The 144,179-nt window shown below is 44.2% G+C and overlaps 2 protein-coding genes and 1 long non-coding RNA gene across 4 annotated transcripts; 1 reads left to right on the top strand and 2 right to left on the bottom strand.

Moving 5' to 3' along the window:
* Window positions 1-28,172: 28,172 nt before the first annotated feature.
* On the bottom strand, window positions 28,173-57,804 carry LOC124688450. The gene is made up of 2 exons (XR_006998535.1): window positions 57,512-57,804; window positions 28,173-28,635 (listed from the first exon to the last, which is right to left on the bottom strand). It is a non-coding gene; the product is annotated as an uncharacterized LOC124688450 (long non-coding RNA).
* Window positions 57,805-73,437: 15,633 nt separating this feature from the next.
* LOC124693209 (nuclear exosome regulator NRDE2-like) lies at window positions 73,438-82,363 on the top strand. 2 transcript variants are annotated; one of them, XM_047226671.1, is made up of 13 exons: window positions 73,438-73,980; window positions 75,248-75,656; window positions 75,867-76,202; window positions 76,319-76,940; window positions 77,041-77,215; window positions 77,781-78,138; window positions 78,758-78,868; window positions 79,323-79,671; window positions 80,514-80,736; window positions 81,028-81,249; window positions 81,740-82,023; window positions 82,111-82,124; window positions 82,212-82,363. In XM_047226671.1, the coding sequence occupies exons 1-11, from the start codon at window positions 73,475-73,477 to the stop codon at window positions 81,894-81,896; spliced, it is 3,468 nt and encodes a 1,155-aa protein (XP_047082627.1). In that variant the 5' UTR covers window positions 73,438-73,474; the 3' UTR covers window positions 81,897-82,023; window positions 82,111-82,124; window positions 82,212-82,363. The 2 variants fall into 2 exon arrangements, with proteins under 2 accessions (XP_047082627.1, XP_047082626.1); XM_047226670.1 differs by having other exon boundaries at window positions 81,740-82,124.
* Window positions 82,364-83,196: 833 nt separating this feature from the next.
* On the bottom strand, window positions 83,197-85,479 carry LOC124690725. Its single transcript, XM_047224076.1, has 5 exons — window positions 85,320-85,479; window positions 84,928-85,112; window positions 84,349-84,445; window positions 83,845-84,027; window positions 83,197-83,669 (listed from the first exon to the last, which is right to left on the bottom strand). Exons 1-5 carry the CDS (start codon window positions 85,477-85,479, stop codon window positions 83,413-83,415), a joined length of 882 nt encoding a protein of 293 aa, XP_047080032.1. The 3' UTR covers window positions 83,197-83,412.
* Window positions 85,480-144,179: the final 58,700 nt, after the last annotated feature.

The raw sequence follows: 144,179 nt of genomic DNA, 5'->3' as shown, positions 1-144,179 counted from the left end.
TCAGCTAAGTTTTAAATTTGTGCATATATCTGCATAGTATTTCTTCAAGTTTAATTTCGCTTCGAAATACTATTAAAATGAAGAGGCTGCCCTCGCATTTGCGAGGGCCATGCTGCTAGTTATTCAAATTCCTGTAGTCTCCGCACATCCTTCGGCCTCCATCTCTCTTATCCACGAATATCACAGGTGATCCCCATGGTGATATACTCTCTTGAATAAATCCTTTCTGTTTCAGGTCATCCAACTGTTCCTTGAGTTCTTTCAACTCCTTAGGCCCCATTTTGTATGGTGCCTTTGCAATCGGAGCTGTTCCTGGAATTAGGTCGATAGTAAACTCTATCTCCCTATCTGGTGGCATTCCAGGTAATTCCTTAGGAAAAACATCTTGGAATTCATTGACAATTGGAATGTCCTCGAGTTTCACCTCCTTCATACTGTTTAATTTTAACTCCACTTCAATCTGGGTATGCTTATCTCCTTGATAGATTATTCTTCCTCCATCTGGGCTTTTCAGAGACACTGTCTTATTGGCACAATCTATCAGTGCTCCATTCTCCTCTAACCAGTTCATACCAAGAATGGCATCTATGTCCTTCATAGGTAGAACAAATAGGTTTGCGTTGAACTCACATCTACGAATCATAATGATCTGCTCTTCCTTAACGTGGGTAACTAAGATCGTTCCCCCCGCAGATAATATGGTGATAGGTGTTTCTAACTTAGTGCAACTAATCCCATGCTTGATGATGAATTGGTGGGAAATGAATGATGTAGTTGCACCAGTATCAAAAAGTACTTTGCCAGGATGAGTAAGTATCTGAAGCGTACCTATCACTGCCTGATCGGAGTTCACCACCTCCTCCAAGCTGGTGCAGTTCAACTTGCCGAAGGGTTTCTTGTTCTTCCAGTTCCCTCCGGTGTTCCCGCCTCGGTTTCCTCCTCCTCCTGACTGACCTCCTTCATTCTTCTTCTTAGGGCAATCCTTCAACATGTGTCCTTCCTGCCGACACCCAAAACATATTATCTTGGGTTTCTTGCAATCTTGTGAGAGATGCCCTCTAAATCCACAAATGCGGCAAACGATCTGGTTTGCGGTCTGGAATCCTTGATTCCTCCTGTTGTTGTTGTTGTTGTTGTTGTACCTTAGCTTGAAACTCAAGCCAGTGCTAGGCTTATTGCTGACATATCTCTTAGGCTCAAATTTAGCCTTCTTCCTCTTCTCTTCTTGCAGCTGCTTGAAATCATCTTCAAGAGTGATGGCTGCATCCACCAACTCCTGGAACTCGGTCGCTCTCATCATTCTGAGCTGTACCTTGAATTGGGGACTTAATCCCCGCAAGAACCTCTTCTTTTTCTTGTCCTCGGTGTTGACCTCCTCAACGGCATACCGAGACAGTTTGGAAAATTCCCTGACATAAGTCAGGATGGCTTTATCTTTCTGCTCGAGACTCTCGAATTCTCGACGCTTCAACTCCACTATGCTTTCAGGAACGTTGGATTCTCTGAACTTCCTCTTAAACTCTTCCCATGTAAACACCTTTTCAGCCAGATAAACGTCTACTATGTTGTCCCACCAAGATGCGGCGGGTCCACACAACAAGTGTGTTGCATATCTGACCTTCTCCAGGTCATTGCATCCAACAGTATTGAGCTTTCGCTCAGTGTCCATCAACCAATCCTCCGCGTCCATTGGTTCAGGCGCGTATGCAAAGGATATTGGCTTAGTATTCTGGAAGTCTGACAAGGTGACTCCCTGGTTTTCTAGCCTCTCCACCCTGTTCTGCTGAAGCAGCTCCTGGAAGAACTTGTTTTGCTGCTCCATCGTCATACGTTGTCTTTCCTCCAACATTTGCATGTATTGGAGGAAATTCTGCTGCGTCATGGGTGGTGGTGGTGGAAACTGGTTTCTGGCTGCTTCATCAGCCTCCTCCTTCTGTTTAGCCTCGCGCTCGAGGCGCTGTGCTTCGCTCTCCTCACCCGGCGCTCCTGACATACCCCCCTAGTTCTACAACACAAAGTGGTACTCATAGTTACTCCATGCGCAAGCTTTCCGAGCTCAACTTTGTGCACAGAACTAGTCACGCAATGGAAATCAAGAAGCAAATCCAAATCATACAAAACATATACCATGTATATACATACTTAAGTGGTTTTATTACAATACTCAGTAGCGATGTGAGTATGCAAACTCACTTATTGAAGTATATGTACAAATTTTCTACAAATATTACATACTACAATACATGTGGTACAACTGTATTGTAGTCTCGCCTCCCATGGTAGTCTCTAGTCGTGCTTCACTCCCGGTACATCCCAGGCTTCCATCCGGTCGAACGAGTAGTCCTCTCGACGGAATACGGAATATAGGGTCTTCCCGTCGGTCGGTAGTCGGAATCGGAGGATGATCCCGGGAGAAATCTGTGTTCATGAACTGGTCATTCAGTGCATCATAATCCACCCATCGGGTGTACTCCCCTGTGACTCCACCATAGGTATTTCCAACATCCGTATCCGACTCGATCCGTATCGGATACCCCTCATCGTCTTCCCCATTATACTGATGGTTCTGGTTCTGGGTTGTGGCGTCCTCATTCATCTCAGGATTATATCTAACTGAATCACGATGGGTTCCAGTATCTGATCCCCAACGCCAACCTGTGGAGTTTTCTATAAGAGTCTCGGAACGCTGATTGTTTCCGGATTCCTCTCCACCCTCATATCCTCCATGGGAACTACTAGGAAAGTACCTAGGTGTAATGGGTGTGGTTTGTTGTTCGGGATGGTCAATACTAATGTAATCACCAGCTGAATAAACTGGTGTGTGAACCTCATTCTCCATTGGTTCCTTCCCCTTAGTCTCCTCCTTGGGCTCAGTGAACTCTTCCAACATTGTATCAATCGCTCCCGACAGATGTCGGTTCAACTGAAAGAACAATGATAGTAGGTTGCGGCTGTTATCCATGTACTTGGTGGCTTCTGCTGGTTTGCGTTTTGCATACTTGAAGTGGTTAAGCATAGGATCATCTTCCTCCTCCATATGAGGAATGTGTGAGAATTCGGAACCAATAAGCTCTTTAGTCTTATGTTCCCGAATATCAGTGATTGCTCTCATGATGGCTATGTGGTAGGCTGTTTGGATAGTTCTAGCCTCACCTGTTGGCATCACTACACTCATTCCTAGGGATTCTGGAAGTCTTAATCCTACCCTACACTTCGCCAATACTGGACCGTCGTAGTACCAGTATTTCATTACTTGGATTTGGGGATCGCACCCAAATTCAAGTAACATAGCACGAAGAATGTCTGCAAGTCCTCCGTCGTATTCACTCAAGTTTGACGGCTTCACTTTCACGTTACATCCCGGGCGTGAACTTGCCATAGTTGGCTGTAGAATAGAAAGAATATTATATTAGTAATGATGCATCATAATAGAGATAATAAAGAATTATCGCACTAAAAGATATGATGGTTTTATTCTCAAGTGAATAGATACCATATTTTTAGAGAATTCTTTACTAATCCTATTTGACTCCTAACGTTTTCGTCCCATTTACTAGGTTCCAACCTAAGGTCAAAGCTTTTGCTCTGATACCAACTGTGGTGACCTTGCATACCACTGCATGTTTTAGTATGCCAGTCGTTGATATAAGATTCACGAAGTACCAATCCGCAAATATTACATCCCTCATAATAGTACAACAGAACATAGCAGGTCCATAACTCATTCACTTATTATTACAAGCAACATGTACATATCATCTCGGAGCTCCTCTTGGGTCCTAAGAGGGATACTCCTGGGTGATACGTCCCAAACGTATCTATAATTTCTTATGTTCCATGCTACTTTTATGATGATACTCACATGTTTTATACACATTATATGTCATTATTATGCATTTTCCGGCACTAACCTATTGACGAGATGCCGAAGAGCCAGATTGTCTGTTTTCTGCTGTTTTTGGTTTCAGAAATCCTAGTAAGAAAATATTCTCGGAATTGGACGAAATCAACGCCCAGGGGCCTATTTTTCCACGAAGCTTCCAGAAGTCCGAAGAGGAAACGAAGTGGGGCCACGAGGTGGCGACACACTAGGGCGGCGCGGCCTGGGCCCCGGCCGCGCGGCCCTGTTGTGTGGGCCCTCGTGACGCCCCTGACCTGCCCTTCCGCCTACATATAGTCTTCATCGCGAAACCCCCGATACGAGAGCCACGATACGGAAAACCTTCCGGAGACGCAGCCGCCGCCAATCCCATCTCGGGGGATTCGGGAGATCGCCTCCGGCACCCTGCCGGAGAGGGGAATCATCTCCCGGAGGACTCTTCATCGCCATGATCGCCTCCGGATCGATGTGTGAGTAGTTCACCCCTGGACTATGGGTCCATAGCGGTAGCTAGATGGTTGTCTTCTCCTCATTGTGCTATCATGTTAGATCTTGTGAGCTGCCTATCATGATCAAGATCGTCTATTTGTAATGCTACATGTTGTGTTTGTTGGGATCCGATGAATATTGAATACTATGTCAAGTTTATTATCAATCTATCATATATGAGTTGTTTATGTTCTTGCATGCTCTCCATTGCTAGTAGAGGCTCTGGCCAAGGTGATACTTGTGACTCCAAGAGGGAGTATTTATGCTCGATAGTGGGTTCATGCCTCCATTAAATGCGGGACGATGTGACGAAAGTTCTAAGGTTGTGGATGTGCTGTTGCCACTAGGGATAAAACATCGATGCTTTGTCTAAGGATATTTGTGTTGATTACATTACGCACCATACTTAATGCAATTGTCCGTTGCTTGCAACTTAATACCGGAAGGGGTTCGGATGATAACCTCGAAAGTGGACTTTTTAGGCATAGATGCATGTTTGGATGGCGGTCTATGTACTTTGTCGTAATGCCCTGATTAAATCTCATAGTACTCATCATGATATTTGTATGTGCATTGTTATGCCTTCTTTATTTGTCAATTGCCCAACTGTAATTTGTTCACCCAACATGCTATTTATCTTATGGGAGAGACACCGCTAGTGAACTGTGGACCCCGGTCCTATTCTTTACATCTGAAATACAATCTACTGCAATACTCGTTCTTTACTGTTCTTCGCAAACAATCATCTTCCACACAATACGGTTAACCCTTGTTCACAGCAAGCCGGTGAGATTGACAACCTCACTGTTACGTTGGGGCAAAGTACTTTGGTTGTGTTGTGCAGGTTCCACGTTGGCGCCGGAATCCCTGGTGTTGCGCCGCACTACACTTCGCCGCCATCAACCTTCAACGTGCTTCTTGGCTCCTCCTGGTTCGATAAACCTTGGTTTCTTTATGAGGGAAAACTTGCTCGTTGCGCATCACACCTTCCTCTTGGGGTTCCCAACGGACGTGTGTTAATTGCACGCATCAAGCTCTTTTCTCGGCGCCGTTGCCGGGAGATCAAGACACGCTGCAAGGGGAGTCTCCACTTCCAATCTCTTTACTTTGTTTTTGTCTTGCTTTATTTTATTTACTACTTTGTTTGCTGCACTAAAACAAAACACAAAAAAATTAGTTGCTAGTTTTACTTTATCTACTGTCTTGTTCTCTATATCAAAAACACAAAAAAATTAGTTACTTGCATTTACTTTGTTTTGTTATCATGTCTAGCTCTGCACCTGTTACTTCCTCACCTGAGGAATTAGTTTTTACTTTCAAACAAGGGGATGAGGAGAGTTTTAAAGATGCTTGGTCTAGAATTTTTGATTCTTATCGTAAAGCTGAACCTCAAATGACTCTAAGTTTGCTGCTTAGTAACTTTTATTTTGGGCTTATGATTCGCTATAGATATGCCTTAGATGCTGTAGTGGGAGGAGATTTCCTTCATTGCAATGGGGATCAAGCTTTTAATGCCATAAAGAAATTGGTTGCATCACATAGTTCAGCTAATAACTTTGATTCAGCTCTTATTAGCATTTATAATAGATTAAACACTCTTGAGACGAGTGCATCTTACTTGAAAGAAAATTATAGTTATGTTCGTAACCGTCTTGATCAAGTTTTAGTGAACTCTGAACCTTCAAAATGAGACCCTACTATTAAAGTTGTTATTGGTGGTGAAACTTTTCATGCCCGTTGTGATATTATGTCTGAATTTTGCCTTATGCCTAAGAGTATTTATGAATCTTTGACACTTTGGGGACTCGTTGAAGGGGGAGAAGGAGTAACTCTTATTGATAACTCTGTTATAATTCCTAAGGGAATAGCCGAGTGTGTGCACACAACCATTCTTGGAAGAACGGTATCCACTGATTATCTTGTTATTGAATGTGTAGGAACAGGAGAAATCACACTTGGGAGATCCCTGCTGAAACTATTAGGAGCAATCATAGATGTGGGAGAAGGCACCCTAAAATTCACCTCTACACCCGGAGGTAGACATGTATTCCCTAGACCAAAGAGTAAGAAAAAGAATAAGAAGGGTATGCATAAAGCCCAAGGTAATGTTGATGCTTCATCTCTTGATAACACTTGATTCACACTTTCTGCGCCTAGCTGAAAGGCGTTAAAGAAAAGCGCTTATGGGAGACAACCCATGATTTTACTACAGTACTTTTGTTTTATATTTGAGTCTTGGAAGTTGTTACTACTGTAGAAACCTCTCCTTATCTTTATTTTATTGCATTGTTGTGCCAAGTAAAGTCTTTGATAGTAAAGTCAATACTAGATTTGGATTACTGCGCAGAAACAGATTTCTTGCTGTCACGAATCTGGGCAGAATTCTCTGTAGGTAACTCAGAAAAATCTGCAAATTTACGTGCGTGATCCTCAGATATGTACGCAACTTTCATTCAATTTGAGCATTTTCATCTGAGCAAGTTAAGTGCCCCTGGAAAATTCATCTTTACGGACTGTTCTGTTTTGACAGATTCTGCCTTTTATTTTGCATTGCCTGTTTTGCTATGTTTGATGGATTTCTTTGTTCCATTAACTTTCAGTAGCTTTGTGCAATGTCCAGAAGTGTTAAAAATGATTATGTCACCTCTGAATATATGAATTTTCAATTATGCACTAACCCTCTAATGAGTTTGTTTCGAGTTTGGTGTGGAGGAAGTTTTCAAGGGTCGAGAGAGGAGGATGATACAATATGATCAAGAAGAGTGAAGAGTTTAAGCTTGGGGATGCCCCGTGGTTCATCCCTGCATATTTCAAGAAGACTCAAGCGTCTAAGCTTGGGGATGCCCAAGGCATCCCCTTCTTCATCGACAACATTATCAGGTTCCTCTAGTGAAACTATATTTTTATTCGATCACATCTTATGTGCTTTACTTGGAGCGTCTGTTTGTTTATTTTTGTTTTTGTTTGAATAAAGTCGGATCCTAGCATTCTTTGTGTGGGAGAGAGACACGCTCCGCTGTTGCATATGAACACATGTGTTCTTAGCTTTATTCTTAATGTTCATTGCGAAGGTTGAACTACCTCGTTCATTGTTATATGGTTGGAAACAGAAAATGCCGCATGTGGTAAATGGTATAATGTCTTGAATAATGTGATACTTGGCAATTGTTGTGCTCATATAGATCATGTTTAAGCTCTTGCATCATGTACCTTGCACCTATTAATGAAGAACTACATAGAGCGTGTTAAAATTTGGTTTGCATGATTGGTCTCTCTAAGTCTAGATATTTTCTGGTTGAGGTGTTTGAACAACAAGGAGACGATGTAAAGTCTTATAATACTTACAATATGTTTATATGTGAGTCTTGCTGCACCATTTCATACTTGAGTTTGCTTCAAACAACCTTGCTAGCCTAGCCTTGTATTGAGAGGAATTCTTCTCGTGCATCCAAATACTTGAGCCAAAATCCATGCCATTTGTGTCCACCATATCTACCTACCACATGGTATTTCTCCGCCATTCCAAAGTACATTACTTGAGTGCTACCTTTAAAACTTCCATTCTTTACCTTTACAATATATAGCTCATGGGACAAATAGCCTTAAAAACTATTGTGGTGAAGAATATGTACTTATGTGTCTTATTTCTTAATAAGTTGCTTGTTGAGCGGTAACCATGTTTCTGGGGACGCCATCAACTTTTACCTTTGTTGAATATCATGTGAGTTGCTATGCATGTTCGTCTTGTCTGAAGTAAGGGAGATTTTCATGATCAAATGGTTTGAGTATGCATACTGTTAGAGAAGAACATTGGGCCGCTAACTAAAGCCATGAATCATGGTGGAAGTTTCAGTTTGGACATAAAACCTCAATCTCTTATGAGAATATTAATTTTTGTTGAATGCTTAAGCATTAAAAGAGGAGTCCATTATCTGTTGTCTAAGTTGTCCCGGTATGGGTGTCTAAGTTGAGAATGATCAAAAGCGAGAAATCCAATGCGAACCTTCTCCTTAGACCCTTGTACAGGCGGCATAGAGGTACCCGTTTGTGACACTTGGTTGAAACATATGCTATGCAATGATAATCCGTGTTAATCCAAGCTAATTAGGACAAGGTGCGAGCACTATTAGTATACTATGCATGAGGCTTGCAACTTATAAGATATCTTATACATAACTCATATGATTTATTACTACCGTTGACAAAATTGTTTCTTGTTTTCAAAATGAAAAGCTCTAGCACAAAAATAGTAATCCATGCTTCCCTCTGCGAAGGGCCTTTCTTCTACTTTATTGTTGAGTCAGTTTACCTATTCTTTCTATCTTAGAAGCAAACACTTGTGTAAACTGTGTGCATTGATTCTTACATGTTTACCTATTGCACTTGTTATATTACTTTGTGTTGATAATTATCCATGAGATAAATATGTTGAAGTTGAAAGCAACCGCTGAAACTTATATCTTCCTTTGTGTTGCTTCAATGCCTTTACTTTGAATTTATTGCTTATGAGTTAACTGTTATGCAAGACTTATTGATGCTTGTCTTGAAAGTACTATTCATGAAAAGTCTTTGCTATATGATTCATTTGTTTACTCATTATTTTCATCATTGCTTCGAATCGCTGCATTCATCTCATGTGCTTTACAATAGTATTGATCAAGATTATGATAGCATGTCACTTCAGAAATTATCCTTGTTATCGTTTACCTACTCGAGGGCGAGTAGGAACTAAGCTTGGGGATGCTTGATACGTCCCAAACGTATCTATAATTTCTTATGTTCCATGCTACTTTTATGATGATACTCACATGTTTTATACACATTATATGTCATTATTATGCATTTTCCGGCACTAACCTATTGACGAGATGCCGAAGAGCCGCTTGCTATTTTCTGCTGTTTTTGGTTTCAGAAATCCTAGTAAGGAAATATTCTCGGAATTGGACGAAATCAACGCCCAGGGGCCTATTTTTCCACGAAGCTTCTAGAAGTCCGAAGAGGAAATGAAGTGGGGCCACGAGGTGGCGACACACTAGGGCGGCGCGGCCTGGGCCCTGGCCGCGCGGCCCTGTTGTGTGGGCCCCTCGTGACGCCCCCTGACCTGCCCTTCCGCCTACATATAGTCTTCGTCGCGAAACCCCCACACCGAGAGCCACGATACGGAAAACCTTCCGGAGACGCAGCCGCCGCCAATCCCATCTCGGGGATTCGGGAGATCGCCTCCGGCACCCCGCCGGAGAGGGGAATCATCTCCCGGAGGACTCTTCATCGCCATGATCGCCTCCGGATCGATGTGTGAGTAGTTCACCCCTGGACTATGGGTCCATAGCAGTTGCTAGATGGTTGTCTTCTCCTCATTGTGCTATCATGTTAGATCTTGTGAGCTGCCTATCATGATCAAGATCGTCTATTTGTAATGCTACATGTTGTGTTTGTTGGGATCCGATGAATATTGAATACTATGTCAAGTTGATTATCAATCTATCATATATGAGTTGTTTATGTTCTTGCATGCTCTCCGTTGCTAGTAGAGGCTCGGCCAAGTTGATACTTGTGACTCCAAGAGGGAGTATTTATGCTCGATAGTGGGTTCATGCCTCCATTAAATCTGGGACAGTGATGGAAAGTTCTAAGGTTGTGGATGTGCTGTTGCCACTAGGGATAAAACATCGATGCTTTGTCTAAGGATATTTGTGTTGATTACATTACGCACCATACTTAATGCAATTGTCTATTGCTTGCAACTTAATACCGGAAGGGGTTCGGATGATAACCTGAAAGTGGACTTTTTAGGCATAGATGCATACTGGATGGCGGTCTATGTACTTTGTCGTAATGCCCTGATTAAATCTCATAGTACTCATCATGATATTTGTATGTGCATTGTTATGCCTTCTTTATTTGTCAATTGCCCAACTGTAATTTGTTCACCCAACATGCTATTTATCTTATGGGAGAGACACCGCTAGTGAACTGTGGACCCCGGTCCTATTCTTTACATCTGAAATACAATCTCATCGCAATACTCGTTCTTTACTGTTCTTCGCAAACAATCATCTTCCACACAATACGGTTAACCCTTGTTCACAGCAAGCCGGTGAGATTGACAACCTCACTGTTACGTTGGGGCAAAGTACTTTGTGTTGTGCAGGTTCCACGTTGGCGCCGGAATCCCTGGTGTTGCGCCGCACTACACTTCGCCGCCATCAACCTTCAACGTGCTTCTTGGCTCCTCCTGGTTCGATAAACCTTGGTTTCTTTCTGAGGGAAAACTTGCTACTGTCTGCATCACACCTTCCTCTTGGGGTTCCCAACGGACGTGTGTTAATTGCACGCATCACTGGGTTCGAGGCGAACCCAACTTAACTTACAACATAGAAGTCTTACTAGGTTATACATTTTATTCTCCTCGAGCAGTTAAGTACTAAGAGTTCGTACTGCTCGGATACTACTACTCGGTAGGTCTAAGCTTGCTCTCCTCCGGAACCCTCCCCGGTTCCGTAGACTATGAGGTAGTCTACTCCTTCGATACCTCCTGAGAGGTCCGGTTCTTCATAGCCGATGACTTCAGCTCCTTCAGTGGTCGTCATTGTCCTCCTCCAGTCGATTCGAACGGTCTAAGCGGGGATTTAAGAGTGGTATGAGTACGAGCGTACTCAACAAGTTCATTATAGGAAAGAGGTGTTTAATGCACTAGCTACGGTATTAGACCAGAAAGTCTAATACCAATGCAGGTTTTCATAATCATTTCTTCAAAAGGTTGCTTTTATTCAGAAGAACTATGTCCGTCAGCCTTCACCGGTTTACTAGAACTTCATGGAGTTCCTTTCCGGTAGCGTTCGTAGTTCCAAATCCCGAAACAAGGAGTGACTGGTCACGATTCATTACACTCTGCAGAGGTGTGTTGCTTTACCCATAAGAGATCTTAACCTTGGTGCCAACCGGGCAGCTTTCCCGTCCACACTTCCTTCGGTGTGAGGCCCGGTATAAGGTCATAGACAATCATATTCCTCCGCTACCTCGCACACCCACCCTTTGTTCCATACCCCGACCCTGGGTCCTCGTCGGTCCGCTTATACCAATTAAGGATGGACCCCGACCACGACGACAGTCTGGGACTCGTTAACCAAACTCCTTCGCCGGTAGCTGCAACCCATCATAGACCACATTACCGTGGGGAATTAGAAGGGGATCCCCACCCTCCAGTTGTTCCGCAAGCAGCAACCGCTACGGTAAGCAATTGCAATACCGTGGGGAATTAGAAGGGGCTCCCCACCCTCCAATTGCTCCGCAAGATACAACCGCTACGGTAAGCGCATCCGTTGATGTACAAGAGGTGGAAATACGATTGACTGTTCCGTCCCACTCCAGCATCTTATGGTTAACACGGTTATTACGGCACAAGAATCATCGGACGACATTTGTTGTTTAATCCTAGATGGATATAAACCCTTGCAATGGAACCTCCACCATATCAACACAATCCATGGTTCCATTGCCCACCATTTAGTCATATTCATAGTTATGAAAATAGTGGTTTTGCTTTTTTATGCAATAGTGATAAACATAGTACTTTGCAAGTAATTTGATAAAAATACTCAAATGACATGAGCAAGCGATGAACTTGCCTGAACACTGCAAAGTTTTGCAGTTGAATGGTGTGGACTGACCCTTGTCCTCTGTTGCTGAAAAATAGCATCATTGTCCGATAAGGGCAATGGTTAAAGAAGCAATTATGCATGATTCAGCTTTTAGGGTTGTTCCCCCCCTTTCCGATGTCTTATCATTTCATGTGAGAGGTTAATACTAAGAATAATTTGAGGATACTCTGTTTAGGGTAAAATACAACCTTGAAATGTTGTCAAGGTGTTTTTAAAGTCCAAAAGAATTTATGGACTTATTTTCATTATTGAAAATATAGGGTGTGATTTAAATGATTATTTAAATCATCAAATTTGAACTTATTCTTGTTTATCTTCAAAAATTCTATTTCATATTTTATTATGATAGAGATTTTTATACCGAGTGGTTTTCATATTTTTAATTATTTTTTAGAGCTATTAAATATTTAGTATGAATTTTCAAAGTTTCAGTATTTTCTGGAATTGTGAAATGTCACAATTGCCCCTAGGCCCGCATGTCAGTGTGGCCCAGTGGTTAACCTTAACCCGAGCCACACTTGGGCTCGGTCGGACGCACCGTCCCCTTCCCTTCTCTTCCTCGCGAACCCTAACCTCCACGCTCTCGCGACTCCCGCGTCGCCGCCGACTTCGCCGAATTGTTCCGGCCAACTCCGGCCGTCGCCGCCGGTGAGATGGAGCGCATCTGAACCGCCGTTCGACGGCGCTTCGGATCCTCCGCTTCGATTTGAGTTTCGCTGCCTCCTCGACTCGTCCTCTCCGCCTCTGGTCGCCTGGCGTGGAGTGCCGTGGCGATCTCGTCGCCGCCGACGCTCCAGATGCCGTGGCGTCGCCGTGCCTTGTCGTGATGGTGCCGGGCACTGTGGTGCCGCCGTGGCCTGGCCTGGCGCTGCCGCGCCCTCGGCGTGTGCCACCGTGGCTGCCATGGCCGCGCTCACCGCCTCACGCCACCTGTAAGTCCTCTGTCGCCTCCTTCTCTCCCTCTCTGCTCTACTCCCTTCTCTCCTCCTCCTCTGCGTCTTGCTCTGTCACTGTCCTGCATCTCCATGTTGAGATGCTTGCCATGACGATGCGCTGCTGCTGCGCCTTGCTAGCTTGCGAATGTGCTGCTGTGCTGTTTGTTGTGCTGCTACTGCGCTCCACTGGCCTTGCTACTGCCATGGTTACTACTGTTGTGCTGCTCTACCATGCTATACATGATTCTGTGCAAGATTCCTAGGCTATGTGCTTGCTTATGCTTGCATTTCTTGCCTAAATCTCTCCCTGTGACTTTGTCTTTGATGCTACTACTGCTAGATCATCAAGTCTATTCATTTATTTGCCCTGGCTTGATTACTGTGTGTATTCCTTGCAAAATTTGCAAGTGCCAATGCACTGGTGTGCTATATCTTGTGTTTAAATTTCATGATCATGCTCAGTTGAGCATTGTTGTTGTCTTAACAGCACTATCCAGTGATGAGTGATGTGTGCTTTGCTTGTGTATCTTGATCCAGTGGTACATCATGCCTTTGATGTGCTTCTGGATACAATTATAAAGTCATTAATTCAGTATCTGTTTATTCAGTTATGGCTTGATTGTAATTCTTCAGTAGCTGGCTCATTACTGATGCTATGCTTGGCTATAGCAACCCGTAACAAGTGCTTGCAAGCTCTGATGATCATATGATCATCAGTTGCTTGATGATTATTTGCTATGCTTCTGCCTGTACCTCACTGGTGCTCACTCTGTGTTGTGTGTGCTTCACACAGGCTTGGCCTGTTTGTAATGGTGCTGGCTCAAGCATCAGTTGATGCTTGCAATGATCCATTGGATCATCTGCAAGGCTCTGGTGCATCAATTGCTTGTATAATTCATTTATCTATTTATCTTGCTTTATTAAATGGATGAATGATGTGAACTGTGATTCAGTGATGATCATTTCAATGAAGTTGTTAGGGCTAGTTGGATGCCAACCACTGGTTGGTACCCTAGCCCACTACTGAACCCTACTGGGTGATGATGTGGTGGTTTCAAGTGTTGGCTGTGGGTTGAGGTGGCCCCGGCAGCTCTGTGATCGATGTTGTTATGGGTAGCTCCCCCTTCTCCGTGGCTTGCTGTGGTTGGTGTTTGCTTGCTATAATTGGATGATTGCTCACTGGTTGATCCAAGACTGGACTTCCAGTGGCTTTTTGATGCTGAGAAATTATATAGACAAAGATTTGTCTATTGTCTGATGGTATAGCTAGCTCTAGGTGCTAAGTGTATTGGGCTAGGCTAGCTGTGAATTCATTCTTTGCTGGATTTCCTTAGTTGTGCCACTAATTTGACATAACTATTGTTCCCCTTGGATGATTTCCTATTTGCCTCTCCCATTTGCTTGCATCAACTGACAGTTCTGTGCTCCTGTGATGCAGAGTATGCTTATTTATGAGCAAAACATGATCTTGCTCAGGATGACCTTGTTTATACCTCACTCCAGCTCCTAGATTATTTGTTGGTGTAGAGGATTGCTTCAGTGATTGCTTGATTTGCTGGCCCTGCTCCTCCTTGCAAGCTTGTGGTGCTTGATTAAGTGCTGTGGTTGTTTGAGCAGGTTGAACAGCAGTGGCTGTTCCTCCTGTTCTTGTGTTCTTGTGTTCTTGGTGACTTACCCAGTGAAGTTCTGTCGATGAATGACTAGGTTTTGGATGGAAAAAGGTTTTATATCATCCTCTCTTTGCTCTCCTGGTCGACAGCTGAGCCTGGCAATACTTGGCGACTCTCCCTGTGTGTGTGTGTTGCTGTTGAGCATGCACACTAGCTGTGTGAGCAGCTAGGGTGTGTGTGTGTCCTGTTGCTTGGGACTTGTGCTGAGAGAGGATCAGCTCGGCAGAGCTTGGTATTATCCATCATTTCACTGTTTTTTTCTAATCTGCCAAGTGGCTTTGCCACTTGGCATAACACTTGTTTTGCTTTGTTTGTGTGCAGGGACTTGGAGATGATCAAGATGAATTGCAAGATCATATTGGTCAGGGATTGCATGAACATTAACTTGTAGTTTAGGGTAGTTTATTTCCTTGTAATTTGCTTTCTTTTTCTTTTTCAATTTTGTCAATTCTTGTAATGTGTTGTAATTTCTTTAATTTCAATTCTGAATATTGTAAAGACAATGTATCTTGTGTTATTATCAATAAAGCTCCAATTATCTCTTATGAGCTTTCCTTTATATTTGTATTGTTTATATTGTTTATTATTTATTATTTGTTTAATGAATTACCTCACATTTAATTATGAGATATTCATTTGATGTTTGAATTTGAAATCCAAATGCAACTTAGGTATGAATTCAATCATGCAACTTAAGTTGTAATGCAATGCCTCTCCTCTCTTCTCAAAACCTTAACCTAGTTGAATGAGAAGCAAGTCTGTCGCACTCTCGAAACCCTAACCCTGTAAGGTGTCGAGAGAGAAACTTGTCCCTCTTCAATGCAGTTTTGTCTCAAAAGCGCGAAATTTCCCCAGAATTTACGATGCAATGCACATCCCTTTCTAAAATCTACCCCACGATCGTCTCTAAACCTGGGACATTACATCCCTCGACTCCCCCTTATATAGGAGGTGGAGCCGAGGGTTTCGTAATACACAAGTTACAGAGTCCGGGAGGGTTTCTAACCCGTCCCGCAAGATTACAAGTTATACTTCCTAATACAACTCTAGCTTTCCTTACTAGCATCTTGGGCTTCCGAATCTTCTTATTCTTCGAGTCATGGGCCTTCAGTAAACCCTGGGTACCATCTTCGGCAGGCCCATTGGGGATGCCTATGTCAGCAGTCAAACCATGTTGTCGACCACCGACCTTCACCGTTGCACCTCATGCCACAGCCAATGTCATGCCAATCCACGGCCAATGTCATGCCAAGCCGCGCCCGAGCCACGGCTACCACTCCGGGGCTGCCACCCCGCGACATCCTCGCACGCATCCGAAGCACTCCGGGTAGAGGAGGAGGTCCTCCCCGACACTAGTAGCCCCCTCACCAAAGATCCTCCACCGTACACCACACACCATGGCCGCCCTTGGAACAATGCCACACAGGGCCTCCACAGGCCGGTGGCAGCAAACCTCCACCGCGCATGCAGCACCGCATCCCAAGATGGCCCCGCCTCACGCAGATCCGAACCTAGTCACGAGCAACACACCATGCCACCGCACCCGTCCGCCACAGCCCTGATCAGGCCCCGAACGGCCCGTGCAGCCGACTGTCCCCTGCTGCAGCGCCACACCCACACACCGTCGCTGCCACAACAGACCATGTTCCAGGGCCGCTGCTCAGGCCTCCTATTCCCTTCTGGCGATGCTCCACACGGGTCAGCCTCCCCCAACTGAACGAGCACGGGACCCCCCCCCCCTCCCCACCCCCACTCACCCACGTCCTTCGGAGATGAGGCACGCCGCTACCACGCCAGGGGGCGACGCAGAGCGGCCGCTGGCAATGGAGCTATGGTTCGCTCCCGGTGTCTTATGGGGGGAGCCTTCGTGGGGTCCTGTGGAGCATTGCATATAAATTGAACATTCATTTAGACCAACTAAACACAGACATTCATTAGTCTCCATAAGCTGGGCTTCAATGCTGTTAATTTAAACCATGCACTAGAAACTGTAGGTCTAATTGTCAGAGAAAAATGCAGTTTGTTTATGAGGATGGGGGAAAGTTAATGCAGAGATCCTTACAAATCATTGTTGATCAAGACCCTGATGTTAGAAGCAGGCAGCAGTCCTGACTCCTGAATCGCAATAAGTAGTCCTGCAATAGATGTTTCAGTTTAGTCCAATAGTGAATTATTAGTTACGTTGATTTCAGAAATATATGATGTTTAAGGAAACATGCAGTTTATGTTCAATGACTTTGGCTATAAAATACAGAAAATTATGTAGAATATAATGGACAGGTAAAATTTTAGTAGACCATTACTTGATTTTCATACAAAATTACTTTATCTTTAGTAAGAAGTTTGAGTTTTGTTTACTAACAACATTTGTGTAAAATGACAGCACTCTTGCATTTACCCATAAAAACCCTTTTTCCTATGTTCCTTGCTATGTAAATCAAGATACCGAGTGCATTTCCAAGCTTGTAAATCATCTCTTGCCGTTACAACTAGCTTGAAATTACAGCAAAATTAATGATGAAGAGTTGCATTTTCCCGGACCCTCTCTACATTTGTCCATGCTCCACCACTTGCCACTTATGTAACAAATCATGGGCTACCATGCTTACCATACCGAACGACCCCTAGCGCATTCATACCTACAACCGTGGGTACTAAATCCGAGTTGATCTTCATAAATTAAACCGATCGCTATGGTTGTCTTTAATGCTTCACATTGATACATAAATAAGATATTTTTCGATAATGAACGCTTTATTACTCTCCCTTCATCGTCCCAAACATTCATCCTATTATTAAAAAAATTGTATCCTATAATATCATAACACTTAAATTTGATTTCGAGTAAGTCGGTTCATATTATGTGCTACATGTCAGTGCTATTTTCAACAAGCGATTTGACAAAAAAAATATTCGCAACCGAACCATATTTGCCCCTTATTTGGTCAGTATTTGTAACTGACGTGCTCCAATTTCGTATTCGTATTCGCACATTATCCACTCGAACTCCGAATCAGAAAAAAAATGGTTACTAACATAGTTTCTTTACTATTCGGCCCTATTTGCTCAGTTTTCACCCCTAGATTGTGTATGAGGTGATGTTAAGTGGATCTTAAATGACACTAGGTTTGGCATATTCAGTTAAATTAGTTTAGGTATAGACCGCTGAAAAATATATAACTAATATCAAGGTATTTATTTTTATGAGATTCTCTACCATCATATCTCTTATTTGTTTTCTTGTAGTACTAAACAAAGTAGAATGGCGTAACATGTACTCTGTTAGGTGTGTCATGCATTAAACAGAACCTGCTACTCCACCTTTCCTCCTTTATAAAAGAAAGAAAATGTGAAGGACTCATACAAATGATTGTGTGTGGATGGTGTCAAGGACCTAGAGCTGAGTTTTAAGCTTCATATTCCGATGTTGGGAAAACATAATGGCTAAAAAAATTACTAGGTGTGAGAGCCATTGGAAATATAGTGATCATGGGACTCATACACATTTTGTGCGAGAATTCTCAATGTCGTTGTGTATGCACTAAAAGTATGTACACGTAGCATTTCAATGGCACACAGTTGGTGCATGTGACTGTTGAGTTCATATTCGATGGAGTCCTCGCCTCCTTTCTGCACATGAGCACTCTGTCTCATTCTTGTAGCTCGCTCCCAGTCTTGTGTGTGAATAGCTAGAGCCATCTACGGCCTAAATGGACGGTCCTGTGATGTTGTTAACTTTTTTGTGCAACACTTTTTAAATGAGAAAAAACTCTGCCTTATTTATTATACACTAAGAGTGAGAGATTTGACGGTACATTGTACTTATATATTTGAAGTGTAAAATTAAAGCAGATCTAATGGTTAATGTAGTTTGAGCCGTAGGTTGGCCCATGGATTACTTTTTTTGATTTCATATATAAGAGTTTGGCACAACTTTTTCATCCTGCACAAAAAATAACATCAATATGTAGTCCTAACCACTCTTGGATATGCCCAATCAAAGATAAATAAATACTACCTCCATCCCAAGGCTTAAGGCCTATATTTTTTTCAGAAAGTCAAACGAAGTAAAGTTTGACTAAACTTTTAGAAGAATTTATGAACAAATATGTTGTAGGTACCATATGAAAATATATTTTATTATCTATCTAATGATATTGATTTTGTACTTTTCATGTTAATAATTTTTAATAAAAACTTAGTAAAACTTAACATAGTTTAACTTTTTGAAAAAAATATAGGCCTTAAGCCTTGGGATGGAGGTAGTATATGTCATGCCTGCATGGTGCGGATGATGGTCCACCGCCGATAAGCCTACACTCAATTGCGTATATTACCATCCGAGGAGTTTTTGGGCCAAACATTACTAGAGAAATTCTTTCTCGTCCTACCGGAGATGAAAACGTTGCGGCAACCGTAGCCATGTGAGTGTTAATCATCATCGTGCTTAGCGCCATTGTCGTGGTTAGCGCCATCCACGCGAGCGAGACACAAAGTTGACTAGAAATGTTCCCAATTCCTAATCCATTCAGGTTTAATTTGATTTGGAGACAGTTGACTAGATTGAAACCAAATTCAAATTTAATAAAAAAATGCATCAAAATTCAACATAATTCACTGGAACTGATTCTAAAAAAAAAATTGAAACATCACAGATTTTGTCAGATCTGAAATTTTCTTGTATCGAAGATTGGAACCATGTTCGTAAGCAGGAGTAGTATGTACTTAATCATAAGCAGGTCAATTAAGTTGGCCAAGCAAATGCAAATATGCAATGATGTATCCATGTAACATGCAATGCCTTAGCTAGCTCTGCCCAGCTATACCCTGGGCATGCATGCTGCCCGGCTGGCCGGTCGATGGAGGAATGAAGATGAATGAATCGAGCTTAACTGGAGCTAGCTACTCGTCCTCGATCGGTCCAAGCCCTCGTCGCCAAAACATAATTCCTCGATCGATCCAGGCCTGGTCCTTGCGATTTGATTACTCCATTGTGCTAGCTACTAGCACTGTGTTCGCGTTGATGGCGCTGCTTGATGCATTCAGTCGAGGCGTCCCTGCGGACCCTGCCTGCAACGAACTAACTCGGTACTGTGCACGGTCGTCGGCAGGTAAACTAATTAGCAATGGAATGATGGAACAAGGCTGAATTAAAAGAAATGCGGAGGAGCAATTCCACGAAGTTTTTCTCACACAAAAGATTATTATGTCCATGAAGATATAGCTTGCACTCTGAGCCTCATTTTGGAACCGGGACTAAAGGCTTGTAAAATAAATCGGGACTAAACGTGTTGCCACGTGGGCTGCTGGTGCGCGTCGAGAAAAATATAACCGGGACTAAAGACTATTTTGTTATTTTTTTACCTATTTTTTTTCTAATTATTTTTTGCTCCCTCTTTTTTTCTATTTTTTCAGAATTTCTAGTATTTCAATTATTTGACTAGTTTAGTCTCTAACTACACTTTATCTCTAGTCAAATTACTTACCATGGTCAAACTTCCCGCTCGGTCACCCATCCTCCCACTGCTCCAAAGACTAGCACGCTTAACTTTCAAGTTCCTTCCGTCCCGCTTCCAAGTGCTTCACGCGCATGCTGTTGATAGTACTATCATATCAATCATATTAACATGTTGGTCGATGTCACACTTTTTTATTGTTTGAATTCCAAATAATTCTTTTAATAAACAAAACTAATGATATAATAATTTTTAATTCCTTTAAATTTTACCTTTTTGTTTCAATTTTTTAATAACTTTTTAAATTTCGAATTTTTTAATTTTTTTTGCCAAACCTAAAAATTTGAAAATATTAAAATTGGCTAACTTTATGGTTAAGTAATAGTAATATTTATGCAGGATACAATTATTTAATCTAAAATTTTAAAATATAAAATACTAAATTTCTGGCAAAAACTAAAATCTTCCTGCTTTTATATTTTTATTTGAAATTTTGAGAATCTAAAAATTAGCTAACCAGGTAAACTGTGGTGAATTCGGATGTAACTTTTTCCCATGATAATTTTGATATATTATACGTTTTTTCGACATCGTATGCAAAAGTTAATGCCGTTTTACCTTTTTCTGAACTTTTCTTGCAAAAAAATTCGAATTCAAATTTGTTAATTTTTCCTAATAGTAGGTTGTGTAGCATACATGATCTCAAAAGATTTTATTTTTTAAATTTTCTATCATTTTGTTTTATACTGTACAATGCTAAAAGGCAATCCAGGGGGGCGGGGGGTGAAGGTGCGTGGGGAGCCAAAAAAAACTAAAAATCCTTTAGTCCCGGTTGGTAAAACGAACCGGGACTAAAGGGTAGATCTTTAGTCCCGGATGGTCATACGAACCGGGACTAAAGGTTTTCGCCCCGAAAGCAGCCTACCGCCACTCTTTTAGTCCCGGATCGTAATACCAACCGGAACTAAAGGTTTCAAACGATCGGGACTAAAGACTTTCGAGGATGAACCGGAAATAATGCCCTCCATTAGTCCCGGTTCGTTTTTAAACCAGAACTATAGCTCCCGGAGGTGCTGGACAAAAGGCTTGTTTTCTACTAGTGAGCAATGCAGTGGTAAATTAGCAAGGCGTGGCCCATCTCCATCAATAAAAACTATGCACGTGCATGCCCATATTTTGAGAAGAAAAAAAGAAACCGTTGAAGTGGCAAAACCCTCCTCTGGTTGCGCCCAAGATTATTCTAACATGTGCATCTACATAACTCAATTACTATCACAAAAATTCCTATGAACAAAAATTTCAGTACACGCATGAAGAAAATTTACATTGCTAAAAAAAAAAAAAGGTGGATGAACAACACATTTTTATTATTTAATTGCTCGCATCTGTGGGCCCACCGGCCCAAGAGGCCCTCTCGATGCCGGCCCAGGTTGGCGATAGCATGGACCAGAAAACATAAACTGAGCTGTACATCTTCGCATACTGGACTGGACGGCAGCGTTCGCCTCTATTCTGCAACGGTCGGTCCCCGGCAGCCGTCGTCGCGTCGAGAATCGGACCACGCAGGCCCAGAGAATGTTTAGACCGGTGGCGAGTACCGTATCCCGTTTCCTGTAAGCTGCGCTGCGGGTTTCCTCACGCCGTTCCCTACATAGTACAGAGCTGTCAACTAGTGTACATTGTGCAGGTTAATTGAAAGTTGAAACTACAAAAGATTAGGAAAATTTCGCTGCAGCTTTGCGACTCAGTTTCTCGACATAAGATCCAGAGAGCCTCGGCCTCTACCAATGCTGGTCATCCCAGAAATCCAGGTTGGTACTACCTCTGTTCTAATTTAATCGACGCCAAATGCCCTCTACTATTCTACATCCATTAAATCGGAAGGGAGAGAGTACTTGGCAGCGGTGCCAGATGTATCTTGCTAGCTCTCATGTATCTGTTGATAGGTATTGCTGCATTCAGGGGCGGAGGACCCAGTAGGGCGAGGTAGGGTGGCCGCCCTACCTTGATTATTTCGTTTCTACCCTATATACCTAGTACATATGACCAGAATTTGCAGCCGCCATGAAAATCTTCCTCTGTATTTTGTCGTGGTGCTGGAGAAGAACAAACCAAGAGGAAGAAGACTAGATGGGTGAAGCGTTATGGGCTTGTGGTCGTGGGCCGAAAGGGAAATGGGCGAGGGCGACAGAGTCTATTTGGGAGCCGTACCCTGCTATCCTTAAGTCCCCTGAGCAGATTTCTGCGTTTCCCTAAAAAATAGCAGATTTCTGCATTTTCTTTTCCAACTACATGCAAAAAAAAAAATTGGAAGGAAGATGCTATTATACAGGTATGTTCTACTGCAAAAACTGTACCAGGTCCTTGGCTGCTTCTATATACTCTTTCATTTGTACTTTCCTTCTCACTCTCATTTCACAGTACATATTTAAGCATCCAAATGAGTCATTCAAGGAGGAAAGTAGCTCCGGGATATAAATTTTCTAGTAGCACAGCGGGGTCAATTTCTAATGAGGGCATCTCCAGCGGCGCGACGCAAACGGACGCTAAAAACGTCCATATTTTGACCGTTTGCGTCGTGTCCGCTCGTACTAAAAAAATAAACCCTCCGTTTGCGTCGGAGTGCCTCCAGCGGTGTTTCTTTTGCGTCGGCTAGAAGTAGCATTGGTGGAATAGTTCATCGCTGGAAGACGCAAGTAGTACTACGAAGCAGACATACAGTTCAATGGCGCGGCTTCAAGGCGCTGGCCCTGGAATCGTTGCGGGCCTCCTTGACTTCCTCATCCTTGGCGGCAGGTCGCGCTCCGCGCATGCGACTACGGCAGGCGTCGGCGACGCCAGGAAGCTGGTCTCGGTCAGCTCGTGCAGGTGCTCCTCGAGTACGGCCCTGACGCCGACAAGCTCAGACGCGCCGGGACTCCCCTTGAGATAGCAGCTGCTTCTAGCGTGGAGCTCCTCGTCGCCAACGGCACCACACCTGCCGGCTCCGACGCGCTCCTTGTCGAAGCCACCTAGGCAAGAATCCTCTGCGGCTGGCAGCGGAAGGCAGACGACGCGACGCGGTGAAGATGCTCCTTGCTGCGGGCGCGAGGGCCGACGCGCGGTGCGGCACGGACTGTGGCGCAGCGCTCCATGCCACGGCGAGACGGGGCGACGAGGCCGTCACGCGGCTCATCCTGGCGCACGGCATGGCCTCGGTGCGTGACGCCAAGGGGAAACCGCCTGCGAGGCCACCGCCAAAGCGCGTCACCGGGTACCGTCGCCGGAGCTCGCCGCCGTGGAAGGTCGACGAAGCCGCCGCGCTCCGCGTCCAGCTCGTCCGGCCGGTCGACGAGGACCTGTACCATGTACCGCCGTCGGAGCTCGCCTACCGCCGCCGCCGCCGGAGCTCGCCTACCGCCGCCGCCCCAGGAGGAGGAGCGTGTGGGTGTGTCGTCGCTTGGATGCTGCGAGTGTGGATGAATCTCGTCAGAGGATTTGGGGAGAGACGGGAGAAGAAGAGAGAGAGAGGAGAGAGGAAAGTGAGTTGGATGGGGAAATAAGTGACTGACGTATGGGCCAGTTTTAGCACAGAGCCAGACGCATGAGGACGATAAACGGTCACGCGGTCAGTTCGTCCAGACGCAAACCTGACGCATATTTGGGTAGTAAATGTGTCTCTGCGGACGCAACGGACAAAAAAAAACGGAATGCGTCTCCCCACTGGAGAAGGTTGCAGACGCAAACGGACGCAAAAGGGCGAAAAACCAGAAATGCGTCGCGCCGGTGGAGATGCCCTGAGGCTCCAATTTGATGAAGGTTCATAATCTTAAATGTTGAATAGTAAATAATTCCCCTAATTTTTTTATTAGAAATACATATAAGAACATCCAGAAGTTTAAATTCAACCGTAAAGACGTCTTATATTTACAAGCCGATCTGACAAGTTGTTTGTGAAACATGAGATATTATTTTGTTGAACATGTTTTGAATTCTATCAGATATTGATGATTTTGGTTAAATGATGGACTATTCATGAAAAATATTTAGAGTTAATTCAATTTGATTGTATAGTTATTCTCGATAAAAACTGTTAATAGTTGTGCACCATAAAATTGTATTGTATGATAAAATTTTCGCCCTACCTCAATATTTTTTCGTCCACCGCCACTGGCTGCATTCCACCTTGTCACCGGGATATAAAGACTTCGTCGAAGCCCGGCCTCTACGGAATCCTATTACGGGTAAGCAACTAAGCATGCTTGTGGATCAGTCTGCTACCTTTCCACCTTGTCACTGGGTTCCGACTGCCTTGTCAAGAATGTGGCGGCACAGTCGCTGGAGGCCTGGAAGCTCATCTACCTCTACCTTCTCTCCACTACGCCGAGAGTTGGAACCGTTTACTAGGAAATCCCAATACTGTTTAAGTGTTCAGCTTCAAGATCCCTTACTATCAAAGTAGTGTGAAGAACACTTTTAGCATGGCATACTATTGTGGTGATTCGACGTTTTCGTAGAAGGAAGAGAATTATTCATGCCACTATTTATGCTACGGGTGAATCGTAACCTAAGGGCTCCTTTGATTTAAAGGATAGGAAAAAACATAGAAATAGGAAAGGTATAGGATTGGAATGACATGTCCACTTGAATCCTATAGGAAGATGAAGTTTGTTTGATTGTAGCAAAGGAATTTTTCCATGAGGTATGAGCTAATGCTTTTTTCCTATAGGAATTACACTACAAGATTCCTATAGGAATTTTTCCTATAGGATATGATCCTATGAATCAAACAACATGTATAGGAAATTTTCCCATAGGAACAAAATCCTACACAATTCCTATGCAAATCCTTTGAATCAAAGGGGCCCTAAGTAATATAGTTATTAACCATTACGTAGCACAACTGCAAAACTATGGAAGCATCACTGTACATATCTACATACCTGAGAGGAAGAGATGTTTTGTCTTATCGAAAAGCTTTGAAAATAAATGAAAAAACAAGACGACCTCTAAGTCACTCACCCGGTCCAAATTTTCGAGGCCATTGGGGCGCACGGGTCGACCTTGAACACTTTTTGGGCTAACAGAGCAGGCTTTGACAGATCTGCTGCGTCGACGGGGTCAACCCATCGGCTTCATCTCGACATCTTCTAGAGTAGCTAGAAAGGTCAGGTGATCGGTGCCCTAGTCACCTCCCCCGTCCGTGCCCATCTCTGCCACGGCGGCGCTGCATCCCGCATACCGTCCCGCTCCTAGAGTGTCTCCCGGTCGTCGTCTGGATCGTCTTCATCCATCTCGCCGTCGTCCCAGTCGCTGCCCAGCTCCTTGCCGTCTGGGACACCTCTCACCTCATGATCATTCTTGGTTAGTGATATAGCTAGTGCATATATTTGTAGGTTAGTGGTTAGTCCAACTTTTTTAGTTGATTAATTAGCCACTATTCGAAATAAGGATGCTTGATCAGCGTATAAAGAGGAAGCTTAAAATGTTGATTTCCTTGTTGCATCTTACAGATTAGTTATTTTCAGTCAAATGTTGCATCAATTGGTAGTCTCCAAAGAGGCAAAGACGGCGGACAAGGCATATATTGGTCGTGGCCAACCATGCAAACAAGGGTGTACTTTAAATCAGCTGGATTTATTTAGTGAAGTAATAGTTCACTTTCATGTTTCCTTTCTATTGTAACTGAGTCAGGTTGCAAGAGAAAACTCAACGATGTCTAAAGATAATTGTACTTGCTTTCTTCAGAATGGTTATCTGTCAATAAACTACAGATGTACACATAGGTATGCACTTCATGAGACTGTGCAACAGCTTTCACTGAATATTTTTCTATAGGTGATATTCTCTCTGTTGGCCCATCTATGTAATTTACGTATGCAACTGAATCAGGTGACATAACATGGGATGTTTCAATCGTGGACAAAAATATCAGAGTTAAATAGTTGAAGGGCCAAAATTATCATATACATATCCATCTCCTACAGCTAAGTTTGCATTCTGTGCAAGTCATGTTTCAGTGATGATGTTGCAATCTGAGAAGTAAGTAATGTATTGGGTACAATCGCCTATGTCCTGCTACTTCAGAACTTTTGAAGTTGTTCTCTGTGTAACAAAGCTGAAACAAAAAAAAAAGTCGGTATCCTAGCTGAATTTTGGGTCGGCCATGGGTACCCAATGGGGCAATGATGCCATAGAAATTTTCTCAGAATGGGTTGACCCCCAACACATGAAATTGTAACGAGAATGTCTGACGTACTTCTAGAAACCGTGGAGGCACGTAGATGCATGTAGTACATGTGTTGCTCATCCGATGACGGCACGTTGATTCCCCTGATCAAAATGACGTGACTTGGCCCAAAGGCCAAAGCCCAGTTTGACGAACGGCTGAGGAAACTCGACATCGCCGTTCATTGGCGGAAGCTCGCTGGCACGACCAGCTCTCAATCATGCCGTAAACGCCGCTCTCAACCCGCTTCTGTGTCGTACTGGTCGCCGCGCTCACCCTTTTGTGTTGTCGCTGCCCGGGCGCACATTGGCCACATCCTCCAAGAGGAGGAGCTGGAGGCCGATCAGGTCGTCACGATCGGCACTCTACGATGTCGGTTCCCTGGCACATTGCGGGCACATCCTCCAAGCGGAGAAGCAAGAGCGGTGTCGTCCTGGTTGTCGTGCTCATCCTCTATTGTCGTGGAATGAGCAAGGAACGGACCACATACAACGACATCCTCAGTGATTCTTATCACTACATCGGTGGATCTCATTCCCTGAAATTGGCCATGAGGCCACGGGGCCAGATTCATGGCCATGTCCGGTAAGCAGATTTCCATCTTGACTATGACAAAGGTGGTTTACGGGTACATGACTATTGGTCTTTCAATTTTTTGTTACTGATCATTAGCGGATAGAATTTCAAGTTAGTGGTGCTATCAACCATCCAGGATAAATTATGGAAATGATGTCCATAGATCTTGTTACAAACTTACAATCAACGGTCCTCGCCTATTTATACTAAACATTACTACTCAAATACAACTCATTTAGTCACAAATAGTATCAATTAATTATCACTAAGACAACTTTTGACATTATAACTTTGTCAAACTATACTTTTAAATTGTTGTTAGCAGAGTTAAAGAAAAAAATGTATGATGATCTTTACACCATTCTATATTTTTCATTGTTAATACATGATTAATTCATAACCAAAACTCCTTGGAAAAACTCACATAAAAATGCATAACTAAATCAACTTTAATTAGGTTTATAAGTTTAATTTTCGTAGCGTAGGTAGAGCCGTTTGTCGACATGTTATGTTGAGCTGAATTACTTCTAAATCACCAGATAAAAAAAGAAGACACCATTTGTTCATGAACATATATTCCCGCTACTCTTGTGCATAGTATTACAGTTGGTTTATATGGCATCATATATTTTCTAGTATTTATATAATTTCTTAGTGAAGTGCGTGCAAGAACAGCAGGTACAAATAATTATCTTGATGTATGTTTCTAGATTGTAGGATTGTTGCGTGTTATTTGATCATTGCTTTAATTCATGTCTCGAGGTTCAACAATTCACGAGTACACTGGGATCTCGTCTCTCATGGGTGGAGAGTTCCACGCGAGAGGGTTTTTACGGTACCCTATACTGCTGGTAACAATATACAACATCTTCCCTGAGGGTATGATAGACATTTCCAATGACGATTGAAAATAGACATAAGGGAGTGGCCGATGGGCCTCTCAGCCCATTTGCAACTAAGGGTCTGAGGTTGTCACCAACCCTTTTCCTCACGCGATTGTTGTGTCTTGTGCGCATCTCGCCGCTACATCCCAGTCCTGTTCCGGCCATCACCGTTTGTCGATGTATCTATACATACGGAGATTTGTTGAAATTTGGATGTATCTAGAAATTAAAGAGTGTCAAGATATATCTAAATTTAGACAAACTTTCAACATCCTTTTATGGATAGAGGTAATACATGTTTTGAGATTGAGCAAGTTCACTCTTAGACTATATCAGCAAGCTGCCTAGTTAAGATTAGAAAGTTCGCTGTCTATTTAATTGCAAATTCAACCCGCAGCAATTCCCTATGCAGATTCCATTGCAAGTCTCACCACCATTACCAGATGAAAACATAACAAATAATCTTAAAACCAGAAAGAAAAAGGCAAAAAAACATAAAAGGTTTTCCTGTGTTGCAACCAGTACTGCAACACATCAACACGTGATCAGACTAGGATCTGAAGACAACCTGGTAACCACAATTTTTGAACTGACGATTAGAGAGATGGACATCTACTACAGACCATAAACGGCGAAGACTGAGAGCAGCAGTCTCCCAGGAATTGTCCGGGGGAAGGAACGCCAACAACATATGTTCACAGCTTCAGGAAACCACTGAATTGTTCCTCCTTTTCATCATTCAGTCCACAGCGACATCTTCACCTTATCACTCTCAACTCTTGTGATCCTTAATGTTCGCCTTCTGGCCAACTCGGGCATCCTGTAATCTGTCAACTCCCTGAACCACATTGCTTCTGGTTACTCCATCCTACAAACCTGCCCAATAACAAAGGAAGACACACATGTAACAGATCAATTCAACAGGAGATGATATGAACTTCCCTTGAAAGAAAGCTCAATTTCAAGTTTTCCATAAAGCCAAGCAAACCCCTGTAATAATATTTTTTTTCGTGTTGCCTAGAAGCTGATAGTAGAGCTATAAACTGAATGTACAGGTTGTTTGAATCCCTGTGCAGATCCATTATGAGTTTGACCCATGGCATACCCTGTGAATATTTTTTTCCCTTGCATTTAGATGCTCATAGCAGAATTAGAAACTGAATGTATATGGTGATTATAATGTGATGGCAGTATGCAACTAGTTCTGAAAGGTTAGAGTCATTGTTCAATTGAGTATGGGTGTTGCCTGCCAAAACCCACCGGCGAGCAGCGACGAGCAACACGAAGAGCCGGGAGGCTCCCAGGACTGCTGGTGGGCCCTGGTCCCTCGGGCAACGGCCCGCAATGCTCCGGCACACGTCCTGACGGTCGCAAGGGCGTGCCACCTGACCTATACCTGGTCAGGAAGGTGATGGATTGTTCGATTAGCTTCCTGCATGGTAGACACGTAAACATTAAATACGAGCCCGATCGGCTCTCAGGTTGCCCTGTGAATCGGCTCAAAGAGCCGATTGCCCCATGGTTCACGTTGGATTTACGATGACATGGGGATCCTGCTTGATCAGTACAAAGTTGAATCAATCTACGACAGTTTAGGGTTTTCACCGCATAACCGGAACATCCTACACGTAGTTGAGCCTAGCAGATACGAAAGATGATGGAAAACTAGTCCTAAAAGAGGCCTAAAAACCAACATGAAGTCAATTCCCGGAACAATCCCTTCTAGGACTAGCAAACCACGCCTCACGCACTACCGGATCGTTCAACCCGTTTGCAAGGCCTAACCATACGGATATCAAACTAATCCTTGGAGAACAAGGAACAACTATAACGAGATCGGATCTACTAAATAAAGAACAAGCAAGATGCTGCCCTTACACCTAAGATAGATGTAAAGGCAGCTAGATATCGAGGGGTAGCATAGCCAAGCAAACATATTCAGAAAAGCATCGATGCAAGCCCCAAAACATCTACGATAAGGGTGTTACTCGCCATCAACAAGGCTTCAGTACGAGTAACACCACATAACGAATAAACCGATACTGCCTAGATCGCAAGATGCGATCTAGGCAGCATGATGCTTACCCGGAAGAAACCCTCGAAACAAGGGGTGGCGATGCGCCTAGATTGTGTTTGTTGTGAACGTGGTCGTCCTCCTTTCTCAATAACCCTAGGTACATATTTATAGTCCGTGGACTTTCTAATTCGGGAATAAACCTAACCGTGTACGAGCTAAACTCTATCTCTTAATTCTAAACTAAATCTACCATAATATACAGATACACGGGCAATCTAGCCCAAACTCTCGTACAAGGCCGCTTCAGAGACACTTTATACACAAGTCCTCTAAGCCCATCTCGATCACGGCCCATCTCCTGCTCTGGCTGAATTCTGGTGATAACACATGCCCCCCTGGGTTTGGCAATAATAATTCCAAAACCACTCTGTTTTTTTCTTCATCGGGTCACGCGTTGCAGAGCAGAACCGCTTCAGTATCTTTCCATCATGATGCCCTGTCTTCTCAACTTCTGCACGATTGACAGTTTTGGCACCGCATCCTCGAAAACTGCTCAAGCATTAAATCTCCACTATATCCCCTTTATTTAACCGCGTCGAGCAGTTCGCTTCTTCATCCCCTGCTCCGTACTAGCCATCGGAAAGCCCTCCTCTACGCCATGGACTCCTCCTCCTCCTCCTCTGCCTCCTCAGGTCTTTCCTCCCTATCCTCTCCCTCTCGTGAGCCGACGCCGGAGTGGGACTCGATGGCGGCGTACGACATCCTCGCCCCAACGAAGTGGGACGAGGAGGATCATGACTCCTCCGTCTGGTCCGAGGATGACAAGTCCTTGACCGACGGAGAAGACAACTTCCAGTTCCTCGTCGATGGGGAGCTGGAGGCGGAGAGCGAGGACGACTTCTTCTCCTGGGACGACTTCACCTCCTCCGACGAGGAGGGGGAAGAGGAGGATGACACCTCCTCCGACGAGTATCCGCCGGCAAAGCGCTTCCGCGCCGGGTCGGATGACGACGACGACGACGACGATGACGAGGAGGAAGAAACCCCTGCCGAGGGCTACGGCAGCAGCGACGAGGAGCTCGCCAGCAGCAGCGCCGACGACAGCTACGACGGCGACGACGAGGGCAGCGACGGCCCTTAGATTAGGGACTACTAGCATAGGACTAGTAGCAGTAATCGGCTCTTCTTTTGTTCTTCCCTTCCTGAGCAATCGGCTCTTCTCTGTACAAACCCTCTTTATTAATGAAGAAAATGTTTCTATGTCGATTTTGCTTTCATATCAATTTTGCCGATTGTCAAAACAAGTCAACGCGCAAAGAGCCGATGGCAGCGCATCGGCCTTTACCATAAAACGCGAGTAAGGCCAAATCAGTTGCCTATTTCAAACGGTAACCTGCAACCCTTGTCTGAAAGAGTAAACTTAGATCCCCAAATCGCCGCTCGAACAGATCCAACTTACGGCCACGCGAATCTCAGATCTCAATCGCGCAGATTCAACTCCACAGCGAATCCAATGGCGGAATCATCCAACGCCAACACTACGGTCTCTGGCCTGAAGGTAATCCTCAACCGCTCCTCGCTATCCGAGCATAGTGTTAGAATTAACAGCAAACATCTGAATTAATATCTCATTCCGTCATTAATTTTTAGGTATCAGACATTCTGCTGCAGCATCCTTCTCTTCCAAATTCTCTCTGTCTTGGCCCTCATTCTACCGAGAGTCCTGCCCATTTGATTTCATGCGAGGCCAATAGAATTCCCTTCGTGAACCAGAATTTAGATCTAACTTCTTGGGCCGACTGCTTACGAGCCTGGCCTAATCCTCCTGAAGATTGGGTTTCATGGTACAATAGAATATCCAAAAATCACCAAGCCACCTGGGAAACCACAGGAATAGCCGATGCTTTAGCTTTATCCCTGTCTCCCCTTGAGAAACATGAAAACCTTCTGAAAACCATCGGCTACTTTTGGTCTGATGCTTTGAATTGCTTCATGTTTGGCCATGGCCCCATGACACCAACCCTACTAGACGTGGCCATGATCAACTGGTCTAGACATTGCATCCCCAAGCCCCTCTCGCTTTTATGCTCGCCAAAGGTCCCTTTCACACTCTCTTCCAAAACAGAGTGCACAAGCCGGGGTGCTTATCTTCGACGGCACATGAAAAACAAAGGCCACCGTAACGAGAGAAAGAACACACGGCCTTCCTGAATTTCTGGTTGGAACACTTCATATTCTGCGGCCCTTCACTTGCTCCAACCAAGAATTACCTTTCCTTGGCCTATGAACTTGCCGGAGGCACCCGACTTGGCATTGGCAAGCTGTTCCTTGGAGAGGTCTATCGATATCTCCAACTAATGTCTGTCAAACTGTTTTCCCAAAAGACAGTCAAAACAGGAGGTCCCTGGTGGTTTATTCAACTGTGGGCTCAGTTGTATTTTCAGAACCATGTCCCAAACTTTCCACCTTTGGCCACTTGCACCTTTCCAGATACTAACGGGAAGCCAATCCGGTGCACTAGCTACGGCCAAGCTCTATATAGCCTCCCAGGTAGCAAACTGACCCTCAAGGAAGCATTGGAGTGGTTCAGAGTTTTCTACAAGGCCTGGACAATCCTCTCTTCTTTCCTTATACGGAGTGTGAAAATTTTGAAAATCCAGTTTCCTTCAGGCTAGACAGCTTTGCCGATGACGCCAGCACCCGGCAATTGTATTCCATCATGATCCGTCTCTGCTTCCTTCCATCATGATCCGTCCCTGCTTCCATCATGATACTAACGGGAAGCCAATCCGGTGCACTAGCTACGGCCAAGCTCTATATAGCCTCCCAGGTAGCAAACTGACCCTCAAGGAAGCATTGGAGTGGTTCAGAGTTTTCTACCAAGGCCTGGACAATCCTCTCTTCTTTCCCTATACGGAGTGTGAAAATTTTGAAAATCCAGTTTCCTTCAGGCTAGACAGCTTTGCCGATGACGCCAGCACCCGGCAATTGTATTCCATCATGATCCGTCCCTGCTTCCTTCCAGTTGGCATGAGCACCTCAAACAGGATCATCAAACCTGGTTATGAGTCTTATCAGCCGGTCGTAGCAGCCCGACAGCTTGGTCTTGGGCAGGTATCTCCCCATTTCTTCCTCCACCACTTAACAGAGAGTAGAGCTGAGCTGCCCGATGTCCTCACCGGTCAGAGGTGTTACTCTTTCTTTGATGCTCTAGCCATCCCAATTCCTCACAACCTCTCTTTTACCTCATCAACCGATGGTTTTAAGACCTGGTGGTCAATGTGGAAGACTCATGCCTTCAGGAGAGCTCTGGGACCCCTGCTGAAACAACTTGATGCTGAATATGATATCCCTGCAGAACAGGTACCACTACTCACGAATTATCTTGAAGTGGCTTACAATGATTTCCTTCCTTTCATAACCCTGCTCTGTCTTCTTGTAGCAACAAGACGGTCCAGAACCCGTACATGATGACAGCTCCCCCTTCGATTCCTCCCACCGGCCTCCGGTGGTCCTCTTCTGCAAAAACTCACCACCCTTGAAAAAGGTTGTGATGCAGAGCCGACCGATTTCACCAAAATCGGCTTCCAAGAGCAGAGTATCTTCTAGGCCAGCTGCCCCCCGAGCCTCAGCTAAGGCGAGAACAGCGATGAGGAAAGTAGCTGCCAGGAAGACCTTGAAGCGCCAAAACCCTACTCCAGCCCAAGAAAGTTTGCACGTAAGTTGATTGATACGTCTCCGACGTATCGATAATTTCTTATGTTCTATGCCATATTATTGATGATACCTACATGTTTTATGCACACTTTATGTCATATTCGTGCATTTTACTGGAACTAACCTATTAACAAGATGCCGAAGTGCCGGTTGTTGTTTTCTGCTGTTTTTGGTTTCGAAATCCTAGTAACGAAATATTCTCGGAATTGGACGAAACGAAGACCCGGGGGCCTATTTCGCCACGAACCTTCCGGAAGACCGAAGAGCATACGAAGTGGGGCCACGAGGTGGCCAAACCACAAGGCGGCGCGGCCAAGGGGGCCCGCGCCGCCCGTGGTGTGGGCCCCTCGTCAGCCCCCGACTCTGCCCTTCCGCCTACTTAAAGCCTCCATCGCGAAACCCACGAGGCGAAAAACCACGATACGGAAAACCTTCCGGAGACGCCGCCGCCGCCGATCCCATCTCGGGGGATTCTCGGAGATCTCCTCCGGCACCACTGCCGGAGAGGGGATTCATCTCCCGGAGGACTCTACACCGCCATGGTCGCCTCCGGAGTGATGAGTGAGTAGTTCACCCCTGGACTATGGGTCCATAGCAGTAGCTAGATGGTTGTCTTCTCCTCATTGTGCTTCATTGTTGGATCTTGTGAGCTGCCTAACATGATCAAGATCATCTATCTGTAATACTCTATGTTGTGTTTGTCGGGATCCGATGGATAGAGAATACCATGTTATGTTAATTATCAAGTTATTACATATGTGTTGTTTATGATCTTGCATGCTCTCCGTTACTAGTAGAGGCTCTGGCCAAGTTTTTGCTTTTAACTCCAAGAGGGAGTATTTATGCTCGATAGTGGGTTCATGCCTGCATTGACACTGGGACGAGTGACGAAAGTTCTAAGGTTGTGTTGTCGTTGTTGCCACTAGGGATAAAACATTGGCGCTATGTTCGAGGATGTAGTTGTTGATTACACTACGCACCATACTTAATGCAATTGTCCGTTGCTTTGCAACTTAATACTGGAAGGGGTTCGGACGATAACCTGAAGGTGGACTTTTTAGGCATAGATGCAGTTGGATGGCGGTCTATGTACTTTGTCGTAATGCCCAATTAAATCTCACTATACTTATCATGCCATGTATGTGCATTGTTATGCCCTCTCTATTTGTCAATTGCCCGACTGTAATTTGTTCACCCAACATGCTTTTATCTTATGGGAGAGACACCTCTAGTGAACTGTGGACCCCGGTCCATTCTTTTATACTGAAATACAAATCTGCTGCAATACTTGTTTTACTCGTTTTCTCTGCAAACAATCATCTTCCACACAATACGGTTAACCCTTTGTTACAGCAAGCCGGTGAGATTGACAACCTCACTCGTTTCGTTGGGGCAAAGTACTTTGGTTGTGTTGTGCGGGTTCCACGTTAGCGCCGGAATCTCCGGTGTTGCGCCGCACTACATCCCGCCGCCATCAACCTTCAACGTGCTTCTTGACTCCTACTTGGTTCGATTAAACCTTGGTTTCTAACTGAGGGAAACTTGCCGCTGTGCGCATCACACCTTCCTCTTGGGGTTCCCAACGGACGTGTCAATTACACGCATCAAGCAAATTTCCGGCGCCGTTGCCGGGAGATCAAGACACGCTGCAAGGGGAGTCTCCACTTCCCAATCTCTTTACTTTGTTTTTGTCTTGCTTTATTTTATTTACTACTTTGTTTGCTGCATTATATTAAAACACAAAAAAATTAGTTGCTAGCTTTACTTTATTTACTTGTCTTGCACTCTATATCAAAAACACAAAAAAATTAGTATACTTGCATTTACTTTATCTAGTTTGCTTTATTTACTACTCGCTAAAATGAGTAATCCTGAAGTTGAAGTTCGTTCATTTAAGCAACAAGGAGGAGAATGTTTAAAAGATGCTTGGTATAGAATTAGTGATGCCCATAATAGGTGCACTAAGAAACACTCCACCACTATCCTACTCGGGAATTTTTATGTTGGTATCTCTAGCTGGAATAGATATGTTCTTGATTGTCTCGCGGGGGGTAACTTCCTAGGTGCTCCCGCTTTAGAGGCTAGTTGTATTATTGAGAGTTTATTTGGGACACCACCTGTTAATGAAATTAAAATTGAAACCACCCTTGAGGATGTTATGAAAAAATTGGAAACCATAGAGAAAATTTTTAGTGTTGAAACTAAGTTGGAGATGTTACTTGTTAAAACTGATAAACTTGATAAATCCTTAGGAGGAATTGATGAAAGAATTAGTGTCCTAGGAACTTGTGTTGACCATGATAATCAAATTAATAGGATTGGCGAACTTGAAAAAGCTATGGGAACTTTGGGTTCAACCTTTTCATCTTTACTGACTTAGAGAGAAAGCTTATGTGGGAAAGGAGCAAAAGTTTATGTATGCCTCTAAAGTGCCTAAACCAAAGAAATATTATTATAGGCCTAAAATTGACAAAGCCCCTAGTACCACTGCAAATGGGGGAGCTTATGATATCAATGCACCACCCTTTGATAACACTTGAGTTACACTTTACGCGCCTAGCCGAAAGGCGTTAAAGAAAAGCGCTTATGGGAGACAACCCATGTTTTTACTCCAGTATTTTTGTTTTATATTTGTGTCTTGGAAGTTGTTTACTACTGTAGCAACCTCTCCTTATCTTAGTTTTATGTTTTGTTGTGCCAAGTAAAGTCTTTGATAGAAAAGTAAGTACTAGATTTGGATTACTGCGCAGTTCCAGCATTTCTTTGTCTGTCACGAATCTGGGTCTACCTCCCTGTAGGTAGCTCAGAAAATTAAGCCAATTTACGTGCATGATCCTCAGATATGTACGCAACTTTCATTCAATTTGAGCATTTTCATTTGAGCAAGTATGGTGGCCTAATAAAATCCATCTTTACGGACTATTCTGTTTTGACAGATTCTGCCTTTTATTTTGCATTGCCTCTTTTGCTATGTTGGATGAATTTCTTTGATCCATTAATGTCCAGTAGCTTTATGCAATGTCCAGAAGTGTTAAGAATGATTGTGTCACCTCTGAACATGTTAATTTTTATTATGCACTAACCCTCTAATGAGTTGTTTCGAGTTTGGTGTGGAGGAAGTTTTCAAGGATCAAGAGAGGAGTATGATGCAATATGATCAAGGAGAGTGAAAGCTCTAAGCTTGGGGATGCCCCGGTGGTTCACCCCTGCATATTCTAAGAAGACTCAAGCGTCTAAGCTTGGGGATGCCCAAGGCATCCCCTTCTTCATCGACAACATTATCGAGTTCCTCCCCCGAAACTATATTTTTATTCCGTCACATCTTATGCACTTTGCTTGGAGCGTCGGTTTGTTTTTGTTTTTGTTTTGTTTGAATAAAATGGATCCTAGCATTCACTTTATGGGAGAGAGACACGCTCCGCTGTAGCATATGGACAAGTATGTCCTTAGGCTCTACTCATAGTATTCATGGCGAAGTTTCATCTTCGTTAAATTGTTATATGATTGGAATTGGAAAATGCTACATGTAGTAATTCTAAAATGTCTTGGATAATTTGATACTTGGCAATTGTTGTGCTCATGTTTAAGCTCTTGCATCATATACTTTGCACCCATTAATGAAGAAATACTTAGAGCTTGCTAATTTGGTTTGCATATTTGGTTTCTCTAGAGTCTAGATAACATCTAGTATTGAGTTTTGAACAACAAGGAAGACGGTATGGAGTCTTATAATGTTTACCATATGTCTTTTATGTGAGTTTTGCTGTACCGTTCATCCTTGTGTTTGTTTCAAACAACCTTGCTAGCCTAAACCTTGTATCGAGAGGGAATACTTCTCATGCATCCCAAATACTTGAGCCAACCACTATGCCATTTGTGTCCACCATACCTACCTACTACATGGTATTTATCCGCCATTCCAAAGTAAATTGCTTGAGTGCTACCTTTAAAATTCCATCATTCACCTTTGCAATATATAGCTCATGGGACAAATAGCTTAAAAACTATTGTGGTATTGAATATGTACTTATGCACTTTATCTCTTATTAAGTTGCTTGTTGTGCGATAACCATGTTTCGGGGACGCCATCAACTATTCTTTGTTGAATATCATGTGAGTTGCTATGCATGTCCGTCTTGTCTGAAGTAAGAGAGATCTACCACCTTAATGGTTGGAGCATGCATATTGTTAGAGAAGAACATTGGGCCGCTAACTAAAGCCATGATTCATGGTGGAAGTTTCAGTTTTGGACATATATTCTCAATCTCATATGAGAACACTAATTGTTGCTACATGCTTATGCATTAAAGAGGAGTCCATTATCTGTTGTCCATGTTGTCCCGGTATGGATGTCTAAGTTGAGAATAATCAAAAGCGAGAAATCCAAAATGCGAGCTTTCTCCTTAGACCTTTGTACAGGCGGCATGGAGGTACCCCATTGTGACACTTGGTTAAAACATGTGTATTGCGATGATCCGGTAGTCCAAGCTAATTAGGACAAGGTGCGGGCACTATTAGTATACTATGCATGAGACTTGCAACTTGTAAGATATAATTTACATAACTCATATGCTTTATTACTACCGTTGACAAAATTGTTTCATGTTTTCAAAATAAAAGCTCTAGCACAAATATAGCAATCGATGCTTTCCTCTTTGAAGGACCATTCTCTTTACTTTTATGTTGAGTCAGTTCACCTATCTCTCTCCACCTCAAGAAGCAAACACTTGTGTGAACTGTGCATTGATTCCTACATACTTGCATATTGTACTTGTTATATTACTCTATGTTGACTATTATCCATGAGATATACATGTTACAAGTTGAAAGCAACCGCTGAAACTTAATCTTCCTTTGTGTTGCTTCAATACCTTTACTTTGATTTATTGCTTTATGAGTTAACTCTTATGCAAGACTTATTGATGCTTGTCTTGAAGTACTATTCATGAAAAGTCTTTGCTTTATGATTCACTTGTTTACTCATGTCATTACCATTGTTTTGATCGCTGCATTCACTACATATGTTTACAAATAGTATGATCAAGGTTATGATGGCATGTCACTTCAGAAATTATCTTTGTTATCGTTTTACCCGCTCGGGACGAGCGTAACTAAGCTTGGGGATGCTGATACGTCTCCGACGTATCGATAATTTCTTATGTTCTATGCCATATTATTGATGATACCTACATGTTTTATGCACACTTTATGTCATATTCGTGCATTTTCTCGGAACTAACCTATTAACAAGATGCCGAAGTGCCGATTCTTTGTTTTCTGCTGTTTTTGGTTTCAGAAATCCTAGTAACGAAATATTCTCGGAATTGGACGAAACGAAGACCCAGGGGCCTATTTCGCCACGAACCTTCCAGAAGACCGCAGAGCATACGAAGTGGGGCCACGAGGTGGCCAAACCACAAGGCGGCGCGGCCAAGGGGGCCCGCGCCGCCCTGTGGTGTGGGCCCCTCGTCGCCCCCCGACTCGCCCTTCCGCCTACTTAAAGCCTCCGTCGCGAAACCCCCGAGGCGAAAAACCACGATACGGAAAACCTTCCGGAGACGCCGCCGCCGCCGATCCCATCTCGGGGGATTCGGAGATCTCCTCCGGCACCCCGCCGGAGAGGGGATTCATCTCCCGGAGGACTCTACACCGCCATGGTCGCCTCCGGAGTGATGAGTGAGTAGTTCACCCCTGGACTATGGGTCCATAGCAGTAGCTAGATGGTTGTCTTCTCCTCATTGTGCTTCATTGTTGGATCTTGTGAGCTGCCTAACATGATCAAGATCATCTATCCGTAATACTCTATGTTGTGTTTGTCGGGATCCGATGGATAGAGAATACCATGTTATGTTAATTATCAAGTTATTACATATGTGTTGTTTATGATCTTGCATGCTCTCCGTTACTAGTAGAGGCTCTGGCCAAGTTTTTGCTTTTAACTCCAAGAGGGAGTATTTATGCTCGATAGTGGGTTCATGCCCGCATTGACACCGGGACGATGACGAAAAGTTTTAAGGTTGTGTTGTGTCTGTTGCCACTAGGGATAAAACATTGGCGCTATGTCCGAGGATGTAGTTGTTGATTACATTACGCACCATACTTAATGCAATTGTCCGTTGCTTTGCAACTTAATACTGGAAGGGGTTCGGACGATAACCCGAAGGTGGACTTTTTAGGCATAGATGCGGTTGGATGGCGGTCTATGTACTTTGTCGTAATGCCCAATTAAATCTCACTATACTTATCATGCCATGTATGTGCATTGTTATGCCCTCTCTATTTGTCAATTGCCCGACTGTAATTTGTTCACCCAACATGCTTTTATCTTATGGGAGAGACACCTCTAGTGAACTCGTGGACCCCGGTCCATTCTTTTATACTCGAAATACAAATCTGTCGCAATACTTGTTTTACTCGTTTTCTCTGCAAACAATCATCTTCCACACAATACGGTTAACCCTTTGTTACGAGCAAGCCGGTGAGATTGACAACCTCACTCGTTTCGTTGGGGCAAAGTACTTTGGTTGTGTTGTGCGGGTTCCACGTTGGCGCCGGAATCTCGGTGTTGCGCCGCACTACATCCCGCCGCCATCAACCTTCAACGTGCTTCTTGACTCCTACTGGTTCGATTAAACCTTGGTTTCTAACTGAGGGAAACTTGCCGCTGTGCGCATCACACCTTCCTCTTGGGGTTCCCAACGGACGTGTCAATTACACGCATCACTGATCCATGCCTTGGCTGGTTTCATCTATCCTTCTAGGCTTCTGCAACATGCTTGTATTTCTTTTACAGACCTCTACTGAAGAAAACTCCAGCGAGGAGACACAGTCCAGTCGAAGGGACTCGAGCTCGGGCAACTGCGGGAAAACCACCACGCGAGCCAGCCAGACTTGCCACCGTCGGCTTCCAAGAAAAGGTCAGCTCCTGAACCTGCTGCTTCCCAAGCTCCAATCAAAGCAGGGCAGGGCGGATTACGCACAAAGAGCCGATGCATCAAGAGAGCTCGCAAGGAACCGCAAACCTCTTCATTGAACCAGGAGATTTCGAATGTAATTACCCTCCATACTCTCCTTGGCTCATATTTCATGCTAACCTATTGCTGTTCTCATCGGCTAACCACTTCCTTTGCAGACTGATGACACCTCTAGTGGGGAAGTCGAGGAAGTACTGATGCCATCCGCCACCCTGGACCTAGCAACTCCTAAAAGTGTACCTGACAAGGTTGCCAACTTGGCCAAGCCCACAGCAGAAACACAAGAGCCGATCACCTCTTCATCGGCTGTTCCTCTGGTCTTAGGAGAGGTACACTCCCTTTCCTTAGCTCTACCTTTCTCTTTCGCTGTATACCGACGTTGTTCTTGTTGTTTGTCGAGTTATGACCTCTCAAGCTTGCTAACGTTCGACCCCGAATCCATCGAACCAGACTACGTCTAAAGCAAGTGAAGAGTCAGGACCCAGCGCTACACATGGTCAACTCCAGCATCTCAAGGCCCTGCTCTCCTCCTCAATTGAGACATTGGTTGAAGACCCCGAAGAAGTGAAGAGCATTCTTGAAGACATCCAGCCTCATCTTCCGGTGACGTTGCAGGTGAAACTCGGCCGGTTGTGACTCTGTCCGCCTACAGGTCAAGGGTGAAATTGGCTCGTCAGAGAATCGGCCTACGCCACGCCCAGCTTCCGTTGAAAGCCGATATTGCAGACAAATGTCAGCGGCTTAATGAGAAGAAGGCAGCTTTGGACGCCAAAACTGACACCTCTGTCAGCACTGCTGAACTTGAGACCTTGCGAAAGGAGTTGGAGGACCTTGAAGAGAGGGTCCGGGCAACCAAACAGCTCATCCAAGATAAGGAAGCCCTTATTGTCCACTCCCAAGAGGAAGCAGAAGGCCTCAAAGCTGAACTGAAGACTGAACTGGCCGAAATACGTGCCCTGAACAAGCAGCTGGTGACAGGCAAGGACGAAGATGACGAGGCCGAGATCGCCGAGGTGGATCGTGTTCGTGCTAACGCCCTCCATGCTCTTGAGGCATTCCTTCAGTAGAGCTTCTCTATGTACCCTGATAACTGCTCAATTGAGCTTGTACCTCTGCTTATAACAGTTTGTACCTCTGATCATAACAGTTTGTACCTCTAGAGTCGATGGCTGTGCATCGGCTTTTTAGTCTAAAGTCGATGTCCGTGCATCGGCTGTGCTTAAAAAAAATTATTTTTTACTGGCCATCGATTTCATGCATCGGCCTCCATATTTCAATGTCCATCATCTCACATACTTGGGAAATATTTCTTGAGATGCTAGCCATTGACAGCCACTGGGCACATACTTCGTAGCCTCGTACCTTATCCGTTTAAGTGCCACCCGAGCCGAATCTTTCAAGTAATTGAAGATATCGGCTCTCCAGTCATCTGGCTCCAGTAACTGTACTTGAAAATCGGTTACATCTGTCACGTCCTTGTAGCTTGGCGCCATTTGTGCGAGATCGTTTGCTTTTATTTTTTTTGGGGCCGATCGCAGGGATCGGCCTTGCCACGTACGTCCTTTAATTTTGGTTTTGCTACTCCGTCAGGCCGGTGGATAAGACCAGCCTCACCCCGTTTTTTGAAGCTTCGATGCGCTCACAGCCGTCCAAACTGATTCCAGAGATCGGCTCTTGGTCGTCTCGCATCCCAAATATTCATGCCGGCCTAGTGAGATCTCGATCGAGTCATCTGCATGAACGACCTCCACTTCATCTCCATCCCATCGTATCGAGCATTGGTGCATTGTAGATGGAATGCAGCAGTTAGCGTGAATCCAATCCCTCCCTAGCAGGACAGCGTAAGTGCTTTTGCTGTCGACGATGAAGAATGACGTAGGGATGGTTTTTCGGCCCACGGTTAGATCTACGTTCAGAACGCCTTGCGCTTCTGATGCCTGGCCGTTGAAATCGCTTAGTGTGATGTTGGTCTTGATCAGATCTGCGTTAGAGCGTCCCAAACGTCGTAGCATGGAGTACGGCATTATATTGACTGCCGCTCCCGTGTCAACTAACATCTTGTTGACAGGCTGCCCATTGATATAACCTCTTAGGTACAGGGCCTTCAAGTGCCTGTAGCTCCTCTCTCGTGGCTTTTCAAAGATAACCGACCGTGGACCGCAGTCAAACTGTGCTACTGGCACTTTGATACGTCCAATTTGCATCACTATTTTATATCATAATTTGCTGCTATTCATTGATATATTTCATATTTGGAGATGATACTTATGTTATTTCATCTATTTTGCATATTTCATGATTATTTGGAGATCGCGCACCGGAGCCAGGATTCTGCTGGAAAAAGCACCGTCAGGATACAATATTTCGGAAGATCAGCAGTTGACGGAAATTATATGAAAAATCCTATTTTTCCAGAAGACGAAGGGAGCCAGAAGGGGGAGCCGAGGGGACCCGAGGTGGGCCCATCTCATAGGCCGGCGCGGCCCAAGGCCTGGCCGTGCCGCCCTGTGAGGACGGGGCCCACAGCCCTCTCTCGCCTCCTTTTCTTCGCGTACGTCTTCGTCCCGAAAACCTAAGCCACAGAGGATAGTCGCGAGGAGTCACGGCCCGCCTCGCGGGGCGGAGAACACCGAGAGAAAAGAGCTCTCCGGCGGGCAGGAATCCGCGGGGAAATTCCCTCCCGGAGGGGGAAATCGACGCCATCGTCACCGTCATCGAGCTGGACATCATCTCCATCACCATCGTCATCATCTCCATCATTATCACCGCCATCTCCACCGCTGCATCTCGTCACCGCTGTAACAATTTGGGTTTTGATCTTGATTGTTTGATAGGGGAAACTCTCTCGGTGTTGATTTCTACTTGTTATTGATGCTATTGAGTGAAACCATTGAACCAAGGTTTATGTTCAGATTGTTATTCATCATCATATCACCTCTGATCATGTTCCATATGATGTCTCGTGAGTAGTTCGTTTAGTTCTTGAGGACATGGGTGAAGTCTAAATGTTAGTAGTGAATCATGGTTGAGTAGTATTCGGTGTTATGATATTTAAGTTGTGGTGTTATTCTTCTAGTGGTGTCGTGTGAACGTCGACTACACGACACTTCACCATTTATGGGCCTAGGGGAATGCATCTTGTACTCGTTTGCCAATTGCGGGGTTGCCGGAGTGACGAAACCCGAGCCCCCGTTGGTATATCGATGCAGGAGGGATCGCAGGATCTCAGAGTTTAAGGCTGTGGTTAGACTTATCTTAATTACTTTCTTGTATTTGCGGATGCTTGCAAGGGGTATAATCACAAGTATGTATTAGTCCTAGGAAGGGCAGTACATTAGCATAGGTTCACCCACACAACACTTATCAAAACAATGAAGATTAATCAGCTGTATGAAGCGAAAGCACTAGACTAAAATCCCGTGTGTCCTCAAGAACGTTTGGTCATTATAAGTAAACAAACCGGCTTGTCCTTTGTGCTAAAAAGGATTGGGCCACTCGATGCAATTATTTCTCTCGCACTTTACTTACTCGTACTTTATTCATCTGTTACATCAAAACCCCCTGAATACTTGTCTGTGAGCATTTACAGTGAATCCATCATCGAAACTGCTTGCCAACACCTTCTGCTCCTCGTTGGGATCGACATTCTTACTTATCGAAGATACTACGATACACCCCCTATACTCGTGGGTCATCAAGACTATTTTCTGGCGCCGTTGCCGGGGAGTGAAGCGCTATTGGTAAGTGGAATTGGTAAGGAAAACCTTTATTGTTGTGCTGATTTTATTTCGCTCGTCTGCTATAAGTCATTATGGAGAGATCTTCTCTTCAATTTCTATTTGGGAAATCTACTACTACTGCAACGGTAGTGGATGAGGCGCCAGGTGAGGAAGTAATACCATATAAAATACCTATGAAAATTATTGAACGTGTTATGGATAACCGCTATGAAGGGGATGGAACTGTCCATCCTGGTGATCATTTCTTGTTTTTACATGAATTATGCGGGTTATTCAAATGTGCGAGTATTGCTATGGATGAAGTTAGAAAGAAACTATTCTCTATATCGTCTGTCCGGTAAGCAGCGCATCTGGTATAAATTGCTGAAGAATAGGGATTCTATTGATTGGGAGGACATTGTGCCTTTATTTTATTCCAAATTCTATCCTCCAAGTGAAATTCACAAAGATCGGAACCGCATATATAATTTCTGGCCTCATGATGGAGAAAGCATTGCCCAAGCATGGGGGAGATTGAAGTCTTTAATGCTCAAATGCCCCATTCATGAGCTTCCTGGTAATGTTATTATTGATAATTTCTATGCAAGACTTTCTTTTCAAGACAAGACCTTGCTTGGATACTTCTTGTTCCGGATCATTTACACGCAACAAAGAAGAGTTTAAAAGGGACCTTCTTGATCGGATCCGGGAGAATACTGAAGGATGGGAGAACGACAAAGATAGAGAGTCGAGTATAAACTTTGATTATAAATGCATTGAGGTTTTTATGGATACTGATAAATTTCGTAATATTAGTGCTACTTATGGTCTTGATTCTCAAGTCGTTGCAAATCTTTATAAAGCTTTTGCCTCTCATTATGAATTGCCTAAGAAGAATTTTGATAAGTATCATGAACCATATAAAGATAAAATAGATTCATCTATAAACAAATGTGTTGTAATTGAAACTGTTGATCATGTTATTCCTGAAGCTTATATTGAAAAAACTCCTTTCCCTGCTAAAATGAAGGAGTACTCGTTATAAATAGTGCGGTTCATAAAAGTGAAAAGAAACCTATAGAACCTGAAGAACAAATAAAAGTTGAACCTGCTGTTGCAATAATTAAAGATCTTGTGACTGAAAATGTGGAGGATGGTCATATTATTTTCTGTGAAGATGCTTCTAATATTGTTTCACATCCTAATAAGTCTAGGAAAGCTAGTGTTCCTATGCTCTCTGTTAGAATTGGTGATCATTGTTATTATGGTTTATGTGACATTGGTGCAAGTATTAGTGCTATCCCTTATGAGCTTTACACGGAGATTATGCACGAAATTGGTTCTTGTGAACTTGAAGATATTGATGTGGTTATTCGGCTAGCTAATAGAGAAACTATCTCTCCAATTGGTATTGTTCGAGATGTGGAAGTTCTATGTGGTAAGATTAAATATCCTGCTGACTTTTTGGTACTTGGTTCTGCTGCTAGTAAATATTGTCCTATCATTTTTGGTAGACCTTTTCTAAATACTTGTGGAGCTATTATAGATTGCAAGAAAGAGAAAATTTTGACTAAATTTGCTGGTGAATCTTATGAGTTTAATTTCTCTAAATTTGCCAAAACCCCTTATAAAGCTGATTTGCCTAATAATGATTTTAGAGTTGAACAGTGTGCGTCTATTGCTCTTGCTCCTAATAATCCTTTGCAGCAACATTTGGAGAATAGTGAGAGTGAAGTCTTTAGGGAAGAAAGAAATGAGCTTGATGAAATTTTCCTTCGTCAACCTATTCTTAAACATGACTTGCCGGTAGAAGATCTAGGTACAACACCACCACCAAAGGAGGATCCTGTTTTCGATTTAAAACCATTGCCTGATAATCTTAAGTATGCTCATATTGATGATAAGAAAATATATCCTGTTATTATTAGTTCTAAGCTTTCAGATATTGAGGAAGAAAGGTTACTGGAAATATTGAAGAAACACCGAGGAGCTATTGGCTACACTCTTGATGATTTGAAGGGGATTTCTCCCTCTATTTGCCAACATGCTATCAATATGGAAGATGATGCAAAACCTGTTGTTGAACATCAACGTCGTCTAATTCCGAAGATGAAGGAGGTGGTAAGGAATGAGGTATTAAAACTTCTTGAAGTCTGGTATTATATATCCTATTGCCGATAGTAGATGGGTTAGTCCTGTGCATTGTGTTCCTAAGAAAGGAGGAATGACTGTTGTACCTAATGATAATGATGAGCTCATCCCTCAAAGAGTAGTTGTAGGGTATAGAATGTGCATTGATTTTCGAAAAGCTAATAAAGTTACTAAGAAAGATCATTACCCTTTACCATTTATTGATCAAATGCTAGAAAGGTTGTCTAAAAATACTCATTTTTTGCTTTCTTGATGGTTATTCTGGGTTTTCACAAATTGCTGTTAAAACTAAAGAATAAGAGAAAACCACTTTCACTTGTCCCTATGGAACTTATGCTTATAGACGTATGCCTTTTGGTTTATGTAATGCTCCTGCTACTTTTCAAAGATGCATGTCTGCTATTTTTCATGGTTTTTGCGAGAGTATTGTAGAGGTATTCATGGATGATTTTTCTGTCTATGGAAATTCTTTTGATAATTGCTTGCGAAACCTCGATAAAGTTTTGCGAGAGATGTGAAGAAACTAACCTTGTTCTTAATTGGGAGAAATGCCACTTTATGGTTAATGAAGGAATTGTATTGGGACATAAAATTTCCGAGAGAGGTATTGAAGTTGATAGAGCTAAAGTTGAAGCAATTGAGAAGATGCCCTATCCGAGGGATGTTAAAGGTATTCGTAGTGTTCTTGGTCATGTTGGGTTTTATAGGAGATTTATTAAAGATTTCTCCAAGATTTCAAAGCCTCTTACTAATCTTCTTCAAAAAGATGTACCTTTTGTTTTTGATGATGATTGTAAGGAAGCTTTTGAAACTCTAAAGAAAGCCTTAACAACTCGCTCCCGTAGTTGAACCTCCCGATTGGAATTTGCCTTTTAAAATTATGTGTGATGCTAGTGATTTTGCTTGTAGGCGTCTGTTCTTGGACAGCGAGTAGATAAAAAATTAAATGTTATTCATTATGCTAGCAAGACTCTTGATGCTGCTCAAAGAAATTATGCTACAACTGAAAAAGAATTGTTAGCTGTAGTTTTTGCTTGTGACAAGTTTAGATCCTATATTGTCGATTCAAAAGTCACGATTCATACTGATCATGCTGCAATTAGATACCTTATGACAAAGAAAGATGCTAAGCCGAGGCTTATTAGATGGGTACTTCTGTTGCAAGAATTTGATTTACATATTGTAGATAGGAAAGGTGCTGATAATCCTGTTGCTGATAATTTGTCTAGATTGGAAAATATTGCTTATGATCCTGGTCCTGTTAATGATAGTTTTCCAAATGAAGAATTGGCTGTAATAAAGGTGAGTTCGCGAGACAGTCCTTGGTATGCTGATTATGCTAACTTTATTGTTTCCAAGTACTTGCCTCCAACCTTTTCAGCTCAGCAAAGGAGGAAATTCTTTTATGACTTCAGGCATTATTTTTGGGATGACCCACACCTATATAAAGAAGGAGTAGATGGTATTCGCGAAGATGTGTTCCTGAATATGAACAACAGGAGATATTGAGTAAATGTCATGGTAGTGCTTATGGAGGACATCACGCCGGAGATAGAACCGCACAAAAGGTTCTACAATCAGGATTTTATTGGCCAACTCTCTTCAAAGATGCAAGGAAGTTTATTTTATCTTGCGATGAATGTCAAAGGGTTGGTAATATCTCCAGACGCAATGAAATGCCTATGAATTATACTCTTGTTATTGAACCATTCGATTGTTGGGGATTTGACTTCATGGGTCCTTTCCCTTCTTCAGAAGGTAACACTCATATACTTATCGCTGTTGATTATGTTACTAAATGGGTAGAAGCTATACCCACAAAAAGTGCTGATGGTGAGACTTCTTAAAAAATGCTTTTAGATATTATTTTTCCTAGATTTGGAGTACCTAGATATATTATGACTGATGGAGGTTCTCATTTTATTCATGGAGGTTTTAGAAAAACTCTTGCTAAGTATGGTATTAATCATAGAATTGCTTCCGCTTATCATCCTCAAACTAGTGGGCAAGTAGAACTATCAAATAGAGAGATTAAGTCTATCTTGCAAAAGACTCGTTAATAAAACTAGAAAGAACTCGGGCTATTAAATTGAAGGATGCACTATGGGCTTATAGAACTGCTTATAAAAACCCCATGGGAATGTCACCTTATAAAATGGTTTATGGAAAAGCTTGTCATTTACCTTTAGAATTAGAGCACAAAGTTTATTGGGCTGTTAGAGAACTAAACAAAGATCCTAAACTAGCCGGTGATAAGAGGTTGTTGCAATTAAGTTCTCTAGATGAATGGAGAAGTGAAGCTTATGAAAATGCTAAACTCTTTAAAGAGAAAGTTAAGAAATGGCATGATAGAAGAATTATCAAAAGAGAATTTAATGTTGGGGATAAAGTCCTATTGTATCGGTCTCGTCTCAGATTCTTTGCAGGGAAATTACTCTCAAAATGGGAAGGACCATATGTCATTGATGAGGTTTATCGATCAGGAGCAATTAAAATTAGCTCTCTTCAAGGTAATGCCACACAGGTAGTGAATGGAGAAAGACTCAAGAATTATATCGCTGGAGATTCTTATAATGAAGATGTTGATATTATCCAAGTGGTAACTCCGGAAGCTTTCATCAAAAGTCAAGTTGACAGTCCTGCAGAATCCGACTTTGAATAGGTAACAGTTCTGGTAAGAAAAAGTCCGCGATTCACTTTCCGAACAATGTTTTTGCTGTTTTTGGAAAATATGAAAAATTACGAGATCGAAACGGAGTGGAGGAGACGCACGAGGGCGTGCCCCCATAGGCCGGCGCGGGCCCCAGCCTGGCCGCGCCGCCCTATGAGGACACCGCCTCGTTGTCCCTCTCCGACTCTTGTTCGATCTGGTACTTTCCTTCTGACGTAAAAATTACTGCTATATAATCCCCCGGACCCCTGGAGGTCCGTATATCGTTTTCTCGACGTGTTTTGTTTCGAGCTGTTTCTGCCAGGATCTATTTTCAATCTAGAAGCACCATGGTCTCCAACAACAAAGACAAGGAGCCTATGGAGGAGGATATTCAAGGTTTCGAGCTGAAAGAAGAATTCAAAGAGGAAGTGGAGGAGACGTCATCAATAAAAAGGAAGCGGCAAACTATGGGGAGTAAGCCAATATTGGTGGGATCGGTTAACACCGGACGTTCTTTTTCTCATAACTTGCGGGGACTTTTACCGCCTGCTCTTAGCCTCGACTCTTTCCCTTGTGTGGAAGAAGCATTACGGGTTACCGATGAGTTTTGTGATCAATACCGTGCGCTGAGAAGGGAAGTGGAGATACTTCTTGAGGAGAATAACCGACTTCGCAGAATGCTGGAGTATTACTCAATTCCTATCACAAGGCCGCCACCGCCACTTTCAGATAACAAAGAATCTCTTCGAGTCTTAGTGCAGAATTGCCAAATTGAGAAGCTGAAGCTGAAGGATATCCTTAAGGAACGCAGGAACGGACTATCACCATCACCACCAAAGGAGTAATTCATCATCGGTATTGGCATCCCCTTGGTTTGTTCCAAGCTTGGGGGAGTGCCGCGGTATCACATCATCACTATCTTTTACTTTATATTATCAAGTAGTGTCATATCATGAGTAGGGAAGTTATCATATAAGATGTGTTGCGGTATGGAAGTATCTCTCTTTAGTGGTTATCTATGTATCCCTTGGTGTGAGTTATCGTTATGAAATACTAATGAGAAGTTTTATCATTTACATATTGCACATCTTATTTTAGTTTGCAATCTCTATTATATGATTGATCTTGTTGTTAAGTATTGGTATCACTTTGGGAGCATTGAGTAAATCTATTTGGTTTTGGCAAACTTAGCATTGGTCAATAGCAACAACACTTTGAGTTTTAAGTAGAGAAGAGGAAATACATGTAGATATGTTATTATCTTTCTTGTTAGTTCTTAGCTTAGTATTCTGAGGTTAAAATTGTTTGTGCTTGCAAGAAAGATGCATGATTGCTTCTATCACATGTATATTCGTTTGTTACCCTCAACTTTTATGCTTGCTAATTAACCTTGCTAGCCAAAGACCTGTACTGAGAGGGAATGCTTCTCGTGCGTCCAAACCTGAACCCAAACTTATGCCATTTGTGTCCACCATATCTACCTACTGCATGGTATTTCCTGCCACTCCAAGTAAATACTTCATGTGCTACCTTTAAACAATTCAAAATTTATCATCCCTTATTTGTGTCAATGTTTTATAGCTCATGAGGAAGTATGTGGTGTTTTATCTTTCAATCTTGTTGGGCAACTTTCACCAATGGACTAGTGGCTTCATCCACTTATCCAATAACTTTGCAAAAAGAGCTGGCAATGGGATTCCCAGTCCCAAATTAATTAACCAAAATAGACACTCCTCCATGGTATGTGATTGTTGGACGGCACCCGAGGATTCGGTTAGCCATGGCTTGAGAAAGCAAAGGAGGGGAGGAGTGTCATCCAAATAAAACTAAAATAAAAAGACACTCCTTCATGGTATGAGATTGTCGCGAGGCACCCGAGAATTCGGTTAGCCATGGTTTGTGAAAGCAAAGGTTGGAAGGAGTGTCAACCAAAAATAAAACTTTATGGGAGCCGCTCTTTGAGAGTTTGTATGGCAAGGGGGTTAGAGTACCCGCTACCAGTCGTTGACAACAACAAACACCCCTCAAAACTTTACTTTATTGCTCTCTATATGATTTCAAAACTTGAAAAGCTCTAGCACATGATTTAATCCATGCTTCCCTCTGTGAAGGGCCTATCTTTTACTTTATGTTGAGTCAGTAAACCTATTTCCCTCCATCTCAAGCAAGCATTTGAGTTGTTGCGATCAAACTATTATATTGTGATTTATTTCATCATGTCTTTTACTCTTTCTTGTTTAGTACAAGTTTTATCTAAATGAATATAGCTTTGGAAGTTATCAATGATCATTATGATTGAGTATGCAAAATGAGCCATATAAACTTTAACATGAGAGCGCTCGCTCAATAGATAAGTATAATCCGTTAGCTTGTTCTCTGACCAAGAACAAAGTTTGCCATCACCAATTATGATTCCTTATGCACCTTTATTTGTGATTACCTTATACTTATTTCAAGTTGAATTATATGAGGAAGTTGTTCACTAGAATGCCTTGTGTGAATTAATATGATGCTTCTTGTCCGTATTTTATTTATCGACTCTTCACTCCATAAACATGTGGTCTTGTTTATCGAGCTCAGTTTCGCTTGGGGACAAGCGAAGTCTAAGCTTGGGGGGAGTTGATACGTCCAATTTGCATCACTATTTTATATCATAATTTGCTGCTATTCATTGATATATTTCATATTTGGAGATGATACTTATGTTATTTCATCTATTTTGCATATTTCATGATTATTTGGAGATCGCGCACCGGAGCCAGGATTCTGCTGGAAAAAGCACCGTCAGGATGCAATATTTCGGAAGATCAGCAGTTGACGGAAATTATGTGAAAAATCCTATTTTTCCAGAAGACGAAGGGAGCCAGAAGGGGGAGCCGAGGGGACCCGAGGTGGGCCCACCTCATAGGCCGGCACGGCCCAAGGCCTGGCCGCGCCGCCCTGTGAGGAGGGGGCCCACAGCCCTCTCTCGCCTCCTTTTCTTCGCGTACGTCTTCGTCCCGAAAACCTAAGCCACAGAGGATAGTCGCGAGGAGTCACAGCCGCCTCTGCGGGGCGGAGAACACCAAAGAGAAAAGAGCTCTCCGGCGGGCAGGAATCCGCCGGGGAAATTCCCTCCCGGAGGGGGAAATCGACGCCATCGTCACCGTCATCGAGCTGGACATCATCTCCATCACCATCGTCATCATCTCCATCATTATCACCGCCATCTCCACCGCTGCATCTCGTCACCGCTGTAACAATTTGGGTTTGATCTTGATTGTTTGATAGGGGAAACTCTCCCGGTGTTGATTTCTACTTGTTATTGATGCTATTGAGTGAAACCATTGAACCAAGGTTTATGTTCAGATTGTTATTCATCATCATATCACCTCCGATCATGTTCCATATGATGTCTCGTGAGTAGTTCGTTTAGTTCTTGAGGACATGGGTGAAGTCTAAATGTTAGTAGTGAATCATGGTTGAGTAGTATTCAGTGTTATGATATTTAAGTTGTGGTGTTATTCTTCTAGTGGTGTCGTGTGAACGTCGACTACACGACACTTCACCATTTATGGGCCTAGGGAAATGCATCTTGTACTCGTTTGCCAATTGCGGGGTTGCCGGAGTGACGAAACCACGAGCCCCCGTTGGTATATCGATGCGAGGAGGGATCGCGAGGATCTCAGAGTTTAAGGCTGTGGTTAGATTTATCTTAATTACTTTCTTGTATTTGCGGATGCTTGCAAGGGGTATAATCACAAGTATGTATTAGTCCTAGGAAGGGCAGTACATTAGCATAGGTTCACCCACACAACACTTATCAAAACAATGAAGATTAATCAGTCTGTATGAAGCGAAAGCACTAGACTAAAATCCCGTGTGTCCTCAAGAACGTTTGGTCATTATAAGTAAACAAACCGGCTTGTCCTTTGTGCTAAAAAGGATTGGGCCACTCGCTGCAATTATTTCTCTCGCACTTTACTTACTCGTACTTTATTCATTTGTTACATCAAAACCCCCTGAATACTTGTCTGTGAGCATTTACAGTGAATCCTTCATCGAAACTGCTTGCCAACACCTTCTGCTCCTCGTTGGGATCGACATTCTTACTTATCGAAGATACTACGATACACCCCCTATACTTGTGGGTCATCACACTTCTACAGTGCTTGGAGCACAAAACTCCGACGGGAGTATGAACACCATGTCTGTGCCAGCCGATGCCTTCGCATCGGCTTTTGCTTGTTTGGGGCGCCATTCTTTCTTCTGTGGACGCGTCTCTGTCTCCAAAGTTTGCTGAATTTTTACGGCCAGATCGGGCTGTGCCTTTCTCAACGTGTAGAGGTACTGCGCCTCGGCTTCCTCTAAGTTGCGTAGCCTCTGAACCCTCCGCTTTTGGGAATGACTAAGTCCATCAGGGCACCACCTTGGCCGGTGGTATCTATCTTCTTCTTCATCTCCTGACTCTTCGAAGTCTTCCTCTCGAGATGACTCAGCTCGTCGGTTCTGAGGTGGAAGAGGCCCTAGACGCTTGAACACTGAAACCTCACTTGCGCCCTTCTTCTGCTGTCGACATTCCGGGCAGTTATCGATTGTAGGCAATCGGCTCATTCCTGAGTCCCAGCAGTGTTTGAAGAAAGGACAATCCCAGTGTCTGTCCATGTCTTCCTGCTCTCTTGACTTCTCCTTAGCGCAGTGCTCATATCTTTCGTCGTTTCTATCATACCGACGATATTTTCTGCTGTCAACATCAGACCGACGATATCTTTCGTCATCCATGTCGTACCGCCGACGTCGGTCGTACTGATGCTCATATTTATTCAGGAGATGCGCGGAGAGCGGTCGTTGGTACCGCACGTTTCTCACTTGTTCCTCAGTGAGGTACCGTCTGTCATCATATCGGGGTCGGTCGCGTGGATCGGCCTCCTATTTATCCTTGCCACGGGAGTGACTGATGTCTTCTTTATCCTTGCCATGGCGGTCTACAAGCCCTGCCATGTTAACCTCGAATGAGAAACCTGGCTCGCACCCCGTGGAGTGATTGAGTTCCACCATGTTAACACCAGGAAAGGGGTGCGTGTCTACTTTCATGGCAAACTGACCGAGGATCAGACGGCCCTGTTCTATCGCCATTTGGATCTGCCGACGTAACTCTTTGCAGTCATTGGTGGCATGGGTGAACGAGTGATGCCACTTGCAGTACGGTCTCCCGTTCATTTCTTGCGCCGTAGGGATTTTATGGCCTTCGGGTAACTTCAGCTGCTTTTCTTTCAGCAATAAATCGAATATCTGCTCGGTTTTGCTTATATCGAAGTCAAACCCTTTTGCAAGCCCTTGTTGTTTCACCCATTTGCAGGACACGGGAGTTGCCCCCCGAGTCCATTCAGCCACAGCTACCTCCTGGTCTTCTGCAAAGTCTTCGACTTCTTCAGCCTCGACCAGGCCTATCGGGCGCTTGAACTTGTCTTGGTACAATTCTGGGTGGCGCTGTTCATATAATGTTAATTTCTGAACCATGTGTGCCAGTGAATTGTATTCCACTTGGAAAGCCAGATCTTTGATCGGCGCTGCGAGGCCTACCACTGCCAGATCGACTGCTTCTTTCTCAGTTAAACGAACCGAATAACATCGGTTTTTGATAGCCCTGAAACGCTGAATGTAATCAGACACCGTCTCTCCCCGCTTCTGCCGGACCTGCGTCGAATCGGCAATGCCGACCTCGGTAGCTTCGAGTGATATTGTACATGAAACTGCTCTTCCAGCTTGCTTCCATGTCCGGACTGAATCTGGTGGCAATGAGGTGTACCACCCAAAAGCTGGTTCTGTGAGAGATTGCGCAAAAAACCTCACACGTAACAGGTCTGATGCTGAAATCATGCCTAACTGCGCCAAATATCGGCTCACGTGCTCAATTGAGCTAGACCCTTCTGATCCACTGAACTTTGAGAACTCAGGTTGTCGATACTTGGGCGGCAGCGGGATCAGATCATATTCGTTGGGATACGGCTTGGAATAGCCGATTGTTCTCCTCTTTGGCAGGATACCGAACTGGTCTCTCAAGATCGTGCTGATTTGTTCCATGGTATGAGCTGCAGGAGTTGAGCTTTCATGACTCGTTCCGGTGGCATATTTAGCTAGCCACGCTCGTTTATCGGCATCCGCTCCGTGAATCCCTCCTCGCTCCAGTAAATCCCTCCTGCTGTAATCTGGTTCGTGCGCGCCCAATTATTGCAGTCCGGCACGTATGTGCGCACGTATCCATGTGGGATCTCTTTAGGTGGCTCATACAGGAATTGGTAATCGCCAGGATCACCTCCAACCTTGTAGACGACGTATGCAGGTGAACCCTGTGGCTCTGGAGCTGCAAGCGTGAATGGCAGTTGCGGTCTGGTGTGGAACGGTGCCTCTCCCTGATGAGTTCCGAGGGTAGGCCCTGACGGGGAGTACTGATGCTTCATGATTTCCTGAACCACGCGTACCGCAATACGCTCCAAAGTGTTCACCAGGCTTTCAGAATGGCGGTGTAGAGAATGAGCCACCATATAATTAACTTCTTGGCGCAGAGCCCTGGTGCGCTCCTCCGAAGGGAGAGACAGATCTACTCCATCGAGCACGCCTTCGGGTGTGAATCCTTTGAACCTAATGCCATGTGCACGGGTCCTTTCGAAAGAGCCGATGAGATCGGCTTCGAAGAGAGCCTTAAGCTCATCATATTTCTTCTTGTGATCCGCAGGCAGATCGTCATACTTGACTGGTTCGTCCGACATCGTAGCTGCAGATGTTGACGTAGTTGGTGTAGAGTGTCCCACCGGGCGTGCCACAATGTGTTGCCTGCCAAAACCCACCGGCGAGCAGCGACGAGCAACACGAAGAGCCGGGAGGCTCCCAGGACTGCTGGTGGGCCCTGGTCCCTCGGGCAACGGCCCGCAATGCTCCGGCACACGTCCTGACGGTCGCAAGGGCGTGCCACCTGACCTATACCTGGTCGGGAAGGTGATGGATTGCTTCGATTAGCTTCTCGCATGGTAGACACGTAAACATTAAATACGAGCCCGATCGGCTCTCAGGTTGCCCTGTGAATCGGCTCAAAGAGCCGATTGCCCCATGGTTCACGTTGGATTTACGATGACATGGGGATCCCGCTTGATCAGTACAAAGTTGAATCAATCTACGACAGTTTAGGGTTTTCACCGCATAATCGGAACATCCTACACGTAGTTGAGCCTAGCAGATACGAAAGATGATGGAAAACTAGTCCTAAAAGAGGCCTAAAAACCAACATGAAGTCAATTCCCGGAACAATCCCTTCTAGGACTAGCAAACCACGCCTCACGCACTACCGGATCGTTCAACCCGTTTGCAAGGCCTAACCATACGGATATCAAACTAATCCTTGGAGAACAAGGAACAACTATAACAGATCGGATCTACTAAATAAAGAACAAGCAAGATGCTGCCCTTACACCTAAGATAGATGTAAAGGCAGCTAGATATCGAGGGGTAGCATAGCCAAGCAAACATATTCAGAAAAGCATCGATGCAAGCCCCAAAACATCTACGATAAGGGTGTTACTCGCCATCAACAAGGCTTCAGTACGAGTAACACCACATAACGAATAAACCGATACTGCCTAGATCGCAAGCCGTCCTCCTTTCTCAATAACCCTAGGTACATATTTATAGTCCGTGGACTTTCTAATTCGGGAATAAACCTAACCGTGTACGAGCTAAACTCTATCTCTTAATTCTAAACTAAATCTACCATAATATACAGATACACGGGCAATCTAGCCCAAGCTCTCGTACAAGGCCGTTTCAGAGACACTTTATACACAAGTCCTCTAAGCCCATCTCGATCACGGCCCATCTCCTGCTCTGGCTAAATTCTGGTGATAACAATGGGCCAGGTTGTTCAGTTTAGAAGGATTGTTCGAGCATGGTTAGTGATGCAGTCATTGCAATGTAATTGTGAAGTAAATAATTTAAGCACGGAATGTCACCGAGGACAATGAAGAACCCGATATGCTGGTTAATGAAACCTTTAGTAGCGAGGAAGAAGCTTACAGGTACCACAACACATCTTCATACAATTAGATTTCCAATTCAGGAAGAGCATCAAGTAGATATCAAAAATAAGTTCTGAAGTACGCCAATTAGCCAGAGTGTTATTCACTTGCCTTATTGTTAAAGGCTTAAAGCTCAAAAATTGCACATCTATATAATGTTGTTTTTACAACATACAGATAGCATGTCCAACTACTATGAAGCAATAGATATCTTTTCAGATAAATATGGTATGCCCATGGTAATCATCTTAGTCAGGGAGCTGTTCTTGGTTCATATATAATCAACTCTGAACAAATACAGAGTCGGCCATTATTAGAAAAGAGCACATAAAATGGGAGCCAAATCAACTGGCCAATATACTAGTCTACATTGCACTCGCAATCGACTGAGCAATGCAATCCAGAAATGGATTACAATTCATGATGGTATCGTTTCATCTCCATAGAGCTAAGGATTGGGGCGGAAGCATTACCTTAGTCATATACTCTGATTTCAGCGACGCGGCCTCATCGCTGCATCACTGTCGGCATTGGAAACTCTGTGAGGCACCAGCAGCGCAACAAGACTGACGACCATGGGGCTTCGGCTAGCAGTCAACATTTGCTCTCTCTCAGGGATGATGACCTAAGGCCACTGAACCCCAGTTGTGGCAGGAAGAGGAGGTGCTTGAAGTGTGCGTGCAACATCTTGGCAACGGCGAGATTTCTGGGCATCTCTACGGCATCTCTAACGCCGCTGCCACCCCTGGGCAGCCGCGTCGGCCAGAGGGGCACTATGCCTCCGACAGGTCGCGCCGACGTCAGGTCCCTCGGTGGGCCCGACCACTCGCATCTTCTTCGACGTGCGGCGGCTACCACCGGCTCCGCTGCCTCTGCCTTGGCCCGGTGCTCGACCAACTGGGCCGCGCGGCGAAGCGCACCTTCCTGGGCGCACAAGGCAGCTACCGCCGGTTCCAACGCCTATGCCTAGGTCCCTTCAATCACGAGAGCCCCAGCGGAGCGGTATTTCGAATCACCGGTGTCACTGCTCGAGTTGGACGAAGGGGACTGCCTAGGCGGGTGCGCGGTGGCGGCCGGAACCCTAGCTGGGAGGGGATTTTTCTTTTCGGCTGGGGAAACTAGGAGAATGGTCGGGTATGTCGAGTACTCGAGTCCGACCGGCTACAATTTCTGATCTACCAAAAATGCCCTCTTGATGGTACCGGTAGCTCAACTTTGAGCGGTGCACCCCTGTACTGCTGGTGAGCCAGGCAGTTCAACTCTAGCAGTATTGGTCGATCTGAGCGGTTGAATCCAGCCATTGGAGGGCTCCTATTCATCACCGGGTACCATAAAAGAGCTCCCACGCGACGCTGCCATCCTGCTACCTGTTCTGCTGGTCTAGTACGGCAACATCGTCACGTTCACGTGTCCCTATTATCAGCACCGATCCGGTTAACGAATATGGAGGCGAAGAACCGTACTGAAATTAATAAACTTTTTTGTGTTTTTCTTCAAAATTGTAGATGGTGGAAACGGCTGTGACACTTCCATAGGGTCCCACGCCGCCACGTCACCAAATACATAGCTCCAGGGTCTGTGGTGTGATGGTACATGAACATGCACGACCATCTTCGATTACCATAAATTCAACTCTCCTGCTTATACAATGACCAAATTAATTTATCTGATGCATTTTGCTCCCTTGATTACCATCTGATGTAGGAGTAGGAGTACCTTCACAAGTTGTCTACGGGAAATGCGAAAGCATGTATCGATTCGAATTCAACACGGAAGGAGGAAGCATCCTCGTCCTTTCCAGAAAAATACAAATTAACGGGAAGTACGAGAGACTGGTCACCTCACGCGAGTGCACATACGCACATCAATCCAAACAAAAGATCGTTCTGTCGATTGTTTAATAAGCACGGATAGTAATGGAATGGTTGAAGAATCGGAAGGGAGAGCAGTTATGCACCCGTATCTAGAGCTGCCAATTAAACCCGTACTTCGACGTCAGTTTGGTTTGTCAAAGGGAGAGTGGTATTGGTTCGTATCATGAAAAGATACGGCCGGAGAGAGGAGCTAATTTGTTGGTTTCTCTTTCGTATCTGACTGCCGGATGCGAGTTCCGCCGATAGTGGATTGGAGTAAGCATATATTTGCCTGCAATTTCTTCTCCCTATCTCCATGCATATCAAAATCGTCGATTAGGTGTTGTGTCCCGCTCGGAAACGAAGAAACGAAACCGCTAGGTTTTTTCTGTCCTAAAAATAAATCTGTCACATCCATGCCCAGGTGATGATCGATGATCATGATCATTAAGAAATGGAGAATCTGCTCTTTAAGCTAGGACGGCCAATTGCGAGCTTGGTGTCTTTGGTGAACTTGTGCTTACGAGATCGATCTGTACTAGACACAAACATGAAGCATTTGCTTCAAGGTGTTTGCAAAGGTCAAGGAAGAGTTGTTGGGGGATGACCCCCGGTATGCTAAAGGCATGTCGAATTTGGCTAGTTTAGGCTGTTGAGGTACCGGTTTAAAGATTATTCCGGACAAAAGAGTTAAGCTTATGGTTAAGTGAATCTATACTGGTAACCCAGGAGGCGTATACCAGAATAGGCTAATAAGGTACCGGACTACCGGTACAAGCTACACTGTAGCGCGTCGGCAAGCTGGTCAAAGATTCCCTCAAGAGCAAGAGGACAAGGATGAGCGAAGCACTTCAGCTTTAATCGAAGCTCTAAGGTCAAAGCAGAAGATGACGTAAAAGGTACCGGAGCATGTCACCGTGCCTGATTAAAGGTCTACCGGTGTCATCAGCTGCCAAAGAGGCTTTGTGAAGTAGTTTGTCTAGTCAAAGATGTCATTAGGGTTTCCTAGGTGTTCTTCCCCTGTAAGCCACCCTCTCCCCTATATAAGGAGAGGGAACACACCCTATCGTGGGTACGTTCTAAGTAAGAGCGGAGAGCCTGTAACTTCATTTGATCATGGAATAGAGAGATCCAAAGTTGAGTTAGTTCTTGTGTTCTTCTTCTTCAACATCTGGCCAAGGCCAAGTTCATCGAGAGAGCTTCCGGTAATCCATCCGGAGTTCATCCCATATAACCAAAATCCTCCCCCGAATCATCTAGCGCACATTCGGCCCTAATTTAAGTCATCCCATGACATCTGTCTGTTCACCACGATGACAAGAGTGAAGTCCATCTTTTATCCCCTAACTTACATTTGTAACATTAGTTATCTCATTTATTGAAAATTCATCTAAATTACCCCATTTAATGAAACTCTCAGATTTTACCCACTTTAAAATGTAAGCGCGTTCTAGCATATCCAATGAGCTCCTTCGGTCCTTCTAGGTCGACGTGCATGAGATTGGCTTGTCAATCACACCGTACACACCCCACATGTATGTAGAGCTGCTCAAATTTCGTGGAGAATTCATAAAGATATACACTACCACTGTCAATATATAGAGATTTAGATAAATCTAAAAGATCTATTTATGAATACAGGAAGTACATACGTTGATCTTTTTGTTCTGAAGCAGTGCGTAGGTTGATCTAATTAACTGCACATGACCCCACGATGTGATAAACGGAGTGTTAACATATGTAACACCGGTACGTGTATGGTGTACAGAGTAGTACTCCGACCGTACACGTACAGTCACTAGTGGAAAACATGACTATTGTCGCCGGCCGTTAGAGGCTTTTGTCCCAGCTGGCCACCCGGAACAATGGAGGCGGGACAAAAGGTCCAACCTTTTGTTCCGGTCCGCTTACCAGCCAGGACATAAAGTCCACCACGTGGCTGCGATGCAGTGGTTTGGGCTGGAGGACCTTTTGTCCCGACTCATAATCACAACAGGGACAAAAAGTTTTATTTTTAGTTTTTCATTTATTTTTTTTCCTTTTTTTCTTTTCGTTTGACTCGTTGCTCTCTCACTTGGACCATTGTTAACACTAACTACACATAATTTATACTCAAATTTCAGACTTGGTCACTTACCGGTCGGTCACCCATTCGCACACTACTCCACCCTCAGCACGCTTAACTCCTCGGTTCTTTCCTGATGTGCTCCCACGAATGTGGTTGTATCTTGTTGTAAATACTACCATAAAATAATAATATAGCATTCCAATGTGAGGAATTTGAATATCGTTAAATCTTTAAACCGCAAGTGGACAAATAATATATGCATAACTATTAGAAAAGTGTGAGGAATTTGAATATGGAATAATTTTGTTTTTATTCATTTATTAATATTATTATCAAATAGTATATACATTATTTAGATAATATGACCAAATAATTAATATCTTTAAATCTTTAAACCGCAAGTGGACAAATAATATATGTATAACTATTATATGAATATGGAATAATTTTATTTTTTGTTCATTTATTAATATTATTATCAAATATTATATGCATTATTCATATAATATGGACAAATAATTAATATCTTTAAATCTTTAAACTTCAAGCGGACAAATAATATATGAATAACTATTAGAAAAATGTGAGGAATTTGAATATGGATTTTTTTTATTCATTTATTAATATTATTATCAAATAATATATGCATTATTCATATAATATGGCCAAATAATTAATATCTTTAAATCTTGAAACCGCATGTCGACAAATAATATATGCATAACTATTAGAAAAATGTGAGGAATTTGAATATGGAATAATTTTATTTTTATTCACTTAGTAATATTATTATCAAATAATATATGCATTATTCATATAATATGGCCAAATAATTAATATATTTAAATCTTTAAACCGCAAGTGAACAAATAATATATGCATAACTATTCAAAAAATGTGAGCAATTTGAATATGGAATAATTTTATTTTTATTAATTTATTAATATTATTATCAAATAATATATGCATTATTCATAGAATATGGCCAAATAATTAATATCTTTAAATCTTTAAACCGCAAGTGGACAAATAATATATGCATAACTATTAGAAAAATTGAGGAATTTGAATATGGAATAATTTTATTTTCATTTATTAATATTATTATCAAACAATATATGCATTACTCATATTATATGCCAAATAATTAATATCTTGAAATCTTTAAACCGCAAGTGGACAAATAATATATGCATAACTATTAGAAAAATGTGAGGAATTTGAATATAGAATAATTTTATTTTTATTCATTTATTAATATTATGATCAAATAATATATGAATTATTCATATAATATGGACAAATAATATATGCATAACTATTACAAATAAGGTTTGAGGGCATATGGTTTCTTGCATGGATGTGACGGGGTTCGTGTGAGCCAGTTATGATAATTTGGGTCAATAATTTACGGATGTTCTGTAAGAATTTCATGGCCCTGATTCCATGATCTAAGGAGGTCTGAATAATCTGGGATACAAGTAGGGGTGGAAACGGATCGGGTCTAAGGAATTGTTGAATCTGCTCTAATTTTTCATTTTTTTTTCTGTAACTCCGATTGAGCTGAAATTTTAACCACTACTACAACTTTTCATAAGCTACGTACCCATAAAATATGAGATCATTCTGAGGTGTTTGGGTAGGGTAAAAACAGTACTGTATGTGAGGAATTTCAATAACATATCCATTATTTATATAATATGGCATAGTTAATATCTTTGAATCTATAAATCGCATTTGGACAAATAATATGTCCATAACTATTAGAAAAATGTGAGGAATTTGAATAACAATATAATAGAAAGATTTAATATATTGATCGCGACGATTCATATGGTCATACATAGAAGGCACACACGACATCACACACCACACCACCATGCATCTACTCATAAATATTAAGTCTGAGGCGATCCAACTGGCTATTGTAGCCAAGTGCCCGGAAATGCCTCCTACCCAGCTCGAAGCCGAGGCGAGCGTCGAGAGCGGCATACTGTAGTTGCTTATGGCTCAAGCAAAAATCGCCCCATCCAAAAATCAGTGCCTCTTCTTCTGCTAATTCCTTGGCGGTCTTCGGCGGCTTGTTCTTCTTATTAAACTTCTTCTTCTGCTAAAGACCCGTCCCAATATAATGATTTGCCAAATCATACAAACTCGGAGTCTTATTTGGGACGGGGTTCTGGAGGATCTGCTGGAGGGATCGCATATGGAATAATAATTCCGTAGGTATGCAACATATTCACATCATTGTGGATTGCCGCGCCACATAATCTGATGTTCTTCTCCGCAAGGAAATCGATGAGAAGTTGTGGCTCTTCATTGGCATGAACAATATGGAAGACCAAAGTATGTTGCGCGACGGAGAGTTGAAGGACGGCGGCGCGTTGGTTACCCTTGCGAGGGTCGGTGAACTCGCAGTCCAAGCCCACGACCTTCAAACACAGAAAAAATTGTCATTGGGATTTTGGATGCTTTATGATATCTCTAAATTTTAAGCTACATATCTTTGATAACAAAAGCCATGGAAAAACTAATCTTGATTTCCGCGGCGTCGAGGAAATCCCTTTTGACGGTGCGGATCCACCTCTCCACCCTCTTCGCACGGAGGGTGTACGTGACCTTCAAATTCATCTTCTCCATGACATCGTAGTAGACTTTAGATCGAGGGAAGTCGAGGGCGCGCGCGAGCTTGACCATTTCGGGACCCATGAGAGACTCGAGAGAGGGCCGGCCGGGGTGCAGGAGAGAGAGATGCCGGCGCCGGCCGGGCTCTTTTTTGGGAGAGAGATGTGGCTAATGGTGCAGTTTTGGTGGCTATGGAGATCTGAGGAAGAACAAGACATGTATATAGGGGAGACGGAGGTGAAAAGGCCAGTCCATGGCGCCGGCGGCGATGCAACTTCCGGCACCGACGATCGTTCTTCTGTCTGTTTTCCATGTGCAGTAATGGCGAGACGAATCGGTTTCCACACGGGAATGAACGGTTGGACCTTATGTCCCGGCTCATGTCTCCAGCCGGGACAAAAGGGCTGCCAGCAGGCCGCAAAAGGCCCCAGACTCTTTTATCCCGGTTGGAGGCTCCAACCGGGACAAACGTCCTTAAAGAACCACGACAAAAGGCCACGTAGCTTCACGGTGATTTCGGGGCAACGTGGCCGGCCTATTTGTCTCGGCTCCAGACTGGACCGGGACAAAAGGCAGCCCAGTTTTCTACTAGTAAGTCCTTGTACCTAACGTGGGGGAATTTTTCCCTACCAATATAAACACGTAAACGATGCCTCGGAGAGGGTACACATCGTTCCACCAAACATTGACATGGTATCAGAGCTAAGCGGTTTCAAGTTTAAAATCCTGCTCATGCAGTTTTGAAAATAAAGTAAAAAAAAGATTTTGCGGCCCGTACCGAACCCACGTTAAGGACTAAAATAGCTTAAACGTGATGGGAAGTGTTAAATATAAATACACTGCCTACTCTCTTTCCATCAGTTCGGACTTTTGTTTCAATTGGCTGGTGCAATAATTTTTTATGGTACCAAAATATATTGAGATTGATTATCACTTTATTCGCGAATGTGTTGCCAACAGCAATCTGGACATCAAGTTTATCTCTACCAAGGACCAGCTTGCTGATGGTTTTACAAATGCTTTTTCAGTTAAAAGTCTAGATGAGTTCAAGCGCAATCTAAACCTCTCCCGTGGTTTAGATTAAGGGAGATGTTAGCGAATATCGCTACGTGTACGGTGTACAGTGTAGTACTCTAACCATACACGTACATTCCTTGTACACCACGTAGGGGGCTTTTTCCCTACCAATATAAACACGTAACCGATGCCTCGGAGAGGGTACGCATCATTCCACCAAACATTGACACGGAGGAGTCTGCCAACAGCAGCTAGCTGCTGCTACTGCAGCGAGGACCAACACCCCATAGCGTTGAGTTCAACAGGTGCACCATGAAGAAAAACAAAACATGTACCACAAAGAACACCTGGTGCTTGGTGTGTTCGTGTAAGTTGGCATGGCCCTGCAACGTGGTGAACTGGGGTGTGGAAGCACATGCTTGTAGTATACCATATACGGGGGCATGTATAAGGTATACGACAGCCGCCGCTTGTAGAACAAACGTGGCCAAGAACATGTGTATGGGCCGAAGCAGCACGTAGCTGCGGCGAAGCTAATGAAGCTAGTGTTTCCACAACGACGCCAAGTAGGTGCAAATTACGCCTCCAAGAGATCTATGCCTAGCTAGTTTCCACCTAATGAGCAGATTCAACATGCTAGATTTGGCTAAATGTTAAAGAGGTGTAAAATCTGAGAAAAGTTTCACTACATAGAGTAATTTGGAGAAATTTTCACTAAATAGGGTAATTCATGTCACATATGTATAACTATGGGGTAAGAAGTGGAATTTACACGCCAAGAAATATATTTACGTGCAGTATAATCATTTGAGCTACGGATAAACACGTGATGTAACGTGTGGTAATTTTGTTTTGTTCGTGGCTGGAGACCTCAGAGAGTGACTGGAAGTATTTCGCAAAAAAAAGTGACAGGAAGGCACATAAAGACATGAAGCCAATAATTGTGGCTCCTAGATTTTTTCCTTAGCTCCTAGAATCCTCCATTTCTCAAAATAAAAGGAAGTGGAATCATTTTCTTGCTAGCAGGATCAAAGAATAGCAGAGTTTGTTATGAAGGTTAGGTCAGTGGAAAAGACCGACTTCCCCTTTCCTCTCTCGCGACCCGCGCCGCCCCCCTGCGGCGGCCGGGCGCGCACCTCCGCGACCCGCGCCTAGCTCCCCCTCCCCTCCTCTCCCCTGCCACCGCTGTCGGCGTGAGCCGCCGGGCCTTGCCCGCGCGGTGCCGGCGGTGGCGGGCCGGACTTTACCCGCGGCTTGATGGAGGCGAGGGGGCCTCGGGATGGCGGCGGTGGATTTAGGCGGTGGCGGTCTGGCGCAGCGGCGTGGTTTCCGCGCGCTGGGGTGGTCGGAGTTGCGGCGGCGTCGCCGTTGGCGACGGCACGGCGCGGCCGGGGTGGTGGCGGCGGATCCTGCTCCGCCCGGATATGGGCCAGTTCGGGCCCCATCTGGGCTGGGCGGGCCGTAGCTCCCCCTGACCGGTGCGGTGACGGTGCTCCTGGGTTCTAGTGGTGCTGGGGCGGTGGTGGCAGGGTGGCGGCGGCGCCATGGCCGGCTAGCAGCAGCTTGGTGGCGTGGGCGTACCGGGCCAGGCGGGCCTGGTTGTCCCGTGCTGCCATGTCCGGTCGGCTCCCGCCATTGCGGTGGAGGTAGTTCCCTCCCGCTAGGCTATGGTGCTGCTTCCCCGGCCCTGCCATCTTCGGTCACCTCATCCTAGGCCCTGCATCGAGGACCATCGGGGAGACAGCGAGGATGACGTCAAGATCGTGGTGGTGCGTGCTTGTGGGCGGTTGGTTGGGCGGAGCACTTCGGATGAACGGGGTGGTGGTGTTGGGGGTTGGGAGAAATCCTTGTTGGCTTTGCCAACGCCGTCGCGGTGACGCCCGAGGGCGCCGCCTTGCCTTCCTGGAGGGCGGCGGGTGCACCCCCTCGCCCAATCCCCTCTGTGGACCGGGACAAACCCTAGGATTAGTCCGGACAGAAGCGGCGTCATCGTCGTCCTCCTTGTTGAAGGTGTTGTTTGGTACGCGGTAGTTCGGAGTGCTAGGAGTGTGGTAGGACTTTTCCGGGAGGCGCAGCGGTGGCGGGTTGTCCTCGTTCTTGTCGATCTGCCGGTGTTGGCATTCTTTTTCTTTTTCTTTTTCTCTGTTGGTTCCTTTGGGCTTGGTTGTGCTGCGGCCCCAGCATGCTTGTTGTATCGTGGTTGCTATATTAATATAGCGGGGCGAAAGATTCGAGGAGGAGTTTGTTATGAAAAGCTGGCCTCAAAGGGGAAAAAGGTTGCTGCTGAGGAATATTGGGGTCGATCGGTGATGTAAAGGTGACGGGATTAATAATGGATAAATGTAATTGCCATGGAGGTAAAGCAGCAAAAGTTTGTGATATTCTTAGAGGCAGATCCTTGTAGTTCCTCTCAAATACACAATTTTTCAGGTACTAGATACTGTCAGATATCACTGACCTATTACATGATTGTGTTTTGCTGTACTGCAGTATCGATACCTTCATGAATAATGCCCCCCATGTTTTTTTTATGCAATTGGACCTTCAATTGTACCACAACTCAACGGCCCAGATTTTCCTCTGAGCCCAGATTGAACGGCAGATAATGCGTAGACGTCCGACATTTTGGTCTCACGTACAGTAAGCAGTATCTTCTCCTTGTACTTGGAGAGTTCGTTGTCCTGCGCGCCCGTCATCTTTACGACTTTGTAGTCCGAAGCCATCAACCCCTGCCGGGTTTCCTCATATTTGTTGGATGGCACTCCTTCGTAGCCTCTATAAAGCTCGTCGAGCACTCCTACACGAGATTCGAGATATATCCCCCACATGTAAGCATGTCCACCACCTTGCAATTAGATGGCGACAACGCCGAAGAAGGCCAAACCGAGCCTCCCATGGCGTCGAAGGAGAAGTTGGTGCGCAAGCTGTGGGCAGTGGGCTCTGCCACCCTCGTGGCCGACGTCGGCGCCGGGCTTCACCGGCCGGGCAGTGAATCCGTCTTCGGCGGCCACAAGGTCGCTTACTACAGCATCCTCGCCGGCGTTCTTCCCGCCGTGGCTGTGGTGATGGCGACCGCATTCTGGCTGCCGCGCTCCCACGCGCCGCGCCTTCTCGCTTTCGGCAAAGGACTCCTGCCCTGCGCCGTCGTGGTTCTTCTCGCCGTGCTGGCGGTGGGTGGTTTCGCTCTCACCGTCAAGCAGGCATGATCTCGTCGTGTCCTGCGCCGGCCGGTTGGGCCATATGCATGTACTAGTGGCCATGCATGTATGCCCCTCTGAATATGTGTGAGAAATACAGATACTACGTGTGAGTAAAGCAAAGTATTAGCACGCACGATGTACATATTTTCTATTAAAAGTATTTAATGAAATCTTACAACGTAATACAAAGATTAAACTGAAGCCACCTCACTAACGCCAGATGTCGCAACACCTGCAATCTTGATAAAGGGAGTGACCATGTCGAAGCCTCACACTCGAGCGTCACCAACGCACATCATCAGAAAACCGGAGGCACCAAAACGCCCTATAAGAGTCGGGAACACAAACCAGTCCAACAAACAATGAACTCACACCACGGTACATGCTCGAGAAATCGCTGCCACCATCTTCCGTGGAACCATCTTCAGGAAGGATCAACGCATTGAGCTTGCTAGACCTGCCATTGACGCTACCACAACACCAAACGATGCCACCTTCCTGTGCGAGTCCATCACGCTGTGTCCGTCTTCGAGACTCTACTGCACCATGCCGCCGATACTTTGTCGATGTCGATGTGGCATAAGCACACTGCTCCGCCTCAACACCACCTCTAGCCATTGTGTGCTCCAAAAACTATGCACCGAGCAGGAAGAACGGCGCCGTGCACCGCCATCGTCGATCCGGAATACCCAGGTCTAGGATTTTTCCGGGATCAACCCAGGTGAGAAGAAACACAGCTGTAGAAACAATGCCTTCAACAAGGTAGCGGCGAACAAGCGCCGCCATCGTTCTCTTTGCTAGCTAGCTAAGCATTGTAAGTTACACTCATTTCTACACGAAATTAAATGGTTCATTCTTTAAGGAATAACAACAAGAAAATGAGCTATAAAGTGATTTTTTTATGCACTACATCTATGCTTAACAATATGTTATCTTGTATAAAACAAATGAAAATACTATGGACCATTAAGCATGCAAAAAGTGCAAAGAAAAATTAAATACTATATTGGTCTTAGAATCATCTTTTTATTTTTATTTCTTTCATTCCTAGACACTTATAATAACATAAAATAAGCAAGAAATACATGTGCTAGATCTTGGAGAAAATAGAAAGGTACAAGAGAAAACAAATGAAAGTTTTGGGATATGTAGCTCATGTCAAGGATAATAATAAGAATACAGTTCCATGCATCTTTAATGGTTATGGTTAAAGTAAAAGTAAGTATGGTTTATATGCTTGACCCCTTACAAGTTGAATGTCTCATGCCCGTTGACCACACAAGTGCTTATACATAGGACCTCGAGAAACTTTTTTATTGTTATGCATACATTTTCAAGTGAGAGTGACAACTGAGGTACGAGGAGGCCCTTTTTTTGTGGGGCTATCCACACTTAGATGACAAGGCAAACATACAAATATACCATCGACATTTCTTTTTATTTACTATTTGCATAGCTTTTTATTTAAAATGCTTCATAGATGTCCATGCTGTAAATTTTCACCATGATTATTTTGCATGGCTTAGGTTGGAGGATCACGCATCCCTCTAGCACATATGCAAACTTCATAAAATCTCTAGGTGAGTCTAGTTCGTAAACATTCACAACCAAAAGAAAACATGACATCAAGGTGCTAAGTTGAAAGCGTGTCCCATGTCAGCATGGTTATGCTAACACTCAACTAATAATTGTCAAACACATAACTTACATAGTTCTATTTAGAATGGTTCAAGTTTAATATTATTCTGCTTTTCTTTTTAAGCAGGTGTGCACTAGTGTTTTTCACCTCACATCTTACTTTCCCATGACCTTTACACTACACAAAAGAGATGATTTTGAAATATTTAAAGACTTAGCACATGTAATATACTTGGAATAGAAAATTCTATATAGGTAGCTATGTGATGCATGTAAAATGCACACATGAACTTTATCCGTTATTAGAATGAATTTCCACATATTTGCAACATATATGATGATAATACCATGTTTTACATTGATTTATGGGGATTTACCAATGATCACCTTTATTTGGTTTATAACTCTGCAGAATAGGAATTTCATTTTTTATGTATTTTTCACTTTCAGAGACCTATACGGAGTCCAATTGAGCTAGAATTTCTGGAGGGTCATTTTTTTCATCAGGAGAAGCAACCTGGGCCCTGGAAGCACACCTGGAGAGGCCTGAGGCCCAAAAGAGGCCAGGTGGCGCGCCTAGGCAAGTAGCGCACGCCACCCATGCTCTTTGGCCAGCGATCGTCCAAATCGCTTGATTCATTCGTCCACCGACGTATTTTGACCTGAAAACCACTATATATATGCCCCCAAGGGTTCTCGGGAGGAGAGCGCCGCAGAAACACAGAAACACGAAAACATAGGCTGCATCAGCGAATATTGGAGGGGTAAACTCCGTCGGAGCCACCGCTGGTGGAGGGATCTCCACCTTCTTCATAGTTCTTAGTACCATATGAGCTGCCCAACATGATTATGGTCATATTTGTAATACCTATGTGGTGGATCTGTATTCTATGATATGATACTATGAGATTTTTCTATGCTTTGTGCAAGATGTATTGATAGATGCATATTATGTACCCCGTTTTTAAGTATTGGTTCTGATCCAATTTGTATGCAAGAATGTGTGTGGGGTGATGTGTGTGTTAGATGGAATAACATACTTTTAATGATCTTGTTTGTTCAAGGTAGCATATTTGATATTCAAACATCATTCAAAGTACTTAGAGCTATACTCTGTTAATTCTTAATACAAAATTGCTTGAAGTTATTTCTATCTTGTGGAGTATAAGAAAAATGTGTTGCATCATCTCTATGTTAGGACGTGAGGCCCATATGAATGCTTATCTTATACATGTTAGAGTTATTTTCTTCATATGTCTTTGCTAAATTGTTATTGCCACTACAACTTAAAAGAGAGAATACACGATCAAAAAAAAAACTTAAAAGAGAGAATAGTCAAGTGAACCTATAAACGCCGATCCAGTTTTAATCATAAGAAACACCTTTCCATCACTTTTATCTTACTTTTTATTTGCAGCACTATTTTAATCCGAAAATAGAAAAAATACTTTTCTTTCTTATTTGCACTCAAAAGCCCCAGAACAAACAAATCTTTACCGCTTTTATTTAGTTTATTTCAGTTGTTTAGTTTACTTTACTTCAGTTACTACTTTATTTATTCTTTTACTTACACGAAACCTTGTACCTGACAACCACATGGTGGAGTTGGGAACACAAGGCGTTATTTTATTTTGTAGGATTGCTAGAAGAAGAGAGGGAGATATAACTCTTTACTCCATTCCCTGAGAGTTCGATATAAACCCTCGATTCACCCTTGTGGAGAATACTCTGTCGACACAATACTACTCTGCATTTGGAGTCCCAACGTCATCAGTATGGTGGACACAATTGAAATAACTTTGATTTAAGGGTTTTTGACGCACAAGTCATTGCTTGCTTAATTTATTTTTGTGCTAGCAAGAGGGAGAAATTTGACCATCTATGTATCCATAGTGCTAATCATTTATTATTAAACAAAGTAACTTAAATTTAATAATAAAAGGTAGTAATAAATAAGGCACTTGCAAATTATTAATCATTAACGCATATGAAACAAACAATAAACTTGTAATGCAATTTTTTATTTCCATTTTCCCTTTCTTTAATAGCATCCAATTTTATCGTTCTTTTTTATTCCTACAACAACTTTATTTATGATGGTCTTGGCAATATTAATAAAATAGAAACTTAACATAAAAGTAAGATACAAACGTTCAGTGGGGTGCGTTGGTGATAGAGATCCGGTCCTGCAGTCATCCGATGGTTATGGCTGCCTTAGTCGTCCGTGCCCTAGAGAAAACCCTTGTCTTTCCACGGCTACTCACTAAACACGTTTTTTTGGGAAGCATAACACTTTATTGATTCAAAACATTGTTTACAATACAAAGACCATCAAGAGGATCCAAAAAACCAAACCCGACGTCCAACTTCTATGGAAACAACTGATCGTGCTAGCCTACGCGCTTCGGAATTAGAAGATCTATTTTCGTGTCTGAACGAGGTCTCCCCCAAGAGACTCTCCAGCTCTTTTATTTCACGTAGCACCATGGTATAGTTTCCTGCATAATCTCTGGCTAAATGGTTTACCACCGGTAGACAGTCCATATCTACCTAACCCTCTGTAGTTATAAATCTTGGGCCAGCGCTAGAGCTTCCCTACACGCCATGCATGGCCTCCAATGCAGTGGGATTGGAGACGCCCTTGATAGTAAGGCTCGATGCTCCCAAAAAGTCACCATTCTCCGCTCGATAACTAACTCCCACCGCTCCATCAGGGCTGGATTTCAGCGTCGTTGCGTCAACGTTGAGCTTCACACAGCCCACCGCCGGCAGGATTCACTTCAGTTGTTTCTTCAGTGACCCCTTCACACTCATCTTGCTCGATCTCACAATGGACAACTCTTGCAAATAGTTCTCAATGAATTATTGTGTCGATAACGGGCTCTGGTACTAGTCTTCATGGATTATCTTCCGTCGAGCGTACCAAATAGCCCATAGGGTGACTGCAACTTTTGCAAAATCATCACGTGATGATGATTCCATCATTGCAAAGAGCCATTTGTTTTGCCGGCGTATCCCATTCATGCTCACATGCTCGGCGACTTCCTCATCAGCCAATGTCCAAACTGACGTTGCCGCCACACAGCTCAACAATGAATGCCATGAGCTGGTAAGCGCCATGTTTCTGTGCTTCCTCATATTGCCATTAGGTAGCCATTGATGCGCCAATCACCAAAGGAAAACCCTCACCTTGGAGGGAACCTGAATCTTCCAAAGTTTCTGCCAATATCTCCCCTCTGCAGCCTAGTTAGACGGAGCACCTCGTCCCTCTAAGCAGTCCTCTCGTCGGCGCTTAGTTAGGATCAACATCCGGTATATAGATCGTACCGCTGGTAGTCCCGTTTTCTCATAATGCCAGGCCCGAAAATCATTCATCATTCTTGTGCACAACGCCACCGAGCAGATTACTTCCACATTCATAGGTAGGAAATATTCGTTCAACATTGTCCTATTTTAATATGCCTCTGTAGCATTTACGAACGAGGCCACACGCAATATCGGTGGATCGTCCTTCAAGGACCTCAGCGGGTGTATCATGAAATCACGCGGCAGCCAATTCTCGTTCCAGGCATTGGTGTCTTCACATGTCCCGATCCTCTTAATCAATCCCTGTTTCATCACATCTCGACCCTCAACGATGGCCCTCCATACATGAGATGGGGAGGAGCCAAGAGAAGCCTCAAGGAAATCCCCTTGCGGGAAGTAGAGAGCCTTCAACACTCTTGAACTTAGAGCTTCTGGGTTTTGCATGATTCTCCAAGCTTGCTGAGCTAGCATCGCCAAGGTCATATTGGGTTAGTTAAAAAAGGGTCTTATTGGGTTTTAATTTTTTTTAAACGAATTATTGGGTTTCAAAATTTAGCCCAGTATTACTTTGCATAGGGCACTGTAGAATGTATGAATTGTGCCACAAAATCTCAGCCCGTAATATACATAACTCTCCCTCTCAAAAGCCCAGTTTTGTTTGGGCCACACTTCCCAAACCCAGAGCGGCCCTCCTTCGTCCAGCACTTGCTCCGGTTCTCGCACGCCGTCATGGAGCTCTCGCCGGAGCATTCGCCGCCGACCACCACCGCCGCCGCCGGGTTCCCCGCTGGAGGAGGATCCGAGCCAAGCCCTCCCACCAACTTGTCCTCTCTCTTCCCCCTCTTCCCGCTCGCCGCCCCCGCCGAGGTTTCCCAGTTTCTCCCGAACCCTAGCTTCTCATTCGACGCCTCCTCCCTCAACATCCCACCCACCGCCTCCTCGTCCCTCCCGCCGCCGCTGAGCGCTTCTTCGGACGAGGAGGAGGCGGCGCCGAAGCCCGCGCCCGCGAAGTACGACCTGGTGCCCTCCTCGTCGTCCGACGACGAGAGGGGGTCGAGGCGGAAGGACAGGAAGAGGAGGAAGCGGAGGAGGGACCAGGAGCGCTATGACGGGGCGGCTGCGTCGCGGAAGCCCGGCGTTCGCGCCTGGGCTGGGTCGGAGACGAAGCTGGTCAAGGATTACTACTTCGACGCCAAGGGCGACCAGGATAACTTGGCGTTTGGATCCATCTACAGGTCAGCTGTTTGCGTAGCTAATGCTGTATGTAGATATGATGTATGCAATGGACTGTTGCATAGCGAAGCTGTTGCGTTGAAATCATGGTTATCCTTCTGAAATATGCTGAATAGACTTGTTTAGGCGTTGGCATATGAAATTATTCATTGCTGTGTAGCTACATTTCATTGATTCCATTGATGTGGTGTTTCTTCTAGTAGGTAATGGTAAAAGTTTCATGTTCAATTTTTGCAATCCGGTGCAGGTGGTAGATCACATGCTGGGGGGCTGTGTAAGAGGTTGTGTAGGGTTACTATGTTTAGCGTCTTATTGATGTTATTAACATCTTGATGCAAAAACTGTATGCTTAAACTCGTTCATGTGTGGTTTCCCAGAGCACTAAAAATTGAGGGGCACAGTGTAGGTACTCTAAGTTTCACATGCTTAATCCCATGCCAAGTTAGATGCTTGGTTGGATTAATTTATTTTTACAATATTAGATCATTCCGTTTAACATGAAAATCTTATATTATCGTATACCTACAGTGGAACTCTATTTTTTTTTTTGACATTTGGGACCTGCTATATCTGGAAGTTACAAAATCAGGCTATTTTAAAACGTGGTATATAAACGTATGCAGTTACTGTAATCATCTTTGTTTATCAAGTCTAATGTCATTTGTAGCTTACTATTCTGTGGTGTCTTGTGATTTCCAGTTCAGTATCTTATTTGTAGAAATGGGAGCAAACAACATAGGCTTTGTTACCAGCATCTGTAGCTTTGTACACTAACGAATTGAACCTGTAGCTGCTATCTGCAAATGATACACCAGACCCTTTATTAGTTAGTATTTGTTTTCTGTTATTTTAGGAACTTCTCTTTCAAGTCTTGTCTGGTTACGACCAAAGTCGGGAGCTGCTACATCAAAATTAACATAGAAAATAACCCTTATCAGGGTGTAAACTGTGGACTTTGGTTGTCTTATTCAGTTCAAGGGTGATAGGAGAAGAGTGTATAACATCAGTGCTAAGCTTGCTATGGAGAGCAATTCAACTGATATGGTAATTGTAAGAATGTAAACAATATATATATAGAATTAGGATATCGTCAAGCTTGAAAAGTTTTTTGTAGTCCCTTTGGTCAGAAGGTCAATGCTTAATAAGTTTTTGCAGTTTAACAGTTTCTAGTTTTGTTTGGCAGAAATTTCATTTTTGATAGTCGGACTTACTCATTTAGCTGGGTTTTGTTCTATTTAAGTCTAACTAACACCACATGGTATTATACAGAATGGATATTGCACGCTACAAGCCTCAAAGCACACTGGATGCACGTGGTCTGAACCGACGTTTCTATAATCATGGACATGCTTCATCACATATGGATCTAGATTCAGATTTGGATGGACTGGATAGCAAAGTAAAAGTTGGAGGTCGTTACTTCTCAGCAAAACATGCTGTTTTAGAAAGAAACAAGGGTTTCAAACACCTGAAAGTGTTGAAAAGAGATAATGCAATTCTCCCTGAAGATTTTATCCCCGTAGAGGCATCATCCATTCCTGCAGAAAGCACAACCGCGCAGCATGAACTTGAGGAATCTTGGGAAGATGAAATACTTCGGAGGACAAAAGAGTTCAATAAGCTGACACGAGAATCTCCCCATGATGAAAAAATTTGGTTGGCCTTTGCTCAGTTTCAGGTATCACAGTTTTATAAGAATATATTTTCACCAGGCTATGCATATTGTGTACTGCATAGTTGATAGTTTCTACAGCATATGGTTAAGTTACAAATGGAACTTTAAGCTATAAATTTTTTGACTCGAGCTTTAATATACCCAATCTTTCTCTCTTCCGCCTTAATAGTTAAGAATTCTACTGAAGAGATTTCCTCTGCTTCTGAATTGCAGGACAAAGTCGCCAGTAGTCAGCCACAAAAAGCTGCACGTTTGCAAACAACTGAAAGAAAGATTAGTATATTGGAGAAGGCTTTGGAGCTCAATCCAGATAACGAGGAATTGTTGCTTTGCCTTCTGAAGTCATTTGGTGAGAGAGATAGCACTGAGAGTCTCTTTGGTAAATGGGAGAAAATACTTATGGAACACCCTGACAGTTGTAAGTTGTGGAAACAATATCTAATTCTTTGCCAAGGGGAGTTCTCCAGATTCAAAGTATCTGATACGCGGAAGTCTTACACATATGCAGTAGAGGCGATCTCTGCAGCTTGCACCAAGCTATGTAGGCAGGTTTAGTGTTTCGTTGTACATATTTGAGATTATCTGTTTCACATCCCCCTTCTCTCCCTCTCTTTGCATGAATATGCTGTAGTTGTTAAAATATTTTGTTCTGAATTTTTCCACAGGACAGTCAAAATGCTGATCTAAAGGCACAACCTTCATTAGTTCAGCTTGAACTTGGTTTAGTGGATATATTTGTGAATCTATGCCGGTTCGAATGGCAGACAGGACATCGAGAATTAGCAACCGGGCTATTTCAAGCTCAACTTGAGTTTAGCTTATTCTCTCCTCCCCTCTCCCTGTCCACAAGCAGTAAGCAAAGGCTCTTTGAGCACTTCTGGAATAGTGGTGGTGCCAGAATTGGAGAGGATGGGGCTCTTGGATGGTCTATGTGGTTAGCAAAGGATGAGGAGAGTCGACAAAACATGGTTATGCAAGACAATCCCCAAGAGCCTGAAGGTGGAGGCTGGAGTGGTTGGTTTGATCTCTCTAGAGCAAATGCCGAAACGGATGATGTTTCTAACAAAGCAATAGAACTATCAGCCGCTGATGGAATTGATCCAGAAGACCCTGATGTTGAGGACGCATCTGCGCAAGATGATGTTGAATCTTTGCTAAAAAAGCTCGGCATTGATGTAGATGCCGAGTTCAGTAGTGAAGTTAAAGATGCAAAAACATGGAATAGATGGTCTGCAATGGAGCTGTCGAGGGACAATGAACAATGGATGCCTGTTCATGAAAAGTCTGGTACTTCCTATTTACCCTTGTGTTGGTAGATTGATAAATGATAAGTGACTTTGTAGAGTTGTTTGTTTAACTCAATGCTAACACTGGATGCTATTTTCAGGAGTAGGATCAAGTCGTTCTGATGATGCTTCACCTGGAGAAGTCAATGAGCAGCTTTCCAGAGTAATCTTGTTTGAGGATGTAACTGAGTTTCTGTTCTCTTTATCTTCAGAAGAGGCTCGTTTTTCTTTGATCTGCCAATTCATTGATTTCTACGGTGGTAAAATTTCTAGATGGTAAATCCTCTTAGTTCTACCTGATAAGCTGTGGTCATCCTCTTTATGTGAACATAACTAAATAAATATTATATATTTATTGCTTTATGAATTGTTCCTTTTTTTGTTGCTCATTGTGCACCTCCTTAAAACTACATTTGCGCTTGAACAGAAAAATTGGATAGCGCTGCAAGACTAAAAAACAATGTTATTCAATCTCTTACCATATAATGGAAAGTATGCGATGTATGGCTATATCTGCAGCTACCCTGATGGGTTTTCTCATTATTTTGGTCATGTAGTGTTAGTCTATTAGTTTCTATTCATCGTCAGTATCTAGAGTGGATTCCCAGTTGACAGCTGTGCGATTTGAATTTTACCCTAGTTATAAGGAGCTTATGCCAACTTATTCAGTCCTAAAAAGTAAAAACCTATATCAGCAGTTGTGCACTGGATTGCATTATGGATGGTTTGTTTGTGTTTCCAATTTTGATTTCTATCTTTTGTATCATTATGTTCTGCTGTTAATGACCGTATAAGTTCCAGGACTTATCTTTCAGTGGTAACCAATATTCTTAATTTCCAGGACGTCCAGCAACAGTTCGAGTTGGCTTGATAGAATTATGAGCCTTGAGATGATATCAAATGATATTTTGGAAGATATTAACACTGTATCTGAACTTGTAAACAAGTCTCAAAATTCAAGCCATTATAGCTTGGAGTCTTTATTAGGGAGTATGCACGATCTTTCTCAAAGACCTGGCCTGGTGAAATTTCTGCAAAATGCAATATTGCTTTCCCTTGATGTTTTCCCTCGTAATCATATTTTGGAGGAAGCTGTCCTTGTTACCACCGAAATGTATACCACACAAAAGAACACTTTGTCTGCACCTGCTAAACCATCACGGGCTTTGGCCAAAAGCTTGCTGAAGAAGGACAGACAGGTATGCTTTATCCTCTCTCTTGCGTGTGCATCAGTTCGCTGCAGAGCATAAAGGTTATAGCAACTTGATAATTGTGCAGTAAACCACATGAAGAAGTTTGCTCATGTAGTTTTAGCCACCTAGTACGCATGATACAGTTTTGCAAAGTGATATATAACTGACGTAATCTGCATCGGTTAGTAGACTAAGGACACCATGCAGTTATGAAACCAAAATCAAGCAAAGGAATTCCGAAACTGTAGCAGAATTCCTCAGTTCAATAGTAGTTATTCATGTTTTCCAGTAACCAGTTTGATACTCGTTATCTTGTATTAAGTGTTCTTATTTTGAGTTTTGATAATCCCCCATGTCCATGTTCCCCTGCTTAAATATAATGTACTCCCTCCATCCACAAAAGGATGTCTCAACTTTGTCTAGATTTCTATGTATCTACACCCTAAAATACGTCTTGAAACATGCAAATTTAGACAAAGTTGAGACATCCTTTTTAGGACCGAGGGAGTACTAAATTTTATTTAGCAAAACTTACATGTAGCAGTAATCAGTCTTAACCATATGTAGCTTGGAACATTGCATATTCTTAGAAGAAATGTAAACTGTGTCACTTTCCTGTGGTCAGGATCTTTTGCTTTGTGGAATATATGGTCGTATTGAGGCTAGGCATGGGAACATTGACCAGGCAAGAAAGATATTTGACATGGCACTGTTATCTACCGAAGGAGGTACACAGGTACCATATGATCAAATAAATTTATTTTATAAAAGTTTGTATATTCAGTTCCAATCAGTGTTGTTTGCTATGTAGTTCCATAATGCTGCTGTTCTACCATCTTTTCGTGTGTACATAGATCCGTCTCTCAAGTGCATGTTGCCATATGTGTTCTAAAATATATGTCTCTAGACATTGACAGGATCTCCAATATACAACTTTTCCCAATATCTTTTCCAATTGTACAGTAGTCAACAATATTAGAATATAATGATTTGGAAATAAGTCAAATGAAAATCGTCTATATGAGATCATATCCATATGAATTACTTAAGTACTTATATTTTGTGGTCAAGCTCTTAAAGTTTTATTGCATGTGTTCAAGCATGACTTTTATTTTGTAACTAATGTGGTAAGAACTAAAAAGCCAGGTTTCTGATGATATGGTTCTGCTGGTTGTTGCTGTTGTGGGCAGGATCTCGTCAGGAAAGTTCCAATTCTTTATTTTTGGTACGCTGAGATGGAGATTTCAATATCTGCTTCAAGAAACGATTCTGATTCTGTGCATCGTGCAATTTACATTCTTTCCTGCTTGGGGAGCAACATCAGGTATACCTCTTTTGGTGGTCCTATATCACGCCCGCTTGTATTGAGGGCTCGTCAAGGCTTTAAAGAGCAGATTAAAAGCTTGCGACCTGCATTTGCATGTGGTTCTTTGAAAGAAGAATCAGTTGCTTTGATTTGCTCGGCATCCCTGTTCGAGAGTATGACTTCTGGATATTCTTCTGGTCTTGAAGTGATAGAGGAGGCCTTTCCATTTTCAGGTTCTTCACCCTCTCTTTTTTATTCTGAATATATTTGGATGATATCATTTGAAGTCATTATTTTTTTAACTGAGTGTACTTTCTAATTCTTTCATTATACGAAATGGCAGTTATTCTTGCTATTCTTTTGCCTGCCACCACCTTTTGTCAATTACTGTTGGTTAGAACTGCTGATAGAAACAACCAGATAAATAGATAATAAATACCATCATGGTCCTAACGCTATTTCCTATTTCCTTCTTCTGCTTCTGATATATAGCTATTCCCATCGTTAACTATTGGCAATGAAATACTCCCTTTGTTCTAAAGTAAGTGTCTTAACTTTTTTCTAGATACGGCTGTATCTAGCATTTACAACTAAAATGAGTCTAGATACATCTGAATCCAGACAAAACTGAGACACTTATTTTAGCACGGAGGGAGTATGCACTTATATTTAGGATTCTGTTAGTGCTATTTTTACAATTTACCAATTGCTTTTTGTCAAATACTAAATTGTATCAGATGAAGCTTTATGATATTTTACTAGCACTTAATCTTGCATCAAGCAAGTATACTGTTTTTGTACGGTAAGTAACAATTTACTTTTGACTGCTCTCAAGGTCGAGATGGATCGATCCTGGTCTTTTCAGTTTTCACTACAAGTTAAAATTACCTTGTTGCACTTTACTGTTGAACTTACCTTTGTGTTTAACTTCTGCATTGCTGTTCTGCTGTTCTTTTGAATCGGAATAAGTCTTTTAACTGTTTTTCTGCAATGCTTGTAAACGTTGTAATTATTCTTTTACCAGATTTGCAATTAAAAAAGTATCGTCTTATTATGTGAACATGATTTTTTTCAGAGAGTAACCATACATTGGAATATGAAGAGTTGTGGATGTATTACATCAATCTGCTTCACAAAAATCTGAACCAGTTGCGTCTCTCAAGGGTTTGGCCGAACATATTGAAAGGAGTACAAACATATCCGTACAATCCAAAATCATATGCATCCATGTTAACTCTGGGCTGTCTTTACAGTGTTCCCAATAATCTGCGTCTCACACTTGACAAATGTAGTCAAAGGTAAGGGTTCCTTATTTCCATGAAATTTTTCTAAAAACTCTATTTTATATCTAGTATAATGTGAATAAATGTAACTTCTAAGGGCCTGTCTAGTTCTTCCTTAATGTGGGTCCTCTAGGACACTCTTGTTTATACACATATATGGTGTTTAAAGATGGAAATATATATGTAGCTTGTGAGCTTTCGACACACTATATAAATGATCTTTATTGTCTTGCAGTTTTGTTGCGAGCATATATGACTGTATGAGTTATATGGCCTTTTGTCTATTGACTGCTTATTTTTCAACAGGGATCCTTCCATAATTTCCTTGCTGTTCGCTTTGTCCTTTGAATTGAGTAAAGCAGAATCATACAATAGAATACATGGTCTGTTTGAGAGAGCTCTAGCTGATGACAAGTTACAGAAGTCTGTTGTATTGTGGCGCTGTTATCTAGCTTATGAGGTGGAGATAGCCTGTAATGCTTCTGCGGCACGGCGTGTGTTCTTCAGAGCTATACATGCTTGCCCATGGTAAGTCAGTCTCTTCTCTTTTTTGAACGGGGAGAGGCCCGAAAGGGCCTGGATACCATTAAATCTCGAAGTGGCGGTACAAATTACAGTAGGGACACTAGAAAGAGCAGACATAACAAAATATGGATATCAGAACTTAATGATGCCATTCTACTTGTTGCTATCCACTCAACTCCTTATATATTAATATGTGAGGATAATGTGCATGCTTACAGAAGCAGCGATTCTACAATTGATTAGTGATGTTACAAATTTGATTAGTTTGTGAAATGTTAGCTTGGAACGTTAGCAGCTTCTGCGTTCCTTTCTTTGCTTTTTATTTGAATAACTAATTGATTTTAATTCCATGTGTATGCTTTCGTGTTTTTCTTAGGAGCCCACTATTTAAACTGTAGATTCTATTGTCTCTTTTGGGGCTCAAACATATGTGGTGGTTTAATTTTGTTGATATGGATGATTGCGTTTGTCATCTAACAGTCCAACTTCACAGGTCTAAACGATTATGGTTGGATGGGTTCCAAAAATTGAGCTCAGTTCTGACTATGAAAGAGTTATCAGATCTCCAGGAAGTGATGAATGGAAAGGAATTGTTTGTTCGCACTGACATTTATGAGATACTGTTACAAGACGAAGCTGAAGATGACTAGATGTGTATTCGGAATTTCCAGATCTGTTCCGCATGGCAATTGTGTAGGCTGGTAGTTTTCAAGATAACAACCAACAGCCAAAGTCACTTCTACCTTGCAGTCTTGGGCTCATAATACATCCAGTGAGGTCTGCATTCATCTTGTAAACTGTTACAATCTTTGGATCGTCGATATTGCCGATTATAATTGTTCCCTTACTTTCTGTTCCTTCAAGACGTTTTTGGCCAGGTTTGTTCCCACTTCAATTCTCCAATTCCACCTTTGGTTATTGAAGATATACACATTTAGCTTCACTAGGCTTGTTTAACCACACAGGGCAAAATCCGCCTGAGAAATGTTATGGTAACTGCTGAAGGCAAATATAAAGCAGTGAACATTAATTTGACCTTGAGATTGTTCTGAAAGAATGGAGCAACATAAGCTGTTGGAGATTCATGTTAATGAAGTGCAAAGTTACTGCAACCTCAGGCAAGCTAGTCATGTATTTTGCTTGCAGGAAGCAGGTTTCCTGTTTCTCCTTTGCATATTATCATTTACTTCTTTCCCATGGTTTTTCTGGTGAAGCAGGTTAGTGGGCTTTGCGAAGTATCCTGAGCTCTTGGCTGTGGAAAGAACAGCTTGGGTTTGGTTGAATAATTTTAAAGGCTTCTCTGCAAATTTGTAAAATAGTACTAACTAGCTTTTCACTAAACTTGGTCGACCCTTGGTCGAACTAAAATGAAGGTCATTCAGGATCGTTAATCGGATCTGCTTCTGCAATTGAATTTTAGAAATTTTAGATTTGTGCTGTGTTCCCATAGGTTGTTGGTTGTTCTCAACTTCATGGAGTTTTGTTGCATGAGGCGAGTTGTATGTACCACACCATGTGGTAACATGCTGGATGCCAGTTGCTTTCTCAGTTATCATATGCAGTAGCCAGATACAGTCCTATTTGATGGTCCCTATTTACAGTGCTATCAGAAGTTGAGGGCACACGGTTGTTGGCTTGTTATTACTCACCAGTGCGTGGCTAGTTCATGATCCAGCAACACAGTTCAATCATCTTTTTCAGAACAAGGGCCCCTGTTGGTGCTGGGCACCCAGCAAATGTTGTATACGAACTCGCAATTCTTGTCAGGTTGGTACTGAGTACAATGTGGAGGTACAGGGACATTGACACAGTGACAGGCCTCCACATGTATAAGCTACTTCATTTGCCCCATAATTTTTGTCATGGTTTTAGTTCAAATTTGAAAAAAACTATGCAAGAATTACGGTACGGAGTGAGTAATACTGAAGTGGGTACGACCATCAGCGAGAGGCTGATGTTTATTTTCAGCGGGGTTAAGCTTGTCACAACAAGACCATGATGGAGAGGCCGATGTTTATTTTCAGCTGGGTTAAGCTTGTCACGAACAAGCAGTAAAAGCCTACGTATTTACAAGGGATACTACTAGTCTGATGATGATCCAGAGAAGAAGAAGAGTTGGCCTCTCATTTCTAGCCCATTGTTATTTTCGTCCTCTTGAGCTTATGTTCAGCCTCTTGTTCTGATGATGGTTATGGTGCCCTTCCCTCCCGTCCTGATCTTGGTGAGGCTGACGACGGCTTTTCCGGAGAGCCCTGGCCCGTGCGCCGACGACACGACGGGGCCGCACGCGAACTGACCGACGGGGTGCCGCACCGGCCTCGCCGGCCGCTTGAGCATCCGGCGGTTGACGTCGCTGAGCGTGCTTCCCTCCAGCACCAGCGGCTTGACGACGGCGAACGGGTACATGACTCCGTCTCTCTTCCCTGCGCCGAAAACATGGTTGTCACGAGTCGGAACAAAAAAAACGAGAAACTGGTCCTACCACACCAGCGATGGTCTCTGACACTGCAAGTGCCAGCGGCAGCGGTTCAGCTGAGCTGAGCTGAAGGAGCGCACACATGCGCGGGTACTAATTGCACACCGGTCGGCCAGACGCACCTGGCGCTGGCAGCGAGGAAGAGGACGATGAGGTCGCCTGGTCGCAGTAATGGCTGCCACCCCCTGTAGTTGCCTTTTGCAGTGGCGATGATCCAGGCGGAGGAGCTCCGGTGGCGGAGAATGGAGGAGGGGGGCCTGCCGCTGCCGCTGCATCTTCACCAGCTTCGCCCTCGCTCACCACCTGTGTGCTGGGGGCCCCCTGCATCTGCTCCTTCTCCCTGCCCGATGCGTCGTCGTCTACCTCTGCCAAAACAACAACGTCGCTCCGTTTAGTTATTAAATACAGTGCCTGCTGCCGTCGTGTCGCTCTACTGATCCCCACAGCAAAGTAGTTGCTCCAGTGGTTACAGCGGCTCATGCATGAATGCTCCTCTTGCATGCAGAACTGAGCTCTGCCTGATTTATTTTGGCTCCATACCCGTGAACTAATTAGACGGCTGTTCTGGTTTTAGTTTTAATTTTGCATACCTGCGGACAGAAAATGGGGATATGGATGCATCGAATCACCTGATGCGAAGCTGCCGATCTCCGTGTCGGGGACCATGGTGGTGTTCAAACCATGGACGAGATCTCCCTCGCCGCTGCTAGGATCCCAGAAGCTCTGCGTTTGTGTCCGAGGGCAAAGAAGAAACAAACACAAGGCGACGAGTTAGAAAAGGGGTGGAAGAAGACGATGTGCAGCACAACGCGACGAGTTAGCTGGAGACCTAGTACTACTTTCTTGTCCTTCGTCCATTAGCGTGACAATGAGGTTACAGCTTTAATTCCATGTTTTGTTGTGTTCAAATAAAGCACACCAAAGATTAATATTAGAGAGAGTATTCCTACTCGTTGACGATAGAAGAGACACCTAAAGCAAGTGTTGGACACACGGGTTGTATCTTTACATAATAATAATCATAATGGTGCTACAGTTTCAGTAATACTAAAGCAGCTCCACCGCCAAGATATCAGCAACATCACTACGCTAATGGACATCCATGCAAGTATATTCTCGCATCTCTACAGATCATCATCGGTTCCTCAGTCCTCTGCTCGCTCAATGCAAGAACTATACTCAGAGCCGTATAGAGATTTATTTACCTGAAGAAGGGATTGCAGGTCTTCGCTCGCCATGGCCGGCCACCGCGGCGGCGGAGCCTCCTCCTCTTCCGTCCTCCGCCGCTTGCACCGGTCGCTCCAGTGGGCGACGGCGTCCTCCAGGTAGCCGCCCCCGCCGCCGCTGCCGCTCGACGCCTCCGACGAAGACGACGCCGGCGACTCCCCACCTGTTGCCCCCAAAACCAAGTCAAGGTCAATAAATATCGGCAATTTTACTCTAGCTATCTTGCTTGCTAGACACACACGCTGAGGCGCTGAGCCATGGTCAGAACGCTCGCACGTACGTACTAGACTAGTCTAGATTTTTTTTTCTTGATATCAGAATAGGCTAGATTGGTAGGGGCATGCAGTGAGGTTTGCAGCAGGTTTCTTACACGAGGGCAAGGCCGTGAAGGCGTCATGAATGAGGAGGCTATCTCGGGCAGCAGCGTCGTCGCCGAGTGTGCAGCGTAGCTCCCACTCCCAGTCCCAATCCGGAAGAAGAGGAGGAGGGAGTAGGCAGCACCCGTCGTGGTGATACCTCTGGAGCGCCATGGCTGGCGTCTGCCGCGCGTCTGCGAGAGTGAAGTGATGTGGCCTCTCCCTGAGTATGGGTCTTTAAATAGGAGCCACTTTTCTATTGGTTTCGTGGCATGCGCCAAAAGACGTGTGTTGGGTTTGGGTGGATGGAAATTGCTGCCGCCTTCGCTTAGAGAGGAGTAGAGATTTTTTTCCCTAGGGGAAGCGACCCGCCGGTCAATGGAAAAAGAAGGAATAAACAAGGAAACAAAAGAGCAAAAGTGGGAAAAGTTGGGGTTTACATCTCTGCCTCTGGCTCTTCCCTCGTGATTCGTTATGTTTGATCGCCCTCCATCCTTTCTACCATCGTCAAGTACGTACAAAAGTATTTGAACTGATTGAAAGCAAAAGGTGTTCAAGTTACAAAGAGTAGGAGATTTGATTTTGAGATGAAAGCATCTCTACCAGGGAGCCCCAAATTGCAGCCGGCGGCGATTTAGGGTCTAGTGAGAGAAAATGCTCTCACCGCGATCCACCTGTCATCCCGAGCCCAATAGAATAGTTGGCGAGCCCCAACCAACCCCTATGCCAAGGGAGGCTATCGGGGTCGCCGACACCAAACCCACACCACTTCCACGTCGATTTGGGGGTCTTTTTTTTCCATCGGGAGCGGCTATGGGGGAGTACTGGTGTGGGGGTTTGGAATTTTTTGATCGGCACTTGTTGCCGGCGACCTCCAAATGTAGCTGGCATGTATGCTGGCAGCTACTATTCGGAGGTCACTGGTGGAGATGCTCCAAATCGTGAATTAAGGATGTTCATTATAGGCAAATACAATCATGTGACAAGTTTCGATGGATCTACATCAGAGTTTGATCTAGGCCATAATTGGTCGGCCAACTCCATCTATTCACCGGAAGCCGACCGACGGTGATGGGGCTACTCGCCCGACCGAATAATGGTGGTTGTCCTAGGGTTCCAACTCACGCCAGATGAAGATCTGCCGATTGCGAGTCCCCATTTGTCTTGCTGGAGTGTCGTGTTCCAGAGTGCTATGCCGTCAAACTTCATTGGGCGATTCATGCGTGGAGATTGCTGGATCAGATGGAATTTGGTCGGGTGCACCCGTGGTTTTCTCTAGTTGTTTGGTTTTAGAGAGCGCCGCGAAGCTCCGCTGGCTAAAGCACGCTTCTCGTTCCATGGTGAAGTCAGCCAACGGAGAATGTTATGGAAGTTGGGAATTGAGGGCTAGCAATGGTGGTTCTAGTCTTTGTGGCGACGAGGAATTATCTTGGTGATTTATAATTTGGAGCAACGGTATTATAAGTGGGAACGTCAACATAGGAGAAGTCCAAAGTTTTACCTTTCAGGGTGAAAATCGAAGGTCTGCCAATAATCGGTTGTGTCTGGCAATGGTCTTATTGTAGAGATAGTTTTGTGAATGGGCATTCTCTCGAGGTGAAAACCTAAGATCTTTGATCGGGCGGCGACGATGATGCTTGTGTACTGTTTCCTTCTTTAAGGCGTCGCTTTTGGAGGAGCTAGACTTCTGGTGTTGTCTTGGTGGTAGTAGTTCTACCGCTAAAAGGAATAGATTATTGTAGTGGAACTTGTCTTTATTGTAATCCTTCTTCTTTTTGGTTGTGTGCATCGTAACGCCGCTACGGCATCGCGCTGTTGTAGAGGCTGAGTGCATTTGGTATCTTTGCGATATTAATATTCCCGTTATCGGAAAAAGATTCGCCATTGATTCTATGTACAAAGACTTATTTTAGACGGACGTGCCCGTTGAGAATAATAAAAACATTTGGAAGATGTAGATTTTTCCAAGATTTTCCGTGGTATCTTCGTCCAGGTGTGATACTCGTTAAAGACAACCTTGCGGAATGCAACTCGCATGGAAGCAAACATGGCATCTTCTGTTATTATCACAAGACAATTAAATACCTTTTTATCCAATGCCAGTTCACCAGATCTATATGGCCAATCATCAAGATAGGTTCTACCTTATGCCCACCACGTAGCGTTGCAAATATATTTGCCAATTAGATAAATGGTGTGAACAATAAGTTTAAGCTATTTATTTGGATGTGCGGGATTGCAAGTATTTGTTCGCTATGGCTAATGTAGAAATTATAAAAATTATAATTATAAAAATTCTTCTCCCATGTAGGTTACTTACAGTGCACAACTACGCCCGATCTGTTCATGGTCATCTGAACATCGCGTGGAGCAACGACCTATTTATAGAGGTATCTAAACGATTAAAGAATACAGTGATAGATTTTTTTATCCAACATGGATTGCTGCGTAATTTACGGATTGGTCCTTCAGCACCATAATACTTGTAAAGCGTCTTTGTCTTTTTATATACGAATGGTATTTGTGAACTTGAATGACTGTGTGCATCTTTGTGATGCAAAGATCTTTCGATGGCTCCCTTAATGTATGTGCCAGGAAGTTTCTTCTGAAGGGGGCTACTCCCTGAAAATGCCCCGCCCCTTGTTCGTTTGTCGTTGGGGATTCATTGCTCGTTCTGCGGTTATAAGTAACGTAGCCAGCCTAATTTCTAGAATAGTGTCCAAATATAATGCTTAAACATTTTAAGTAATAAAACATTTTTTATTAAAAAATATGACATACTATTTCAGAAGAAATTTTTATGCAAGCCCGGTGTGCCTTCGTGCACCCATTTGCACCCCTGTGTGAACAATAAAAGTAGAAACCACTTGAAAATTTAAGAAAAAACGGATATGTTTTTTGTAATATACATGTTGACGTATTTGACGTGTCTGCAATTTTTAATGAAGGAAAGACGTATATCGTGCTCTGAGGAGAAATAAAAATAAAATCTATGTTGTAAAAAACAAGTTTCATAGTGCCAAAATTTTTTTTTTACACGTGTCATAGCAATTGTGTTTACTTCATAAAAATCGCTAGTGCAAATAGAGCATGGGCAGGTGCATGTATGACTTTTTCCCCCGTATTTTTGACATTTTATATCTCTTTTTTTAGCCGGGTGCGTATGCACCCGTGCACTTATATGGATTTTCCAGGTTGCCGTTGTTGGTTGACACTGTTCAGCGTGAGATTGGGGTTAATTTTGCCAGGAAGGGATTAAAAGAAGGGAAAGTTGCTAGCACGTACTCCCTCCGTTCCTTTTTAATTGACTCAAATTTAGTATAAATTTGTACTAAATCCGAGTCAATTAAAAAAGAACGGAGGGAGTAGTACACTGTTGGCGTTTTGGTCGTATCCTTGTGCTGCAGCAGACGGGGACAGCCAGCGACAGTAGCTTTAGCATCCTTCCATGAAAATCTTTGGACGTTGCCAGGGATTTATGTTTCATGTTTTTATTTTCTCGTGTCTAATCCAGGATATAAGTTTGAGATCTGCTGCGATCCTGGTAGAACTACGGATCTTATCATGGCTCTATGTACTTGGTAGTACAGCGACTCGTGTGGGTCTTCATATATCACCAATAATAATCAGAGGACCACTCAAAAGTGTCTACATGTGAGAAATTATGGTTTCAAACATTGCAATGGTTGGAAAGTACGTACTATCGGATTATGATGTTCCTGAATCTAGAAAGCAAATAGAGCGAGATCTTCTTTTTCTTTTCCACTAGAGCTGATTTTTGGAATCTATGCACACATATTTTAAAATCTTAGATCACCTTCCAAGGCAACCCCAATATAGCATGTCCAACATTTGCAATCCGGACATGCTACTGGGACCATTGGACACGGAAAAAATAAAATACGTGCCCCCAGCGGCACACCCTAAAAAAACTCCAATATGCCGGGAAGGAGTGGATGGAGGCGAGACCCGGGCCACAAACCTCTATGAAATATGTGATGTTGTTTTCGAAACACGAAACGAACTTGTTGCAAACGAGTGGAAACAAAAGAAAAAAGTTACCGTTGTGCTATTGCTTTCTAAAATGGAGTGCTATAGATGATCATTGCCAATAAGCCCCTCTTTGGACATTGTTGTAGTTGTTATCGATGAGGACTTCCCATTAATGATACGGCTCGAGCATCATAGCCAATCTCTATTTCTGAAATTGGTTTTGACTCGTGGCCATAGGGTTCAATGTACTAGTGCCTCCACCTAGATGTGGAAGAAGCACTTGAATGCTTTATAACATAAGCACTTGGTGGCATCCACAAGAAAACCTACTTGATATATATGTAGAGAAAGAAGCGATTCATTCTAGAGGTGCGAGGTTGCAACATAGACCACCAAGACATGATTCAAGCCTCGTTGAAACTAGTCCGGCTGAACAAAACAACTAGCAGAAAATGGACAACCTTCCCTATCATATGCACAAGAGAGTGTGACTAGCAGAAAATAGGTTGCCTTCCAAATTGGATGCATTGTAGAGTAGAACTTTCCATCGATTTGCCGACCTAGAAATGCAGCCCCATCTTCAGAGAGACGTTTAATACCATGATCCTTAAGGAGCGAGAGGGGGGAGGGAAGCGAGAATGGAGGTGGAGGCATGTGGAGGAAATATGTGGGAGAGGGAGGGGCTCGCTCACATGTGGCAAATAACGACGGTGACTAGGGGGTGTGAAGGGTGAGCAGAGCGGAGAGAGGGAACCGAGCAGGAGCATCATATTTACTGTTACTACTTATTACACAACATGCTTTCAACCTAAGTGTAGGGTTGTAAACCTAAATTTCAAAACAATATATATGGATAGGATTTTCTTTTAAGATTTTGTAAACCTTACAAATACGTTTTTGCTGAGATTTAGAAATTGGATACACCAAAAACTAGGTTGATGTTTTTACGTGAGATTAGCTGAAAAACGGGATCTACGGGTTTTTGTTTTACTTGAGATAATTGAAGGAGATATGCCCTAGAGGCAATAATAAAAGTGGTTATTATTTATATCTTTATGTTTATGATAAATGTTTATATATCATGCTAGAATTGTATTAACCGAAACATTAGTACATGTGTGATATGTAGACAACAAGAAGTCCCTAGTATGCCTCTTAAACTAGCTTGTTGATTAATGGATGATTAGTTTCATAATCATGAACATTGGATGTTATTAATAACAAGGTTATATCATTATATGAATGATGTAATGGACACACCCAATTAAGCGTAGCATAAGATCTCGTCATTAAGTTATTTGCTATAAGCTTTCGATACATAGTTACCTAGTCCTTATGACCATGAGATCATATAAATCACTTATACCGGAAAGGTACTTTGATTACACCAAACACCACTCGCGTAAATGGGTGGCTATAAAGGTGGGATTAAGTATCCGGAAAGTATGAGTTGAGGCATATGGATCAACAAGTGGGATTTGTCCATCCCGATGACGGATAGATATACTCGGGCCCTCTCGGTGGAATGTCGTCTAATGTCTTGCAAGCATATGAATGAGTTCATAAGAGACCACATACCACGGTACGAGTAAAGAGTACTTGTCAGAGACGAGGTTGAACAAGGTATAGAGTGATACCGAAGATCAAACCTCGGACAAGTAAAATATCGCGAGACAAAGGGAATTGGTAATATATGTGAATGGTTCATTCGATCACTAAAGTCATCGTTGAATATGTGGGAGCCATTATGGATCTCCGGATCCCGCTATTGGTTATTGGTCGGAGTGAGTACTCAACCATGTCCGCATAGTTCTCGAACCGTAGGGTGACACACTTAAAGTTGGATGTTGAAATGGTAGTACTTGAATTATGGAATGGAGTTCGAATATTTGTTCGAAGTCCCGGATGTGATCCCGGACATCACGAGGAGTTCCGGAATGGTCCGGAGAATAAGATTCATATATAGGATGTCATTTTATGTGAATAAAATGTCGCGGAAGGTTCTATGGAATGTTCTAGAAGGTTCTAGAAAAGTCCGGAAGAAACCACCAAGGAAGGTGGAGTCCACAAGGGACTCCACCTCCATGGCCGGCCAACCCTAGTGGGGGAGGAGTCCTAAGTGGACTCCCCTTAGGGGGCCGGCCACCCCCACATGGGAGGTGGGAATCCCACCTTTGGGTGGGAGTCCTAGTTGGGCTAGGTTTGCCCCCTCCTATGGAAGGTTTTGGTTTCGGGTCTTATTCGAAGACTTGGACACCAACACTTGGGATCCACCTATATAATGAGGGGCCAAGGGAGGGGCCGGCCACCCCAAGACCACAAGCTGGCCGCCCCCCATAGAGTGGCCGGCCACCCCTCCCAAACCCTAGCCGCCCCCTTCTCCTCCATATAGTCCGCGTAGTTTAGCGAAGCTCCGCCGGACTTCTTCACCGCCACCGACACCACACCGTCGTGCTGTCGGATTCAAGAGGAGCTACTACTTCCGCTGCCCGCCGGAACGGGGAGGTGGACGTCGTCTTCATCAACAACCGAACGTGTGACCGAGTACGGAGGTGCTGCCCGTTCGTGGCGCCGGAACCGATCGTGATCAAGATCTTCTACGCGCTTTTGCAAGCGGCAAGTGAACGTCTACCGCAGCAACAAGAGCCTCATCTTGTAGGCTTTGGAATCTCTTCAAGGGTGAGACTCGATACCCCCTCGTTGCTACCGTCTTCTAGATTGCATCTTGGCTTGGATTGCGTGTTCGCGGTAGGAAATTTTTTGTTTTCTATGCAACGTTATCCTACAGGTGGTATCGAGCCGTGTCTATGCATAGATGGTTGCACGAGTAGAACACAATGGTTTGTGGGCGTTGATGCTCTTGTTATCTTTAGTTGAGTACTTTGCATCTTTATGGCATAGTGGGATGAAGCGGCTCGGACTAACTTTACATGACCGCGTTCATGAGACTTGTTCCTCGTTCGACATGCAACTTGTATTGCATAAGAGGCTTTGCGGGTGTCTCGTCTCTCCTACTATAGTAAAGATTTAATTTACTCTTCTATTGACAACATTAGTATCAACGTTGTGGTTCATGTTCGTAGGTAGATTAGATCTATATCGAAAACCCTAAACCACGTAAAATATGCAAACCAAATTAGAGAGCGTCTAACTTGTTTTTGCGGGGTTTGGTGATGTGATATGGCCATAATGTGATGATGAATATGTATGAGATGATCATTATTGTATTGTGGCAACCGGCAGGAGCCTTATGGTTGTCTTTAAATTTCATGTTGAGTAGTATTTCAAAGTAGTTGTAATAGTTGCTACATGGAGGACAATCATGAAGACGGCGCCATTGACCTTGGTGTTTCGCCGACGATGATGGAGATCATGCCCGAAGATGATGGAGATCATGTCCGTGCTTTGGAGATGAAGATCAAAGGCGCAAAGACAAAAGGGCCATATCATATCACATATGAACTGCATGTGATGTTAATCCTTTTATGCATCTTATTTTGCTTAGATCGCGACGGTAGCATTATAAGATGATCCCTCACTAAAATCTCAAGATAATAAAGTGTTCATCCTTAGTAGCACCGTTATCAAGTCTTATCGTTTCGAAGCATCTCGTGATGATCGGGTGTGATAGATTCGATAAGTACTTACAACGGGTGCAAGACAGCTTTTGCACATGCGGATACTAAGGTGGCCTTGACGAGCCTAGCATGTACGGACATGGTCTCGGAACACGTGATACCGAAAGGTAGAGCATGAATCATATGATTGATATGATGAACACTTTGAGTGTTCGCCATTGAAATTACACCTTTTCTCGTGATGATCGATTTGAGGTGCGATGGATTTGGTTCGTGTGATCACTAAGACAATGCGAGGGATATTGTTTTGAGTGGGAGTTCACCTAGATTTTATAATTATGTTGAATTAAAATTTGAACTCAATTTGTCATAAACTTAGTCTAAACTATTGCAAATATATGTTGTAGAGATGGCGTCCTCAATCAATTTTAACCAGTTCCTAGAGAAAGAAAAGCTTAAGAGCAACGGTAGCAACTTCACCGACCGGTTCCGTCATGTGAGGATCTTCCTCTCTGGCGGAAATCTGCAATATGTGCTTGATGCACCGCTAGGTGACCCTCCTGCAGAAACTGAAACCGATGAAGTAAAAGCTGTTTACGAGACTCGGAAAACTCGGTACTCTCAAGTTCAGTGTGCCATCCTGTGCAGTCTGGAATCCGATCTTCAAAAACGTTTTGAGCACCACGATCCTCATGAGTTGATGAATGAGCTGAAAGCTATTTTTGAGACTCATGCGGCCGTGGAATGCTATGAAGCATCGAAACATTTCTTCAGTCTGTATGATGGAAGAAGGCAGCTCCATTAGTGAGCACATGCTCGCCATGACCGAGCATGCGAAGAAACTCGGTGACTTGGGAATAGTGATTCCTAACAGTACTGGGATTAATCGTGTCCTTCAATCACTGCCACCAAGTTATAAGAACTTTGTGATGAACTACAATATGCATAACATGAACAAGGAGTTACCTGAACTCTTTGGCATGCTAAAAGCTGCTGAGATTGAGATCAAGAAAGAGCACCAAGTGTTGATGGTCAACAAGACCACCAGTTTCAAGAAACAGGGCAAGTCTAAGGGAAAATTCAAGAAGGGTGGCAAGAAAGCTGCCACGCCTCCTATGAAACCTAAGAACGGCCCTAAGCCCGATGCTGAGTGCTATTATCGCAAGGAGAAGGGACAACTGGAAGCGTAATTGCTCCAAGTATTTGGCGGATCCGAAGAGCGGCCTTGTCAAGAAGAAGAAAGAAGGTATATCCGATATACATGTTATAGATGTTTATCTCACTAGTTCTCGTTTCTAGTACCTGGGTATTTGATACTGGTTCGGTTGCTCATATTTGTAACTCGAAACAGAACTAAAGAATAAACGACAACCGCTGAAAGATGAAGTGACGATGCGCGTTGGAAACGGATCCAAGGTCAATGTGATCGCAGTCGGTACACTTCCTCTACATCTACCTTCGGGATTAGTTTTAAGCCTAAATAATTGTTATTATGTACCTGCGTTGAGCATGAACATTATATCTCGGATCTTGTTTAATGCAAGACGGTTATTCATTCAAGTCTCGAGAATAATGGTTGTTCTATTTTTATGAATAATATCTTTTATGGTCGAGCACCACAAAAGAATGGCTTATTTCGTTAGATCTCGATAGTAGTGATACGCATATACATAACATTGATGCTAAGCGAATTAAACTTAATGATAATTCTACTTATATGTGGCACTCGTCGTCTTGGTCATATTGGAGTGAAACGCATGAAGAAACTCCATACCGATGGATTACTTGAATCACTTGACTTTGAGTCACTTGATAGATGCGAAGCATGTCTAATGGGAAAAATGACTAAGACTCCATTTTCCGGTATAATGGAGCGAGCTACTCGACTTATTGGAAATTATACATACCGATGTGTGCGGACCAATGAGTGTAGCATCGCGCGGTGGTTATCGTTATGTTCTAACCTTCACAGATGATCCGAGTAGATATGGGTATATCTATTTCATGAAACATAAATCCGAAACTTTTGAGAAGTTTAAGGAATTCCAAAGTGAAGTAGAAAATCAACGTAACAAGAAGATTAAATTTCTACGATCCGATCGCGGAGGTGAATATCTAAGTTATGAGTTTGGCATGCATTTAAAGAAATGCGGAATACTTTCGCAATTGACACCGCCGGGAACACCACAACGAAACGGTGTGTCCGAACGTCGTAATCGAACTCTCTTAGATATGGTTCGTTCTATGATGTCTCTTACTGATTTGCCGTTATCATTTTGGAGTTATGCATTAGAGACAGCCGCATTCACTTTAAATAGAGCACCATCAAAATCCGTAGAAACGACACCATATGAATTATGGTTTAATAAGAAACCTAAGCTGTCGTTCCTTAAAGTTTGGGGTTGCGAAGCCTATGTAAAAAAGTTACAACCGGACAAGCTAGAACCCAAAGCGGAGAAATGCGTCTTCATAGGATACCCTAAGGAAACTATAGGGTACACTTTCTATCACAGATCCGAAGGCAAAATCTTTGTTGCTAAGAACGGAACCTTTCTTGAGAAAGAATTTCTCACTAAAGAAGTGACTGGAAGAAAAGTAGAACTCGATGAGATTAATGAATCTATACTCGTTGATCGGAGTAGCGCAGATCGGAAGATGTACGTGTACCGCCTACACCGGCAACGAGAGGAAGCTAATGATAATGATCATGAAACTTCGAACGAGGAAACTATTGAACCTCGCAGATCGACAAGGGAACGTGCCACTCTGATTGGTATGATCCTTGTCTAAATGTCATGATTGTGGATAACAATGATGAGGACCCTGCGACGTATGAAGAAGCGATGATGAGCCCAGATTCCAACAAATGGCAAGAGGCCATGAAATCCGAAATGGGATCCATGTATGATAACAAAGTATGGACTTTGGTAGACTTACCTGATAGCCGAAAGGTCTGTCGAGAATAAATGGATCTTCAAGAGAAAAACAGATGCTGATGGTAATATTATCGTCTATAAAGCTCGACTTGTCGCAAAGGGTTTCCGACAAATTCAAGGAATTGACTACGATGAGACTTTCTCACCCGTAGCGAAGCTAAAATCTGTGAGGATTTTGTTAGCAATAGCTGCATTTTTCGATTATGAGATTTGGCGGATGGATGTCAAAACGGCGTTCCTTAATGGAGACATTGAGGAAGAGTTGTATATGGTACAACCCAAAGGTTTTGTTGATCCTAAAAATGCTGACAAAGTATGCAAACTTCAGCGTTCAATCTATGGACTCGAAGCAAGCATCAAGAAGTTGGAACCGACGCTTTGATAAGGTGATCAAAGACTTCGGATTTATACAGTGTCATGGAGAGGCCTGTATTTACAAGAAAGTGAGTGGGAGCTCTGTAGCATTCCTGATATTATATGTAGATGACATATTATTGATCGGGAATGATATAGAACTATTAAGCAGTATAAAAGGTTATTTGAATAACAGTTTTTCAATGAAAGACCTTGGTGAAGCATCATATATATTAGGCATCAAGATTTATAGAGATAGATCAAGACGCCTAATAGGGCTATCACAGAGTACATACCTGGACAAGATTCTAAAGAAGTTTAGAATGGACGAAAGTAAGAAAGGGTTTTTACCTATGTTACTGGGCAAGGTCTTGAGTAAGACTCAAGGACCGGCTACGGCAGAAGAAAGAGAAAGGATGAATCAAATCCCCTATGCTTCGGCAGTAGAGGCTCTATTATGTATGCCATGCTATGTACAAGACCGGATATAGCGCATGCTCGTTAGTTTGACTAGCAGATATCAAAGTGATCCAGGAATGGAACACTCGGACAGCGGTCAAGAATATCCTGAAGTACTTGAAAAGAACTAAGGATATGTTTCTTTGTTATGGAGGTGACCAAGAGCTCGTTGTAACAAGTTACACCGATGCAAGTTGGAACACCGATCCCGATGACTCTAAGTCACAATCCGGGTACGTGTTTATATTGAATGGTGCTGCGCGAAGCTGGGCAAGCTCGAAGCGGTGCACGGTGGCGAAGTCTTCAACGGAATCGAGTACATAGCGGCTTCGGAGGCTTCATCGAAGCGGTATGGATGAAGAGGTTCATTGTAGAGCTCGGTGTGGTTCCTAGTGCATTGGACCCATTAATCATTTACCGTGATAACATGGGTGCCATCGCCAATGCACAAGAGCCAAGGTCACACAAGAGGCCGAAGCATATCAAGCTGCGTTACCACTCGATTCGCGAGTACATCGAAGATGGAGAAGTAAAGATTTGCAAAGTACACACTGATCTGAATATAGCAGATCCGTTGACTAAAGCTCTCCCTAGGGCAAAGCATGACCAACACCAGAATGCCATGGGTGTTAGGTATATTACAATGTAATCTAGATTATTGACTCTAGTGCAAGTGGGAGACTGAAGGAGATATGCCCTAGAGGCAATAATAAAAGTGGTTATTATTTATATCTTTATGTTTATGATAAATGTTTATATATCATGCTAGAATTGTATTAACCGAAACATTAGTACATGTGTGATATGTAGACAACAAGAAGTCCCTAGTATGCCTCTTAAACTAGCTTGTTGATTAATGGATGATTAGTTTCATAATCATGAACATTGGATGTTATTAATAACAAGGTTATATCATTATATGAATGATGTAATGGACACACCCAATTAAGCGTAGCATAAGATCTCGTCATTAAGTTATTTGCTATAAGCTTTCGATACATAGTTACCTAGTCCTTATGACCATGAGATCATATAAATCACTTATACCGGAAAGGTACTTTGATTACACCAAACACCACTCGCGTAAATGGGTGGCTATAAAGGTGGGATTAAGTATCCGGAAAGTATGAGTTGAGGCATATGGATCAACAATGGGATTTGTCCATCCCGATGACGGATAGATATACTCCGGGCCCTCTCGGTGGAATGTCGTCTAATGTCTTGCAAGCATATGAATGAGTTCATAAGAGACCACATACCACGGTACGAGTAAAGAGTACTTGTCGGGAGACGAGGTTGAACAAGGTATAGAGTGATACCGAAGATCAAACCTCGGACAAGTAAAATATCGCGAGACAAAGGGAATTGGTAATATATGTGAATGGTTCATTCGATCACTAAAGTCATCGTTGAATATGTGGGAGCCATTATGGATCTCCGGATCCCGCTATTGGTTATTGGTCGGAGTGAGTACTCAACCATGTCCGCATAGTTCTCGAACCGTAGGGTGACACACTTAAAGTTGGATGTTGAAATGGTAGTACTTGAATTATGGAATGGAGTTCGAATATTTGTTCGAAGTCCCGGATGTGATCCCGGACATCACGAGGAGTTCCGGAATGGTCCGGAGAATAAGATTCATATATAGGATGTCATTTTATGTGAATAAAATGTCGCGGAAGGTTCTATGGAATGTTCTAGAAGGTTCTAGAAAAGTCCGGAAGAAACCACCAAGGAAGGTGGAGTCCACAAGGGACTCCACCTCCATGGCCGGCCAACCCTAGTGGGGAGGAGTCCCAAGTGGACTCCCCCTTAGGGGGCCGGCCACCCCCCACATGGGAGGTGGGAATCCCACCTTTGGGTGGGAGTCCTAGTTGGGCTAGGTTTGCCCCCTCCTATGGAAGGTTTTGGTTTCGGGTCTTATTCGAAGACTTGGACACCAACACTTGGGATCCACCTATATAATGAGGGGCCAAGGGAGGGGGCCGGCCACCCCAAGACCACAAGCTGGCCGCCCCCATAGAGTGGCCGGCCACCCCTCCCAAACCCTAGCCGCCCCCTTCTCCTCCATATAGTCCGCGTAGTTTAGCGAAGCTCCGCCGGACTTCTTCACCGCCACCGACACCACACCGTCGTGCTGTCGGATTCAAGAGGAGCTACTACTTCCGCTGCCCGCTGGAACGGGGAGGTGGACGTCGTCTTCATCAACAACCGAACGTGTGACCGAGTACGGAGGTGCTGCCCGTTCGTGGCGCCGGAACCGATCGTGATCAAGATCTTCTACGCGCTTTGCAAGCGGCAAGTGAACGTCTACCGCAGCAACAAGAGCCTCATCTTGTAGGCTTTGGAATCTCTTCAAGGGTGAGACTCGATACCCCCTCGTTGCTACCGTCTTCTAGATTGCATCTTGGCTTGGATTGCGTGTTCGCGGTAGGAAATTTTTTGTTTTCTATGCAACGTTATCCTACAATAATGTGTTGAATTGGCCGTCCAACGACTCTTGCCACACTCTCTCCCCATTCAAAATTTTAAGCAACTACTTGCTGAGTAAGCATTTGTTCTTGATGTCCAAAACATCAACAACCAAAACCCCTTGATATGTTGGTCTACAAATTATGTTCCACTTAGGTAGCGTCCATTTCTTTTGCGTCAATATGAGTTTTCTAGTACATGATTCTTTGAGGTCGGAATGGTTTATGTACTCTTTTTTAGAAGATACTTGGTTGGTGGAATGTCTCTTTCTCATAAATATTCATCCTTATACAAAATTGTACAATTACAAATACATTTCAGTCAAGTGTTATGTCAGAAGTTTCACTGAGTATTAGTTTTGGCCTTTTTTTTTTGTCAAACCCGTGTACTTGGACCTTGTGCACAGTCACACGTGTTCCTTTGAAAATATATTTCCAAGCTAGGAGGGATGCATAAAATAAATATTTTCATGTGGTACTTATGCAAAAGATCTTGTTAGCAAACAATAACCTTGCAAAGAGAAATTGAAATGCAAATAGAAGTGGTCTTTCTATAAGGAAACACAGAGTGCTTCAATATGTTTTTACACTTATTAGCATGCCTTTTAGTTTAGGCCCTCCAACTAGCATCACTAATAATTGGGAAACTGGTTGAACGGATTAACACAACAACAAAAGCCCAGAGTTGAGTAGTTATTTCTGCTTTATGTCAACATATATTAAACTATCAAAATAAGACATTGTTTTTAACAAGGCTGAAGTTGTCTAGTTCTTGGAGGCTGTTTCCAAAGATGCTCATTTGATCCATTTGTGGTCCTATATTCTCTTGGTGGAGTAATGAGAGCCCATGGGTTCTAGATAAAACCGTCTTGAGATGGTCGAATGAGGTATCTTAACCCGAGTAGATGTCAGCATGCCCTACGAAAAATGGAGGATTCTTAGAAAGATTCTTATACTTAACTTGGACTCTCTTGAGACCATCACGTCTAAACAAATAAGAGAAACCCATTATCCGAATAGTGCTTAAAAGAATAGTGCTTGAAAGAAATAGTGCTTAAAAGGAAATCCGGATCACTTGGAACTACCACTAAAACGTACGATTTAGCTTACTATACCTGTTGATGTAGCATTAAAAACTGTATTGTTACTCTTGCTACCAGAAGGAGAAATCTGACCCCTTCCACTACACATCCATCCAATAAAGAATGTCGCAACTTTAACTAGATTTAGATGTATCTTCCTATTGAATGGAGTGAGTAGTATTTTCTGTTTTTTCTTCAGCACAGAATGCTTTTGGAAAAGTTTGTTTTCCGTAGTAAGCGCCAAACAGTTCAGAGTTAATCATTCCACTTGAAAGATCGATTGATTGTGTTCATCATGATTAGTCAATCTCTCTCAACGAGGATACGATCAAAAGAACTACTAGTCTGAAGTCTGAGTCCGCTTAGTGTAACTTGCATCGAGATCAGTCAGACATTGATAGACAAAGCGCTCGCAGTCCAAAACAAAAGAGTGAATGAGTGATCAAACCATCCTGGAACAGAACGAGCTCCCTAAAGTAGGTCAAAAAATTGGGACCAAGACAGTACTTAGCCTGACACTTCATCCGTAAGCTGGTCTCGCTTTTTTCTCGTGTAAACTCGCGTCAGTTTACAGAGAAGCTCATCGATAACACTTTTCCCCTCCTATAGTCCTCATACTTTACGCGAGTGGTCAATGAAAAAATATATACGCAAAAGGAGTTGCAAAAATTTCCGTTCCTTGGGAGCAGCTTCCACTAATACTCATCAGTCATCTCCATCCGTATCTATCTACTCGCCAGCTTTGTGCACGCTGCAGACAATAGCTAGCCTAGCTCGGCTGCCGTGACTCTACGCTCCTGCTAGCTGTCCATGCCACGTGGCTGCTCTTTTCCTATATGTCTTTTTTCAACTTTGGCGATTTGTTTTACCTTGTCCTTGCGACTTTGGTGGTTAGAGCATCTCCAGCCGGCGTCCCCCAAACCGTCCCCCAAACCGCGCCGAATTGAGCGTTTGGGGATGTGTTTCGTTCGTGCCGCGTTTGGGGGACGTCACTCCCTAGTCGCGTCCCCCAAACAAAATTTCGCAAATTTTAAACTTAACTAGATTCGATTAGATTCGTCCAAACTTACATGGATTCGAACGAAATTTGACTAACTTTAAACTAAACCTAATCTAGAACCACTTGCGGCGGCCGGAGGCGTCGTAGTACTGCTGGAAGTTGTACATGTCGTCGGTGACGACCTCCTGCTTGACGCGCTCGTCGACGGGCTCGTCCTTCACCAAGCCGCTTGGTCCTGCCTCGCCGTCGTCGGTGAGGTCCACCAGCCGGCTTGCCGGAGTCGCGGATGGACATGGCGATCGCTGCGTCCAGGTCGCCCTCCAGCGTCCTTGTCGTCCATGGACGCCAAGAACGCCGCCCGCAGCCCCGGGCAGTCTTCGGGGTCGTCGCCGCCGGCGATGAGCCGCTGCTGCCGCTCGTACTCCGCCAGCAGCCGCCGCTGCGACGCTTCCTCCGGCTCCTCCTTCACCTCCGGCTTCGGGATGAGGAGGGCGCCGCCGCGCCTCCCTTGCTGCCGCCGGCTGCCGCTGCCGCCGCGCCTCGTGTTGACGGGCGTCGCCGGCTCCTCCTTCACCTCCCGTTTGGGAACGGTGTACGGCGCCGACCGGTAAGACGAGGACGGCGTCGATCGCGCCGGTCCCGAGGAAGAAGAGTGCGAGGAGGACGAGTACGTCGTCCTCCTCGGCTGCCATTGAGGAGACGGCGGCGGCGACGACGACATCTCCAGCCTTGGAGCGCCGTTGCGGATGCCGCGGATGACGTTGTCGAGGGTGCGCCCGAACGCCCCGCAACGGGCGCGGCCGTCCTTGTTCCAGCCTATTGGGGCCGCCGACGAGGTTGTCGGTGCTGCGCATCTCGATGTCGTACTTCGCCTTGAAGTACGTCGTCCACCGAGCGTCGTTGTTGTCGACCGCCCACGTCGGATCCAACCGCTCCTGGGCGGTGAGTTGAGCCCGACGGGACTTGACGGCGTCCCACCATTGCTCCGTGCGCGGCTTCGGCGGCGGCGGAACGCCAATTCCGTTCACGGCCATCTTCCAGCCGCCGCTGCTTGGCAGCCGCATGTCCGGCGGGACTGGATACCGGGCGTGGTACAGCGCCCACGCCTCCGCCACGGTGAGGCTGCCGCGGCCGAAGCCGTTCGCCGCGGCGATCTTGCGGGAGGACGAGCTCGACATTTTTTGAGCGGCGAGGAGAAGATCTGGGAGGGAGGAGGCGGCGATGAGAAGGATTATGAGCGGCGAGAACTGCAGGGCGTCTTAAAACAGCGGCGGCAGCGGGTGGTTGCACACAATAACTCCGGCGCGGACGGCCACGCGGCCATGCACGACGAGACGCGTCCTCGCGTCGCCTGGGAAAACAGGGACGCCATTAACGTCGCTTGACCAAAGGTAGGCGACGGGGTTTTAGCCTTCCTGTGCCGCTGACGGGTCGGGCCCGCGTCGTTCGCCTCGCTTTTCGTTGTGTCCGGCGTCCCCGGTGCGTCCCCTGTGGGACGGGGACGGGCTCGGGGCGCCGGACACCGTATCGGGCCGCGCCGGACAAAAAAGGACTTTGGGGCACGCGGCTGGAACGCATTTTCTGTCCGGCGCGCCCCAAATCCCTTTGGGGGACGCTTTGGGGGACGCGGCTGGAGATGCTCTTAGGGCATCTCCAACGGACCATTTGCGTCCCCGGACCAAAAATGCTCTGGTACCATCTCCAGCGGGGCAACACATAGTGATCGGGCCGTCCACGGCGACGTAAACGTGGCTCAAATATGCGTCAGGTTCACGTCTCTGCGGATGCTGCGCGGACGCAGCGGTAGTCCGTCCGGTCCTCGCATGGGCCCGCCTGGCAGGGGCACAGTTGCTTCGTCTTCCACGATATTACTTACGGGCGGCGCGCTGCAGCCTTTCCAGGGCCGCGTCGCGAGCGTGCGCAGTTGGGCGGCGTCGCAGTGGCAGGATATTGAAGGCGAGATGGCGTCCGAGCCTCTTAAAGGGACGCTACCTGCGCCCATTTCCCCGACCACATCATTGCCAGAGCCCACACTATCCACCCGACAGACGCCATGGGGAAGAAATGCTGGCCGTTTCGCAAGACCAAGAACGACCACGAGGCTAGCGGCTCGCGGTCCGGCAAGAAGCCACGGGTCGGGCGGTACGTCCGCGTCGAGCTCGCGCGCCGGCTTTCGGAGGAAAACCGGACGGTACCATGGCCGGACGCAAACCTGCCTGGAGGGGGCTGGTACCTCAACTCGAGGCACGTGCCCCCCCCCCGTGCCGCGCGAGGGCCGAGAGCGGCGGGACGAGGTGCACCGCCGCGGAGCGATCTTGCCGCCGGATCTCCTGGAAGATCAGGCGTACGCGCTCAACTCCTACAGCTGAATCTCTTTCGGGACGTGTGAGTTCGACGCGCGCCGCCGCGCTGGCTACCTTGGCGATGTCGACTACTTCGACCGCGAGATCGCCGCGGATGAAGAAGCGAACGACCAGGAGGACGCGGACGAGGACATGAACATGGCAGAGTACGATCACGACGACGGCGGGCCGGCGTGAGATCTGGACCCAGCCGCCGGACATTACCGAGGAGGAGGCCATTTCCATGGCACTGGCCAACAACGAGCTCGACGAGCTCAACGAGCTCGCTTTGTGGGACGGACTCGCAATCCAGCTCCGCGAGTCTGTGCTCGTGCAGGGGAGGCCGGCGACTCCTCCGGCCACGCCGACGCGTTTCAACGACCGCACTTCGGCTGCTGCTCCGGCCTGGGATCCCTGGCCACCTTCACCACAGCCTCCTGCGCAGACCACAGCTTAGCCGCAGTTGCCACAGCCTGCCCTACCTTCTCCACCGCCGGCGTACCAGCTTCCATGGCCGACACCGGAGTTCATCGACCTCATCAGCGACGACGACCAGTAGGCAGTACCTACTTTCACCACGCCTTTATGAACTTTTTATGTTTTGTATTAATGTAAATTATGACTTTATGAATGGAAAAAAAATTATGCGTCATGCCGCTGAAACCACCCCCAACGCAAATGGACGCACGGACGATTTCGACCATTTTTACCGACACAAACGAACGTGACGCGTCCGTTTGGGCATCCGAAATGCGTCGCACCGTTGAAGATGCCCTTAGCGGTTACTTGTAGTTTGTTTTGAGGGGTGATACAGATGCGTCCGTGCGTAGGGAGTGGTGTTTTGGAACATGGGTGCATATGCTCCCTATATTTTGAAATGCATCTTAAATATGTTTTAAATTTGAAAAAAATTGAAACAAAAAATCCGCACGTACATCTTTACGTGCTACGCGCTTACAAAGTCGTTTCATAAAAAAATAACTTATCATGTGACGTGTGTAAAAAAGACAAAATTCAGTGCTAAAAATAATGCTTTTCACAAGATAAACTTTCTCCTTTTTACATAGATCACAAAAAATATTGGTTTTTCGTGAAACTTGACGAACATTCATATATTATGGAGATGTACATGTAGAATTTTTTATCCAAAGTTTTCGACATTTCAAAATATGATTTTTGGTAGAGGGAGCATACGCACCCGGGAGCCGAATTGAATTTCCGTGCGTACTAGTAGTTTTCGTGTTGGACTGGGGCGAAGATGCAGCAGTAGCGCGGCTGGGAAAAGGCGTTCTTGCGCCCTGTGTTGCTCGGCGACGCATGTATTTATGTTCTAGGCACGTCCCCCATGTGCCTGATGAGTGGTGAGGCATTGATCATGCCATTTACAAATAGCTACTCCGGCCGTTCTTTTTTGTGTTGAAGTGTTGATGGTAGAGAGGCACTAACAATTGGTCTTGGAGTCACAGCTCTCGCTGATCCCAATTTGATGGATGTCGGGCCTGGTATAACTCTAGAAGCAGGATGATAAGAGTAGTTTGAATGATCCACAACCAGCCAATAAATATACTGGACAAATATTGATAACGTTGTGAAGAGGACAACGGGCGACGAGAATGCAGAATCTGGATTAGGCCATGGAAGCTAGATCACTCGATATGTACTTTTCCGGTTTCTGAATGTTTTCAGGGGCAACAGAGCGGACACAGCTCCATGATTTTTTCAGCTATCTGTTGTTACGCTGAAAAAGTTTCAGTCAAATATAAGTCTGAAAGTAGGATCATACTAGTTTCAGCAATCCAACCGCAATCTGAAACAATGGACAAATACACCGGACAAAAAATTAACAAGAGCACATGCTATTTAGCCACGAGGCAAACAAATGGTTCCTTGCGTGTCACTGGTAAGACATGTAACTTAAATACTGCTCAATAAACTTTAGGTCATAATTCTCGGCATATAATAGTTGACAATGGTCTAGGCTTTAAATTTAGGCTATAGCATCTGATCAAAACTCCTCTCTACCTCTTTATTTACGAAGTGTTCTTGTATACCCTAATACAATAAGAACATTATTCTTGGTTCGATAATTTTACTCGTGATAATTATGTCCCCATAGAGTTTGAACTATTTGATTTTCTGTGAAGGATCTGGGTGTAGTTAAAGACTTGAAGTCAAACTTTAAAAATTTAACCAAGTATATAGAGAAAATATAAAAAAATATAAAAAATTATAATATCGAATGCATACAGTAAGATAATAAATTTTATGAACGTTCTAATATTGTTGGTTGTCTGTTATAAATGTTGATATTTTTAACTCCTTGTTTGCACAAAATTGACAAAATAAAGTTCAAATATAACTAAACCTAGAATGCAGGGTAAACAAAAGAAGTGTACTAAATTAATGAGTGTTGGTAGATTCTGGTATGAAATTATTAGCAACTTTCACCTACTGGCTCACGGTGGTTTTGCACTGAAAAGTAGAACGCGCGACTTTGCAAACACTCTTTCAACTGTGGCACCTAACGGTCTAGGTCTCACCATCTCCACCATCGGCTCTGTACAATGCTCCACTTTGTCATTCGTTTGGTTTATAGTACCCGTACCATTACAATGCCTCCAACCGAAAGGATGACTTCTTTACGGAGCTCATTGGCCACAAGCCACCTCCCGGCACCCGGTGGCTCGCCGTTGGAGACTTCAATCAGATTCGTCATGCAAGGGACAAGAACAATAGCAATATCAACCGCAGCCGTATCAACCGTTTCAGGACGGCCCTACAAACCTGCGAGCTGAGTGAGATTCATCTGCAAAATAAACGCTTCACATGGTCCAACAGACGAGCAAACCCCACCCTTCGCAACCTCGACGCACTCTTCTGTAACGCCAAGTGGGATCTAGCCTTTGACTTGCACGTCCTCATGGCCCTCTCCCCCCCATCTCGGAGCACTGCCCCTGCTCCTCGCGGATGATAGCGGTCCGAGGCGACCGAGTGTGTTTAGGTTCGAAAATTTATGGTTGCGGATGCCGGGCTTTGACGGGGTTGTCCAACAGGCTTGGAATGCTCCCTCCATTCACCTAGAGCCTTGCCAGAGGCTATTCCATAAGTTAAGGGCAATGGGGAAAGCTCTTACCAGACCACCTCTTCTCAAACACAAAGGTCATGCTACATGCGGCTCTTTTGGTCATTCTTCACCAGGACATGGCCGAGGAAAACATGAAGCTTTCTGTGGGGAGATTGATTTGAGGGACAAACTTAAGAGAAAATCCATTGCCCTGGCGGTCATTAAGTGTGCTAGGAAAAAGCAATGTGCCCGCATTGCCTGCATCAAGGAAGGCGATGCAAACACGAGATTCTTTCACCTAAGGGTGAACGCGAGACGCCGAAAAAACCACATTCATAGACTGAGGGAGAACAATGGATGGATCACGGAGCATGCGGCCAAGGAGCGCATTGTCCACACCCACTTTCAGTCGGCCATTGCACGAGGGGCGCCAAGAACTTGTGATATCAATTGGAATGAGCTCCATTTCGAGGACCCGGACTTGCAGACCCTTGGGGATCCTTTTACGGAGGAAGAGGTGAAGAATGCAGTGTTCCAAATGCCTAGTGACAAGGCCCCGGGCCCGGATGGGTTCACTATCGCTTTTTTAAGCGTTGCTGTGACACCATTAAGGCGGATATAATGGAGGTCGTGCATTCCTTTGGCAGCCTTCATGCGGCAAACTTTCATTGGCTCAATTTCGCCAACATTGTGTTGATTCCAAAGAAAGATGGTGCGGCCGCGATCTCCGACTACCGTCCTATTAGTTTGATACACGCCATCGCCAAGATCATTGCCAAAATGCTGGCCCTCAGACTCACCCCGCACATGGACGACTTGGTCTCCAATTCCCTAAGCGCATTCATCAAGAAGAGGAGTATTCATGAAAATTTCCTCTACATCAAAAACAACGCAACAAGATTGCATAAAAGCATGACACCGGCGCTGCTCTTCAAGCTTGACATTCACAAAGCCTTCGACTCCGTTAGATGGGAATACATCGTTGACCCCCTTTAGAAAAGAGGATTCCCTAGCATTTTTCGCAATTGGGTGGTCGCTCTCCTCACAACCTCAACCTCCAGGGTTCTTCTAAATGGCGTGGTCGGCGACCCAATTGGACACGACCGTGGCCTCCATCAAGGGGACCCCTGTGGTGACCCGGCATACCACTGCATGGTGTAGTATGCAAGTCTGATATAACACCAATGAAACACCGTTTCACTAGTATTATATCGCTCAGAGTGGTACAACAGAAACATATGCGGTTCCAAGGCATGTCTATAGAATTACACACAGACTCGGTTACATAAGATCATCACAGCCTCCTACTTTACAATGAGGTAAAACTGCAAATAAACTCCAGAAGAACGACTCGTAGTCTAATCCTATCACGAACTCTATTTGTAGAGTATTTACCTAGCTATAGAGGCTATGAATAGATTCTAGCTAAATAGGAGCTAAGTTTAGGAAGCTAGTTCCCTTCTACTGTTAGTCTAGGTTTTCTCCTGGTTGGATGTGGTATCTGACTCTTCTGACATGGTCCTGTCTCTTGAAGTAGTTGTTGACTTCTCGGCCTTTGAGTTGCACGGTAGATCCTCCTTCGATGCCTCCATATCTAAGCAGGGGATTTAAGAGTGGGATGAGTACGAGCGTACTCAACAAGTTTATTATAGGAAAGAGGTGTTTGATGCACTAGCTACGGCATTAGACCAGAAAGTCTAATACCAATGCAGGTTTTCATAACCATTTCTTCAAAAGGTTGCTTTTATTCAGAAGAACTATGTCCGTCAGCCTTCACCGGTTTACTAGAACTTCATGGAGTTCCTTTCCTGCAGCGTTCGCAGTTCCAAACCCGGAACAGGGAGTGACAGGTCACGATTCATTACACTCTGCAGAGGTGTGTTGATTTACCCATAACAGATCTTAACCTTGTTGCCAACCGGGCGTACTTTCCCGTCCACACTTCCTTTGGTGTGAGGCCCGGTATAAGGTCATAGCCAATCATATTCCTCCGCTACCTCGCACACCCACCCTTTGTTGCATCCCCGACCCTGGGTCCTCGCCGGTCCTCTTATACCAATTAAGGATGGACCCCGACCACGACAATAATCTGGGATCGAACCAAACTCCTTCTCCGGTAGATGCAACCCCTCATAGACCGCAATACCGTGGGGACTTTAGGCTTCCCCAGCCACCGCTTGATCCTCGGGCTACAAGTGTCTACGGACAATGCCGAGGGGACTTTAGGCTTCCCCAGCCACCGCTTGCACCCTTGGAATACAAGTGTCTACGGTAAAGCACGTCCGTTGATGTACAAGAGGTGGAAATACAATTGACTATTCCGTCCCACTCCAGATCTTATGATTAACACGGTTATTACGGCACAAGAATCACTGGACGACATTTGTTGTTTAATCCTAGATGGATATAAACCCTTGCAATGGAACCTCCACCATTTCAACACAATCCATGGTTCCATTGCCCACCACTTAGTCATATTCATAGTTATGAAAATAGTGGTTTTGCTTTTTATGCAGTAGGGATAAACATAGTACTTTGCAAGTAATTTGGTAAAAATACTCAAATGACATGAGAAAGCGATGAACTTGCCTTTCTTGACTGCAAGATTATGCAGTCAAGGTCTTCGATACGCAATAACTCTAAATTCTGAAATAGCATCATCGTCCGGTAAGGGCGATGTTTAAAAGATTGGCAAGGATGCAATAATGCATAAGTATGAGATGCAACCGCTCTAAGCGTGACCTAACCCCGATGATTTAGGATTAGTGAGTTGAATTGATTTGTTTAGGATGTGTTGCACTTTTAGAGTGGTTCCACAAACAAGGTTCTTATTAGGGTTTTATTCTCTTAGAATCATAAACATGTGGTAAAATTCATAGTAACAATCATACACACCAAGGAATAGTAGTTGTATAATAGGTAAAGAGTTGTTGTCAATTTTAAGTCCTATAGTGTATAGTTGATGATTACTTGTTATATACTTCAAAAAAATAACTTTTGAAGAACATGTTCTTTAATAAAGAACAAGTATGATAATTAGGTTGGTGGGGTTCTATGATTGACTATGGTTCCAAGTATCTTCTGGAATAAGGATTGGATGGATCCTAACAAGGTTGGAAGTACATTTTAGGCAATTCATTAAACATGGTTGCTATCAAGGTTGGTATACCTTGCTGGTGATAGCTGGCTAAGGTTTATGGATCCTATTAAGCAGGTTTGATGGCTACTCCTTATTTACTTCAAAAGAATAACTTTTGAAGAACATACTTCTTAAGGAATAAGAAGTATTACATATAAGGTTGAGGTTTTCTTGGATTTGCTATTGGATCTCTAAGTAGAGCATAGTTGGTTCCTAAATAGGATGATTCCTAATTATGAAGTACTTATAGGGTTTAGGGTGTATGGCAAATGATGCAAAATATTAAGCATAGTTGCTATTAGAGTTCATTACAATGGTGTGATGCTACATAGGGATAAATAAGGTTGTTGCCTCTAAGTATAGGAACTAGGGTTGGTCCTATTTGATCATCTAGGCATGAACACATGTAATGCCAATGTATTAGAGATGGTTCTCTATTATTTTGTGAAGACATGGCAATTGTTTAGTTGTTACTATGGAGTTAGGAAAGTATCATGATCACACGTTCTATCCTAAGGTTTGGGTTAGAAGCTAATTAAGGTTCACATGAAATAGTGGACCTAGGGTTCCTGAATGGATTAGGGTTTTTTGGGTTTTACATAAAATGATGGAACTATTACTTTATGTATAAAGGAACTATGGTTTCCTAATTACTATATAGTATTTAGGTTAATAACTTCATTATCAGGTTGAAGTTATAATAACTTTGAAATAAAAAATAACATTGAATTTGGTATTTTATTATTTTTAATGAATTAATAATTAATGTAATTATTAATTAGGGTTTAAATCCTTCTAATAAGGATTTATCAAATTAACAAATACAGAAAATTAGTTTTAATTGTTTTTTTTATTTACTTAATGGTTTTTATTTAATTTGAAAAGTTTTACTAATTATTGAATTTTTAATTGAATTTAGATTTAAAAGAAAAGACTTAATTATTAAGTATAAAACAATTAAATTTTTATTAAAAATAAAAATTTCATATTATATTTTTATTGGATAGAGTTTACTTTTCTAAGAATTTTGATATCTTATTTATATTTTTCCGAGTTAAAATGAATTTTCTATAATTACTTGAAGTTGCAGCAATTTATGAATTTGAAATTAAACAAAAAGAAAAACTAAACCTACCCGGGCTTTCTACCCACAGAGACACTGACCCGTGGGCCAGGGCCACGTCAGCTGCCACGCGGACATGATGTGGCCAGTGTTGACTGTGAGGTTTGACTCTACCAGCGTTTAAACGCCGGCGAGGCAGCGTGCGGCGGCGCCGCCGATTTACGGCGCCCCAGGACGCGCGGCTATGCTCTACCGAATCTCCGCGACATGTTGAGTACCGTGGTGGCGGTGGTTTTTCCCAATGGACATCGGAGCATCGCCGGAGAACAAACCCGCGGCGGAGCAACTCCGGTGAGACCTCAATCGAAGGCTACAGAAGGTGCGTGGATGCAAGGTTATGCTCAGGAGAGGCGCTAGCTCACCAGGAACACGCGGGTTTGATCGGCGAGGCTCGGGAAGGTCAGGTTCGCCGGGATTTGGTGTTGCCGGTGTCGGAGAAGACGAGCTCGTCGGTGTCGATCTCGGGCACCTCAGCTCAATTCCTCCCGTGGGCGTAGCTTGTCGAGGACGGCGGTCATGGTGGTGTGCTCATCTAGGCTTGGGAAGGCTTCCATCGCCGGCGGTAATGGTGACCGGCGGAGCCAGGGTTTCGGGTATGGGGAAATTAAAGTAGAGAGAGAAGAAACCGAGGCTAGGGCTCGTCCCAGGGTTTTTATACAGCGACGGAGCGGGCCTCGTCGCGCCGTCGGTCGAGGAGAGGCTGCTAGCGCCGAGGGGAAGATGGCCACGGCGTCTCGCTGGCCTCCATGCGTGAGGAAGGGATGAGGAGGACCCTCTACCAGATCTTTTTGGCGAAGGGGTACGGGCTACGGTTGTTGGGCTCGACTTGGGCTGCTACTGGGCCAGTGGTTGGGATGGGATGATGGGCTGCTCGGCCAGGTAATGTCTTTCTCCTCTTTTTCTTTTCTGTTTTTATTTTCTGTTTTATATTTTCCATTTGAATTCATATTTGAATCCAATACGGTTTGCAAGTATTTCAATTATGTTGTTTTAATCAAGATTTAGTTTCCTGACTACTATTTCCCCAATTCTATTTGGACAAATCATTTTAAATGAGATTATATTACATATTTATGAATTTATTCAAAATAACAATTAATCATGAATTTTATATGTTCCCTTTAATTCTCTTTTTACTATGCAATCAATTCTGTTTAGAATTATGAGAGTGGGGAATTTCTTATCTAAGTGTTTTATAAGTTATTAGTAGGATTTGATCTCATAACTGAGGATTTAATCCTATGCATGTAATTTTATGTGAGCACTATTTATGGATTAGGTCTTGTGGTTAAATTATAATCCATATCAAAGTTAGCATTAGTGCTGTATTTTTAATAACATCCAAGAATACTAGAGTAGATATCACTCTCCTCAAGGTTGGCTTTAATTATAAAGATAAATGTTTGATCATCAAATAGGATGTTATTATAAGATGTATAACAAGGGTTTTATTTAGGTTCATTAGATGAAGCATAAGATTTTATTAATATGTCATACTAGGGTTCTAATGATATTTACCTAATGGCAATTGGTTTGAATCTCAATTATGGCCTAGGTTCATATCATGATCACCATAGTGATGCATAAACTATGGTTGAGATATACTTCTAGTTTATAGAATTGGGATGACATTATATTGCATTTTCTAGGGTTTAATCTTCCCTAACCAAGGTAATATGGTTCCTTGATTAATTAGTTGTTTATGTTCTCCTTTAATTACTAAGGACTTGAGAAATTATTTTATCTGATACCAATAGATTTCTATTATATCCTTAATCTATTGTTAAAGTAACTAAAGTAGCTATATTTCTTTTTATAGTTAACTTTGGTTATAATGATGAAGGGTTTCTCACCATATAAAGTATAGAGTTTGACTCTAAGGTTTGCTTAGGTTCTTTAATTTATGAAATATAGATGTGGTAGGATTCTACTTATGATCACCAAGTGGTTCACAGATTAAGGTTAGGATATAAGCCTGGGTTTGCTTACTAGTTACCTCCCTATGATTTCATGTGGTGAATAATATTTGCTTATCCTGTTAGGAATTAACTTGTCCTTACATACCTCAAGAGCATGATCATGGATTAGGCATGATCAACTTGTTCTTAATATCCCTACCTCAAGTTCTTAAGGTTTATGATCATCACTCAATTTATAATGATCAAGGTTTGGCTTCCTAAGGTATCTCTTATTAAATGGGTTTCTCACTTCCATAATCAAGCATTGTCTTTATCAACTAAGGTATAGCATTTCTATTTTACTTTCTAGGATGGGCCTGCTATGGTTGCTTCAATAGTTTATATCCTAGGAGAATGCCTGAGATATCCACTTAGGGTTCTCTCAAGGAATGATGGTTTAATTAACCATTTGGATATAGGGATTGGTCTCTCCCTTAATCCAAGTGTTTCCTCAACTAACTTGAGTGTAACACCATAGCTTGAGCTCTCTTATATAAGAATGGATTATTCTAGGTTATGGTGTACTCCTAATACTCTAGTTCAATGGTTGTCCTTTATTCTTAAATAGGTCAAGCTAGAATTGGTCTGAATGGTCTTTCTTATTTGGGGAGGACTTGAATATTATCCCAAGGTTATGTTCTTAAGATGATGTTTTGATTACATGGATGTATATCCAAGTTTTAGCTTAAGGTTTGTCATTGCTTCTCTAATAAATAATATGGAACTCTCACCTCTCTAGATTTGATGTAATAATAAATTCAAATGGAGAACAATGTATAATTCTAGAGTTGATCTCCTTGTCATATTTTCAAGAATGAAGTAAAATGAATACCATGTGGTTCATGGTAGGATCAGGGATTAGTTTAAGACATGGAAAAGATAAGTTAGGAATAGTTTCTCCAATTATTGTTACTTGATTTCCATTTAGATGGATGTTCATATATTTTGGCAAGGAATACCATGTTATAATCTTTAATAAAATCAAGTAGTTGATCCTTGATTCATATGTTCTTGTGTTGGTTTTAATTCCATTTGATCTAACCCCTTAGATCAAATCATCTCTACCCAAAACAAGGTTTTAACAAAGTCACATTGAGATTTATAGCACTTGACTTGATGAGCTACTTCAATTCCACCAAGGTCAAGTGAAACTTCAGTGACTGTGACTGTTTTACTTTAAAGCGCGAAAATTCCCCGGATTTTCTATGCATGAATGCAATGCACACATCTGTTTCCTCTATTTTTGTAACCCTATTACCTGTGATATTACAACCCCCTATCGCCCTTGTTTTTTTGTCCTCGCCATTGATCCCTTATCGCCGATCCTAGAGAATTCAACCCTGCATGGGCTGCTACATAAGCTTCGAGGCCGGGGTACTAGAGTCACGACTTCGCTTTATGCTGATGACGCGGCAGTTTTCGTAGCCCCCCTCAAGGAAGATATCACAAACTTGGTTTTCATCCTCAATAGATTCGGAGAGGTCACTGGCCTTTGGAACAACTTCCAGAGAAGCTCTGTGGTCCCAATCCGTGGCGCCAATATCAATCTTGATGACATTCCGAGGGGTATTCCGGCAGCCCGTGCCTCTTTTCCCCTTAGATATCTTGGGTTGCCGCTATCCGTTTGGTGCCTGAAAATGAGAGATATGCAACACCTTGAGGACAAATGCGTGGGAAAACTACCTACATGGAATGGCAAGATTATCACCACGGCCGGCCGCGCAGCGCTGGTCAAATCTGTCACTACCTCCCAAACCATCTGCTACCTCATGCCTCTAGCAATTTCTGTCGGTACCCTCAAGTTCATCAATAAGATACAACGTGCTTTCCTTTGGGCAGCCAAAGAAGCTCGGTGGGCTTGGGATCCTACATTTGGATAAGTTTGCAACGGCTCTACACTTCTGTTGGCCCTGGCTGGAGTGGAAGGACCCATCCAAGATTTGGGTAGGCTCGGGAAACCCGTGTTCCGACTATGACATGGATCTATTCTACTCCGCGACCACAATTACTTAATGGAAAGAAGACGCCCTTTGGCAAGCCCCATGGCTCGATGGAAGAAAGCCAATCGACATTGCCCCGCTCATCTTCGAAGCTTCAAAGAGAAAGAACTGTAAAGTTGCCCAAGCTCTTCACGAGGACGCTTGGGTGAGCAAAATTGACTTGGGCGGCACCTTCACCATGAACCATCTCGTGCAATTGATCGACCTTTGGACTCTCACCTCCTCCATTCATCTTGACCCCGAGGTAGATGATGATATTGTTTGCGCCTTAACCCTAGCGTCTATTATTCTGCAAAACCGGCCTATAAGGTGCAATTCTTGGGATCAATGCTCTCTCCAATGAACAAGTTGATTTGGAAGACTTGGGCGCCTCCGAAGTGAAGTTCTTCGCATGGCTTCTCTATCAAAATAGGATTTGGACGGCCGACCGCTTGGCCAAGCGTGGATGGCCAAACTGCGGACTTTGCCCCATTTGTAAACAATGCACGGAATCTCAAGACCATCTCTTCATACACTATCGTTTCACCATTCGCCTATGGGGCATGGTCAGGGATTGTATGGGAATCAACGAGATCCACCCCCGAGTGGAAAAATCACGAAATCCACTCTTGGTGGGGTTGGATGACTGGAGGGCACATGATTAACCGGAAGGCCATGGCTTCCACTACGCTTCTTGTATCATGGGAGCTTTGGAATGAGCGCAGTGCTAGAGTGTTTCATGCTAAAAGCACACCTCCACAAGTAGTCTTTGATAAGATTAGGAAGGAGGCACGTCTATGGGTTCTAGCGGATGCCAAATGTTTGGACAACATTATACCGCGAGAGTGATTGTTGTAATATTTAACTTGGTTCGAACACATGATCTTTCATGTAAAACTTCTTCCTAATTAATAGATTGGGGCAAAGGTTTTGTCCCCGTTACAAAAAAAAAGTGTGTCACGAAGATATGATCAAATCGCATCACTCGTGCATACCTGCTATTAGTCTCAAATCGAATTGTTGCAAAATGTGGAACACTTTGAGTTTCACACTGAGCGAACTCAAAAATCTGTTATTTTCAGATAGATCAGCTTCACGGCTAGGGAGGGAGACATGGAAGCCATCGCCGGATTCCTTTTCGGCCTCGGTCTGAGCTTTGCTGCCCGGAGTTGTTCCTTTCAACTAAGCACACATCGGCAAACCGCATCGGCATCAAAGACGATCGATGCAGCATCATGCAGGTGCACAACAGTGCCTTGCCAGCCACCGCGGTTGTTGTTAGCGACCGCCATCGCATGCTGAGATCGTGTGCGATCCCCATGTCAGTTTTTGTGTGAAAATATGAAAAAATTGATACTGCAAACCAAATGTTTTCTTAAGTGGATTGAGTGACAATATGGTGAACAGAAAGGACAAAACAGAAATACTGAACCGCTTTGTTACAACCCTTACAATTGGTTGACCAAAAGCTAAAAGGCTAAATACCAAGATGTTTATGCGTGATTATAGGTTACAAAATAATTGTGACGTGATGGTTTCTGAAGACCGAATGTTTGAGTGCTATAGAGCAGTCACATTACAAAATTTTAAATTCAAAAGTCATCTTGGTGGACAATGATAACTCTACCAGCCGCAGTAAGTTAGACACAACAATTTTCACCTATTTATACTAAACCATTTTACATTTTTATAGTTCATTTTGTCACTATATACAATTTTTTTACTGATAGAACATCCAACATATAATCTTACATAGTATGTTGATCTTACATTTATAATGCATGTGGTTGTGAAATAAATTCCTCATATATCTATCTATTTATGAGAACTCCATAATCTAACCAAATAAGAATCGGAAAAAATTATGGCCCTCTTGGCTAATTTGTAGTTCTTTCATGCATTATAGTTGTTTTATATATCTTTTATCCATTTTGGTATTTCTGAATATCTTGTTGAAGGTTTGTGGCTATTGTGTAGGAATGTGACAAATATCATGATATAACTCCCGAGAGCGCATCTCACCATTGTTAAAAGTACTAGTTTAGTTGGATTTAAATTATGTTCATCCAATAACCTTTATCTCATGTTCCAGATTTCTCTAATGGTGCGGGTTCTAGCAAAATCTCCAGAATTCATAGGGCCGTATGCTTGCTCCTTGTCCATCCAGTCAAAACCTGGAGATAGATCAACTTTGAAACTGTTCTTCGCCATTGGCGTGTCCTATTTTGAGGACAATGACTGCCCCAACCCATATCAAAGAGGTTCAAGTTACGAATAATTTTATACTTTTTTAAATCTCTAATAGCTGTTGGGAGTGCTTAAGTTATTCGTACACCTAATTCTTGTTCATATACACTAATTTATTAGCTTTCATTTTAGATTCTGGAGTTTTAGATAGGGCCGTCTGCTGAAATTTCTAAACCCTGAGAAATTGTAGTATGAAAAATATCGGTCATTTACCAAGCATACACAATCTCAAACAAATTTCACAACATGCGAAGCCACATTCCTCTCCAAGCCGTAATCTAGTATTTTGCAATATAATGATGAATTTGTACATATATTTTGTAAACATTCGCCAGATCAATGCTAGTCAATAATTGTGGAATAAATAAAGAAAATTCAGTTGCTTCTCTACAATGATTTAGAAATAAACATTTACCAATCCAGCAGGGATTATAAAATTCCACCTCTTCTCCTTTGTCTCGATGACAGCTAAAGGTTATACCCCGTCAATCTTAGGCATCTTCTGTGTTGCTGCAGACATCAGGTGCGTGACGATATGGAGCCGTCGCTCCTCTTCACTTGCTGCTCGATGGCGGCGCTGCCGCCATCGGGCTAGGTTATCATTTGGTCTGGTAGGTGCAAACTTGTTGCAAAACCTCTGGCTGCTTTCCTGGCTCCCAACTTCCTTTTTCGTCCACGATGCGGCAAGCGCCGACGAGGATGGGTAAGCTGGTCCCTTAAACTTGCCAGCCGTGCGTTATCGTCGGAATTCGTCGCAGGCCCATGGGTCTAGGGTTTGGATGGGCAACAAAGGATATTTGGGTCGCACTAACAACAGAAAGATTTGACATGTTGTCACATAACGAAGGCAGCTAACAGAGAGTGCTGGCACAAAACGTTGTGTGATGAACAGTGGGACCCAACACCGTCCATAACGGGGGGGAGGTATATTACAAGCAACTTGGGTCCCTGTGAGCGCGCAACAAAGAACTCGCGGTACGCATAGCAATTACCCCATTATGCAGACCGACCTTGAGGTTCCCGGTTGAAACGGAACCTATGTTTCGTGCAAACATTCAAACCTGAGATCGGAGACAGATGTAAAGCGGAGATTCCCATCGAAGTGTCCAAATTCAAAGTTTGACCCAATCCTGGTTCCACCATTTATATCTAATCCTACTTTTTGACCTCACCCACAACGTGCCATGAGATGGGGATTTCATTTTTACAAGGATTAATTGGATCTATGTCACTTTATTTTTCACCAGTTGAAGAAATACAGTCCAAAAACAAGACTTGCAGATATGTCACTTTAACTTCTTCATAGTATGCTATTTTCGTCATTCCCAAACCATATGCAACAAGTATACACTCATACAAACACTTATACTCACGTATGGACAGAGACATGTAAAAAAGAGAAAAGGTAACAACTTGGTCGACTCAAGCCCGCATACATGACCACATCGACGCGTGATTCTTCATCACTGCACCACTCCCCCGACTGGACGAACCCTGGACGAACCCTAGCAGCGGCGGCCAACAGGTCGGTAAAGTGCTCAATCATACCCTCATCTTAAACGAGAGAGCGGAAGTTTCTTACTAGGTTTGCCATTGACAATACTACAAAAGTATCTTGTATTCGAATCTCTTTATAGAATGTATTGGATTTTAGAACGTTGATACCATTTGATCTCATCTTCATGTAGAAGTCGTGCTATATGCGCGTTTGTTTAGCTTTTAAGCTTAATTTCATACGTGGAACTTGTGCTAATTAACTCTTTGAGGTCATCAATAATTGATGAGTTTGTAAGCTTAATACAATGACACACAACTCTCCTGCTGGTTCTCGAAAAAAATAGTTGACGAGTTTTAGGAGCCACCCAAAATATCTGCCATTCCAGGCTTTTGGCATTTTAGGGTGGATGATTATGTTCGTGCCGAGTCAATCTATCTAAGCGAAGAAAGGATTAAAAGAATACTACTCTGAAGTCTGAACTCTGAATTCTGAAGCAGCAAGTGTATCTTGCATCGAGATCAATCACACATGCACCGATAAAGCGCTCGCGGTCCAAAACAAAAGAGCGAATGAGTGATCAAACCATCCAGGAACAGAACGAGGATTAGGCCAAGAAAGATCGGCTTAAATTTCCATTCCTCGAGCGAGCAGCTTCCACTACTCATCAGTCATCTCAAACGGTGTTGCCACTGGGCACTGGCAGCTCTCCATACTCCTATCTCGAGTAGTCGCCTTTGTGCACGCTGCAAGAATAGCTAGCTCGGCTGCCATGACTCTACGCTTCTGCAAAGCTGTCCCTGCCACGTACGTAAGTATGCATCTCGAGGAAAACGTTGCTCTTTTCCTATCATGTTCTTTTGCGGCTCTGGTGGTGCATATTTCTTTTACCGTAGTGGCCTTGACCTGCTCAGTTGATGATTGGGCGATGCTGTATTGTTTTTCGTGTGGGACTAGTGGCGACGTCCTATGTGGAGAAGGGGCAGCAGTAGCATGGCTGGGAGAAAAGGCGTTCTTGCGCACTGTGCTATGCTCGGCGATGTATGTACTTGTGTTCTAGGTACATTGTCCCCCATGTGCAGGATGAGTGGTACTAAGCCATGCATGTTGATCATGCCATTTACAAATAGCCACTACTTAGATAATAGTAGTAGATGTAGTGACTTTCTCTGTTGATGCTAGAGAGCCACCAACAATTGATCTTGGAGTCACAGCTCACACTAATCCCAAACCTAAAGGATGTCGGCGACGGCGAAACAAATATGATACTAGAACTTTATTACTACTGGCGTTAATTTAGAGCAAGAAGAAAGGTACTCCAGTTGGTGTTGTACGAGACCAGCAGGGTTATTTTACTGAAGTGTTGATAGTTCCTGCTACTCTAAGAAATTATTTGCAACTTTGAGCTCCAAAGTGCTTTCTCCATGAGCAGTAAAACGCACGACTTTTCACACACTCGCACAGTCACCCTGCAAATTCAGTACAAGACACTAGCCGAAAGAACTGTGACTCCCAACGGCCTAAGCTTCCATATCCAGCAGCAGACACTAGTAACTTGAGTAATTAGACGTTCCGTACCACCACTGTTGCACAATGATGAACTTGTTGTTCCTTTCTGGGACTCGTACCATCGTAATCTGTGTAATCCTGCTTCAGAAGAGTTAATCAAATCGCATCGCCATGATGCTTACAGCTAGTCCCAGATGCTCCAAGATGTGCATCAGACATGCAGTTGAGACTTGAGAGCTTCACGCTCAAGGCCCTCCAATAATTTAACCCACGTTAAGTACGCAGCACCATGTGGGAATTCTAGTGTCTTCAGCTCGATCAGTTGCACCCGGGTGAATTTCCAACATCGCGATCCGATGTCGCGGTGCAGATGCACAAGTCAACTGTTGGTGGCAAGTGCTGAAACCACAGCAAGAATTAATAGGGTCATCCGCCCAGGGACCCCCTACAAAAGGCTGGACATTTCGAAACTGTTTTCGCCATTGCCAACCTTACAATGATTGGCCCAATCCGTGTCGTTCTCCACACTCCACAGTGTCACTACTCAATGCATCGCTCAACAGGGGACGCTGCTCGGCTACGGAGAGACACATGAGCCCCATCGTCGGTTTCCTTTTCGGCGTCGATCGAGCTTTGCCGCCGAGCCGTTCGTTCCAGCTGCACTGCACGTTGGTAAGCTGCCGGCATTGATGCCAAAGGAGATCCATGCAGCTCTCACTTGTCCAGTGCTAGTACAACTACGACGCCGCTGCTGGCGATCCGCAGGGCAGGTCGCAGGGTGAAATTGTGCGCGATCCCCCCGTGTTAGTTCTCGTGAGAGAATCGATCAAGCTCAAGGTGAAAACTGTACCTTCTAACCTTCCGTGCGCAGATCCAAACTCGAACGACGGGGACGGTGACAAAGCGATGCCGAATTGAGTGTAAAAATCGAAGTGTGTGTGTGTCTCTAAGCTCAACTTTGGAGTTTGAACCGTGTTTCTGCATGCAGTTCAAATCTAAACGGACTTTTTGGCCCCACAGGCATGCATGCGGCATGCCGCGTATTGGCACGCCATGGTATGGCGACCCATTTTTCGCAAAGATGGAGGATGAGTAGTATTTTGCAGATCCCTATAAATTCTTTGGCAAAGATTAGTAGTAACAAAGATGAGCAAAGCGATCGGCTTCGCGTGGAAGTCCCCAAGCCATTGTTATGGGCCCGAATTACACTTTTTTTTTTTTGATAAATCATGTGTTCTGTGCAACTACGCATGGCACCATATGTCCAATTTTGTGGGGAGGAAGGCAAAAACCCAATACAAGATCAATATTGGGTTAGATTAGCTGTGTGTTATATCTATGCAGCAAATTAATTTCAGATTTTAAAAAATATCTTTCATGAGCCCCTAATGCAATGGTACACCTGGTGGGTGCTAGGGCATCTTATGTACCACGATCTATAAATATACACTAGGATACCACAATATGCATGTACACTCTAGCTGTAACACTTCCCAAGGAACTACAGGATACTGAAATAGACGGAAACACATCAGCAGCCATAATACACTAGACTAGATGAATGTGTTACACTAATCTACATTTAAACAATCTTATTCTTTGTAATTGGTTAGATTTGAAGAAATTTGGTTCAACAAAGAAGTTCAACAAATGCTCCAATCTGAATTGAAAAAATAGAAATATTTTCCACAACAAATTTTGCTTAAGTCTGTATGGATAGTGTATTAACAATGGGAAAACTAGAAATTGTATAACAAAGGAACATCATACACTTTCTATAGTTAAACTTTGCATATGTTTCCTGAATAATTGTATTTTTATATGTAAGAATACTTAGTATAATTGGGAAAAAAAATCTTCCAATCTAACAATTGTGGTTCAATGGCTTCATGTCGGGAGCAATAGCAGCAAGCAGTGGCGGATCTACAGCGTATGCCGCGGCATACCCTGCAGTCCAGCACATACAAGAAGTATATTTAGTTAGGTTGCGAGTCCCATGTGCCACGGCGCCAAAGTTGTTTCTATGTGTCGGCAGCTGAAGCAGCTGACTAGCAAAGCTCTTCCCTGATGAATTTGACTCGCTGATGCTTTTAGCTTGAGGATGTAACCCAGTTACAACATATCTGTAGGTTTAGCGAGGTGGCATCAAGTTTAATCTTTTGTATTGCTCTTGTAAAGTGTTACGAATAATCTAATAAAAAAACCGTGTGCATCCTTAGATGCAGAAGACGATATTTTCCCCATTTCGATAAAAAAACTTACAACCTAGCTACTAGGTCGAAGTTTGATCAGGTGGTGTAGCACATAACGTACCCTCCTTGTCTTCGTTTATTCTTATTTCAGATTGATTCACAGAGGTGTATACAAACGTATATGTAGCAGCGGCTCGAGTGAAACCCGCAACAACACTGAGGACTAGTGTGCTCTTTTTTGAAAAAAATCAAACGGTATTTTCTACCTAAAAAAATCATGGAAATATGTAGAAGTATGTATACACATCCAAGATGGACCCGCAAATTTTGTACTAATACAAAAGGTTGTATTTGGGGTACAAAAAAAAAAGAAATTGCAGGAAAAATTAAGAGGAAACGTCTTTTCTACTGAAATTTTGCAGACATATACATGGTGTGTCTATTCATGGAGAAAATTGTGATTTTTTAAAAACTCAAAACCTATAATTTTCGGTTTTGGTTTGAAATCTGAGCACACCAGATGTTGGAAATCCACGTCCATAATAGCACACGAACCTTGTAAGAATAGGAACCTTATTCCTCTGAAACATGTGTTTATTTGCAATATTTACCTCTCTAAGAGCATCTCTAACAGACGCGCTATATAGGCCGCGCTGTATAAAAACCGCCGGTATGCAGCGCGGGGGGAAACTCGGCGCTCCAGCAGACGCGGCAAACGGTGCGGCGCTGTAAATTTTTTGGGCGCGGGTGGGTTTGCGCCATCACGTGCGCTATTCTTGTGCGCCGGCTACAGCGCGCGGCATCGCTCGACCACGCGCGAAGAAACCCCGCGCTGAAACTTCCTCTTTCGCCTCGTCGCCCGTCCGCCCAATCCCTCGCCCCTGAGCGGCCGCGGGCGCAATCCCGACGATGGACGGGACCTCCGGCAACCCAGCAACCCCTCCCTACTCCGTCCCACCCGCCGCCGCAGCCGCCGCGTCCGCAGCGCCGTCGCCCAATGCGGCAAACCCTAGCGGTGGCGCCGACGCCGGCAACACAACCGCCGCAGCCCGTGCGCTCTTCGTTCCGCCGCGTGGGACGCTGCACACAGGCGCCACCGCCGCGCACATGGCAGCCGCGCAGGTCTCCGGCAAGGCGCGGTCGGCGCCGAGGAGGAAGGCGCCATCGACCAAACGGCTGTACATCGGTGCCGCCTCCGTCGCGCCGCCGAAGAAAGCGAAGGCACCCGCCTCCCACCGCCGCCGCCTCCTCCACCGACGAACCAGACGCCGCCGGCGCCTCCGTCCGGCAACCCCGCGGGCACACATACGGTGCATGATGAAATGCCAGAGAGGTAAAAAACACTACTTTTCCTCCAAATTTTAGTTTAGATGCATACATAGCCGGAGAATAATGAAGTTCATTGCAATGTAGAGTCGATGATGATACATTCATGGAGACAATGAATGTTGGATCTTCGTTTATGCATGATGAAGCCGTTGAAGGATATGAAGAATATGAGGATGTCGATGAGGAAGGAGAAGGGTTGATTGAACCTCGCCATCCCGGTCGGTCGGCGAACTACACCATAGCGGAGGACAAGTTGCTTTGCAAGACGTGGTTGATAATTGGAATGGATCCAACAATCGGTACCGGATCGAACAAGAAAAACATATTGGATGAGGATGACGGAGTACTTCAACACACACAACACAAGTGGGAACGAGCGAACCATCCGCTCACTTCGGTCCCGTTGGTCCGGCATCAACACCGTTTGCCAAAAATGGGCGGGAGTGCAAGCCAACGTCGATATTTTTAATCCAAGTGGCACAAATGAGAATGATAGGGTAAGTCATTCTACTACTATGTTGAGCATATGGCTCATATGTGAAGAATACGGTTCTAGTTCATATAGCTCATCTATTATCTTTTGCTTGCTTTGTAGAACTCTATGGCTCAAGGATTGTTTAGGGATGTGGGAAAGAAGAACAAGAAAGGAAACAAGATTCTTGGCAAGCCATTCACCTTGCATCATTGCTATGAAGTGCTAGGGAATGAAGAAAAGTGGAAGACCCGCGGCAAGTTGGATGCGGAAACTATGGCTGCCAATGCTACCGGTGATGCAACAATCATCGATGATGATGATTCAAGTGACGAAGGCAAGAAGAGAAGCTCCACTCCTCACTCGGTCAACAATGGGCGGAGGAATGTGCTTGGTAGGAAGACCGCCAAAGATATATATGAAGGGAAAGAAGGTCGGAGATGACGACATTGCAATGGCTATGGAAAGGATTGCAAATGCACGGTTGCAAGCAAATGAAGATAGGAAGATGGCAAGAAACTTGGAGAAAGAGGCTATGGATGCTATAGAAGCTCGGAGAGCCGCTTTGGAGGAGAAGATTACCGCCAACGAGGACAGGAAGTTAGCTTTGGAGGAGAAGAGGCAAGCCACCGAGGAGCATCTACGCCTAGCGGAGGAGGAGAGGAAGCTTTTCTTGATGGATACTTCCCAAATGGATGAGAGGAAAAAAGAGTACTGATGTCTACGCACGCTTCTTTTCCTGTAGACAGTGTTGGGCCTCCAAGAGCAGAGGTTTGTAGAACAGCAGCAAGTTTCCCTTAAGTGAATCACCCAAGGTTTATCGAACTCAGGGAGGAAGAGGTCAAAGATATCCCTCTCGAGCAACCCTGCAATCACGATACAAGAAGTCTCTTGTGTCCCCAACACACCTAATACACTTGTCAGATGTATAGGTGCACTAGTTCGGCGAAGAGATAGTGAAATACAAGTAATATGGATGTATATGAGTGGTAATAGCAATCTGAATAAAATATGGCAGCGAGTAAACATGCAGCAGAACAGTAAATAAACGGAGATTCGATGTTTGGAAACAAGGCCTAGGGATCATACTTTCACTAGTGGACACTCTCAGCATTGATCACATAACTGAAACTACTCTACACTCTTTTGTTGGATGACAAACACCATTAATTGTGTAGGGCTACAAGAGCACCTCAATGCCGGAGTTAACAAGCTCCACAACATCCGATGTTCATATTTAAGTAACCTTAGAGTGCATGATAGACCAACGCAATTATACCGAGTACTAACATAGCATGCACACTGTCAACATCGGCTATGAAAGGGGGAATAGATCACATCAATACTATCATAGTAATAGTTAACTTCATAATCTACAAGAGATCACAATCATAACCTACACCAAGTAATTCATGATGCACACACTGTCAACATTACATCATGGAGGAGGAATAGACTACTTTAATAACATCACCAGAGTAACACATAGATGATATTCAACTAGATCACAAAGAGAGAGATGAACCACATAGCTACGGTAGAGCCCTCAGCCTCGGGGGAGAACTACTCCCTCCTCATCATGGGAGACAACAGCGTCGATGGAGATGGCGGTGGTGTCGCTGGAGATGCCTTCCGGGGGCAATTCCCCGTCCCGGCGGCGTGCCGGAACAGAGACTTCTGTCCCCCGAATCTTGGCTTCGTGATGGCGGCGGCTCTGGAACTTTTCTCGTATCGAGGCTTTTCGTGTCAAAGATTTAGGTCAGGGAGGCTTAAATAGGCGAAGAGTCGGAGTCGGAGGGGGTCTGGAGGCTCCACACAACTGGGGGCGCGCCCCCCCTGGGCCGCGCCGCCACCATGTGTGGTGGCCCTGGGCCTCTCCTCTGGCCCCTCTCCGGTGTTCTGGAAGCTTCGTGGAATTATAAGGTACTGGGCGTTGATTTCGTCCAATTCGACAATATTTCCTTACTAGGATTTCTGAAACCAAAAACAGCGAGAAAACGGAAGCGGCACTTCGGCATCTCGTCAATAGGTTAGTTCCGGAAAATGCATAAAATCATCATAAAGTGTGAACAAAACATGTTGGTATTGTCATAAACACAAGCATGGAACATAAGAAATTATCGATACGTTTGAGACGTATCAAGCATCCCCAAGCTTAGTTCCTACTCGCCCTCGAGTAGGTAAACGATAACAAGGATAATTTCTGAAGTGACATGCTACTTACATAATCTTGATCATACTATTGTAAAGCATATGAGATGAATGAAGTGATTCAAAGCAATGGTAAAGACAATGGATAAACAATTGAATCATATAGCAAAAACTTTTCATGAATAGTACTTTCAAGACAAGCATCAATAAGACTTGCATAAGAGTTAACTCATAAAGCAATAAATTCAAAGTAAAGGCATTGAAGCAACACAAAGGATGATTAAGTTTCAGCAATTGCTTTCAACTTGTAACATGTATATTTCATGGATAGTTGTCAACATAAAGTAATATAACAAGTGCAATAGGTAAACATGTAAGAATCAATGCACACAGTTGACACAAGTGTTTGCTTCTAAGATAGAAAGAATAGGTGAACTGACTCAACAATAAAGTAGAAGAAAGACCCTTTGCAGAGGGAAGCATGGATTACTATTTTTGTGCTAGAGCTTTTCATTTTGAAAACAAGAAACAATTTTGTCAACGGTAGTAATAAAGCATATGTGTTATGTATAAGATATCCTATAAGTGCAAGCCTCATGCATAGTATACCATTAGTGCTCGCACCTTGTCCTAATTAGCTTGGATTAACATGGATTATCATTGCATAACATATGTTTCAACCAAGTGTCACAAAGGGGTACCTCTATGCCGCCTGTACAAAGGTCTAAGGAGAAAGTTCGCATTGGATTTCTCGCTTTTGATTATTCTCAACTTAGACATCCATACCGGGACAACATAGACAACAGGTAATGGAGTCCTCTTTAATGCATAAGCATTCAACAACAGATAATATTCTCATAGGAGATTGAGGATTGATTGTCCGAATTGAAACTTCCACCATGAATCATGGCTTTAGTTAGCGGCCCAATGTTCTTCTCTAACAATATGCATACTCAAACCATTTGATCATGAAAATCGCCCTTACTTCAGACAAGACGAACATGCATAGCAACTCACATGATATTCAACAAAGGTGTAATAATTGGTGGCGTCCCCAGAAGCATGGTTACCGCTCAACAGGCAACTTATTAAGAAATAAGACACATAAGTACATATTCTTCACCACAATAGTTTTTAAGGCTATTTTCCCATGAGCTATATATTGCAAAGACAAAGGATAGAATTTTAAAGGTAGCACTCAAGTAATGTACTTTGGAATGGCGAGAGAAATACCATGTAGTAGGTAGGTATGGTGGACACAAATGGCATAGTTTTTGGCTCAAGGATTTGGATGCATGAGAAGAATTCCTCTCAATACAAGGCTAGGCTAGCAAGGTTGTTTGAAGAAAACTCAAGTATAAAACGGTGCAGCAAGACTCACATATGAACATATTGTAAGCATTATAAGACTTTACATCGTCTCCTTGTTATTCAAACACCTTAACTAGAAAATATCTAGACTCTAGAGAGACCAATCATGCAAACCAAATTTTAACAAGCTCTATGTAGTTCTTCATTATTAGGTGCAAAGTACATGATGCAAGAGCTTAAACATGATCTATGTGAGCACAACAATTGCCAAGTATCAAATTATTGAAGACATTACACCAATTACCACATGAAGCATTTTCTGTTTCCAACCATATAACAATGAACGAAGCAGTTTCAACCTTCGCCATGAACATTAAAAGTAATGCTAAGAACACATGTGTTCATATGCAACAGCGGAGCGTCTCTCTCTCCCACACAAAGAATGCTAGGATCCAATTTTATTCAAACACAAACAAAAATAAAAACATACAGACGCTCCAAGTAAAGCACATAAGATGTGACGGAATAAAAATATAGTTTCACTAGAGGTGACCTGATAAGTTGTCGATGAAGAAGTGGATGCCTTGGGCATCCCCAAGCTTAGATGCTTGAGTCTTCTTGAAATACGCAAGGATGAACCACGGGGGCATCCCCAAGCTTAGACTTTTCACTCTTCTTGATCATATTGTATCATCCTCCTCTCTTGACCCTTGAAAACTTCCTCCACACCAAACTCAAAACAAACTCATTAGAGGATTAGTGCATAATAAAAAATTCACGTATTCAGAGGTGACACAATCATTCTTAACATTTCTGGAAATTGCACAAAGCTACTGAAAGTTAATGGAACAAAGAATTCCGTCAAACATAGCAAAACAGACAATGCGAAATAAAAGGCAGAATCTGTCAAAACAGAACAGTCCGTAAAGACGAATTTTTTAGAGGCACCAGACTTGCTCAGATGAAATTGCTCAAATTGAATGAAAGTTTCGTACATATCTGAGGATCACTCACGTAAATTGGCAGATTTTTCTTAGTTACCTACAGAGAACCCTGCACAAATTCGTGACAGCAAGAAATCTGTTTCTACGCAGTAATCCAAATCTAGTATGAACCTTACTATCAAAGACTTACTCGGCAGAACAATGCAATAAAATAAAGATAAGGAGAGGTTGCTACAGTAGTAACAACTTCCAAGACTCAAATATAAAACAAAATTGCTGTAGTAAAATAAAAATATGGGTTATCTCCCAAGAAGTGCTTTCTTTATAGTCATTAAGATGGGCTCGGCAGTTTTAATGATGCACTCCCAAGAAATAAGAGTTGAAGCAAAAGAGAGCATCAAAAGCAAGTATGAAACAAATTTAAGCCTAACCCACTTCCTATGAAAAGGAATCTTGTAAATAAACAAATCATGTGGGCATAATGCAACAAGCATAGGAAAACTAGACAAGCGCAACTTCAAGATTTTCAGCATATAGAGAGGTGTTTTAGTAACATGAAAACTTCTACAACCATATTTTCCTCTCTCATGATGATTTTCAGTAGCATTATGAACAAACTCAACAATATAACTATCAAATGAAACATTCTTATCATGAGTCTCATGCATAAAATTATTACTACTCCCAACATAAGCATAGTCATTCTTATTAATTGTAGTGGGAGCAAATTCAACAAAGTAGCTATCATCAAATATAGGAGGCATATTGTAATCATAATTAAATTTATCCTCCATAGTAGGCGGCACCAGAAGACCACTATCATTATAATCATCATAAATAGGAGGCAAAGTATCATCAAAGAAAATTTTCTCCTCAATGCTTGGGGGGGACTAAAAATATCATGCTCATCAAAACCAACTTCCCCAAGCTTAGAACTTTCTATATCATTATCAACAATGGTGTTCAAAGCGTTCATACTAATATTACTACTAGCATGCAAATAAGGTTCCATAGGTTTTTTAATTTTCGCATCAAACAAATCATGTCTTAACTCAGGAAATAATTTAAAAAGCTCGCAGTTGTTTTCCATTATGCCTTACTAGTGTTTAACAAGAAATAAAAAGATGCAATTGCAGGATCTAAAGGAAATAGCTTAGAGCACTCACACACCGGCAACAGTGCTAGCAAATAGCTTAGTAGTCGGAGGATGTGAATACCTTTTACCTTACCTCCCCGGCAACGGCGCCAGAAAATAGCTTGATATCTACGCACGCTTCTTTTCCTGTAGACAGTGTTGGGCCTCCAAGAGCAGAGGTTTGTAGAACAGCAGCAAATTTCCCTTAAGTGAATCACCCAAGGTTTATCGAACTCAGGGAGGAAGAGGTCAAAGATATGCCTCTCAAGCAACCACCGCAATCACGATACAAGAAGTCTCTTGTGTCCCCAACACACCTAATACACTTGTCAGATGTATAGGTGCACTAGTTCGGTGAAGAGATAGTGAACTACAAGTAATATGGATGTATATGAGTGGTAATAGCAATCTGAATAAAATATGGCAGCGAGTAAACATGCAGCAGAATAGTAAATAAACGGAGATTCGATGTTTGGAAACAAGGCCTAGGGATCATACTTTCACTAGTGGACACTCTCAACATTGATCACATAACTGAAACTACTCTACACTCTTTTGTTGGATGACAAACACCATTAATTGTGTAGGGCTACAAGAGCACCTCAATGCCAGAGTTAACAAGCTCCATAACATCCGATGTTCATATTTAAGTAACCTTAGAGTGCATGATAGACCAACGCAATTATACCGAATACTAACATAGCATGCACACTGTCAACATCGGCTATGAAAGGGGGAATAGATCACATCAATACTATCATAGTAATAGTTAACTTCATAATCTACAAGAGATCACAATCATAACCTACACCAAGTACTTCATGATGCACACACTCGTCAACATTACATCATGGAGGAGGAATAGACTACTTTAATAACATCACCAGAGTAACACATAGATGATTTTCAACTAGATCACAAAGAGAGAGATGAACCACATAGCTACGGTAGAGCCCTCAGCCTCGGGGGAGAACTACTCCCTCCTCATCATGGGAGACAGCAGCGTCGATGGAGATGGCGGTGGTGTCGATGGAGATGCCTTCCGGGGGCAATTCCCCGTCCCGGCGGCGTGCCGGAACAGAGACTTCTGTCCCCCGAATCTTGGCTTCGCGATGGCGGCGGCTCTGGAACTTTTCTCGTATCGTGGCTTTTCGTGTCGAAGATTTAGGTCAGGGAGGCTTAAATAGGCGAAGAGTCGGAGTCGGAGGGGGTCTGGAGGCTCCACACAACAGGGGGCGGCCCCCCCCTTGGGCCGCGCCGCCACCATGTGTGGTGGCCCTGGGCCTCTCCTATGGCCACTCTCCGGTGTTCTGGAAGCTTCGTGGAATTATAAGGTACTGGGCGTTGATTTCATCCAATTCCGAGAATATTTCCTTACTAGGATTTCTGAAACCAAAAACAGCAGAAAATAGGAACTGGCACTTCGGCATCTCGTCAATAGGTTAGTTCCGGAAAATGCATAAAATCATCATAAAGTGTGAACAAAACATGTAGGTATTGTCATAAAACAAGCATGGAACATAAGAAATTATCGATACGTTTGAGACGTATCAAGTACATCAACCTTGCTCGCGACGAAGTTTTGGCCAAGAAGAGATTGTTGATAGCCAACATGAACACACCCACGGCCGACATGTTTGGAGGAGGCATGCCGACGTTTGGAGGAGGCATGGGAGGCATGACCGGCATGGGAGGCATGGCCGGCATGGGAAGCATGCCCATGCCTGCCATGGGAGGCATGGCCGGCATGGGAGGCTATGGAGGCATGGCCGGCATGGGAGGACCAAGCTATGAAGGAGTGTTTGGAGGGACTATGGGAGGCTCGGTGAGTGGTGTGTATGGGTCTATGGGAGCACCACCCGGAGGATTCGTGTCTTCCATGAATGCTACTATTTCTCCTTCAACCCAAGATGACGAGGAAGAAGAAGAAGGTGTTGACTTGGAAAATGCGGAAGTGTGATATGCATTTGTGTTGTGTGTTCCACTTTTATGTCCATTTGAACCATATGTTGTGTGTCGTTGTTGAACTACGTCATTTTGTGTGTCGTTCTTGAATATGTGATGTGTGTTGCACTTTGTGCCCTATGGCAGATCATTTGTTTTATGATAATATGTGAGTATTTGATCTTATTTAATGCATAGTAGTGTAGAAAGCTGTTTTCCGCGCCCGTGCGCGCTGTATTTTGGCGCGTCCGGTGGAGGAGCATTTTTATCGCCCGCGCACGCGCTGCATTTTGGCGCGTCCGGCAGAGCAAAATTTAGTCCGGCGCGCGCCATCCGTTTACAGCACGGCGAAACGAAGGTTTAGCGGGGCGACTTTTTGTGCGTCTGAAGATGCTCTAAGCATGATGTCCTCTACCACACCGACTTGTAGTTCCTCGTAGAATGCCTAGTACGGACTTTGCTCGTTCATTGTAGTAATTAAAGAATTGTGAACATATAGCTTTCTCAAAATTCCGCAAGTTTTGGACAGACTTCAGTTAAGTCACAACTTAATAATCTATGCAAAATAGAAACCAGTGAAATACTATTTTTTTTTAAACGAAGGCAAAAGCTTTGCCTCATCCATTAATTAAGCAGAAAGTGCACAATTTTTAGGAGAAAACCGGGCGAAAACCATACAAGACACCACGGGATCAAGCCCACACTTGCTACGTCACAAGGACAAGCCCACTCAAACCCACCAGATACAAGCGGACGACACACTCGTCAAGATAAGCTTGCCTTCTAACGAAGCCAGAGAGTAGACACCGTGTCTACTATGGAAGGAGCAGATACGGGACACTCCGACATAGCTGAAGAAGACGAACCTCTCAGAGAACTGCGCCAAAACGACCCTGTCGCCCTCGCGACACAAGGTCGATGTCCTCAACACTGTCAAGCTCTCGGGGCCGCCCCGACATCCAACTAACCCACCACGCCCGGCGCAGAGACCACCAACACCACCTTCCTGGACCGCCATCCCGACATGCTCGCACTCGGAGCCACGACGCCGCATGACTCGGCAACCCGCAGCCCAAGCTGCACAGAGCACGCCGCTCGCAGACCACGGACATCACACCATCATCCGGGGCCGCTGCCCCGACATACAAACGGACCATCCCCTCTAGGACGCATCAGTACGAGCCGACCACCCTGCCGCCCTCGCGGCCAAGATTGCCACCCAAGCCGTGACAAGCCGCAACCACACGCCATATAGCTGTAGACGTACTGCCCTCCGGGGCCGCCGCCCCGGCGCTCCACATCATGTTCGAGGCCGCCGCCTCGACATCCTCAAACCCTGCTGGCACGATGACATTGGACAGCAAACGAAGCACCGCTGCCCCACAAGGTCGTGCTCTCCAAGACGATGCCTCCAAGGAAGAAGCGATGGAGACCGACGCCATCGCCCGCTCCGCCGAGGTATGCACTTGGGTTTTCACCCGAAGAGCACGAAACCTTCGTGGCGAGGGAGGTAGGAGCCCCACGGCGATGCCTCCAAGGAGGGGCACGACATCCAGGGACGTTGCCAACGCCGGCACCGACCCAAGTCGGAGCTGAGTTTTCACTCGGACTTCATCTCCCGAACCGGGACAACCGGAGCTACACAGGCCACCAGCAGCCACCTCTCAGCAGCCAGCACCGCACGCCAACAACGTCGGCTGCAACAACCTCGCCCGCCTCTCCTGCAGCACATCGGCTGGAGGATATCCTCCCCCAACCAGCAGCTCCTCTCCCTGCTCCTCCACCCAGCAATAGGCCTCCCCGCGACCGCCCTGGCCACCACACACCGGCGAAGGCACCCCCGCGCAGCCCCATGCCGCTGGCCACACCGCCCCGCGCCAGCCCGCACGACCCAGATCCGGCCCGGCCGCGCGCCAGCCGCCCCACCATCACGCCGCGGCGCAGCGCCCTTCCTCCACCGCTCAGCAGCCTCGCGCGCAGCTTCCCGCGCCGGCGCGCACGCCCGCCACTCCGCCGCCGCGCCGCACCGCCGGACGAGCTCCCGCCCGCATCGAGTCGCGAGGAATAAGAAACGGAACCGCCCCGCCGCCACCTTCCCCGGGGAGCGCCTGGCTTTGCCTGCTCCCCTCCGGCGGCGGCGATGCGAGGGAGGCAGGAGGGGGGCCTGTAGGGCGGCGGCTAGGGTTCCCCCTGCGTTGCCCAAGGAGAGCGATGCGGGGGCACCGGCTGGTTGATTCTTATCTGTACTTAGTGAAATACTATGATTTTAAATAAAATAAGATAGTAGCAGGACATTTTTCAAAGCGTATTAAATTTAACCAAATATAGATATAAAAATATCAACATTTACAATATTGACTAAGTATAATATAACGATTCATTTTATGGTGGAATCAGATATAAAGAAGTTTTGAGAAACTTTTTTATTAAAATGGAGATAGCAATGAGATAGTATAAATAAGTATTGACTAACACTGGTGGAAAAAGGGCCTTTGGTCGCGGTTCGCAACTGACATTAGTCGCGGTTGCGCAACCGCGACCAAAGTAGCGCGACTAAAGGCCCCCCCCTTTAGTCGCGGTTGCTTACGAACCACGACTAAAGGCTCGTCCACGTGGGCGCCAGGCGACCGTCGGGGCGGAGGCCCTTTAGTTCTTCTGGCCGACCGCGACTAAAGGCCGCCGCAGGTTTAGGGTTTTAGGCCCCCCCCTAAACCTGCCCCCCCCCCCTAAACCTGTTTTTTGTTTAATTTGTATTGTTTTATTTCTTTTGTGCTTTATTGTAATTTTGAAGGAGTTTCACATATTCTACGGTACTACATACATGCATGCATATGAATGTACAATTTCAAACAAATTTGAAATTAGAACCAAAAAGAATTCAAGAGGAATATACAATATATATTCAATATCATCGGATGACCATATACAAGTTTGAACAAGTTTCCATACATAATTTAATGCATGTATAGTTCTACATCCTCTACGTAGTGTTGTCCTGTAGGATCGATGACTTCCCTCGCGAACCATCCAGCTAGTTCCTCCTGAAGTGGTCGGAAGCGAGCTTCTGGACTAAGCGTCTTCCGGAGGTTATTCCTCTTGATGTTGATCTCAGACGACTGGTCTCGCTCATTGGTGTATCTCCGGATGCTCTCACAAACATAGTATCCACATAGATTGGTCCCCGGTGGCTGAATATCCCCAGTCGTCCGCACTGCCCTTTTAAAATGTAGCTCTTTTTTGAATTCACCGACCTTTTCATCTACGAACCGTCTCCAAACCCTACGAGGCAAAGAAAATTAAATGAACAAGAGAGTTATTAATTAGTTACTTGTAGGAAATGATGAACGAAATAGGCCGATCGATATAGAGCGCAAATGAATGAAAACAATTACTTTTGCATCATTTTTCTCATGTCGGCCCAAAGCGCCGCATCCATATTCGAGAGTCGTGGACGAGAACTGTGGAGGTGTGAAATTGAATTACCATCAGAATCTAGTGGAACCTGCGGACACGATACATGCACAGTCATGCATATATAACTCATCGATTAGCCACATACCATGCATGGAGTAAACAAAAGAGAATGTGCTCAAGACAGAAACACTCACCCAAAATGGTAAGGAAATAGAATATCACTTTTGAGTTCCTGTTTTGTAAGAAACCGCCACAGGTCTTCCTCCACGTCGGCGGGGTGATGTTCTAACACATATGAATTAACGATGTGTGGGTCAATGAACCCAACATCATGGATGTTCCTTATTTGCATTTCCCGCTTCTTCATTCTGCATAATAGCATACACAACAAGATAGTTAGGACAATATATAGTGCAGGCAATGAACGAGATGGGGTAGAAATTAATAAATCACTTACAGAACGTAGCAACTGATGATAGATTTGTCGAGGTCGCGCAGATTGAACAGCTGGAACAATTCACTCCGATGAATTGTTATATAGTAATGTTTGAAGTGATGCTCATGTCTAACTTCCGCATAAATATTGTCTTTGGCGTTTTTAAGTTTTATGTAACTCTTGTACCAATTTAGCAGACCTTTCATTTGTCGAGGTAGATCCTCTTCCTGCGCATGCTCGACGAGAGGGCCATTCTTCACATATGTAAATACTACGTCCTTCATTGGCGCCTCATCAAGGCCTAACAGTGCACGAAGAGTGATACCTAAGGTGACCGCTTGTTCTCTGGCACTCGTTACAGTCAATCCATGTGCTGCCGCAGCTGCTATGATATCGGGGGCATCCGGACCGGCGGCTTGCACTATGAGCGGGGCGATCGATTGTTTACTTTGTTCCCCGAGTTGGGCAACTTCTTTCCCCTTTCTAATTTTTTCTCGGCCTCCTCCAAGGCTTTCTTCTCCCGCTTCTCCGCCAACTCTTGGTTCCTCTTGAACGCGAGTGCTTGCCTACGAAGTTCACGTGCATAGTCGTCGAGCAGATTCTTTGTGGCTTGGGACGGTGTGTTCAAAAATGACTTAGCCCACTTCTTTTGCTCATCGGAAAATACTGGCTTGGGCTCGCCCTCTATTTTCTTCTTGCAGCTCGCCTTCCATTTCTCTAAATCAGCGAGCCGCGCCCGCCTCGACTTCCTCGGCACTACATTCCCAAGGCCTCGTGGGGAGAGGCTTCGGTGATACCTCCGGTACCTTTGTTTTCTTAGGTACGTAAGGGTCCGGGTTAATAATCCAGGACTGCTGCTTCGCTTCTTCGCCGGAGGTGGATTGGGGGCGGTGTTCGCTACCCGCCCGGGGCGGACTAGGGGCGGCGGCTTCTTACCCGCCGGAGGTGAATTGGGGGGCGGCGTCGGCCCTCGTGAAGGAGGTGTAGGTGAAGCACCACCACCACCACCGCCACCGCCGCCACCACCACCACCGTAGGGGGTGGACTTGTTGGCGCCTCGCCCGGAAACTTGATAAACTTCTTCGCCATAGAATGAACTCGGCGCTTGACATCTCCAAGTCTTGTCGCCCCTTCAGGTGTAGCAATGTCAATGTCCAGGTCCTCAAACCCTTGGAATATGTCCTCCACCGTGACACGAGCATAGCCATCTTGAATGGGGTTGTTGTGGTGGAGTGCTCCAGTGGTAAAGCACTGCCGATGGCTACCTTCATGGACATGTTCCCGATAGGATAATACAGATGACATGCTTTCATCTCCTTTATATCGTCCACGGGGTAGCGAGGAGGCTCCGGTGCAGTAATTTCGATCGTCGGTGCACCAGCCGATGGGGCATCCGTGGAAGCCACGCTGCTTCTCCGCGGCTGGCTTCCGAGATCCAATGGATGATCTTCATGCTGCGCCCGAGCTGCATCTCTTTCGGCTACTAGTACACTCACGGTTTTCTTCATGACATCCATTTCCGATGCCAACCGCGCCACAACATCTCGCTTCCCGATCCATCTTTCTCGTACGGCTTACGTAACCGTACGGGTCATCGTTCAGGGGAACCCTATTTTCCACGGAATGTGCCCCATGCCTCGTACACGTCCTCCGTGTTCGGGATTCCCGAGGGCTTTTGTCGGGCGTCGTTCTCTCCGTTGAACTTGATCCTCCCTCTTGAGCATCCCTCATTGCCTCAATAAGCTTTTGGGTGGGTGTAATTATTTTGCCCCGGTAAACACACTCCCTGTCTCCGGGTTCAGCGATCCCCCATGCCCGTACCACCAGCTTTTGGCCCTTGGGTCCCATCCCTCCGTGCACTGGACGGATTCCTCGCGCCCTCAGCTCGTTCTCCATCTTCTCCCACCTAGGCTGCCAAAAGCGATACCCTCCTGGCCCCATTTTATGATTGTACTCCTTCTTGGCCGCATTATCTTTATTTTTTTTCGATATTTCAAGGAACTGCTCCGATTTCTTTTGCTTCACAAATTCTGGCCAATCATGTTGCGAGTTTCTCATATTGTCCTTTGAAATCCGGAGTCTTGCCCGGCTTGACAAAGTCATGGGCTAGATTTTGCTTGTATTTCCGGAATGCGTTGGCCATCCTAGAAAGAGCGAACCGTTTGACTAGCTTGCACCTCTCCTTGTTTTCCGCAATCTTGTTACCCTCCTCATCGTATTTGCGGTATTCCGGAGGTAGAACGAAATGTTCCATAAGCTTTTTGAAGCAATCTTTTTTTTGTTCTCTTATCGACAAAAGTGAAACCAACACGTGCCTTCTTTGGCTCATTCCACTCCTGGACGGTGATTGAGACGTTGTCTCTAACAACGGCTCCGCATTGGCCGACAAACTTGGTGGCGTTCTTGCTGGGCTCCAGCGGCCTGCCGGTTGCTTCCTCGACAACATCGATGGTGCATGTTTCTCCTGCTTTCATCGTCTTGGTTGCGCCACGCTTTACGACGACATACTCGATTGTTTCGACGATCCGGCCGAGGGCTAAAATAAGAAAGAGAGGCGCGCGCGTTAGTACACACATATTTATTCAAATCAGTGAGTTTGTATCACCAGAGGCTCAATGTATATATATATACCTCGGTGGCGGAGGTGGTTGCTACTTCCAATTGAAGATCGTCGTTTATCGACGTTTCTTCGGCACCATCTTGCTGACCATGCCCTTCATCTTCACCCTCAAAGTTCGGATAAGAAGAGATATCATCTTCTTCTTGTCCAGTCGACACATATAGAACATCGCCTTTTATGATGCCGAAGATATGTTCTTCAGACGTCCGGATCATAGTTGTCCATAATCGGGTCAGCTCTATCGTCCGCCATATGTCGATCCCGAAAACATGTAGTAAAAACAAATTAATTGTGTATATGCCAGCATTATCACATCTCTTCTACATATAAAGAGAGAGGGCGACGAGGGAGGCGAGAGGGGGACGCAGTGACCGCGTGACCGAGAGACCGGTGGCGGTGGCGAAAGGGGGGACGCAGTGACCGCGCGCGTGACCGAGAGACCGGTGGCGGTGACCGAGAGGGCGGTGGCGGTGACCGAGAGGGCGGTGGCGGTGACCGAGAGGGCGGTGGCGACGGCGCTAAGTAAATTTTTTCTTAAGTCAAAATTTTGTTAAGTAAATTTTTTGTTAAGTAAAATTTTTGTTAAGTCAAGATTTTGTTAAGTATACAAAATTTTGTTAGTATACAAAATTTTAGTTAAATTTTTGTTAAGTATACAAAATTTTAGTTACAAATTTTTGTTAAGTATACAAAATTTTAGTTACAAATTATCAAGTTTTACTTTTTTTTGTTAATTTACCGTTTTTGTTAAACTAATTAACTAGTTAAAATTAAAAAGAAAAAAAAAACACAAAAAGGGGAAAAATCCGGCCCGGCCCTCTCTCTCTCTCTCCTTCTCGCGCGCGCGGCGGCGCGCGTCCGCGCGCGGCGGCGTCCGGCGGGCGGCGTCGGCGCGTGCGTGCGGGCGGCGGCGACGGCGCGCTCGGCGGGCGCGTCCGGCGGCGGCGCGGCGCGTCATCTGGCGGGCGGCGCGACAGTAGTACGGTAGGGGCGCGCGGCGACATACGGGAGATCGATGGCGCGACGAGAGGCGGCGGCGACGGCGTCTGCGGCGACGGCGAGTGCGGCGACGACGTCTGGCGGGCGGCGTCTGGCGTCTGGCGTTCGGCAGGAGACGGAGGCGACGGGGAAGACGATGCGGAGAAGACGATGGCGGAGGCGACGGTTCGCGCGCGGAGTATTTATAGCCCCCCCTTTAGTCGCGGTTGGGGAGGCGACCCGTGACTAAAGGGCACCCTTTAGTCGCGGTTGGCCAGACCAACCGCGACTAAAGGCTTTTTTCGCCGGGTTTTTCTTTCCCGCGCGCACAGGCCAACCGCGACTAAAGGTATTTTTCAAATTACTTTTTGTTTTTCAAAATGTTAAAAATACAGAAAAATAAAACAAATTCATTTCAAAATCATAAAATACAAATAATATATCAAAAAATTCAGAAAAATAAAACTAATTCAATTTAAAATGTTAAAAATACAAATAATATATCAATAAATTCCAAAAAATAAAACAAATTCATTTCAAAATCATAAAATACAAATAATATATCAAAAAATTCAGAAAAAATAAAACTAATTCAATTCAAAATGTTAAAAATACAAATAATATATCAATAAATTCAGAAAAATAAAACTAATTCATTTCAAAATCATAAAATACAAAAAATATATCAAATAAATCAGAAAAATAAAACTAATTCAATTCAAATTCTTAAAAATACAAAAAATATATCAAAAAATCAGAAAATTAAACTAATTCAATTCAAATTCTTAAAAATACAAATAATATATCAAAAAAATCAGAAAAATAAAACTAATTCAATTCAAATTCTTAAAAATACAAATAATATATCAAAAAAATCAATAAAATAATATATCAAAAAATTCTTTCTTCCCGCCACTTTCTTCCCGCCACTTTCTTCCCGCCTCTTTCTTCCCGCCACTTTCTTCCCGCCTCTTTCTTCCCGCCTCTTTCTTCCCGCCACTTTCTTCCCGCCTCTTTCTTCCCGCCTCTTTCTTTCCGCCACTTTCTTCCCGCCTCTTTCTTCCCGCCTCCTGTCTTCCCGCTCCCATTTTTCCCGCCATTTGTCACTACATATAGGTAGCCCGGCTTGGCCAGCATTATCACATCTCTACAATCTCTCATCACTCTCTCATGGCTTCCACCGCACCCACTCTAACCTACCGAGCAGGTGGAGGAGCTTTGCGCCTCGAACTACCCTTGCCCACCGGGCTACCGCGTCCCCGCCGGGCCTGGAGCCTAAGCGCCGGCGGCGTGCCGGTCCCTCCCGTCCCTCGTGGTACTGCGCGCCGGGCGGCCATCACGAACCGCACTACCTCGACCTCACGCCGGAGCAGCGGATGAATCCCGCCGGCATCCCGATAACCGAGCATACTTGGGACGCCTTCTTCATCAATCGGCGTGAGAGGGCGCTCGCCAGGTATGAGGAGGACGGTCTGCCTCCTGGAAACTTCCACGAGGCCGGCCGTCGGCTATGGTGGTACGGCCGGACTCTGCAGAGCGTCATGGACTACATCACGGCCGGCGATATCCCCCGCCTGCGCTACCCTCAGCTCGAGCCATGAGCGCCGCCCGACGACAGCGACGACAGCAGCGACGACGACACCGGCAACTTAGAAGCAGGCGCCAACTACCAGTACAACGACGGCGGCTATGAAGACTACGAGTATGCATATTATACGCCTAGGCAGGAGTATGACTAAATCACTCCAAATTTCATGTATGCAGGAGTATGACTTAGTCACTCCAAATTTCCTGTATGCGGGAGTATGACTTAGTCACTCCAAATTTCATGTATGCAGGAGTATGACTTAGTCACTCCAAATTTCCTCGTATGCAGGAGTATGACTTAGTCACTCCAAATTTCATGTATGCAGGAGTATGACTTAGTCACTCCAAATTTCCTGTATGCAGGAGTATGACTTAGTCACTCCAAATTTCATGTATCATCAGTGCTATCTCGAGCCAATTGAACCATTCGAAAATGGACACCAAACACATCACGGGTAATATAATTCACATGATCCATTCAACAAAGTTTGGTACAATAAATTATTACACATCATTTCTTTCCTTGTGTCCCTGCTTGCTTACGATTGTGCCGTATCCATGGAGCATCCTCATCATTTAACTTAATGCTTGGGTCGGTGTTCACTTTGAAGGGCGGAATTTCATCAAACATATTATAATCTTCTGACATGTCTGTCTTGTCCTCCACTCCCACGATGTTTCTTTTCCCCGAAAGAACAATGTGGCGCTTTGGATCATCGCATGATGTACCGATCGTTTTCTTATCTTTCCGTTTCCTCGGTTTGCTACTCATGTCCTTCACATAGAAAACCCGAGCGACATCTTTCGCTAGGACGAATGGTTCGTCAAGGTAACCAAGATTGTTGAAATCCACCATTGTCATTCCGTATTGCTGGTCCACCTTTACCCCACCTCCCGTTAGCTTGAACCATTTGCACCGGAACAAAGGGACCCTAAAGGAGGGTCCATAGTCAAGTTCCCATATCTCCTCTATGTAACCATAATATGTGACCTTTTGCCCATTCTCGGTTGCTGCATCAAAGCGGACACCACTGTTTTGGTTGGTGCTCTTTTTATCTTGGGTGATCGTGTAAAATGTATTCCCATTTATCTCGTACCCTTGGAAAGTCGTTATAGTCGAAGATGGTATCTTGGCCAACATGTACAGCTGATCTACAACATGTTCGTCACTCATTAAATGTTTTCTCAACCAACTCGCCGAAAGTCTCCATGTGGGCCTTCCTAATCCAGGATTCAGGCTTCCTGAGGTTGTCCGAGCGTAAAATATTCTTGTGTTTCTCAAAGTACGGAGCCACCAAGATGGAATTGGTCGAACCGTGTGGTGTGCTTCAGTCGAGAATGGCCGTCCATACATATCGTTGATTTCCTTCCGATCGTGCCTTTTCCACTTAGTCTCCCCTCGTGCCGCGATCGAGGAAGACCAATCGGCTTAAGGTCAGGAACAAAGTCAACACAAAACTCAATTACCTCCTCATTTCCATAGCCCTTGGCGATGCTTCCTTCCGGCCTAGCACGGTTACGAACATATTTCTTTAATATTCCCATGAACCTCTCGAAGGGGAACATATTGTGTAGAAATACGAGACCGAGAATGGAAATCTCATCGACTAGGTGAACCAGGAGGTGCGTCATAATATTGAAGAAGGATGGCGGGAACACCAACTCGAAACCGACAAGACATTGGATCACATAGTTCTGTAACAATGGTAGAACTTCCGGATTGATTACCTTCGAGAGATTGCATTGAGGAATGCACATAGCTTCACAATGGCTACTCGAACATTTTCCGGCGAGAGCCCCTCAAAGCAATCGGAAGCAATTGCGTCATAATCACGTGGCGTCGTGAGACTTCGGGTTTTGGAACTTTTTCTCCGCCATGTTTATTATTCCCTTTATATTGGACGAGAATCCGGACGGGACCTTCATACTCGCTCAGGCATTCAAAAAAGATGACCTTCTCTTCTTTGGTCGGAGCGTAGCCGGCACGACCTTGAAACCGTTCCGATGCCGGTCATCGTGGTCTTTCAAACTTTGTCTGGTCCTCGCCGTGCTTCCTTTGTATCATTTGACTTCCCATACACGCCCAAGAAGCTTAGGAGGTTCACGCAAATATTCTTCGTAACGTGCATCACGTCGATTGCGAGTGGGCTTCTAGGACTTTCCAATATTCTAGCTCCCGTAATATAGATTTCTTCTTCCACATGGCTGCGTGCCCGTCGACTCCCTTCGGAACTGATTGTCCGCCAGGACCCTTTCCAAAGATGACTTTCAAATCCTTGACCATATCAAATACCTCAGCACCAGTGTGTTCCGCAGGCTTCTGATCTGCCTTGCCGTTGTAATGCTTGCCTTTCTTTCTTACTGGATGACCTTTCGGAAGAAATCAACGATGCCCAAGGTACACGTTCTTCTTACAATTTGGCAAATATACACTTTCAGTCTCATGTAAGCAGTGCGTGCATGCATTGTATCCCTTATTTGACAGTCCCGAAAGGTTACTAAGAGCAGGCCAATCGTTGATGGTTACGAAAAGCAACGCTCGTAGGTCAAATTCCTCTTCTTTGTGCTCATCCCACACACGGACACCAGGTCTGCCCCACAGCCTGTAAAAGTTCATCAACTAATGGCCTTAGGTACACATCGATGTCGTTGCCGGGTTGCTTCGGACCTTGGATGAGCACTCGGCATCATAATGAACTTCCGCTTCATGCACAACCAAGGAGGAAGGTTGTAGATGCATAGAGTCACGGGCCAGGTGCTATGGCTGGAGCTCGCTCGCCAAAAGGATTCATGCCATCCGTACTTAGACCAAATCTTATGTTCCTTGCGTTAGCTGCAAAATCTTTGAACTCTCTGTCGATCTTTCTCCATTGCGTTCCATCTCGCGGGGTGTCTCAACTCCCCGTCCGACTTACGGTCCTCTTTGTGCCATCGCAACAACTTGGCATGCTCTTTGTTCCCGAACAGACGTTTCAACCGTGGTATTATAGGAGCATACCACATCACCTTGGCGGGAACCCTCTTCCCGGGTTTCCGGCCCTCAACATCGTCACCGGGGTCATCGCCTCGATCTTATAACGCAATGCGATGCATACCGGGCATTCATTCAAATTCTCGTATTCACCGCGGTAGAGGATGCAGATCGTTGATGCATGCATGTATCTTCGTAACCTCTAAACCTAGAGGGCGGACAACCTTCTTTGCTTCGTACGTATCGGCGGGCAACTCGTTATTCTTTGGAAATATATTCTTCAACATTTTCAGCAAGTTTTCAAATGCCGAGTCGCCTACACCCGCTCGTGCCTTCCATTTCAAGCAAATCCAGCAGTGCAGCCCAGCCTTTTTCAGACCATCATCGCATCCGGGTACAGCGCCTTCCCGTGATCCTCTAACATGCGATCCAAATTCTCCCTCTCCTTGTCGGCTTCGCAGCCGTCTCCGTGCATCAGCAATGGTCCGACCAAGATCATCAACGGGATCATCACGTGCCTCTTCTTCACCTTCCCCTTCACCTTCCCCTTCACCTTCAAAGATCCTCTATGAAAGTATCACCGAAATGAGCAAGATAGCTTTCATCGATGAAATCATCCCCTTCTTCATCTTCTTCCATTATAACCCCTCTTTCTCCATGC

Source organism: Lolium rigidum, chromosome 2, assembly GCF_022539505.1.
Source record: "Lolium rigidum isolate FL_2022 chromosome 2, APGP_CSIRO_Lrig_0.1, whole genome shotgun sequence".
Classification (NCBI taxonomy): domain Eukaryota; kingdom Viridiplantae; phylum Streptophyta; class Magnoliopsida; order Poales; family Poaceae; genus Lolium; species Lolium rigidum.
Note: the sequence above shows the minus strand (reverse complement) of the source record. Positions and strands in the feature narration are given on the sequence as shown.

What these genes read in the sequence shown, in the direction of transcription:
- LOC124693209 (XM_047226671.1), top strand. Translation starts at nt 73,475, where the DNA reads ATGGAGCTCTCGCCGGAGCATTCGCCGCCGACCACCACCGCCGCCGCC. An exon ending in GCGTTTGGATCCATCTACAG is followed by an intron (nt 73,981 to 75,247) that starts GTCAGCTGTTTG and finishes GGTATTATACAG; the next exon opens with AATGGATATTGCACGCTACA. An exon ending in GCACCAAGCTATGTAGGCAG is followed by an intron (nt 76,203 to 76,318) that starts GTTTAGTGTTTC and finishes ATTTTTCCACAG; the next exon opens with GACAGTCAAAATGCTGATCT.
- LOC124690725 (XM_047224076.1), bottom strand. Translation starts at nt 85,479, where the DNA reads ATGGCGCTCCAGAGGTATCACCACGACGGGTGCTGCCTACTCCCTCCT. An exon ending in ACCTGCAATCCCTTCTTCAG is followed by an intron (nt 84,446 to 84,927) that starts GTAAATAAATCT and finishes ACACAAACGCAG; the next exon opens with AGCTTCTGGGATCCTAGCAG. An exon ending in CGGCAGCTTCGCATCAGGTG is followed by an intron (nt 84,028 to 84,348) that starts ATTCGATGCATC and finishes CCCCCAGCACAC; the next exon opens with AGGTGGTGAGCGAGGGCGAA.